This window comes from Chaetodon trifascialis, chromosome 12, assembly GCF_039877785.1.
Source record: "Chaetodon trifascialis isolate fChaTrf1 chromosome 12, fChaTrf1.hap1, whole genome shotgun sequence".
NCBI lineage: Eukaryota > Metazoa > Chordata > Actinopteri > Chaetodontiformes > Chaetodontidae > Chaetodon > Chaetodon trifascialis.
Genome location: NC_092067.1, coordinates 416,705 through 522,435, shown reverse-complemented (window position 1 = coordinate 522,435; position 105,731 = coordinate 416,705). Strand labels below are relative to the sequence as shown.

The following is a 105,731-nucleotide window of genomic DNA, read 5'->3' as shown; positions in this document are numbered from 1 at the left end:
CCTTATGCATGAATCATACATAAATAATAGCTTAATTAAATGCATGATCAGTGAAGATGACAATATAGAAAGATGCATGGCAAAAATAGCATATTATTTTGGAGACCCCCCATATAGTGAAAGGAGGCATCATTTACATGTGTAAGGGTTTGAGCTTCAGAACTTATGATCAAGAACCATTGTCAGAACAACATTAAAGCAGTTAAAGCTACCTGATCCAGTCATGTCAGTCAAGCTACCTCAAGTGCATGGGGTAGTAAAAATAATGACATAATGACTACATATAGTAAGTTATTTGGGTAGCACGGTGGCACAAGTGGTGTGTGTGTTGCCTCACAGCTAGAAGGTCCCCGGTTCGAATCCTGTTGTGGGCACTGGTGGCGTGTCCTCCACCATGCCTTTGGTGCCTGCTGCTCGAGGAAAAAGGGGCCTTTCTGTGTGGAGTTTGCATGTTCTCCCCGTGTTCACCCGGGGTTTCCTCCGTAATAACCCCCACTAAAAACATGCAAGAAGATCACCACCTGACCAATGGTGACAAAGGAGGACTGGTCCCCGGGCACTGGCGTTAGCCCACCGCTCCTGGTCTGCCGCGGAGGATCGACAGACTGAGGATGGAGTCAAATGCAGAGAAAACAATTTCACGGAAGCATGGCGTGTGTGCATGTAGTGTGCACAACTAACGTGTGACAAATAAAAGTACATTAATTCTACTTCTTACTACTTACTTACTAGTACCTACTCTACTACTTATTTTGGGACTTGGCTTCAGAACAATGACATTAAGACAATGACATCAAGACATCATAACAGAAAACAGCATTGATTTACTTTGAATTGTAAGAAGCAGAGGGGAAAAAAATGATTGGATGCAATATGTCACATAAGGAGGCGCTTCATTCATTATTTTAATTAAACTTGGAGTGAGTTCTGATAGTCCCACCCTCAGGGTAAAGCAGCCATTGTTGTGGTGAGGACAGTTAATGGAGGTAGGAATGAGTGACATTGTATATCGTTATTTTCCGCAGACTGCAAACTCCAGTACTGCATACATTTCAAGCTATACTACATTGCATCTTGTGAATTATATTCAGTGAGAAAACATTTGCATATTTTTTTGGAATAAGTAAACAAATACAATGCAACAGCAATCATGTGTAGTAAATTACAGTTATTCATTTTTAAAGGGACAGTTCACCTCAAAATCGAAAATACATACCATCTAGATCATATATGTCAAACTCAAGGATGGAATTATCTGGCCCGCATGACAATATCTAATTATTATTAGAGCTGGCCCGCCAGTATATTGCACACACCACTAGTGCTACAAGTCCTGCAATGCACTGCCAGTGCATTGGCACATCAATCAAAGGCCCGCAAATGTGAGTCACTGCCCCACTCTTTCATCAGCAGCCTGATGGAGCTAGTTACCTGTGGTCAACTTTCAGCTACTCTCTCCCTGAAAAATGGCTAAATGTAAGGCGGACTTTAAAAACAGGTTTTCAAGGCAGGTGGGAGGCAGAGTATATGTTCGTGGATATGAAGGACAAAGCTGTCTGTCTTCTGTGCAGAGAAAGTGTGGCTGTAATAAAAAAATTTTATGTAAGACAGTATGAAACGAAACACCATAGACAGATAAATTACTCTGGAAAACCTGCATAAAGAGACATAAGAAGTGAATGCAAATGATTTTTCTTGTGTTCTTAATGTTGTTTATAAATTAAAATGGTTTTATAAGCCGTTAGTTTCAGGTTCAAGTATCTGGCTTAGGCTAGTGTGCATCAGAGAGCGGCAAACTCATTTTTAATATATGTTTACTTTTTGCACTCTTTTCTTGCTACCACTGAGCATGTTTGGTTTTTCTTTGAAGGAAATTATTTTTTTGGCTGTTGTTTTTCAATAAACATTGAACCAGTCTGGCCCTTGACATGGAACATATTTTTTAATTTTGGCCCACTGTGTATTTGAGTTTGACACCCCTGATGTAGATTGTTTTGGCTTACAGAGTTCTACAGATACCGGCTGTAGAGATGTCTGCCTTCACTCAAATATAATGGAACTTGATGGCACTCAGCTTGTTGCTAAACACACCAAAAAAATTAAAAAAAAAACTCAACAGCAATGTCGCTAATTTCTTTTCTCACATTATTCTCCATGAGCAATATAGATTGTCACCTGATGGAATACATTCAACTTGATGAGCTGTATGTTAGTAATAATACCGAACAGTGTAATTACAGCAGGGCAAACTGTATACATTGTGTTTTGTTTTGTTTTTTTTTTGGTCACAGACATCTACCTACATTTAGTTGGTGATTAAGGATATCATTTTTTTCCCCATTTGCTTCAGGTAATAGTAAAATTTTGCACAGCATGTCATCCACACACTAATGATGAAGGCACAGAAACTATAGACCACCTTGGATTATGTTTTTATGCTTGGTCCTGATTTGATGTCAAGTCTGCTTTACAGTACTGGTATTGCAGCTAATAGAACACCAGTTAGAAAATTGGTTAGTCTATTGAAACATGTCACAGACAGTATTCAATCAATAAACGGAATTTCACTTTGATTTGGCGAGAAACTTCAGTGATCTCCACATATCATTCAGTAGGGGACCATGTCAGGCCTAAATTCAATTCAGTTCAGTTCAGTTCAGTTCAATTCAATTCAATTTTATTTGTATAGTGCCAAATCACAAAAAAAAAAGTTGTCTCACGACACTTTCCATATAGAGCTGGTACAGACCAAGCTCTTGTATCTACAGAGAAAAATGCAAATCTTGCAAAGCTTTATTTAAACACAGTCCAGTCTTTAGTCCATTTATTGCTCAGGTAAGAGGAAGAAAAAAAAAAGATTTTGGAGGGAACTGTCCCTTTATCACAGAAAGCAAGTCAACATTAAAGCCAGTAAATACATCCATGAATGTGGACATTTGCAAACACATGAGCAGTACAAATGTTTCTCTCCTAACATGCAGGCATTAACTCGGATATGTGAACTGAACACACTGTGCTGCAGTGGTAGCCCTTACTCTCCAGTGAAGGTTGGGTTCGTCACAGTGGTGGTGGCATTTTGGAACAGGGGGTTGTCAGCCTGAAAACAGAGAAAACTTGATGATTAGTTTGTTTTTACCAATTGTGTTTTTTCAACAACCAGTGGCTGGCACAAACAAAGGCTGGAAAGTGAGTTACCTGTACAATAATAGTCACATGGTAATTGAGAATAATGTGTATTTCTTGTGCCATTAGCACAACAGATTAAAAACTGACTATATTAAGAGGTATTCTGTCCATTAAGGTGACTTAGACTTTACTTTATTGATCCCAATATAAAATATAGAAAATATAACCAAATATAAAAACAAATGTTAACAGCAGTTAACAGTTAACAAGAGAGAGAGAGAGAGAGAGAGAGAGAGAGAGAGAGAGAGAGAGAGAGAGAGAGAGAGGTAAGAGCTATAAACAATACACAGCACTGTGCAATATTGCAGAAGTGCAAATAATATGTGCATTGAAACATTGGGGTGTGTGAGGTTGGTAGAGATTAACTGTTTAAACTACTATTGTACAGTGTGATGGCTTGTGGCAGGAATGATTTCCTGAAGCGGTCGTTGTGACAGCAGAGCTGGAGCAGTCTATTGGAGAGGGAGCTCCGCTGTCTGTCCACCAGGACGGAAGAGGATGTTGAGGGTTATCCATGATGGATAACAGTCTGTCCAGTGTCCTCTCCACCACCTCCTCAAAAGTGTCTGATTTGCAGCCAACACTGGAGTCGCCCTTCCAGATCAGTTTGTTCAGTCTGTTGGTGTCGCCGGCTCCGATGCTGCTCCCCAGCATACTGCAGCAAAGAAGAGTGCACTGGTCTCACCACCGCTGAGTTGTCCAAAAACTTCTGTAGGTAGCACAATGAGGAGTCATACTGGAAGCCCGAGGTGTACAAGGTAATGAGAAAAGGAGACAAAACAGTCCTCTGTGGTGCTCCTGCACTACTTTCCATGGTCTTAGACAGAACGCTGTCCAGTCGAACAAACTGTGGTCTGTCTATCAGGTAGTCAGTAATCCAGGAGATTGTGGGTGCATCAACTCCCTTCACCTACAGCTTCTCACCCATGAGCAACGGATGGATGGTATTAAATACACTGGAGAAATCAAAGAAAGTGATCCTCACAGTGCTGCCACTACAATCCAGGTGGGCGTGAGCATGCTGCAGCAGGTGTATGATGGCATCGTCCACACCCACACATCCCTAACATCCCCAGTCCAAGAGAGGGATCACCAGGGGAGGATGAGGGTTGGAGAGAGAAAGCTTGGACAGAGTGGGGTTATGGAGGCTGTGGTGGACAATGGTGAGGTGTGAGGGGGTGGAGGAATCTGAGGCCACTCCTGACTGTGAGCTAAACCTGTTGAAAAATGGTTTAGCTTATTGGCCCTCTCAAGGCTGCTGGCTGCTGGTCTGTCTCTTGCCTTGAGCCCTGTGATCGCCTTCATTCCTGTCCACACATCCTTCACTCTGTTCTGCTGGAGTTTGGCCTCCAGCTTCCTCCATCTCTATTCTGCCTCAGCTTCTCCCTCAGCTCGTGTTGATCACTCCTCAGTTCTGAAGGCTTATTTCTTCCTATTAAGCAGACTTTTCAGTTCACGGGTTCAGCTGTTCATGTGTGTAGACAGCGGGCCCACTCCTCTCTGTATGGCCCTCCATTACGAAGAGTGCAAAAAGTCACAGAAGGGCCACTACTGCACGCAAACATCACAACACAGTCACCAGAAACAAAGTTGCAAAGATAGACTTAAAAAAGAACGAACAAAGACAACGGAGCTACTGCAACAGGCAGCGACCTAACATGGCGCTGCGACGATTTTATAATAAATATTGCAACACTTTAATAATAAATAATGGTAGTAATAAACTCTATTTATAGCACAATTTTCAAAACAAAGTTACAAAGTGTTTTGTATTGTTGCAATGTTGAAACTGGATTAAAACATGTAAATAAAGCCAGACAATCCATCCATCCATTTTCTATGCCGCTTATCCCTTTCGGGGTCACGGGGGGGCTGGAGCTTATCTCGGCTGTCAATTGGCGGGAAGCGGGGTACACCCTGGACCGGTTGCCAGCCGATCGCAGGGCAACATATATATGACAAAAAACCATTGGGGCAATTTAGAGTCAGCAATTAACCTAATGAGCAGCAGTGGTGGACAGTAACGGAGTAAATTTACTTAAGTACTTTACTTAAGTACAGATTTTAAGGATTTGTACTTTACTTGAGTAGTATATTGATTTGATACTTATTACTCTTACTCGAGTAACATTTCCAAGACGAATCTGTTACTTTTACTCGAGTAGATTTCTGGGAAGGCTAAAAAGTAAGCGTTACATTTAGTTTTTGGCTGCTGTAAATGCAATTGGCCACGCGATGTGTTCGTCAAAAAAAGAAATCAATCACAGTGCACGTTCTCCACTGTGAGCTACGTAAAAGCGGAAATGCATCATTCACGGAAGCGGGACCAATATCCATATAAGGAAGACGCCGGGGACGCACGCTGCGATGCTCCACTCACAAATACAAGGCGGCAATGGCAACAGTAGGGAATGAAGAAAGAGACTCCGGCACTGAGTCTGATGATAATGGTGATGTCCATGAGCTTTCTGCAGACGCAGAAGAACACCCGTGGCCTTATTTGAAGTCCATGTTCGAGAAGTGAAAAACGCGGACACAGACAAGAAGGGCTATGTTTTCAAATGCCTCCTGTGTTTACCGAAGCCAAACTACATCCCTGCTTTCAACAACTCGACATCCAACCTGAAGAAACACGTTGACGTAAGTAAACATTTCAGCACGTTTAAGAGCATGTGGGTCTTCTATTTTTTCGATATGAAACTTGGCTCGACACTTTACACTTCATAACAAACCAGCTGTTGGTTCTCAGCATGGTAGCTAGAACACTATGGTTCTCAAAGTGGGTCCGGCCCCTGGTGTTTATGAGTCAATTTGGGGGTTCTTGACATGAAAAGGTTTAAGAACCACGGGGCTAGAGGACTACAAATGAGACCCATGATTAGAAGGAGTAAAATTATTTAGTTCTGTACAGTTCCCCAGTCATTGTAGCAGCAATAATGATCATACCTATAAATACACAGTATATTGATTCCCAAACTGGGGTCTGGGACCCTTATGGGTCTGTAACTCAAAGTGTGCAAATGGAACGAAATGGACCTGTTGGTTCATTCCAATGTTAAATTAACATTGAATTTACAATATTAATGTGGATCCCAGAGAGTGAAATGCCATTAAATGCATGTAAAATTGGAGGTCCTTGAAATTAAAGTGATTGAGAAACACTGCTAGATAAAAAATACATCATCTTTTATGGGGTCCCTGGCATATTTTTTGAAATGGGGTCTGTGGGCTATAAGTGTCATGTTGGGATCCTTGACAAGAACTTTTTGAACCAATTGTAAATACAACATTAATTGAATAATCAAATAATAGATTTGAGGATTAAATGATGGAATGATTTGAATTGCGCAATTTCCTGAAAGTGAGACATGAACATCAAAATTATTAACAATATGGTCACCATTTTCTGATTTTGATTCTAATCTGTTAACTATTTTTAACTGAAGTTATACTTTGTCTTTTACAGAGAAAACATAAACAACATGCAGCAAAGTACTCAGAACTGACTACAGCATCTCAGAAGAGAAAATACCGGTCTGAGAGCTCTTCTACCCATGTGAAACAATTGAAAATTGATGAACCCAATCAAGGCTTTCAGAGAGTCACTCAGAAAACTGTTGACAATTCTGTACTCAACTTCATAGCTCAAGGTCTCCAGCCCTTCTCTGTAGTTGAGCTGCCAGCTTTCAAGGAACTTGTCACAGATCTACAGCCACAGAGAACTGTTATGTCTCGAACCACCGTCCAGAGTAAGCTTCGCTGTGGCACAACTCCGATGAAGGACAGGGTAAAGGAAGAAATGAGGAAGGCTTCATATATAGCCACGACAACAGACTGCTGGTCTGCAAGGAGAAGGAGCTTTCTTGGCGTTACAGCACACTGGTTAGATCCTCGCACCTTCAAGAGGCATTCTGTGGCTCTCGCATGTCGACATTTGAAGGGCTCTCATACATTCGACATCTTAGCAGGTGCGTTGAATGACATACATTTGGAGTATGACATCCGTGACAAGATTGTCAGAACCACAACTGACAATGGATCCAACTTCATAAAAGTGTTCTGTATCTTTGGAGATGAGAACAACAATGCTGCTGCTGCTGCTCCAGAGCAGACAACTTATGAAGATAACAAAAGTGATGACTGATGACCTTGAGAATGAGGAGGAGGAGATGGAGTTCATTGATTTAGAAGCCATTTTGGCTGAAGACGATGGTCTCCAGTACCAACTGCCAAAACATCAGAGGTGTGCTTGCCATTTGTTAAATTTAGTGTCTTCTGTTGATGCTGCTGAAGCGGACAAGGCCGGCAACTACAAGAAGCTCTCAAGGTCAGCTGTCGCCAAATGTCAAGCTCTCTGGAATAAGATGTCACGTTATTGCTGCAGAGATTGTGGAAAAGCATTGCAAACTCCAGCTTGTACAACCTTGTGCCACAAGATGGAACTCCTTTTACCAGGCTGTGGAGCGGATCGTGAAGATCATCAAGGAGCAAGGAGAGGGGGCTTTGAGAAATGTCTGTGCTGACCTCAATCTTGGAATGTAAGTAGTCAGTGAATGTGTTTAATTTCCTGCTGTAGATATACTTACCGTACTACAATTGCCACACAACCTGTTGGGGTTTTCTTCTGAAAGTAACTAGTTATTTTTCCTCTAATTTAAATTTATTAATGTGTCTGTCTGTCTTTAGGTTCAGTCAGGCTGAAATGTGCTTTTTGGCTGAGTATGCCAAAACCATGGCTCCAGTTGCGAAGGCCCTGAACGTACTGCAGGGAGACGTCAAAGTCAGCATGGGACATCTCCTCCCTACAATCGCTGTGCTCATCTCAAAGCTTGAGAACGTCAGACCGTCGCTGAAATACTGTCAGCCGCTGGTTGATGCCCTCCTAGGTAGGGGTGGTTCAGAATAGTCAGATATTCACATAATTTCTAAAAGGGTAAAATGATTGTTTTGCAGCAAAGGCTACATTGTAATTAACCACTTAAACCCCAGCATTGGTATTGTGAGGAAAGCTTCCGTTGACTGACAAGCTCACAATGTGCTGCGTCGCATTTTGAGCTTGTCGATCAGCTATTTTTATCAGAAGCTTACTCCACAATAACAGAAAAGACACTCATATGGGGTTTATGTGGTTAAACCCTACTCATAGTAACTATATTTTAAAGAATACTTAGTATGTGTGTAATATAATGCCATTTTGCTTGGAGGTAATTAATGTAACCCCACTCTCTCCTTCCGGGTCTTTAACACATCCCTACTGCTAGGTGGGGTGGAGAAGCGTTTTGGAGAAATGATGTCTGACCCAGAGCTGATTGCTGCTGCTATCCTTCAACCAATGTTCAAAACGACCTGGACGACTGATGATGTCCTCCAATGAGGTGAGAATTGTATCAGTCAAGATATGAGCAAGTCCGCAGCCAAATGACTCTTCAAGCATGTCTGATGAAGATGATTTCTTCTCTGGTTTAAAGCACACACACACACCCAGGAAACCACCAAGCAGCTGGATACATACCTGGCATGTACATCTGAAGGTATGGACATTTTCACACCCTGCCCAGTGGTAGCCAGACTGTCGCTGAAGTTAAACACAGGCCTACCGGCCTCTGCTGCTTATGAAAGGCTTTTCAGTACAGCTGGATTGCTCTTCACCCCAAGATGTGGAAAGATTCACTCACAGAACTTGGAAAACCAGCTGCTACTGAAATTGAATAAGGCCTTCTTCAATTTCAGGAAGACCGCGACACACAGATAGGCAGACAGGCAGCACGCAGACCGACCCACACAGACACACAGACTGATCCACACGGACAGACAGACCCACCCACACGGACACACACGGACGGACGGAGAGACTGAGACGGACAGGGACGGACGGACAGACAGACAGACAGACAGACAGACAGACAGACAGACGGACAGACAGGCACGCACGCACGCACGGACAGACAGACAGAAAGAGATACTCGCACACAGACACAGACCGACAGAAAGAGATACACTCACACGCAGATGGAGACAGTTTGTTGTGGTTAAATATTGTTGTACTACTACTGTTAATATGCTGTTTATGTTCTTCCAGTCAAGTCAAGTTATTTCAACAGTTGAGTTCTTGAAAGCAGAGTTGTAGATTGCTAAAGAATGTCTTCAATGCTCCTCTCAGTGAGGGAGGAGACAGAAAATGCCCTGCTGTACCTAAACATGGGTTGGAGGCGTTGTGATCGGCTATTTTCACAATTCTTAAGTTTTTCTTTCCAAATGTGTGCGTAGTTTAATTCCTATCTTGTGCTAGTGTAGCCTAATTGTACAATAGGTTTGTACTCCCTTTTTTATTTATTTATTTTTGTATGGCTCTTTTTGTCTTTGTTAAAAAAAGGTTAATGTGCTAATGGTAATTTTGAGGCTCTAGACTTCCTGGAAGTGTTGGCATGGTCAGTCACTGTTTCATGTGGTTTAATAAAACATGGATGACAATCGCTTTCCTTTCTGATGACCCGATTCGTTTAATTACTTTGTAGGATTTTCTGCAGGCTTTCTATAGCATAGTATTAGTCCTGTGGTTTGCAACCTTTTTCATATCAAGGTCCAATTTATAAGCCATTTGAACGACGGACCACCATTGGATGATATTTAAAATGTTGCTGGATAAGATCTTGTTCGCAGTTCCATGCTGTATTGATGTGGGTATCATAGGAGAAGCGATGACTGGCAATACTTGCTGCTTATACAATACTCGCTGCTTATACATTCTGTAGGTGTGTCGACTTCTTGTAAATTAAGTAATGTACATTTTTAAGGTATATAATTTTAATGTAGATGTTTAACAATTTAAACCTTGAGAGCATAAAGTGAAAGCAAATGGACCTATAAAGGTCCATTTGGGTCCAGGGAGTTGAAGGTCCTATACATTTGAAAGGGAGGGGAAGCAGCAAATCATTGATGTGGAAAAAAGAAATTTACTTTTAAAAGCAAGTACTTTGTTACTCTTACTCAAGTAACATTTTGACTGAGCTACTTTTACTTGTAGTGGAGTAAGTTTGACAAGGTGAATTTGTACTCTTACTCAAGTACTGAGGTCATGTACTCACTCCACCATTGATGAGCACTAATGAGCATGTTTTTGGTCTGTGGGAGGAAGTACCTGGAGAGAACCCATGCATGCACAGGAAGAACATGCAAACTTCACACAGAAAGGCCCGACCCAGGAATCGAACCAGCGATCACCACCGTGCAGCCCCTGAATACAGCTGGAATGATCATTCACTCCCCTCCCTCTTAGACATCTACAACAACCACCTTACCTGCAAAGCAACCAGCATTGTGTATTTTGGTAAGTGAGATAAATGTATTATTGAGAGTGGTTGCGAACCCCTTCTCCCTTTTCAGGTTGCTTATTTGATTGCACCTGCTTAAGCAGGTAATGTGTGGATTGATACTACAGGATTGATACTTAAGCACTTACAAACTAGTCATTGGGTTTTGATTCCTTTGCCACATTTAAACATTAAAAAAAAAAAAAACACACCCTGAAAGTTATGAGGTAGCTGAACAAAAACAAGATGTCCATACATCCAAGTCTCCCTTACCACCCTCTCTCAGACAAAAAAAAAAAAAAAAAAAGTATATCCAGACACAGATGCTCATCAGTTATTATGTCTGCCAAGGAAGTGGTGGAGGTTATGCTTTTTGCACCCTTTGTACCCTAGATTCCTAAACGTCATCATCACAATCTCGATTTTAATTTTGTTGTGACATGGTGGTAATCAGAATAAAAATATAACTATTTATGATGACAATTAAAGTTCAGGTTCCCTATTGTCAGTGGAAGCCCTTAATCTTTTTTAGATGATTCACAAGCCAAGATAATTGTTTCTGACTTGCAGGTTTCCACCTTTTTATCAAGGTGGATGATATGCAACAGTAAATCCTGATATATAGTGAAATTCCAAAGCTATATGGCACATCAAAACAACACAGAAAGACAGCAAGAACAACTGAAGCTTATTGGATTGTGTCAGGACATATTGACCAGATTTGGAGATGCTGGCTTGCACTCTTTAGACGGTCCATGTGACTGGTCAAAGAGGTTGAGATCCCTCTTTTCCTATCACACATCAGAACTGTGAGTAAAAGGACTTTCATCACCCAGTCCCAGGATGGTAAAGTAGTACATATGAGCTTTTGTCATATAAGCTGCAACAATGATTGAATTTAAGCTGCTGTTATTGGTCTATTAGGGTAAGATTCTGCAGGACTGAGAATGGGACACATTGGGGTCCAGTACTTCCTGTACAGGGATTCAGACATATTGTTTGCACACAGCAAACAATATGTCTGAACTCCTCACAGAAATATTTGATCGCTAGTAAGGCCCATGCTGTTATGAAGGACATATGGTCTGAGCTTTGTGGAAAACCTGCTGGCTGCCAGACACTCTTCTGTTTCTAAGTTTTGATTCACAATGTCCCTGTAATAATGACAAGAGCTGGCGGTGGCTTTTGTTTGTTATAGCTATGGTTGTGTTGTATACATTTGTTGTTAATGGGTGTAAAACTTACAACATGCAGAGTTGTGTGTGTGCATTGAATTGACATGGTTGTACTGGCTTAGTGTTGTGATGAAGCTGAGTCAATGCACCATCCTGACCTCTACTGCCAGTTGTACTGGCCTCATGCCTCACACATAGCATAGCATGTTACTAGCCAGTAATAGTATTCAATACTGGCCTTCTATTTACATTGCTGCAGTACATAACAGTCCAATTAGAATGTTTTTTTTTTAGAGTTGATCATGTATCTTGCCATTCAAACCCAAAGGGAGGCATGCTTTGCTGCACAACACTTTACAACAAACAACAGGAAATGTAACGGAAATAAAACCATAAAAGCTCTAGTTCTTAAATGTTGATTGATTGATTTTAGTATTTAATTTTGTACATTCAAATTAAGCATCTCACCTCTGCCCACTTGGATTTTTTCTTTTCATTTTCAAATTTCCTGAACTCTTTCAGGTCCTTCATGTAGATGAGTAACTTGATGAGCATCAGCAGCACAATGCCAATGAGAGCCACAGATGCAATGGAGCCTCCGATGATAGCTGTGACGTTCGGTGGCTCAGGACAGTCTGGAGGAAGAAGAACAAATTCAAATAGGTTTTACACATAATCTAAAATGCAAAACTATAAAGCCATATAAAAATGAAATGGGGCTAATGTCTTTTTTCCAGCAATTTTGGTTGGTGTGCAGGTCGGTGGTTTGAACTCTGGCCTCGGCATTGCACACGTCAAAGTAGGATACTGATCCTCAAATTGCTCCGATGCTGTGCCATCAGTGAATGAATGGTTAAAGTTTGGAATGAGCAGGCGGCCTAGCCACCATTGTATGAATGGGTGAATGCAGACTAGAAAAGTGCTATTTAAATACAGTTCATTTACTGTTTACATTTCCTTCTGGATGAATTGTAATAAATCTGGTGATCCTCTGACTTTTCATTTAGCACCAACATCGGCACAACATTTTTATTTGGACAGTACTTTTGTTTATGACCAAAGTACTGTTAAAAGTTATGATGAGAATCTGAAGACATTTCCACTAGCCTCAGCTTTACTTTGTGTTATGTAGTTAATTGCAAATGTTAAAATGTGTGAACATGGTAAACATTATACCTGCAGAACATTGACATGGGAGCATTGTCATTGTGACCATGTTATCATGCTGGTGCTAGCATTTAGCTCAAAGCACTGCTATTCCTAAGTACAGCCTTTCGACTTTAAACTGTGTCTTTACTAATACCAGTTTGGGAAATTATTTTGTTGCAGCAGCAAATTAACATACAGCCAAACACATGTACACAACAGATGTATAAAAAAGTAACAAAAAAATTCACAAAAATTAGAAACAGGAATAACAGGAGTTTGTTAAAAATAAAAATATAACTAAGTAAATTAACTAACTAACTAACTAAATATATAGTTATATAATATGTATTATAACGTATAATACATACTATATATTATAATAATATAATAAAAATACAATATAACCAAGTATATAAACAAGTTTTTTACAGCAAAATATTTTGTGCAGTTTCAGATGATGAATAAATGTAAACAGACTATATGTGCAATAATGCAGTAATGCAGATAATATGTAAAATGTTGGGGTTTGTGAGGTTGGTGGATTAACTGTTTAAGTTGCTATTGTACAGTGTGATGGCTCGTGGCAGGAATGATTTCCTGAAGCGGTCCTTATGACAGCAGAGCTGGAGCAGTATATTGGAGAAGGAGCTCCACTGTCTGTCCACCGGGTGGTGAAGAGGATGTTGAGGGTTATCCATGATGGATAACAGTCTGTCCAGTGTCCTCTCCACCACCTCCTCAAAAGTGTCTAGTTTGTAGCCAATAATGGAGCCTTCCTGATCAGTTTGTTCAGTCTGTTGGTGTCACCGGCTCTGATGCTGCTCCTCCAGCACACAGCAACAAAGAAGAGTGCACTGGCAACAACAGACTGGTAGAAGATCTCCAACATCTTGCCGCACGCATTCAATGATCTGAGTTTTCTCAGGAAATAGTCAGCTCATCCCTTTTTTGTAGACAGTGTTGATGTCGGTTTTCCAGTTCAGTCTGTTGTCGAGGTGCACTCTGAGGTATTTGTAATCCTGCACCACTGTGACATTGTCCCCCAGAATACACAGTGGTGGTGTGGTCGTCCTGCTCCGTCTGAAAGCAATCACCATCTCCTTCGTCTTGGCCATGCTTAGCAGGTGACTTTTACCAGACCATTCCACAAACCCTCCACCACTGCTCTGTATTCCTCCTCTTGTTCATCCTTTATACACCTCACCACTGTTTAATCATCTGAAAACTTCTGTAGGCGGCACGATGAACTACTTTCCACAGTCTCAGACAGAAAGTTGCCCAGTTGGACAAACTGCAGTCTGTTTGTCAGGTAATCAACCTAGGAGATTGTGAGCATGTAGGCTCCCATCACTTGCAGGTTCTCACCCAGGAGCAGCAGCTGAATGGTATTAAATGCACTGGAGAAATCAAAGAAAGTGATCCTCACAGTACTGCCACTACAATCCAGGTGGGATTGTGGGATACACACTGCAGCAGGTGTATGATGGCATCGACCACACCCAGATGGGCTAAGCAAACTGTAGAGGGTCCAGTGATGATTTCACCTGCGGTCAGAGGAGGGCCAGGACCAGCCTCTCCAGCACCTTCATCATGAGCATTGTAAGGGCAATGGGTCAGTAGTCGTTGGGGCCAAATGGAGATTTCTTTTTTGGAATAGGAACCATGCAGGACATCTTCCACAGCACCAGGACTCTCTGCAGGCTCAGGCTCAGGTTGAAGAGATGACCCAGGATCACGGACAGCTGGCTGGCACAAGTCGTCAGGACTCTGGAACAAATGCAGTCAGGGCCAGCAGTCTTGCCCAGGTCCAGCATCTCAAGCTGTCTTCTTACCTGGCCCACAGTCAGGCCCCTGACCTGAAAGCTTGTTTCTTCTTGTTCAACAGAATTTTCAGTTCACTGGTGATTCAGGGCTTGTTGTCGGGAAAGCAGTGTACAGTCCAGGTTGGCAGCTCAGCTCTGCCTAGAGGGGGAAGGGCAGTCACACTGTATGCATCCTTTGCATTAGCATACAGTAAGTCTAATGTGCCGCTGTGTCTGGTGGGACAGTTGATAAACTGGTTGAAAGTTGGCAGAGTTTTGTCCAAAGTATTGTGGTTAAAGTCTCCAGTAATGACTACAAACGCATTTGATTGCTTTGTTTGTAGCTCCGCTAAGTTGAAGTGGATGACGTGACATGCTACTTCCTCGTCTTGTTTAATGTTTCCAAATAGCAGAACTGCATTTAAACAATTAAACAGATCACAGAGAGTTTTCTGTATTTAATGAGGAACTTACCTCTCTCTTTCAGAATTTCAGCCTTGTAGTTATCTTCTCCAACCAACTGGTCCAGCTTAAATTTCATCCAGCAGCCCTTTGTGTCCTTCTGTTGGCACTGCCTTGTTGGTATGGTGAACTGGTCTACCATCTCATGATGAATGCTATTGCTGCAAGCCACACTGCAGTTTTTTTTTAAAGGACCTGAGTCAAAACCAAGGCATTCAATGCAGTTCCTGAGAACAAAATCAAGAGCAACAACTTAGTTCATCAGTGGGGCAACTTTGTTCATTTATGATTAAAGAAATTGTAGAAGATGAGTAGAAGTTTGGACTCCTTACAATTTGGTCTGGCAAGGGTCAGGGCAGCCGAGACATATTTGGCATCGTGGACGCTGGTATTCCCCCTGACACTCACAGCGGTTACACTTGCAAGTCCCTCTGCCGTAGCACACAGTGTTGTTAAGGGTGCGACAGCCCTCCTCAGACACCTTGCACTGACAGGCTGAGCCCTCGTAACCTGAGTAGCATTCACATCTGCCACAGTTACACTTACCGTTTCCTATAAATAGTGAGGAATGGAGAGCAGAGTTAGAGTGCTGCTATACCTTATTTGAACTACACATTTGTGTATGCAGATTACCTCACATACCCTGCATTCCCTCTGAGGGCTGATTGTGTGCAATCTCAGGAATTTTATCTCAAATATAAAATATTTCCCTGGTCCAACTAAGTTTATGAATAGTGCAGATCAGCAGGGTCTGAAAAAGGGTCTAGCTGATGTGTTCATTCTCAAAAATATTACTGTACATCAGGGCAATTGCCAGCCAACCACTGCATCTATTCTGCATCCTGCCTCCATGGTCAACCAGATATCCATTTCAGATTAAGGTGCAAAACATTCTCTGGCCTCTGCCATCCCAGCTCCTCCTTATCTCAGCCCAGCTCATCCTAAGCTCGTCTCAGGTCAAAAATCCCTCAAGATAAAGACATAAATCTTGTGAGCCTCATACCATCCTTTAACTGTGAGTTTCTAGAACCTTTCAGTATCTACTGTGATGTGATCTGGTCCATCTTCTAAAAATCATTCTCCAGCAAAGCTCCTCTCTATATTTATCACTCAAACAATCACCTGCTCAAAATGCTCCACCTTTCCCCACATTGCCATTTCACCCTCCATCTCTGCCAAATTTACAGCCAGTACAACATGCCAATCTACATCTTCATCTTTAAGTGTCTCCTGATTAAAATGAAGCTTAGCAAAAGGTCAATAAGATAGACTATCTTCATCCTTTTTTTAGTTCAGTTTTTCTCTTTCCTGCTCTGTCTCTCCATTTTTCCACTTCTAACTCAATCACCTGACTGAGGGCTTTAAACCAATCAGATTATGCCACAACCTCTGTGAGCCAATCATAATGTTGCTGTCAAACTTCCTTTCTTTTTCTAAAACTGTTCCTTTCCCTTGTAGCAGAACCCTCTCTTACCCCCTGTTCCTTGAGGAGAAATGGAGTTGGAAAAAATCCCTTTTAAGATTTATTGACCATTTGGACTGTTTACAGGAAGGTGTGATTTCGGAGAGAGACAGGATATCTGGCTTAAAAACACCTTCCCCCATTCTTTTAGGGAAGTGGGAAGCACAGACAGTTTGATTGCAGAGGTTACCTTTCACCTAGTGTTGTTCATGGAGATGCAATTTTTTTTCCTTTACAGCTACACCCGATAAGGATAATAACACCATCTGAATGATATAAGTGCCAGGGCTCAGAGGAATCTCCAAAATCAGATAATGCTGATTGTAAATTAGACATTCCTGTAGCAAACTGTTTTTGTATGTCTGTGTCCTTCTTTTCTATCACACCAGGATAATGTTATCTATATGTTTGAGTTAACTTTGGATGTTCTCACAGTACTAAACTCATAATCTGTATGATACCAATGCTTTTCCTGTGTTTCTATCTTACAAAATGACAAATCTATGATTTTAATCCTCCTAGAAAGTTTTTCTGAGTTTCTACCACGGAACCATACTGCCATCTAGAGGTTCATAGCGTTTAGGTTTTGGATACTTGACATGAGACAATTTTAATAAGTAGTAATAATAATAAAGCTCATTTAGGCAAATGCAGTCTGCCTTTCCTTATCTCATTGTTCTATTTAGTTAGTTATACTATTATTCATCATATATGTTGGAATGAGTATTGAAGAATGTTAGCACATATGTTAGTATGATCATAGAACAATGCGGTTGTTATTCATAAAGGTATGAATCGCATGTTGTGAACGATGTTGAAATGTTATTGAAAACTGATCATTGAGAATATATGTGATTGAGCATAGTGAGAAGCAGATTAATCTATCACACGAATCGTTAATATTCTCTCTCTTTAGCATTAAATGACAGTGTTCGCCTGCAAATCATCCCACAGTCTAGTCGTCATAGACAAGCCCTGGAGTGAAAGATACTGTCCGCCCTGTCTCTCTCGCTCGCTTAGTTGTTGTTCATTCTTTTTCTAGTTTTTCAATCTTCATGAAACTTTAATTTTTGCTTACCACGTTAAGCCACATAACTTTTCCAAAGTTAAATCCTAGTCACGTAATAATATTTTTGGAGACATTTTCGACCAGCCATTGAAGAGACTCTCAATTTTATTATTAACCTAAAGTGTTTGCCATGTAGCTGCCAACTCTTCTCACCAAAGCCCTACAGCCAGCCTCAACCCATCTGTGTGGATTATAACCATCAGAAGCCACTCTGTGATGATTTTTCATCATATCCAGCACCCATGGGTCTCTCCCCTGAGGACATCAGTCACTCTTCAACACCAGTGTCTGGACTCCATCAGGGCATGTTATAATTGGCTCTGTCTAGTGATTTTATGTGTTCTTATTCCGTACTTTTCTTTCTGCACGTGTGTAACCTGATGAATGTCCTTGTACTGTTCAGAGCAATGAGATAGCATGACTGGTGAAAGCCAGTTTTGATAACAAGAGGCAGATGATGCTTCTTTTTTCTGTCAGTGAGTTGCATTAGATACACACCTAAACAACACTGAGACACAGGTTGCTTATGACATTCCAAGGACAAGATCTGGACAGTAGTTGGGCTGTCCATGTCTTGGTAACTGGCCAATTACATTCAGTTGCGTACATCCAACCTCTGTACAGGGCTGGCTCAGCCCAAGAAGATGAATGTGAACTTTTATCAGAGATCTGTGCTCATTCTGATGGAGATCCTGCTTGAGGTCTGTCACTCCATGCCCAGTGCTGCTATACTTTATCTGCGACCTCAATAAATACTTCGGCTGTGAACTAAAGATTTCTCCAACCTGTTCTTGGGCTGCCAATAAAAGAATTGGGGCTAACAATTTGGTGCCGTGACCTGGATTTGCTGACTCTGAGACTGTGTCCGATTGATGACCGCCGGAGTTGATTGGAGGAGAACTTTTTTCAGACAATTCCAGGCGCCTAAATCAAAGGTATGCAGAAACCTGTTTTCTATCAGAAACGTCTGCACATTGGACTCTCTAAATTAAAATTGTCTGATTAATACCATCCCCTGATTGCTATAATTGTAGTACTTTGATACTAAAAAGTAAACTGACTGTTTATTAACTGAATGGTCACATGTAAAGTATAAACACATAGTCTCACGTGAGGGAAAGTAAATAAGTGTCCTAGCTAGGCGAAAAGAATCCCTGGTTGAGCCGTTGAGCAATAAATGAATCTCTGGTTGAGCCGTTGAGCGTATGACAAAAAAAAAAAGAAGAAAAGAAAGAAATCTGGTTGAGCCATTAAGTGTATTAAAAGAATAAATAAATAAACCTACGGTTGAGCTGTTTGAAGGAGGACACAGGGATAGGGAGTGGTTTTCTACTTGATTGATATTTTTACTGTGTGAGTGACAGTGTATCGCACAGTTCAGACTGATCCTGCACTGACACAGATCTCAAGCAGTTCTGTAAAAGGGAGGCATTGGGCTAGTTTAGAGGGGATTTTCAGTTCAAGTGTTACAGAGGTTGGTGAATTAAAACAAATGAACAGACTGGGAGAACCCCCAGAGATCAAGCACACACATTACTAGACTTTGTGTAGAAGCTTCTTGATCGGGTCCTCACTCGGGCTCTGCGCCATTCACCCTCTCTAACATGTGTAAAAATATTTAAAGATGTCACAGAAAGGTATTGATAAGTGGAAGGACTGTAAACTCGGCTCCTTGGGGTCGGCATTGTTTGAAACAGTGGCTAGTGTGATGTCTGGAAACTCTCAGTTTTGTGTTCACACTGTCCTGTTGGACTCAGTTATATTATGCACTGCTAGTGGCAGGTTACTGTGCCTTTAAGGCTTACAGCAGTTTGTACGGCAAGGGTCGTAAAATGAGAGGTTTTGCGGTGGTTCAGTAAACGCTGCATGAACGGAGCTACACAGTGTGGTTTTTGAGTCTTACACAAACATAACAGCTAGATGGCAGAAGAACGTTCCGAAAGAGGGAGAAGAGAAAGGAATGGATAGATTCATAGATTGGATTAGGGAAATGCAAATGAGGGGAATGTTTGGAGAATGTGAAAGCACTTCACCAAAACTGAGCGATTTCAATATGTTTTTGAAGCAGGCAACAGGAAGCCTGGACCAGCTGAGGCAGGAAGGCTGCAGAGAGGCAAGGCAGAAAAAGATGTAAAAAAAAAAAAAAAAAGGCAGAAACATTTCTGATAAATTGTCAGTGTTTTTTAGAAGTCATACACTCTATTCACATACAGTCCTCTGCACAACCAAAACATCAAATGCCAGTTAAGACCTTGACTCTCCAGAGACACAATGGACTTTCACTGACATTAAAACTGCTCCGCCTTTTCATTTGGATGTTGATGAAAAGAATGGTTTTGTAAATGCAACTTGCAGAAGTACTATTCAGTCTACAATGGTGAGGAGTCATCATTTGGTGCCCACACAAAATTTAATTTCTGTAACAGGGCCCAGATGCTGTACCGGGAGAAAGCCAGCCTGGCAACATAGTGAGTATTAATGGAAGAACATTCCCATTATGCAAAATTTCCGTTGTGCTAATTGTCATGAGTTTGCAGATCTCAGAAGCTATGCCACCCATCTACGGCGGCAAATAATACTATACTAGCTAGGGATGTCCCAATCACGTTTTTTGCCCCCGAGTCTGAGTCGGAGTCATTTGATTTTGTCCCGATCCGATACTTCTATAAAACATTATGAAATGAACTAAGAGCAAAGAATAAGATCCAGGATGTCCCTTATTTTTTTTATTTTTTTTTTACCAATGGCTCTTATTTTACATTTAACACTTATGCACAATTGTGCATGCATGCACTGCAGTGTATTGTAAACTTCTATGAGATAGCTTGAATAACAGTGTCAAGTCAGAACAGAACACAGAAATAAAATACAATTTTTTTCACATTAGGAATAGTGGAACATTAAGTAAGCCGTTGTGATAAATAAACTGTGAAATAACGTATGTTAACGTATGTTCTGAGTTTCTGTTGCCACAGTTACCAACTAGCGTTTGAGCCAGCGCAATAATTTAGAACAATCAGGCTATTTGACCGGAACCTTTTTATAGGCGTCCACAACACTTTTTAACGGACACACTGCAGCCAATCAGAATCAAGTATTCACCCAGACCATGGTATAAAGACTCAATAGTCTAGTATTAAAACAAATAGCTGCTTAACTTAAAATAGGCATCAAAATATCAAATGCAAACAAATGAGCAAATAAAAGTGACTGATATCACGTAGCCTAAGGCCAGTATTGTGCGTTTTGGAACTGCACTCCTAACTCATATTCTCAGTGCAGTGTATTGTAAACTGCAGTGCAGTGTATTGAGGTGTCGTATCAAGTTTATGGTGTTAAAGGCAGCTTTGTCCTTCCCACCTCTCAAGATCCCGAGCTTCAAAACAAACTGTTGTGTGCTGCCATGTTGCGCGCATTCACTGTTCAGTGGCATCTGTCACAGACACAGACCCAGCCTGTAAACGTTGGTAGTTAATAAATACTATTTTATTCTCATTTATTTTTAATCACTAGCCCATATATTGTAAATGTGATTAAAAATAGCAAGAAATATACATATGTATATATATTATTTATCCAATATCTGATTGGGACATAACGTCAGATCCGATCGAGTCTGCAGTCACGCGATCGGCCCCGATTTCCGATCACATGATGGGATCGGGACAGCCTAATACTAGCTATTGGCAGATGTTGAGATGGCCTACAAAAAAACAAAAAACTAGAAGACATCACACTGGAGTCCAAAAAACTTTGATTATCTATTCTTTGAGGTAGTAGATGACTAAAAGAAAAAAAAGTATCATGATAACTAAATAACTATTTGCAGTTTTGAGGTGTGAGGGTGCGAAGGTGTTCCTCCTTAAGTCAAGTGGGCCACTAGCCTATTTGAAGACCCAAAATGGTGTGTTCCTTTCTGCTCTAACAAAGGTGTGCCCATTCTTGCAAGATGTGGTGGATGAGGAAGCACTCGTGCTCAAGAGAGTCTTCAGGCGAGAGAGGGTCTTCAGGGACCAGTTGGACCCACTGGCCTTCCCTGATGACCACCTTCATGAGAGATACAGGTTTTCTGCAGATGGCATCAGGTATCTGTCCAGATGGCTGGGTCCCAGGATCAAACACCGCACAGCATGGAGCCATGCACTGAGTGTCGAGCAGATGATTTGTGTGGTCTTGCGCTTCTTTGCAAATGGAGGCTTCCTGTACTCAGTGGGGGATGCAGAACATCTGAACAAGGCCACAATTTGCCACACAATACGGAGTGTGTGTCTGGCTATTAAAACACTGTCAGATGTCCTTATCTCCTTCCCTGGCCACAGAAGCCTCTGAGACATCAAGGAGGAGTTTTATAGGTAAGAGAAACTACAAATTACAGGACAACTGTTAACAGTCATAGTAGGATACTCATTGCTTTGTGTTACTAAATGTCATTGGTGCACTGGACTGCACACATATCAAGATAAAATCCCCCTCAGGTGCCCATGAGGCAGATTTTGTGAATAGGGAATCCTTTCACAGCATTAATGTTCATGTGAACATGACTTTTTGACATTGTCAATTAATGAACACTGTACATCACTTGTGATGTGCGTTAACAGGTTTAATAGTCTTCATCTTATAATTTCAGATGGTCTGCAATGCTGACTGTCTGATCAGCAATGTTGTGGCAAAGTGGTCTGGCTCAGTCCATGACTCCCAAGTCTTTTGGACCTCTGGAATCTATCAGTGCCTATCACAGGGTGAGCCACACAACCTCTTTTAATAACCACTTTTTACATCATAGCTGTCAAGAATGTCACTCTACTTATGAGGTTGTGATGATGAGATTTTGTATTGACAGGTGAATTCTCTGGTGTCTTGGTGGGGGACAGGGGGTATGCTTGCCAGCCTTTTCTCCTGACACTGTACACAGACCCCCAGGAAGCAGAGCAGGCCTACAATCATGCCCATACCAGGACAAGGGCCAGGATTGAAATGACCTTTGGCTAGGGATGGGAATTGATAAGAATTTAACGATTACGATTCCATTATCGATTTTGCTTATCGATCCGATTCCTTATAGATTATCTTATCGATTCTCATTGGGTGAGGAAATAAGAATACAAATGGGTTTGTTTGCGTTAACTGTCTTTTAGATTTTCATCTCTGCACAGAAAATATAACATATACAGTATGCACAAATGATGTGTGACGTAACCTCAGAACAAACCTAAAAAGTAGGTGAGCTACTTCTCAGAGTAGGGAATGAATGAAGCAGAACTACACTGGTTAAAATAACAACATGCACCACTGACAGAGCTCAAATTTCTGATTTTCATCTGAACAGATATGCCAGATAAATTGCAACGAATTAACCTACTGAAATTCAGGGGCATCTACAGTCGCAAATGGGTGCAAACCTTTCACCACAAATCTAGTGACTGCTCTGTGACATTCCTTTATCCTCGTCTTGGTCATTTTACTCTTCCCTGCCTCAGTGAAAGGAGTGGATAGAGGTGCACGAGACCTGCCAGTGCCTGCTACAGTCTCTGAGCCAGTGTGAGTGCTGGCCTCTGAGCCAGCCTGACTCTAGCAGTCATCGTCATCTAAATTTGATGGAACGACATTGATGCTTGATGCTTGACATTGATGCTTGATCAGATGCTGAAAGCAGTTTACACAGTGAAATGGCGCTAACCTTAACACAACAGACACGGCTTGTAAGAGTTCAAAATTACCTTTGGCACTAATAACAGATGACACCCTGGTGTTTGTTCTGCCACTAGATTCACAAGCATCACTAAGTAGTGTACCAAACATTCCCGCAAATGAATTGCATGCTGTGTGGACAAAGAATGAGGTATTTCTCCCCTTTGAAGAAGTGGAAACTTTGCATGTGTTGCAAGTGGCCCTGGTGTCATCTTTTCGCATGAAAAATAGCCATACTTTGAAGCGTTTCTGCCTCGACGCCATATCGGCTACGTTCTAAACCAAAACAATGCAGCGTGTGTGACGTTATCGCACATGTGCAAGACAGGCAGAATCATTAACCAGGCAGGCAAACGATTCCAAGGAATTGAGCTACTGGGAGCCGGTTCTCAAAAAAAAAAAAAAAAGGTTCTCGATTCCCATCCCTACCTTTGGCCTCCTTAAGGCACACTTTCATCGTCTTCATGACTTACGGGTCAGCCCTTTGAGGGTATGTGACATCACTGTGGCCTGTGCTGTCCTCCACAATGTGGCCTGCCTGAGGAAGGAGAGGGCCCCCAGAGTGCCATCACATGGACTGGGACAATCCTGCCATCTTCCCTGATGACGACAGCGGTCGGCTGGTCAGGGACCAATATGTGTTAAATTATTTTAGTTAACATGCATGCTTTAAATTTCAGTTAAATATGTCCTGCATTGGCAGAGACGTATGCTGTGAATTTCAGTTAAATATGGCTGCATTGGCAGAGGAATTTGTGTTTTGTTTTTTTTTTCAATTTAGATTGATTTGGCCTCTTATGTTTGTGCTGTATACTGTGTGTATACAAGCTTGCAGGGAGGCTACTGCATCCATTCATTTGTCTGTTCATTTGTTGTGTACGGATTTGTCCTGCATTTATTTCAGTGTGGAGACGTGGGGTGTACTATATACAGACCTTTTTGAATGTGTATTTATTCTTGTGTTGTATAATATGCTTTGATTCTGTGCTTTCTATCTTGTAGAGTCACTGTGTGACTTCGGTTTTGAAAGGAACTGATGCTTTGATTTATCCTTATTCAATAAAGGAACATCATGTTACTCTTTGATGTGTATTTATATTTATATTGGATGTGTATTTTATATATAGTCTATGGGAAACTGTCTATCTAATGATTGCAACATCATCTAAAATCATAATTTATCTACAATGATTGAAATTAAATTAAATAAATTAAAATTGAAATTAATGATGCTTATGTTTTGTGTTAATGTTTAAATAATGACAGTGGATCTAGTTGAATGTGATAACAATGTGTAGTGGCAGTGGGAATAACGATTGGTTTCCGTTTGTGATGACTGCTGACTGAGATAAGGGATGAGATTAAATAGATCCTGGAACTTAGCCTGGTCTGGAGCAGGCAAGCTCCACAGAATACCACCTAAAAGATATCACTAAATATTTTGTACAGTCATGTGAGATATGGGGCTCTATTTTCGACTCTGCCGCCAGCGCGGCGCAGGCTGCTCCACAGACTGCGCCACAGGCAGTTCGACCGGCGCAGGCAGGCGCACGCCGCACTTGGTATTTTGGTAAGTACAGAGGTGCGCCAGGATAGGCGTTGTGGCTCAGTAGGGGGGAGGTGCCGGAATTTTCGACCATTTCGGTCTGCGCCGGCGGCGTAAAAGTGCGCTGAAAGCACGCCACCTCAGACCTGGTCAACTCTGTGCGCCAGCGGCGCAAGTGGATTTTCGTAAACCGGCGGAGTCGTGCGCTCACGTCACCAACACTTCACAGTCAGGTTTCCACAGTGTCTGGCATTTCACTGTGATCAATAATTAGCAACAGCCGCAATTCAATGCAACTATCTGAGTCAGCACATACAGTCAGACCTAAATTTATATATTTTGATCCGTATCTCATCTGACCACATCGAAAGCGCGTTCAAATTGCCTGGTGACAAACATATATGCCACTCTCCCCGGGTCGGCACATGACTCGTTCATCCTGGCGAATTCTAGCATCCCTACAGTCTTTCAAGGGGACACCTCTCTGGATGGGTGGCTGCTAGGTGATAACGGCTATCCACTGAAAACGTGGTTGATGACGCCATATATCACACCGTCAACAAGACGGCAGCATGGTTTTAACAGTGTTTTCAGCAGTGCTCGGTCAGTCATCGAACACACACTGCGATCAATAATTAGCAACAGCGACGATTCAATGCAGCTATCTGAGTCAGCACATACAGTCAGACCTATATTTTGATCAGCATCTCATCTGACGACATTGCAAGCGCGTTCGGCACGTGTAATGGTCACTCACCCTGACCGAATGTACACAGGTGAAACAGGGAGGCGAACTAATCAGTTAACGTCGCTGTGCCAACCAGAAACAACACCAGAGACATCCTACAGAGCATATACTGCATCTATCTCAGAGCACTCGAGAGACAGAGAGAGAGACAGAAACATGGAAAAAACGTAAGTGATGATCGTTGTCCGCTATTACCCACGTAATTTCATTCCAAATACAAATGTAATCATAGTAATGCTTAACGTTATCTACAAAGATGGAGTACATCATTGCTTTGAGGAGGATGAAGAAGAGGCCGAGGATTTACCATCTAAGGACCTCATACATTAGATTAAATGTCTGCAGCCGCAGCATGAGTTCAGTGCGTGTTACTCAGTCTTGTCTTAAGTTATGTTTTAGTTTTGTTTGTTACTTCTTAATTGTCTTAGTCTTGTACAGTCGCTTTGCTCTTTAAGTTTTTCCCATCTTCGAGCTACGCAAAAGCCAAACCGAGTAGCGTGATTTAATTTTCTGAAGACGTGTTTCTATAGTTTGCCGTAAACCTTCCTTTTTCTAAGCCACATGTTTTTGTTTTAGTCTGTAAATTTTAGTCAAATAATAATAATTTTGTAGACCCTCTTCGATCGGCCATCGAAGAGACTATCAATTTTGTTACTATCCGTCTAAAATAATCCTTCACGGACTCAACCGAACCAAAACTCTGCAGCCAGCTGTTGATCCTTGGTCTGGGTTAACAACCATCCGGAGCCGTCCCTTATCTGTAACCGACACCGTAGAACCCAGTTCGAGAGACATCACCGTCCAACATCAGCTCTTCACCTTGGTGTGCCTGGGCCTTCCACCGGACCACCGAGCAGATCGAGCCACGGACGAGCACCTGGGCATCTTCGAGTTAGTTCGGAGCAGAACTCACCGGGACGCCAGCAATCCAGTAGGCATGCTCAGCAGGTTTGAATAAGAGTTGGTCTGTGAGGTTAAGATACTGCTAAAATATCCAAATTCTCTCAACTGCTCGTTTAATCCCTTAACTTTACGTTCGCGTCCCTATTATCCCCTTTACAACTACTTCTCACTATCGCCAAACTTGTTTGTCATTGTGCTGCCATAAGTTTCTTTTTGTGTTCTGTCATATCACCTCATATCTTCTGTCGTACTATTCATGATATATCATTCATTATCCATAATTCTGCTTAATAAATGAGATTTTATTAAGTCCTGGTTAAACGGTGTCCTTTTGAGCTGAATATATACGATCCCTGTATCCAGAGTTTACGCTTCAGATTATCAGACTGATTTACTGTTAGTTCATTCATTAGTATTTTATCAGCGTTATAGCAGTTAATTTCTGCAGTCCTTCTTAGCTGATGAAGGTGGTGCCCCGTCATTTTATCAATGAATGCAACATCAAATTAAGGTAGTTCCCCTACAATGACCAGAGATGCCATAGCGGGCCTATATGAACAATTGGCTGCTACTTCATGGATGACTTACCAAAACAGAATGGCCCGCGATTTCCCTCAAGCTGAAAGAGGTGGTGTGTGTGCTATATTTTCCCAGGACTGTTGTGTTTTCATCCTAAACAATGCCGCTATCAGAGATCTGTGCTCTCTCTGACAGAACTCCAGTGTGAGTTCTGTCACTCCGGGCCCAGCCCTGCTATACTTCACCTGTGATTTCTCTGGTCTGTTCTTGGTCTTCCAATAAAAGAATCAGGGCTAGCAGGCATATTCCCTGTACAGCTCACTGCATCATTATGCCCTTAAAATATGATGTGACCACACTGGGCTCTAATCACCACTTTATTTATTCAACTATCCTATGGTGCATTCTGTTAAATAAATTTATCTAATTACTCGTAAAGTCTCTTTTCCATTAAGTCCCTCCTGATTGAAATTTTGGGGACATCATGGTAGCCTTGGGGTACAAGACACTGATGATGCAATTGAAATGTCTCTTGTCCATGCAGGGAAATTTTTGCATTTGATCCCTTCTCCCTTCTCTCTTCCCTCATTGTCAGATATTTACAATCCACAACCCAAAGTAAAGGTACAAACTCCTCCCTCCCTACCACCTTGTTAGATAGCAATCTAGAAGAAAAAACTGCCAGCCAGTAAACATAAATGTAAACAATGCAGGTTTATAAATAGTAAATGCTCTCCAAATGATTTATGAGGTACAAAATACAGTTGTTAGGTCAATGACAATGTGTTTTTCGAGAAATACCTGTATCTGTTAAACCTCAATGTAAAAAGTAATTTCTTTTGCTGTAACTTTAAAATTACTTTAAAATGAAGATAATTTGAAAATGACTGAAACCTTACCTCCACATAATTTATTCTGGAACTTCTCACAATGTTCATCATCACACTCGCAGAAGTCACCATGGTAACTGCTTCCACTCTCTGTGGTGTGGCATTGGCACCTGCCACACACACAGTCTCCTCGACCCTCACACTCGGTGCCATTGTGCTTCTGACAGGATGCTCGCAGGGAGCGCTCATCTCTATCACCGATGGAGCATTCGCAGAACTGACCGACGTAGCCTTCACTGCAGCTGAATGAAGGACAAATAGAGAAGAGCAATCAAACCTAAAAGCAAAAGCAAAAAATCTGCGAACTGTAACAAAAACACAAATAAAGAGCTAGCCTCTATTGTTATACATTGACTGTAGGTTGGGCATGGATTGTGGATTGTAGTCTCTGGTCAACCATCCACTCAGACCCTCTCTCTAACATTGTGATCACATATACTGCCTCAAAGTAAGCTGGTTCTCTCTCTCTGTTTGCAGCTGTGTTAAATAATGAGGAAATAATTGACCTACTTAGCTCTGATTGAATAGTTTTTTTCTCCCAATGGCAAAATTATGGATAACTAAGTAGTTAATGTCACAATCATTGTATTTTCATGCATTATTTTTCTTCCTGGTAGTGCATTACAGTGTCACTATGATGGTCAGTCATTCCCATGCAGAAGGTGGTGCCAGAAAGTTATTGGGAGTTAACATGCACAATTAAAGGCAGCCTATTGTGCCTAAAGTGTTTAACCTGTTTGTGTTAATTCATCAATAATTATTCTCACAAGAAATTGCTTGTCAGGAAAACATAAATGTCTCATAGGACATCCTTAAACACAACAGAATGTGGACTGGAATAGTTTTACACACCATCTCCAAAAGGTGAGAGCCATACAAAATACTTCCCAAGGACATCATCAAAAACAGTGACAAAAACAAAAACAAAACAAAAAACAAAATCAAAAACAAATCTTGAGTTTACAGAAGGATCAGCCTGCACTAACTTGATCAACTGTCAATACCCCACATCTCCAGACATGGCTAATGAACAAACAATCAAAGAACAAAGAGCCGGGCTAAGCCACAGCCCTCTAATATAAAGGGGCACAGAATTTTATTGATTTTATTCTATTGTCTTATTTTTCCTTTGCATCTAAAGTATGGCTATGAATATAAACCAACCATGTGAATTAATAAAATCAAAAGCAAACAGAAAAGGAGTTAGTACAATGATATAAGATTCATCCATCCATCCATCCATTGTCTATACCCGATTATCCCTTTCTGGGGTTGCGGGGGGGGCTGGAGCCTATCCCAGCTGTCAACGGCCGAGAGGCAGGGTATACCCTAAACCAGTCACCAGCCAATCCCAGGGCAACATATACAAACAAACAACCATTCACGCTCACACTCACACCTAAGGACAATTTTTTAGTCACCAATTAACCTAATGAGCATGTTTTTGGTCTGTGGGAGGAAACTGGAATGCCTGGAGAGAACCCACGCATGCACAGAAAAGGCCCTGCCCAACTCGGGGATCGAACAGGCAATCTTCTTGTTATGAGGCACGCGCACTACCTGCTGCACCACCGTGCCACCATGATATAAGATCATCAGATCATATCAGATCATAATATTGATTTATTTTGTTTTAGTGAAACCTAGTTTGTACTGAGTATTTACGTATTTTTGACCCAAGCCTATTAATCAACCATCAACCTAAACTCAACTGGAATTCATCTGAAAACCTTGTTGTCAGTATTTCACACCAAACCTGGAAAACATTACAGCCAATTCTTTCGAGAGTACACTGTGCTCCTGTTACTTATTCTGAATTTCTATTGGGAATCTGGAGTTTGTATCAAGTTTATTCCTTAAAATAATAGTTACAGTTATTTTAGGTGATTTTGATATTCATATGTGTCACCATGCCTTCCATCTCTCATCTGTTGCCATTTCCATCAGTTCACTGCTCTGCCAGTACTTTTCCACTCTCAGGCACTGTTTATACTGTAAACATTACTGAGACATTTCCCTTCATTTGTGCCCTTCGTTTACATGCAAACAGAGAATTCGCCTCTGAAAACAATGCATTCTAAAAACTCTGGCCACAGTGGAGATTTTGGAAAACTTCATTTGCACGTTTGCATGTAAACTGAAAAAAATGGAGAAAAACAGAGTTTCAGGTCACATTATACGCCAGAACTTGCACCTGTGCCAAAAGTGCAACCTATGTTTACTGTAGAGTTTCATTTGGCTTTGGTGATCATAGATGCATTCAGAGAACATTTATGTTGGTGCAAATACAGCTGTTCTATTATATCGAGCAGCAGAGACGAATGAGTGCTCGGAGGTCAACAATTTTGCAACAACTTCTCCCCCCTCCAGAAGAGCCAGTCCGTGTTACCATCAGCGTCGATGGCATACATACACAGGTTAGTGTAAATGAAATGTTTTCTGAAAACGGATATGTGTGCACAATGTTATTTTTGAAAACAGAGAGGGTGAAATGTACGTTTAGGAAAATAGCCGGCTACGTGTAAACATAGTGTCACTGTCATTGTCAGCCACGCCCACCCATCTACTCACCTGATCCTCATTGCCAAACAACCCAGTATTTAACATGCTCTCCCACACTCACTCACTGCCAGATTGTTCTTTGTATCTATGCAGAACTCTCTAGCATTCACTATTGGAGTGACCTTATTACCTGCCTTGCCTGCCTCTTACTATGTCAGAGCTCCTGTTCCCTGGTGAATACCTCAGCCTTCTGTCTCTGATTGAGAGTTTTGCCCTGCACTTCCTGGATCTTTGTCTGTCTGTGATTATTTGGTGTTTGGTTCACCAACACTTCAAGAGACTTCCTCTGCTTCTTTGGTGCTTGGCTGCATCAAATATATAGAGACTACAGTTCTGAATTGAACTTTGAACTGCATTGCTGGTTATCTGTCCCTGCCAAGTCTGAGATTAAAGGCACTATAAGTAATTCCTGTGTACTGGTGCTGCTGCATTTGGGTCCTAACACACCCATTACAATGTGGACATCAATGTCAATGACAGTATATTGACTCGAGGTGTCTGATTCAATACATTAAGATGTTAGAATTGAAACATAAAGTGTGATCACTATAAGAACATGTTTTGAACTCAGTCTACTCTGAGCATTGAAGGATAAAGGTCATATAAGAGCGGGACAAGCTTGAGTAAAACCATATGTGGTGATGTGTTTGTAGAGGCCCCTTAGATGGGGACCCCAGATAGAGCTGTCAATCCATCAACTTGTATAAGTAAACAGCTGGATAGCTGAGTGTTCTAAAGACAACAACGTACAGGTGCAATAACATCTGTGATTGGTCGAAGTGTGTAGCAGATGTCATCTATATATTTGGGGATCAAGGAGAGAAGGACGGAGATCCTACCGATTGGACCCAGGCTCTCCATCAGACTACCGGCGTCTAATTTAATACTAAGCTTGCTAATAAAATTTCTCTTTAACACAAGCTTGTATCAGCAGAGTTCTTTCTACACCATCATCACACTATCGCTTGTTTCAATGAGGACCCGAAGTAAACTTCACTCTCTAACCTGCTGCCATTTTCCTTTATCTGTTCACTTGTTCAGTCAGTACTCCCCGGCCAGCCATGCCCACCTGCCCACTCACCTGATCACACACCTGAGATCCATTCAAAATCAGTCTAGTATTTAAGGTGCTCTCCCACACCCACTCAGGGCCAAATTGTTCTTCGCTCTCATGCATATACCTTTGGACTGATCTCTTGTTGCCAAAACAGCCTGTTTATGACTTTCTGAGGGGGTATTCCAGAAAGCGGGCTATGTGAAAACTCTGAGTTTTCTGTTCCAGAAAGAGAGGTAACTGAAACTCTGAGTCAGTCACTATGGTAACAGATTCTGTGAACATAACCTGCTCACTGGCAGGTTTACTATAAGAAACCCTGAGTTTCTACCTGTCTCCTCCCACATGAAGAAAGATGACATGGATTGCCCATTCATTCCCAATCCGATTTTTATCGAAGCCCAACTGATTCGAAATGCTTTATGTCGTGAGAGAATTGTCTGACCCAGATTAGATGTCCTGTCATTTCCAGAAGAATACCTGTTGGAATGCTACCGCTTTTCATCAAACGGTATAATTTATCTCGATAACATTCTCCAGCCATACATCACCAACCTCACACACCATGGCTGTGCACTCACATCACAGCAAATTTTATGCATAGCGCTACTTTTTTTTGCAAACGGTAGTTTTTTGTACAACATTCGGGATGCAGAGCACTTGGGAAAGGCAACAGTGTGTAGAGCTATGACGAAAGTAACCCTCGCACTGAAACGCCTGTTACCAATGATGATAGTGACTGGTGACTGATGTAGAAATCATATATTCTATTCTATATTCATATTTATTTTAAATTATGATATACATACTGCTGCAACCTCAGAGTGGGTTCAGTAGCTTAATTAGCTGTCATTTTGCAGGGCTTCCAAATGTGATAGGGGGAGATGGGACACAAATTCCTATTATTGCACCTGCAGAAAACTAAGGGGACTATGTGTATGTTTTTGTGTTCATTATGCCTTTTTTTATGTGAAGCACTTGATGTATGTGATTTTTTTTTGTAAAGCTACAATTCCTGTGTGAAAATTGTTATATAAATAATAAGCCTACTTAGCCTACTTTAGGATGCAAAATGAATCAGAGATGGAAGAAGATGTTGACTTAAAATGATTTTTTTCTGGAACCTCCATCCAACCATAAGCAGTTACCTGGTATTTGATCCTCTCGCAATGGAGATCCAGTGGATCAGTAGATATAGGAAATAGCCTTTAAGACATACAAACAGAAAAAGTCTAAAAAGCCAGTAACACTATGACCATCCAAAGTCTTGCTGTATCAACAAGGCTATGCCAACCTACTTACCACCTACACAACTCACCAGTATCTGGAAGACCACCACACCTCAGGACTACCTTTTGCCTTCAACTATCAAAACTTATAGAAGAATGTGAAAGGAACAAAAGCCTATTATGATCAGAAGAAAGAATACTCAGTTCTCACATATCTCTATACACTATGCCAGACTTGACTGATGAAACCGGTGATAGCAGTGAACATATTCTTGCTTCATTTTGTTATTTTAGTAGATCCTTTTAGTTATTTTTAGTGAGGACATGGGTGGCTAATGCAAGCCCAGAAGATCAGTGAAGACAGATAAGTAGGAGGCATTTCACCAGTTCAAACATGTATTAGGCAAGTTCTGGTCTCAAAGAATGATGCCATATGCTCAGGTCAAAATCAAAATACTAGACAGATACATACATGGATCCAACAACATACACACAAGAGCACAAACACACAAACTCAGGCACATTACAACTTAGATGTTCTATTCAGTTCTGTTATGGCAAGAAGGGCACAAAACCCCTGCTGAAATTCATTTTCTTCCATGTCAGTGACCTGTGGTGGTACTGGTGAATATATACAAAGTGTGGGTTGAGAGGGTGACTCTGGTCAAATATTATGGTATGTGCTCTGCATGGCTGTGCTGTTGAAGTCTGGGAGGTTGATTTTGGCGTCCTTGTCTGTAATTTCTGTAAGTTCTCAGAGGAGGTTGACAGCATATTAAAGAAGGGGGAGCAGCATAGGAGGATGGATTGAACTATGCTTTCATAGAATAGTAACAGAAGTTGGGGAGCCACAAAGTGCTTTGACTTTGCAGATGATGGAGAGTCTTTGTTGACAACGTTTATGGCTGTCAACGGTGTGTTGTTCAAAGCTCAGTTTATTGTCCAGGGTGAGTCTGAGATATCTGTAATTGTCTGCCATTTCAACAACTATACTATTGGTTGCTGATGGGGGTGTAGGTGGGGTTGGAGGCGGAGGAGGTTGAAGACCAGTTTTTTTTTGTTTTGAGACATTTATCTGCAAATGACTGTCTGGGCACCACTGTGTGAGATGGTAGATGGAGTCATAGTAGCTGCCAACTGAGTTGTTATTATTGTTGAGTAGTGCATGTACAGCACTACTGTACTACTACTTAGAGGTACAAGAGCAGTCAAAAGTTTGGACACACCTTCTCATTCAATGGGTTTTTTTTTTTTTTTTTCATTTTTAAATTGTAGATTAATACTAAAGACATCCAAACTATGAAGGAACACATATGGAATGATGTAGTAAACAAAAAGGTCTTTAACAAACCAGACTATGTTATATAATTTAGATTCTTCAAAGTAGTCACTATTTGCTTTGATGACAGCTTTGCACACTCTTGGCATGCTCTCAGTCAGCTTCATGAGGTAGTCACCTGGAATGGTTTTCCAGCAGTCTTAGACTTAGACTGGTTCTTTATTGATCCCAATTTGGGAAGTTATTCTGTTGCACTAGCAATTTAAACATACAGACAAACACAAAATATAAACAACAGTTGTTTAAAAAATATAACAAATGTTATATTTAATATATAAACAAGAAAAACACCAGTTTGTTACCGTGTACCCTGCCTCTCGCCCGTTGACGGCTTGGATAGGCTCCAGCACCCCCGCAACCCCAAAAGGGATACGTGGTATAGAAAATGGATGGATGGATGGATAAAATTATAATGATATGATAAAAATACAATATAATTGAGAAGAAATATATAAACAAGTATTTACAGTAGTTCCAAAAGAAAAAACTGTGCAGCTGTAGATGATAAACAATGTAAACAATAGATAGTGTGTGTGCAATATTGCAGAAAAATATGTAACACTTGAATTTTGGGGTTTTTGAGGTTGGTGGTGGTGAGGCTAAGTTGCTATTGTACAGTGTGATGGCTTGTGGCAGGAATGATTTCCTGAAGTGGTTCCTGGAGCAGTCTATTGGAGAAAGAGCGCTGCTGTCTGTTTGTGAGGTGGCGAAAAGGATGTTCAGGATTATCCATGATGGAAATGAGTTTTTGCAGTGTCCTCCTCTCCACCACCTACTCAAAAGTGTCCAATTTGCAGCTAATAATGGAGCTGACCTTCATGATCAGTTTGTTCAGTCTGTTGGTGTCACTGGCTCCAATGCTGCTCCCCCAGCACACAGCAGCAAAGAAGAGTGCACTGGACTGGTAGACTGGTAGAAGATCTCCAACATCTTGCTGCACATGTTGAATGGTCTGATGAGTCTGCTCATCCTCTTCTTGTAAATAGCGTTGATGTTAGTTTTTCAGTTCAGTCTGTTGTTGAGGTGGACTCCGAGGTACTTGTAATCATCCACCACTGTGACATTCTCCCCCAGAATACACAGTGGTTGTGTGGTCGTCCTGTTCCTTCTGAAATCAATAACCATCTCCTTGGTCTTGGCCATGTTAAGCAGCAGGTGATTTCTACCAGACCATCCCACAAAACGGTCCACCACTGCTCTGTATTCCTCCCCTTGTCCATCCTTTATACACCCCACCACCATTGAGTTGTCCAAAAACTTCTGTAGGTGGCACGATGAAAAGTTGTACTGAAAGTCTAAGGTGTACAAGGTAAAAAGAAAAGGAGACAGAACAGTCCCCTGTGGCACTCCTGTACTACTTTCCACAGTCTCAGACAGAACGTTGCCCAGTCGGACAAACTGCGGTCTGTCTGTCAGGTAGCAGAGGTTGAAAGTAACGAATTACGTTTACTTGCATTACTGTAATTGAGTAGTTTTGAGTAGTGTACTTATACTTTTAAAAGTACTCATTAAGAACTGTAATTTTACTTTTATTTAAGTATGTTTTGTTTGAAGTATTGTTTCGGTACATTTTAAATCACATCCGTTACTGAGTGAAAAAAAAAAAAGTTATATCAAAAAAGAAAAAAAAAAATCACATCCTAGAAACTACTGCAATGAATGATGGGAAGGAGAGCTGGCACTAAAGTCACACCAACGATGGAGACCATGGAGACAGACAAATCAGACAGCAGTGCTGCAGACCCAGCTGAAAGTGAAACCCTGTCCAATTCTGCTGAAGTTGAACTCAAAAGAAGTGAAGAAGTGCACCAGTGGCCATATTTAAGTGACCACTTTGGCTTCAAGTGCGAGAAAGGCAACAATTTTCAATTTCAATTTTATTTTATTTTATTTGTATAGCGCCAAATCACAACAGACGTTGTCTCAGGACACTTTCCATATAGAGCTCTTTAGACCAAGCTCTTTATTACGCAGTGTAAACTGTGTTTGCCCAGAGAGACGGAGCTAGCTGCTTATAAAAACTCAACATCAAACCTGCACAAGCATGTTGAGGTAAGTTAGCGGTTCCTTTTCACAGTTTAGCTGGTAAGAGGCTTGTTATAATAACCCCCAAAGACATCAGTGGATAACATTGCTAATGTTGGTTGGCACTAGCAACCTGTTGGTAACTACCTAATGAGGTTATTATTAATTATGCTAACACTCTGTTAGCCTACCTGACGTGATCAAAAACAGATGTCAGTACCTAGTAAGTTTTACAACATCCAATAGGCTAAATAATGCTAAACAGTGTCTAGAGTAAACCAATAATGTTTATTTGATTTGATGACTGCAGATCTGTAGACTAAATTCACACATTAACTCATTATTGCCTCCATGACAGGTGCTCTGTTTAGCTAGTCTATGAAAATTATGAAGAAAAAAAAATTATGTCCTATGTTTGACTGTAAGTAAGGGTAAGACTTCATATACAGTCATCAGGATTAACAGCTGTACGAATGTTAGTGATAACTAATTGTGGAGTTGTATGAGATACTTATGTCAAGTCAGTCAGTGTATTATCAGACAGAACCAGAGATAAACTGCTGAGCACAGGGCCAACAACACGTAAACAAATAATTCTTCTTTTAGGAGGTTAAAATTATTTTTTATTGCTGTGTTGCTGTCCCCCTGTGCTCAGCTACGTAGTACCTCATACAACCCCACTTCAGAAAACCGGAACTTTCCATGTAATATCATATCATAATCATTTAATATGATACATACCTTCCACTATCTTTAATAGCCTTGTTTATATCTTCAGGCATCTTTGTGAGCAACAATTGTGCATTATGATGTGTAAAGGACAAAATGTGATGTGTGTAGAAAATCTTTTATCTATGAATGTAAATATTTGAAATTCAGCGTGTTTAATGAAGACAGTAGTGATTTACATACTGATGAAAATATTTTGTTCACACAGGAAACATCCATCAAAGCTGAAGACTTTGTGGCAACACAGAAGCAAACCCTGGGACCACCAGAAACCCCAAGCAAGCAAGCAAAAATAACTGAAATGATGGCAGTGGGTCCAAACAGACGTGTGCCACAGGCAAAAGTTGACAAGCTCATGGTTAACTTCCATTTTCTGTGGTTGAACAACCAGCTTTCAGAGAACTTTTAATCACACTGAATCCTCAATGCAAGGTAATTTCCATACCCAATCTCCAGACCAGCAAAGAGAGCTCCCTCTATGTTGGTCTGGAGACTGGGTCTGGCCAATCAGATGAAGAAGACTTTGATGCCATACCTCAGTAAGGTCAGCTATGTAGGCACCACCACAGATTGTTGGACAGCACACCAGCAAAGTTACATAGGGGTCACAGCTCATTGGATAGATGAGATGAGCTGATGAAACCTTGGAGAGGAGATCTGCTGTACTTGCTTGCATGAGGCTGAAAGGTTCCCACACCTTTGATGCCCTTGATGACATTCATTGTCAATACAGAATCAGGGGGAAAGTGGTAAGAACTATAACAAACAGCGCCTCAAACTTCTCTTAAAGTATTCAGTGTGTTTGGTTAGCAAAGCCAGTCTGAGGAAAGAGAGTTAGAATCAGATCAAGATTCATCTGAAGAACCCACAGCTGACTACCTGGACACATTCACTATCCTGAAACAAGATAACGGTCTTGAGTACCGGCTTCCTCCACATCAAAGGTGTGCATGTCACCTCTTAAACTTAGTGGCCACAACAAATGCTACCATGACAGAAGAGAAGAATGACACATACAAACGACTAACACATGCAGCTTTTGGGAAATGCCAAGCAGTCTTGAACAAGTCAGGTCGGTCATACATGGCAGCAGAAATTGTGCAAGATGAGTGCAAGCTCCAGCTCATCCGGCCGAATCAAACTCGGTGGAACTCGACATACTGTGGAGCGAATCATACAGATAATATAAATGAAGGGGGAGGATGCTATCAGGAATGTCTGCGAAGAATTCAAAGTGAAAAAGTGAGTTTAATTCTCATTTCTAAAGAGAGTGCCTGAAGCTACCTTGCTTATTGATTTGTTTTTCAACTTATTGATTTGTTTTTTGATAGGAAAAGTACATTTCCAGACTTGGGTACACATTCTCCACCTATTCCTGCAGGAAACTTGCTTAAAGTTGTATAATTTCATACAGGCTGAATCCAGCTGAAATTGCTTTCCTGACCGAGTACTGCACTGTGATGACGCCTTTGAAGGCTTTAAACATCCTTCAGTCTGAGACCAACACGCACATGGGGTGGCTCCTGCCAGTGATCTGTGTTTATCTCTCAACAGGTCTGGCCTATGTGAGACAACACCTTGACCAGATGACAGAGGTGGTGGACCAGGTTGGGCAACATTCATCAGATGAAGAAGATTTCTTCTCCTCCATGAAGTCCAGAGGTCACAAGGTACAGGGAAGCTGGATGGGTACCTTGCCTGTGTCTCAAACCAGATGGATCTGCTTAACTCACACACACATCAAAAAACTTTCTCTCAAACTCAACACTGGCTTGAGATTTATATCCTCTTGTCCTTTTTGCACTACACAAGAGAGCCCCTCAACACCCGCTGGTAAAAAAAAAAAAAAAAAGTAACTAAGTAACTTTCAGAGGTGTGGACTCTCATGACTTGGACTCGAGCCAGACTCGAGTCATGAATTTGATGACTTTAGACTCGACTTGACAAAATGTTACAAGACTTGCAACTCGACTTGGACTTTAACAGCAATGACTCATGACTTCACTTGGACTTGAGCCCTTTGACTTGAAAAGACTTGCTACTTGCACCAAAACACAAAGATTAAAATGTATCTTAAAAGCGAACGTTTTGCATCTCTCTCTCTCAGTGTGCGCATTTGTGTGTGTGTGTGTGTGTGTGTGTGTAGATGCAGGCAAAGTATTCAATCAGATTAGATCTATGTTGTTTTGATCCGAGAGCATCCAATCATCGATATAGTGGTGGACCATCTCTCTCTCTCTCTCTCTCTCTCTCTCTCTCTCTCTCTCTCTCGATAGATAGATAGATAGATAGATAGATAGATAGATAGATAGATAGATAGATAGATAGATAGATAGAATATGTGACCAGTTTGAGGAACTATGTGATGAATACAACATCAAAGATAAACTGGACTACATTATTAGTGACAATGCTGCTAACATGCACAAAGCATTCACTATGTGCTTCCCCACTGAACAAGAAGATTATGATGACAGGGATCATCTTGATGACCCAGAGCTCTGGCATGACTTAACCCTGGAAGACCAGCAAACAGTAGATATTGCTATGGCAAAGAAACAGCGCTTGCAGTGTTTTGCGCATACTCTTCAGCGGGTGGTGGGAGACGGCTTGAAAGAAAAAAAAGTGGCATCTCCTTTTTCAAAGTTATCAAAACTCAGCTTACTACTGCACACAAGCACAACATTCAGAGATGTGTTCAGAGATGCTGAATTTGGGGAACAGAAAAGCATTCCTGCTGCTGTCAACACAAAATGGAACTCAACACTGAGGCAGTTCTCCAGTGTGATCATCTAAAGCTCTGTTCTGTTCTGGAAAAGTCTGGGCACAAGGAGTTGTCATTCATAGTACGGGAGTGGACTCTGTTGAAGGAGTTGGTGGACATCTTGAAGCCGTTTGGTGAAGCAACTGATATGACACAGGGGGAGAAGGTAGTCACAATCAGTGCTGTTGTTTCATCTGTCTTGTCCCTCAATCACCACCTTGAGAAACTGAAGCCACAAGTCCGTTTCCTGGGCGGCATGGTCAGAAGTCTCCAGGCATCCCTGAACAAAAGATTTCTTGGAATCTTCATCAATGTGAAAATGGCCAGGGCACAAGATGGGGTCACTGCTCCCTTTGCAGACCCAGTCTACCTCAAAGCAGCTGCCTTGGATCCAGCCTTTTCTCTGTTGTTGGTCCCATGTGCTGGTCAATTGTGACGTCAAGGCAGAGGTGGCACAATGAGTTAAAGGTAAATATTACTGAGTTTAATGTAACTTTTTTTTTTCTCATAATCTGATCAATAATACTTAAGTTTAACACACTTTATTTCACACACTAATTGTAATAAGGGCTCTTTTGTTTCTGCTAATTGCCACAACTGATCCTGCGAGATGCAGCACGGACAGAGCAACCTGTGCCTCCTGTTGATGAAGAAGAGCAAGCTTGGACAAGGAGAAGGGCTGTTTGCGGAATACCATAAAAGGCAGAAGAAGGATGTGGGGACCATCCAGCACTACAGCTAAGTCACTACCTTGACATTGCCGAAGGATAGAATGCTCTTTTGTTCTGGGCAATGAACATGAATATTCTTCCTTCACTGTGTGACCATCAGAGTGTTGGCAGTGCCTGCCTCCAGTGCTCCAGTGGAGCGAGTTTTCAGCCATGGTGGCATCATTCTTTGGCCCCAATGACTGACAGACTTTTGGCAAATTTGGTCTTTTGCAAATACAATGCAGCATAGGGCCCTGAAATAATGGAAAATGCACAACCCTGTTCAATGTTATGTTCATGTATTTGTTGTGTTTCTCCCTGTATCGCAAACACACACATGCACACGCACACATACACAAAAACCTGTTTGTGTTAGTCGTTTAAGGATAACCTAAATGTTCCTGAATATAGAAACCTAGCAGTGTCTTGGATAATTTATTGATAAAAAATGTGCATTCAATGGTCAACTGCTGTAGTGCTAGTTAAAGTGCAATATTCTATGGAAATGCACTCAGCACTCTGCAATCAGCACTTTATGTACTTTTTTTTTTTTTTTTCAAATAATTTAAGTTGCACTTTATCGAATGTGTTTATTCTGTGCCGAAATAGTTTAAAAGGAAGAATATTTTTGAGGAATATGTCAAAGATGGAGACATCTTCTTTGGAACAGGAAACACGCAGGACATCTTCCACAGCACCGGGACTCTCTGCAGACTCAGGCTGAGGTTGAAGAGATGACCCAAGATCACGGACAGCTGGCTGGCACAAGTCCTCAGGACTCTGGAATAAATGCTGTCAGGGCCAGCAGCCTTGCCCAGGTGCAACATCTCCAGCTGTCTTCTTTCCTGGCCTGCAGTCAGGCAGGGGATGGTGCTAGTGGAGGGGGTGCTGTGGAAGAAGGTGGGGGATGTGGGATTTTGGGTCCAAGGGAGGGGTCATCGGGGGGGCTGAGGGTTGGAGGGAGAAAGCTTGGGCAGAGGGGAGTTGTGGAGGCCATTGTTGATAGTGGTGGGGCGTGAAGGGGCAGGGGAATGTAGGACCACTCCTGGCTGTGAGCTAAACCTGTTGAAAAAGTGGTTTAGCTCATTGGCCCTCTCAAGGCTGCCGGCTGCTGGTCTGTCCTTTGCCTTGAGCCCCGTGATCTCCTTCATTCCTGTCCACACATCGTTCATTCTGTTCTGCTGGAGTTTGGCCTCCAGCTTCCTCCTGGAGACATCTCTGCTCTGCCTCAGCTTGTCCCTCAGCTCGTGTTGAACAATCCTCAGTTCTTTTTTGTCCCCCGCTCTGAAAGCTTGTTTCTTCCTGTTTAGCAGAATTTTCAGTTCACTGGCGATCCAGGGCATGTTGTTGGGAAAGCAGCATACAGTCTGGGTTGGCAGTATGGTCTGTCCACAGAATTTGATGCACTCTCTGATACACTCTCACTGTTCACTAATACTTACTGTCAGCACTGTCAGGCTGTTGATATCCTCCCCATGTGGCTCACACAACACATCCCAGTCTATTGTCTCAAAGCAGTCCACCTCCTCAGGCTGCCTCTGGACAAGAAGGACATACTGAGGTGTTAACAACAGGGGGGACTGTATGTATCCTTTGCATTAGCATACAGTAGGTCATTACCATTGTCTCTGGTGGGACAGTTAATAAACTTTGTTTTTATGTTTTACATTTGTAGCTCCGCTACGGTGGAGTGGATGACGTTACATGCCGCTTCCCCGTCAGTCTTCGGAGGGATGTAAACAGTGATCCCGATGGTGGACTTGAACTCCCGAGGCAAATAATAAGGCCCTATCCCACAGCTAGCAGCTCAGTGTCCGGGCTGCAGAAACACCCTTTAACGGTAACATGACCGGGATTACACCACTTCTCATTCACAAACAGTGCAATCCCTCCTCCCTTCTTTTTACCGCTCTGAGCTACGTCTCCGTCCACTGGCACACAGCTTAAGCCGGGTACTTCCACGCCAGGACGTCTGAATGCAGCCACAAGTCAGTGAAGGCCATAAGGCTGCACTGTCGGTATTACCACTGAGTCCTGACCAGCGCAACAAACTTGTCCATCTTACTTGCTAAGGACCTCACGTTCCCAGTGATGATCACCGGGACAGTGTGTATCTCCGTGCCTTCGCCCTCCGTTTGGCTCCGGTTATACAGACCCGATGTCGTCTCTTTAGCTCGTCCGGGACTACAATCCTCTCTCCGGGCAGCAGCATAGGTCTACACAACACGATCAGCTACTTGCATGTGTAGACAATGCCCCACTCCCCTCTGTATGGTCCACCGTGACAACGAGTGCAAAAAGTAACAGAAACGCCACCAAAAAAGTTGTAAAACTGCGCACAAATATTGCAACGCAGTTACCAAAAGTGAGTTAAGAAATTGAATTTAAAAGAAACAGAAAACAAAACACACAAAAACGAACGAAAATGACAGAGCTCCTGCAACAAGCTGTAACCTTCCCTGAGGTGCTGAACACTTGTTGGTTGCTTGCCTTCACTCTGCGGTCCATCTCATCCCAAACCATCTCAACTGGGTTTCGGTCAGGTGATTGTCGAGGCCAGGTCATCTGAAGCAGCACTCCATCACTCTCTTTCTTGTTCAAATAGCCCTTACGTAGCCTGGAGGTGTGGGCTCATTGTCCTGTTGAAAAACAAATGATGGTCCCACTACGCACATACCAGATGGGACGACTTATCACTGCAGAATGTTGTGGTAGCCATGCTGGTTAAGTGTGCCTTGAATTTGGAACCAACAGTGTCACCAGCAAAGCACCCCCACACCATCACAGCTCTTCTTCCGTGCTGCACAGTGGGAACCTCACATGCAGAAACCATCCACTCATCTTTGTTCATGTCCATTCCTTGTGTGTCTTTTCCCAAGCAATTCTCTTCTTGTTGTTCTTCCTAAGAAGTGGCTTCTTTGCAGCAATTCGACCATGGAGGCCTGATTCACACAGTTTCCTCTTAACAGTTGATGTTGAGATGTGTCTGCTACTTGAACTCTGTGAAGCATTTATATGGGCTCTAATCTGAGGCGCTGTTAATTTGTGGTTTCTGAGGTTGGTAACTCTGATTTAACTTATCCTCTGCAGCAGAGTTAACTTGTGGTCTTCCTTTCCTGTGGCGTTCCTCATGAGAGCAGTTTCATCATAGCATTTGAGGTACTTGAGGACATTCAAAGTTCTTGAAATTTTCTGAATTGACTGACCTTCATGTCATAAAGTAATGATGGACTGTCATTTCTCTTTACTTAGTTGAGTGGTTCTTGCCATAATATGGATTAGAACAGTTGTCAAATAGGGCTATTCACTGTATAGACCTTTGTACCAACCCTACCTCTGCACAACACAACTGATGGTCTCAAACACATTAAGAAGGCAAGAAGTTCCAGAAATTAACTCTTGACAAGGCACACCTTTTAATTGAAAATCATTTCTGGTAACTACCTCATAAAGCTGACTGAGAGAATGCCAAGAATGTGCAGCGCTATCATCAAAGCAAATGGTGACTACTTCGAATAATCTAAAATATATGTGTCCAAACTTTTGACTGGTACTGTATGTAAGGATGGGTGAGGGGCTGATACTGGTGTCATTGGTATAGAGGGCAAACAGGAAGGGGCTCAGGACACATCCTCGAGGGGTTCTAGTGTTGGTGATGGAAAATGTTATGCTGCCTATCCTATAATCCTATAACAGATTCTGGTCTATAACTGAGGAAATTGTGTACCTAGTGTATGAGAAGTGGTGGTATGTTCAAGCGATAGAGTTTCCTGGTCATCTGGTGGCACTGGATGGTATTGAATGCTGAGCAGAAGTCAATGAGGAGGAGTCTGGTGAAGTTACCAGGTGATTTGAGGTGTAGTAGTAGGGGGTGGAGGAGACAAGCTACTGCATCCTCAGGCCCCCTTTTAACTTTGTGAACTGGTTTGGATTCAAGAGTGGTTTGACAGTTGGGAGGATGATGTTGATAGGTGAGGGCAACTGAGCGGTAGTGGTTTGGTTTGGAGAGGTGGGGTTTCTTGGCTACCAGTATGATCGTGGATGTTCTCCACATGGTGGTCACTGAGACAGTCCTGTAAGACTCCCAGAAAAGGGGGTGCATGATGGGAGAGAGCTCTGCGGCACACTCCTTCAGCATTCATGCTTGGACACCATCAACTGCTGGCATACATCCTCCACAGTAAAGGGAGCAAGGTGTGTTGACTCAGGGATGGGGAGGGTATCCAGTATTGTCTTACATTCCTCTGAGTAGTTCATGGTGTCAAACCTAGTCTAAAAGGTGTTCAGGTTTCCAGCAAAAGAGATGGGGTCAGTTATTACAGCTAACTTGGGTTTTGGATCATGACCAGTGAGTGTACTAACTTTCTGAAAAGCTTGTCTTGTGTTCATGGTGGAGAATTCCAGTTCCGGTTTTTCTTTATATCTAAGTTTGGCTTTAAAGTTTTAGTTTTTGATTTGGTGTATTGTGATTTTGACTGAAACCCAGTCCTCACATTGAAAGGCTCTCTGTTTTTCTCAAGGGCTGTGCATTATATGTGGGGTAATCCAAGATTTTGAGTTTGGATATTTCTTGAAAAATTTTAACTGGGATTGTCGTGGAAATGCAGACATGAAGCATAGAGCAAGTTCAGGCAGACCGCAGAGGTCAAGCTCATTGGCTGAGGGCTCAACTCAAGTGATTCTCTGCCTCACTCCTTATTGTCACATCTCAAATGGCATGCTCTATTTAAGCTGTCATCACCTGCTCACCTGTTTGCTGTTTCCTCTGCAAGCCATTTAAAACCCACCTCCACCTCAGCTCCACCTTTATGCAATGTCTGAGTTTATCAATGCAATTTCTGTTTCTGTTCTGTTCCCTTGGGGGTCTTTGCTGCTGCTCTCCCTGCATATAGTCGTTTCATGTAGGCACATAGAAAACCATAGAGGTGCTCTCTTTGCTTCAGGCTGTTCATGCGTGAAAGGGCAGGGAGGTCCCAGAACAGAGCCATATGGCTGTGTAATGCTGTATTAACAGGGGGGCTATGGCTCAGGAGTTAGAGCAGTCATCCACCAATCAGAGGGTCGACAGTCCAGATGCTGAAGTATCCTTGGGAAAGACACTGAACCCCAAAACTGTGCCATCGGTGTGTGAGTGGATAACGCTCATGAGCAGATGGTTTAGCTGCTGTATGACTATGTGCGCCAATGGGTGAATGTAGACTTGAGTTGTAAAAGCACTTTGAGTGGTCTTCAGACTAGAAAAGCGCTATATGTCGCAAATACAGTCCATTGACCATTTAATGTATTAACATTAACAAATATACTTTGACTAAAGTGGTCCTGACTGAATTTAATATTACTAAAACCCTCTCATTCAGACTTCCACCTGAGAAAATGTCCCAGACTTGTTCTGGAGGGACTGTACATTGGATGTGATGATGGAGGGAAGACGGATTTAAAGGGCTCCTTTCTCTCTTATTTATGTAACGGCATTACATATAACTAGCTACTCCCAACACTAGTTATGAAATCAACTTCATCCTCACCCTCTTTGGCTGCAACATTATCTTCCCTGCTACCACATGGGCTCAGCAGTTATCAGTTCACATATGTGCAAGTAGTACATTTCTTTTCCGGCAACTGGGTGAGTCAGAATGCTTTCCCCGCCAAATTTCATTCCTTCATTTACTGTATCGTCACTGTATGAGTAGTTAGCATTTTATAGTGTCATTGTTGGGTCAGTCTGTGTAAACAGTGATATTAATGCATGTTTTATGTATATAAAAATGTTGCCCTTGTCTTCTCTAACTTTCAGCCACTTTACCTATTTATTTCCCTTTTCTTCTTTCTACCTGGATTCAAATTATTTCCCAAAGTTAATTTGTACATTACATTAGAAACTCATGACTGATCCCCAAGAGAAACATTTTAATTATGCTAAGTAAATACTTTTCTGGACAAAAATTAAAGTGGTTTTGTGAGATTATTAAAATTATATTTCCACAGAACTGAGTGTTTGAACAAATGACTAATGCTGGCATTTTACATGAAGACAGCCTCCAACAGGCATATTGATTAAAATTGTTTACTTTAGATTTACACCCAAGGCCAACATATAATAACTGATGCATGCATTGAATGAACCCAATACACACTGGTTTTAAGAGATCAATATAACTTTCAATGCCAACTAAGTGACAAAATTATTCTGTAGGAGGTGTAATGCTTACCTGCAAATACCACAGCTGACTCTTCCTTTGCCCTTGCAGTGTGGGTGGCTATTGTCTTCGGTGTCTTCACATTCACACTCACAGTTTGTAGATAAGGTCACTGTCAATGTATCTTTAATGCCCAGTGGTCTTATTGTAAAAGACTTGTCCGTCATACATGAGTCCACCGTCACGGTAACATCGAAAGAAATCTGGAGGGGGCAGTTAGATTTGGAGAGTCAGACAGAGGTGTAATACATTTACCACATTTTCAACATATGAAATAAATACTTTTATTCAAAGGTTAAAATGACATATTCAAATTCTTGATCCCTTCTTGTATTCATATTCAATATATTGGACCTCTCCTTTCCAGCTCATCCTGAATCTGATCTTCACAAATCCTCTTTTCTAGCATCTTGGCATCTTATTTGCAACACACCTTCTGGCCCAGTCTGGACAGACATTCTTGACCTCCAAGCAACAGGGAAGAGGTATATCTACGACAGCCCAACAATGTTGTGTTAGAGTCTACAGTCTGAAGTCTAAGGTCTTGATTTACTGGTCGATCTATGTTCCAACGCTCACTTGTGATCATTTGCTTTGAGTAGTGACCAAAAGAATAAGGTCACAAATTCAAGTAGCAGAGATGAGTTTATTTAATAGTGTGGCAGGGTTCAACGTAAGAGGTAGAGGGAAGAGCGCCGACGAACACTTTGTGGAGAACCGCTGCTCCTTCACATTGAAAGGAACCAGTTAAGGGGGTTTGGGCTTTTGATTAAGATTTTTCCAGGCCACCTCCCTTTGTAGGTGCTGTGGGCATGTTTGAAATTTATTAGACCTAAGACCATTTTCTGTGGTCAACACCAATGGATTTGGATTTGGTTTGTAAACATGTTGGCTCCAAAGTATACAGTAACATCAAGGCCACACAGCAGCTCTGTACCTAGAGAAAAAAGCTAAAGTGACACGGAGCCTCAAAGAAGCAGAGTGCATCTCAACAACCACAAATGGGTGGACTTCACATGCTACTCATAGTTATATTACAGTCACAGCTCATGCTATGACCAGCGGATGGGAAATTAATAGTTATAGCAGTAAGCAGTAAGCAGCAATAGTATTAGCAGCATTTTTTCATTGCAGTTCAGCTGCAACAGCTGTGTTGACCACCACACAGAGACTGTTAAACCTGGCACTCATCATGGATGTGGTCACAGAATGGAACAGCTCTTACAGTGATTTTATAAAAGGCCTGCAACTAACTGCTGCATTATTTTTGTTTTGAAATTGTACATGGTTCAATCATTTATGGCCAAAGAAAATTCATGCCACCATGTCCTCCACTATGCCTTCAGTGACTTCTGCTCAAGGAGGGGGCCTTTCTGTGTGGAGTTTGCATGTTCTCCCCGTGTTCATGTGGGGTATCCTCCATAAAAAAAACCCACTAAAAACATGCAAGAAGGTCACCACCTGACCAATGGTGACGAAAGGAACTGGGTCCCTGGGCACTGCTGTCAGCTGGCAGCCCACCGCTCCTGGTCTGCCGTGGAGGAAGGACGGACCAAGGACGGGTCAAGGGCGGAGAAATAACTTCACATAAGCATGGCGTGTGTGCATGTAGTGCATTGCATTGTTGAGTGTGATAATAAAAAGTATGTTTCTTCTTCTTCTTCTTCAATTTAGGTTAAAAACATTTTTTTTGTGAATTAAGATTCTGTATACACTCCTTTATCAATATAGGGCTTTTCCTTTTCTTTTCTATTTTTTTCTTTAATAGATATAGTATTGTGACCTTAATATCTAGGCATTATTGAACCAAGAGTTTTTGATATTGGTACATCCTTACAAACAACAAATAAACAAACTAAATAAATAAATAACAAAACATAAGAGAGCAAAGAAAACAGTTACGACCATGTTCAACTGGGAGGACAAGGGAAAGGACTTGGACCAGGTTAAGTGGATGGACAATGGATGGATGGATTTAATGAAAACCACCCAATACAGTGTCAAAACAAGAACTGTATGCAATTGTTATATGAACATCATGATGAAATGTTATTTTAAAAATCTAATAACTGACCTCCTGTCCCGCAGGCACATTTTCACAAATCCCTTCGCTGTCCCCTGGTGGTCTTGCATCAGCACATTTAGGGGTGTAGACAACTCTTACATTGTCAGGGAGACTGTCATGGGTCACAGTTACTTTTGAGGACAACTTCTGTCATGGATTACACATGTGAATGTTGTGAGATGTAGAGAAAAATAGCACAATATAATGAGTAAAAATGTATTGGTCAAATGGTCAAGTCCAATGGTGAGTTGGTAACTTACATTGTAGGCGCTTTTAATCAATTGAACAACATTTTTAGAATCTGATGACAGAACTCCCACTTCTGACTTTTTGATCATTTTAGAGAGTTCCTGGAACAAAACACAAGATGACATGAAAAATCAATAAGAAGTAAGAATTTAATGTGTGCTCTATGAACAAATAAAAGGGGGTACACATATGAAAGGTAAATTTTATTTACCTGGTACACAATCTCCACATTTTTTGTCACTGCAAATATTGGCTGAATATTGTGTTTTTCCAGCTGCATAGCTAGTTGTCCAACAGATGGGTAGTCCTGCACACAACAATTTGTGATATCAGTGAGCTTTATAAACCTCATGTCCATGTTACACCTCATAAACAACCATTTGAGGTGCCAACCACAGAACAAAACTCACTATCAGTGTTTTTCATGAAAATTTATTTTTGGAATCAGTGTAGCCATAGTAAGTTATAGTCATAAAGGGCAGCTGTAATTTATGACTATAACTTAAGTATTATTTTTACACTTTTGCCTATCATTTAAAATAACTTAAATGACTGTAGATTTGCTTATTTGATTCCTTACATACCATATCAGTGCTCTTGGTATAAAGGTTGTTTTCCATGTGGCAATGTTCATCATTATGTTCCAGTATGCCAGCTAATTTTCCATCCCCGGCCATGTGGAATCCAGCATCAGTAGTCAGCACAATCAGCCGAGTGCTACTGTTCCTCCAACCTATTTTGTCCTGAACAACAATAAGGACCATTTAAGCAAGAAAACTGCAAAGGTCAAGTTAAAAGGAACTTACTGTAATGATCCTACAGACCTGTTCTATCCCTAGTATGTCCTTTTCCTGTCCCCTAGTATTATTGTTGCCTGTCTGTTCTCCTCTGTCTGTCTAGCTGGGTATTCACCTACATCCAGCCAGCTCTGCCTCTTCAGGTGCACACCTGATGCGCATGATCCTGATTAAGGCACAGGATAAAAGGGGAGAGCTCTCACTTAACTGTGTCAGATTGTCCTGAATCCCTGGTGGTGTGTTTGTTTGTGTTCTCCTCGCCTGTTGAGTTGCTAATGTTAACTGTTTTTGGACTGCCACATTGTGTGCTTTTTTTTGTTTCAGTGTCTTCTGCCGCGTAAGTTCATGCCTGAAACCCGCTTCGTCTGAGCTTCCTTAGTTTCTCCCCACTCCTTCCAAGTGTGCTTTTTCTTTATTTCTGTATCCACTCCTGATGAGTGCATTTTCTGTTTCACCCGTTGTGTTTAAAATAAATTGCTTTGTCTGTCTCTGTCTCTCGTCTGCATCTTTGGGTCCAAACAAATTCCTAGACGTAAGTCAACACTTATTGGTTAAAAAAACTGTGCTGACACTTGGCCTCCCACAAAATACGTTCATACCCTATGTTTCCCTCCTTTTTTAGGCAGCTAAAACACTTGCTTAAGGCCAGATTGTCTTGTTATTGAATAGAAAAAGGCAATGTTTTTTTTTTCTGTTTTTTTTCAATATTTAACCAAGACCCCCACCTGCCCCTAAACTGAACCTGAACTGGTATATTATAATTATCCATCCATCCATTTTCTATACCGCGTATCCCTTTGGGGGTTGTGGGGGGTGCTGGAGCCTATCCCAGCCGTCAACGGGCGAGAGGCGGGGTACACCCTGAACCGGTCGGCAGTCAATCGCAGGGCATATATTATAATTATAATAAGTATTGTTTTACAGTATGGTCTACATTTTAGAAAAGCTTCAGAACCCAGCCTCAGTTCTGACATTTCTCAAAATGACATTATTCCTTCAACCAAAGTATATATTGTCAAGTGCTGACAATATCATTTGGCCCAGTTTGTCCAGACATTTGACATAGCTGATGCAGCAAACATGCTATGCCCTTTAAGCTTATACATCCTGTTCAAAAGCATAGAATTATACATTCTGTTGTTGAAAGGACCCATACAGAGGGGTTTTTAGTTTTATGCTTGATTACCTTGTATTACTCACAGTACATTGTTATCTCTTTGGTTGAGTCCTTACCCCACATACAGCAGCCTGCATCATGGCATCAAGACTTCCCTCAGGAGAGTCCAAGTTCCCAGAAATGAACTGCTCTGTCACTTTTTTTTTGAACTCATCCTCCCTTGGTGTCATACTAAGCACATGCCTGTAGCCAAAGGCAGCCTGACACTGCTGGTCATTCTCATCACATGGCTTCTGCAGTTTCTTCTCATTGGTGTTAGTGTAAGGAAGGACCGTCTTATCAACAAAGGCACCAAACCCTATAGTTAGAGAAATATCTATTAGTTCCTAATAGGTACAAGGGAAGAATTCAGTGCACACGGGATCAGACTCTCTGTGATCACCTGTCCTGTTTTTAATCTGGTGAAAATCAACATATATTTTTTCTCATTTACATTTTTTCCTTTTCTTTTTTGGGGGGACTCTCAAATACTGTGTTTACCAGCAGCCATTACAGTGCTGCTGAGCTGCAGATTATTTTATGATCACAACATTTTCAGCCAAAATGAGCTGCAAACATATGCTCTCTAAATGATATTATAAATGTGGCTGCTGAAGAACACATGCTACATGTCTGTAGACTCCTAAGCAAATTGCCAGGTAGCTATCAGGGTGTATTTTGGTGGATTATAGCCTTGCTGCCTATACTGCATCACCAGAGACCATTATTTTAGTATATGCCCTGAATTCAAAACACTGCTAATTGTGGGGTAGATCAAAGGAAATTCACTCTGATCATTAGATCAGGATAATATTTCTTGCAATAAAAACGATTTTGGAAACCATCTGTGGACTTTGATTCTTTGAAACAAAATTTCGCATCATCCTCTGGACACGCACAAGCGGTAAGAGGTGCACCCTCTGAAATGATACTTTGTATCACGTAACATAACGTTAAGCAATCATCTCACTTCTCTCCACTGATTAGGCCTAATATAACAGCTGCGGCCGACCGAGCTGCAGGTTCTGTGGGCAGAGCCGGTTACTTGGCAACGCGTCACAATGAGAGATATTAAATAGTCCACTCAGCCGCTTCTGGTGGAAAAACTTACGATTTTAACGGTAAAAAACAAAAACAAACAAACAACAACAACAACAAAACATTAACGTATTAATAATTGATTTAATATTTATTTTTTTCTTAAGTGACCATGGTATAAGCGGAATAATGCCAGACAAGGTGTCCTTTATCAGAAATGAATGGACGACGCGGAGGCGTGAACCGTCCGACGCAACGGCCATAGCTCCATAGCTACATAGCTACATAGCTACATCTCATTTCTTACAAGAGGTGCACCCTTATTCTGAGGGTTAGGCAAATGTTTGTGGCTACAACAAGTACATATTTAAAAATGCCTTACAATGTAAATATATTTAATATTGATAATTGTTAAATTGATTACATTGATTTACAATGTAATCTATTTTAAGTCCCTCTTATAAACAAACCTCTTCTTGTACCCACTTAGATTATGTGTCCGATATTGGTTACCAGTACCAGGTACTGATGCATGAAATGTACAAGATAATTAGACCGTAAGATGTAGCTGTATTCTAAAATGTTTCCATATAATAAATATTGGTATTTTGGAAGATTATCAGGTGCAGATTTCAATCGTATTACCTATTTGAGCATTTCCAGTGATGTTATTCAGAGTTGCAAAAAGATCTCGTCCCAGTTCTTTGATATTTTCTAAGTCATCTTTCATTGAATAAGACAGGTCCATCAGGTAGTAGAGATCAACTGGATAACCCTGAACTCTTTTGAAAGAAACACTGAATGTGGTAGAGAGCCCTGTAAACACAGAAGAGAAACAAGCTAATGAGAAACAAAAGAAAACAAGAAATATAACCATGGTCATTTATGCACAAAACAATACACTGTATAATATTAAAATTATTATTTAGTATTTATTTAGTTTAGTATTTATTATTATTATTATTATTGAAGTTCAAGTCAATCCAATCCTCAAATCAAATGTGATGATAGATGATACTGAAAAACATGAAAAGCATGTTTTGCCCACCCTAGTTCTCACAAATTCAGATAATGACATTTTACTTTGACCTGGAAACACTGATTTCTTCAAAAATCAAAGGTCAGCATTAACCGATTCCACTAACCGGGTCGCAGTCTCAGACTAATCTTCTGTGGACTTAGTTGAACAGGCTCTTGCTGGTTGAATGACACAGACAGTGGATGTTCTTGGACAATGCTAAGGTTGTTCATGGGGGAAATGATTTCTTCCTTCTTGCATCCTCTCTCTATTAACTGAGCTTGGGTGTCACAGCGTGCTGCTTCCTGCTCACCTGCTTTGGTGAAATTCTGTACAAAGGGGAGGCAAAAACACCCAAAACAGATAAGAATGGTATTTTATGTATTAGATAAACTAAGTTCATAAACCAAGTTCACACATCTGTTACTTTATATAATGTTTTTCTATTACACTCTTGTATAAGCTTTATAAGCTCCGTAGGCCAAGTTTAGGGTTCAATATATTCAGTATATTGTACACCACCCCACTCTGCTCAAAAGACATATTTCACACAAATACAGTTTATCTTTAATTATTTATTCACCAGTCATTTCCAGTCTGTGCCACTTTTGCTATTTTTTCAATCACTGTTATCACAGGTTATAATTTTTGCTAAATTCAAAGAGCAATTTTCAATTGAGACTGCGATGGACAATGAATGAAGTATTTTGGTTTAGTTTCTGTCTGTGTCTATTCAGTAACCTAAATTAACTGAAGCCAACAGTGCACTGCACTATTACGATGCCATCTCCAACAACCCAGGCAAGTGAGCACCACTGAAGAATGGAGAAGCTCAACCTGCAAGTAGAAGGTTGGATCTGCCAGGATTCATGGGGATTGGCAAACAAGGCCTTCACTGTATGTTGTGGCCTGTCAGCAGCTGACACACCCAAAAGACTTTGCAAAAGACAAATAATTTTGCCTTTAGGCTACTACCTGTTCCGTCCACCAATGAAACAAACCCTGTGCAGTTTTTCACAATAAAAGCACTCCAGTTCACATTTCATTGTAAGTGTTGAGTTTCAATGTCAATAGCTTAACAGTGATAACAGAACAGTGAAACTCAACCCACAGATCAGCTTCAAAGACCTACAACATGATCTTGCTGCAGATGGTGTCACTGTGCATCATTCGACTATTCAGCGCACTTTGCACAAGGAGATGCTGTATGGGAGAGTAATGCGGCAGAAGCCTTTTCTGCACACACGCCACAAACAGAGTCGTTTGAGGTATGCTAAAGCACATTTGGACAAGCCAGCCTCATTTTGGAATAAGGTGCTGTGGACTGATGAAACAAAAATTGAGTTATTTGGACATAACAAGGGGCGGTATGCATGGCGGAAGAAGAACACAGCATTCCAAGACAAACACTTGCTACCCACAGTAAAATTTGGTGGTGGTTCCATCATGCTGTGGGGCTGTGTGGCCAGTGCAGGAACCTTGTTAAAGCTGAAGGTCGCATGGATTCCAGTCAGTATCAGCGGATTCTTGCGAACAATGTTCAAGAATCAGTGACAAAGTTGAAGTTGCGCCAGGGCTGGATACTTCAACAAGACAACTACCCTAAACATTGCTCAAAGTCCACTCAGGCATTCATGCAGAGGAACAAGTACAACGTTTTGGAATGGCCATCTCAGTCCCTGGACCTGAATATTATTGAAAATCTGTGGTGTGATTTAAAGCGGGCTGTCCATGCTCGGAAACCATCAAACCTGACTGAACTGGAGATGTTTTGTAAAGAAGAATGGTCAAAAATACCTTCAACAAGAATCCAGACCCTCATTGGAAGCTATAGGAAGCATTTAGAGGCTGTTATTTCTGCAAAAGGAGGATCTAATAAATATTGATGTAATTTTTCTGTTGGGGTGCCCAAATTTATGCACCCGTCTACTTTTGTTTAAGTAATTATTGCACAATTTCTGTAAATCCTATAAACTTCATTTCACTTCTCAAATATCACTGTGTTTGTCTGCTATATGATATATTTAACTGAAATTGCTGATTCGAACAACCAATGATTTATAAAGGAAAATCTTGAAAATGATCAGGGGTGCCCAAACTTTTTCATACGACTGTAATAATAATAATAATAATAATAATAATAATAATAATAATAATAATAATAAGAAGAAGAAGAAGAAGAATTACAATAATTAGTGAATGGAAATGGAATATCTGTTGGAGAAGTGTTCTCAGTTGTACTGATGAAATTAGAACTGTAGAAATGTATTCCTATCAAGACAGCAGTAAACATGGAGGGAATTGAGATTGCATTAACTGTTATGAATGTTTTAAACAAGTGTTTTTAAAAAAAGGAAATGAAGGTATGGTTCTTTCTGCATTGAAATAAACAAAAGCCCAAGCCACAGTTGGAGAGTTCATGGTACACCGCAGAGTAGTGGGAAGCAAATCTATAGTTGATTAAGCATTAGTGCTCAACTAAATAGTCATTTAGAAAGATTTTCGGGTAATTGTCAAAATATGGTTCTTAAAAGCATAAGACAATATACTTACTAACATTTTCCCAGGAGTCAGGAGGAGCACGCAGGACATGTGTAGCAGGTATTACAGAGATTACTTGTAAATGAAGGATGAGTTGGTCTCCTACGAGCTGCCATCTGTCCACTCCCGGGAGGCTCCTGTTTCCCTCTACTCTTCCACCCTCCCAACATTTTCACAGGAGACACCCAAACTCATGCAGCTTGGCTGCACCAGACTCACCCCTGAGGAGAGACAGCGGTGGCGCCACGGCCAACCTCTGCCTGTATTGTGGCCAGGCCAGCCACTTTGTTTCCTGCTGCCCAGCAAAAGACAGTGTACCTCCGCACTGTCCCCTCAATGACCCCTGTTCCAGTCCAAACTCCTCCTCCTGGAGGGCGCTCACACTCTGGCTATGTTCATTGACTCTAGGACCAATGCCAGCATCATGGATGAAGAGCCAGCTGGGAATTTATCTGGTCCCCCTCTCCAGACCCATTTCAGCCAGTGTACTCGACAGCTATCTACTAGGAACTGTTACCCATCAGACTTCGCCAGTTCATGTCCTGCTGTCCAGTTATTATCATGAGACCATCCTGTTTCACATCCTGAAGTCACCACACATTCCTTTCATCCTGGGGTATTCCCTGGTTACGACCACGTAACCCTCACATAGATTTAACTATGGAGGTCATACTGGGATGGGGTGCCTCATGCTACCAGCTCTGTCTCAAGAACAGCACAGCCCCTTACTGTGCCCTCACCCCGAGCTTCACTCCTGATCTGACCAGGGGGCCACCATCTTCACTAAGCTCAACCTCCGCAAAGCCTACCATCTGGTGTGGATGCGGGAGGGGGATGAGTGGAACACCCCTAATGGGTGGAAGGCCTATTGGGCTTCTGCTGACTGGTTTCACGATAGTCTGTAAAGGCAGGTACTGATTTTCAATGATGTAGTACTGTTGGTCTCTTTCCCTCTTGATTACCTGGTGATACATGTAGGGGCTGCTGCTCCAGATCACATACAGACCAAGCCATACATCCACATAAATTCCTTGGAGGGATTCAACATACTTTGGGCCTCATCTCAGCTGTAACTGTTTCCCTTTCACTTGAAGGTAAACTTTGTTCAGTATCCTGGCAGATGACCCAAGATACGTGGGTTCTGGTTGGTGTTTTTGCATAGGCAGGTACGGTCAGCGCTTCTGTGAAGCATTTCCATCTACTACTTCTGATAAATGGGTCTGTTGTCCAGGGACTAATGAGTCAGGTTCCCTTGTATATTCCCAATTGCTACAAAAATAATTGCTGTGCCAAAATTTTAACCCTTAACACCAAATCTTGTGTCAGATGATGTAATTGCAGTATATATCGTTTGGGAGTCCCAGTAATGGAGTTCCGGTTCGTGTGCAAACTTCATTACAGCATTTAGGATAAATAAAATCATTTAGCATAAATCTCAACTGGCGGCTTTCTTTTTTGTTGCACTGATGATCGAGGTAGTGAGCTCCTGGACAGTCTATGGCGGTACTTGGTGGCGTCGGAACTTCCCATAGGTGCTCAATTGGATTTAGGTGAGGGGAACACGAAAGCCAGTCAATGCCATCAATGCCTTCATCATACAGAAACTCCTTGCACACTCTGGCCATATGAGGCCGGGCATTGTTCAGCACCAGGAGGAATCCAGTGCCCACAGCACCAGCATAAGGTCTGACAGGATTTCATCTTGGTACCTAACAGCGGTAAAGGTACCATTGGCTATGACGTGGAGGTCTGTGCGACCCTCCAAGGATATGCCTCTCCAGACCATCACTGACCCACCACCGAACCGGTCATGCTGTATGATGTTACAGGCAGCATAACATTCACCATAGTGTCTCCAGACTCTTTGACGCCTGTCACATGTGCTCAGTGTGAACCTGCTGCGCTCTGGCAAATGCCAATCAAATTGCGTGATGCTGGGCTGTGAGTACAGGTCCCACTAGAGGACTTCGGGCCCTCATGCCAGCCTCATGGAGTCTGTTTCTGACAGTTTGGTCAGAAACATGCACACCAGTAGCCTGTTGGAGGTCATTTTGTAGGGCTCTGGCAGTGCTCCTCCTGTTCCACCTCACACAAAGGAGCAGATACTGTTCCTGCTGCTGGGTTGATACCCTTCTATGGCCCTGAACAACTCTCCTTGTGTAATGGTCAAGATTTACTCTTGAGACAGCAAATCTTCTTGCGGCTGCATGTATGGATGTGCCTTCCTGGAGGAGATGGACTACCTGTGCAGCCTGACTGAGCCGCAGGTTCCGCCTAATGCTACCAGTAGTGACAAGGACACTAACAGAATTCAAGACTAGAGAAGAAGTCAGGAAGGATAAGGAGAGAACAATTCTCTGTGGCCACCACATGCAAAACCATTCCCTTTTTGGAGGTTGTATTGTATTTGGCTCTCCATTGCATGTGTTCTCACTTTCATTTGCACCAAAGCAGGTTTAATTGAGTCACAATCACTTGTTCTTCTTCCTTCCTTCTGGACAAATTGATATCCCTGAAGCTTAACTTACTTGGTGATATACTGTGATCATTAAGTGTTGCCATTTTTTTTAGCAATGTATATATGTATGTGTTATATATAAATCCCCCTCTCACACCCCAAGGGGTGGTGTGTATCTTTTTCCTCAACCTTGGATCCTGGGGCTTGGGAGTTTAAGGGTTCTGCACTTTATCTTAGCTGTTCCCAGGACTGCACTCTTCTGGACAGAGACCTTAGACGTTGCTCCTGGAATCTGCTGAGGCCATTCTCCCAGTTTGTGGGTCACAATTACCAATGGCACCACTGTTGCCTTTATTCCCCATATCTTCTGTAGCTCCTCTTTATATATATATATATATATATATATATATATATATATATATATATATATATATATAGACACACACACACACACACACACACACACACACATGTATAAATGTGCATAGGATAAATGTGTTACATAAACTTTGTTTCTCACCAGCTGTTTACACCACACACAGTATGGTCCAGATCTGATACAGTCCCCACAGGAGTTGATCACAGACTTCGAGCAAACTTCCCCTTGTTGACACAATCCTGTAAAGAGAAACACAAACTATATACAACACAATCTCTTAAAAAAATTTAAGTCAGTCCATATTCAACTCTTAAATAATGTGCAACACACATAATTCATTTTCATCATGTTTATGTCTACCTTGTACATAAATTATTTAATGTGTTTCATAGGGATGGGCAGGTTAACATTAACATTAACATGTTCTTCAGATATGTCCACAGCTTTGAAGAATCTCCTGGCAGCGTCGAGTGCCAACTTAATCCTTTCTGACTTCCATTTCCTGTTCATGCAGATATTCTGATCAGCTACAGTTCTTTCCTGTGTTGGTTCCTGTTGCACTGCCACCATTTCAGGATTTCTCTCCACTCTCATAGTAGCTTCAGTCTTTGACAAACCCTTGTCTGGTCTGATCATACTCACTTTCATTTTCTCACTTCTTTTTCAACAGTCTGCTGACACTACATGGTGATTTCCCTTGCAGTGCGGGCATTTTGTTTGCTCTGCATTGCATTCCTACACATTGCAGAAATCTTTCCCACCTTTTCCCATCTTCTGATTCCTCTTGTGTCTACATGTCTATTCCTGACAGCAGAAGCATCTGAGATTGCCTCTCTCATATGGCCTCCCTTTGTAACATACATACTCAAGGTACACTCTTCCTGGCAACTCACCTCCAAAAGTCAAGCACTCCAAATTAATGTCCTCCTTCACCTCTTCTCTGAATCTTGTCAGTCTTCTTGCTTCACACACACGTTGAAAATGACTTGGCCTCTACTGACATTGGCACACCACTTACCACTCTTTCTTCCCTGCTCCAGATCCAACTGACATTTCACACAGTTACAGTATACTCTCCAAATGCACTAATCTTTAGGGCTCTATCTCCACTTGCAGATCCTTGAAGATTCCATCAGTGACTGCTCCCCACCAGAAAAACGTCTTCTTTGCTCATGAACTGACTGAAATCACTAGAATACTTCTGTACCTCTGTGAGGCCTATGTCATCCAGCTCCCTGCTGCTCTGCTGGACCTTGCTATGCTCCAGCCATCTGACCAGTCAGCTAGCATGAAACCAGCCATTTCCCTGCCCAAACTTGTCCTTGAGCCATCTCCTGGGAAGACTTCCAGAAGGAGTCTTGGTCTGACTGTTTTATTTTGGTTTATAATTGTATTTCAGCTCCTTAAATAACAAAATGATGTTGTATATATTTGGTACAGTGTGCCTCAAAGATATATATCTGTATCTCTTTATGCCACCTGTATGTTTGTTACTATGAGGCTTTAAGATTTGTAAAAAAAAATATGTAATGTTAACTTTTTAAAACTTACCATTTCTTCTCATCAGCAAGAGCAGAACAAACAGTAAACACAGACCCATGTCCTGATGACAAAAAACACATGTTTTTTAGATAATTTAGTTATTTTTGATAGATAAGAATTAAAATCATGAGATTTACAAGTAAGAATAAAGTACAACAAGGATCCCTTAAAATACAAATTCTTAATTACTAATTTATCCTTGAAAACATGAAATCCCTTAAGGTTGTTTGGTATTTCAAAATGTATACATTATTTACTTTTTAATCAGGGGGGATCAATAAAGGATCTTATCTTTTGTTATAAACAGTACCTTTAAGGGACTGCTGCTCGCACTGTCAAAAAAGTTTTTACATTCAAAGTCAATGCACATATTCATGAAAGTCATAAGAAAATGTGCAACTTCCTTATCAACCAACTGCCATAGATAGGCGGGATAACACATACGCACTGCACTGCACTGCAACTGTGGTTGCAGGTGCCGCAGTAACACTGCACTGTGCCATCTTATAGACATCTCTAAAGTATCCTAAAGCCTGCTGCCAGGGCACTGAATGACTTTACACTGTCTATATCACCAAACTTTATATTGATGGAAAGAGTTGTGGCAAAGGACTGATACATTCAGGTTATCAATACTGGTGCTCCCCAGGGATGCGTCAGCTCTCCTATTCTCTTCACGAGATTGCAGGAATCACCATTCTAACAACTGCATTTTTAAGTTCTCCGATGACACGGCCATACTGAGTCTACTGTCAGTGGACTCAGATATTGCTGTGTACAAGTCAGAGATAGAAAGCTGTGTGCAGTGGTGTGAGGAAAATAATCTGGTTTTAAATGTCAAAAAAATGAAAGAAATGGTGTTCGATCCCAGGTCCATTGGTGATCATAGTGCTGTGTTTATGAATGGGGAGAGAGTTGAGCAGGTTACAGTACACAAGTATTTAGGTATTCATTTTGACTCCCAGTTACATTGGGCTTATCACGTTGATTATGTTTGTTCAAGAGTCAGTCGACGTCTGTATTTTCTGCGCAGGCTCAAGGTCCATGGTGTAGATAAAAATCTATTTTTATTGTTTTATAGAGCAGCCATTGAAACCATCATCCGCTATGGAATGTCAACATGGTTTGGTAACCTGTCCGTCAAATTTAGATCACAACTCCAAAACCTGATCAAAAGGGCAGGTAAAATAATTGGCATGCTGCCCCCATCTTCTCTACAGGAGATATTTGAACAGACAGTTATGAAACAAGGTCAAAAAATCACCACAGATCCGAACCACACCCTCTACAAAGAGTATGAACTGATGCCTTCAGCCAGAAGGTACAGGATACCAAACTGTAAGTTGAACAGGTACAAATTCTCGTTTATCCCACCATCAGTCAAGCTACTTAACAGCAGGAAATGAAGTGGATGTGTGTTAGTGCACTGCTGTGAGAAGAGGGGAATGTGCAATAATGTGGCATAGGCCATTGCTGCTGTGGTTAATTTCTTTATAGGGCATTGTGAAATCATTTCATTTATTTCAGGATATAGTGTAAACATTTTGTTTGAATTTATTTATCAAGAGCAGTGTGCAATATGGATTGGGGGTAATGTGTGAATTGTGTGTTGTATGACAATTGTGGTTTGATTGTATATGTGGGGCATGGATCTGGGTTGGCTGTGTGGCTGTGGCGCCTTGAGTCTCTTTTTTGTCCAAGATGAATTTCTCCCAAGGGAGACAATAAAGATTTATCTTATCTTATCTTATAAAAAACCCTTGAAATGCCCTTGAAATGGAGAAAATGCAGTGAAGTTCCATATAGGTTGTCCAGTATGCTAGAAAATTAGTTGGCCTCTAAATGCCTCTAAATGGTTAAATAGTTAATAGATTTTATTGTGGAGGTGGAATAGTTATACTTTAAATGAGTCATACAATGTAACTATTTTAATCGTCACCAGGGTTTACACTGTTTCGCCATAAATTCATCAGGATTTTCTGTGTGCTCATACCACATCTATTCACATCTACTGCCCCTGCCTCTACGACATCCACCACTAAGTGGCGGTGTCCATGTGGCCTACCATTGCAGAGACCAGAGGCCTGTACCATAAAGCTGGATTACGGCTTAGCGAGATAACTTCAGGCTTAACCCTGGCTTTTCGGTACCATAAAGGTGGCTTACTTTCTATCGGACTACGTTACCGTGGTAACCTATGCTGAACACCTAACCTGCTCTGGAGCAGGATAAGTTCAGGATAAGAGCTCAGCAGGTATAAAAGCCCCACCTACTGACCAATCAGTTCTCTTGGAAAATGGCCTGTCCGTTTTATGAAAACCCGGTGGATCTTGGTGCACAGCTTGTGCGAAGAGCACTCCGGCGCAAGAGAATATTTAGAGATCGCTGTAATCCGTTCGAATTGTCTGAACAATCACTGTGCGAAAGGTACAGGTTTTCGGGAGAGGGGTTACAATACATCTGTCAGCTGCTGGAGCCTTACATCAATAATGTAACGCACCGCAACCACGCGCTGACAGTCCCGCAGACAGTGTGCATTGCACTGAGGTTTTTTGCCACAGGTAATATATTTCTTAGTGATGTTTGTAATTATTATGATGTCTTTAAATCCCTTGTTGGATGGGTTACAAGCAAGCCACAGATAAAATGCCATTAATCAATTATTTGTTTAAGTAAATCATGGATTGATTGATTCATTCATAGGTACTTTTATGTATTCTGTTGGCGATGCCGAAAACCTCGGGAAAAACACAGTATGTAGAGCTGTTTCCTGGCCACCTGCCCACGTAATGCATCAAAGAGGGCTTTTATGACATCGCAGGTAAGCAAGGTTGATGTGTAATTTGCATAATGTAGACTAAGCCCTGGGATGTTTGCCGTTGTATATTGTATTGTATATAGCCTCCAACATGTAGGCCTACATATACATATGCTACATGTATAAGATATAGTAAGCGTACTGACCACTTTGAAGTATATTTTTATACTTATATTTGATTTGCTCCCATGTTCTCTTTGCTCCACTCGGGTTGCATCTGAAATAATAAGGCTACAATCACATGCCATAACGAAAAATGTCATACACACATACATTTATGGAACACACAAATGTTACTGTAGTCAGATATACAAGTGCAGTCATAGTGGGGAAGTAATATTATAATGGCACTAACTTACGCATTGACACAGTCGGCGATTTTTTGCCAGCAATCCTTGCGCCGTTTGGCAGCTGCAACTGTGTTGCTTTTTGCCTGGATTATTGATTTGCATTCCTCGTATTTATTAATTATTATTGTTTGCTCCTCCGTAGTGAAATATGTGGCTCGGGCTGATTTTTCCATGTTTGCGATTGGTTGCATGCAGCAAACTCCGCCCTTTTTATGTGAGCACGCACAGATCTAGATTGGACAAGCCTGAATTGAATTAGTGAGTTTATAACCGGCTTTATGGTACCGAAAATCCGGAGGGCGGATGTCTCATTAAGTGAAGCCCGATAAGTAAGAGGAAGCCCGGCTAGGTTAATCAAGCTTTATGGTACAGGCCTCAGGTTTCACCTACACAGAAGCTTGTTTCCCAGATTGGCCTGTCTGACATACAACAGATTTTCTACCCAAGAAGTAACAACATAAATTTCTCAGTAGCATGACGTTGTTATAGAGCTTTGAAACCAGCACAGGGAGTAAGTTGCGGTACATGTGTGAGTCAAAAAAGCAATGGACATGGGAGAGGGGAGACTGCAATTTGTTTCACATTAACTGTAAACAATAAATGTTGGCTTCTTTTAACCTGACCTTAACCAAGTGGCTATTTCAGTCAAAATTGTCACATTTCTGTTTCTCTTCAATAAAATCTCAGAGAGACATGAGCATGGTTTCTGTACATAAATGTCATTTATACATCTTGCCCTATGCAGACTGCTAGGGAATGAGCAGTATGATGTATCTGGACTGACAGCACGATTGACCTGCCCATAAGCAGTGGATTGTGAATCAGTATTGTACTTTGTCTTCATCCTATAAAACAGTTTTGTTAGATGCCCATTCATATTCTCAATGGAGCCTTTTTTATATTTCTTGAGATTTTCCAGTTGTTAACTTTGTAGTGCAAGAACCAAGACATCATCAGTCAATGGTTTCCCACCTGCCAACTGTGCATGAAACTGAATACAGTTCTCTGGTGGGCGACATGGAACGTACCGCAGTTTTTGGTTTATTTATGCTTCAATCTGGACAACTCACCTTGCTTTGATCAACAATTATATTTATTACTATGACTTATTATGACTAATATTAGTGATGCTACACAAGGTAGAATAATTCTTATATAATATATAATGTTAGGTCAAAAATGTCAAATGAAAGCCTTAACTATGAAAAGTCCAAAAGACTGATCTGTATAGGACAGCATAGACAACAATGTCACTCACTGTGGCTGCATTTAGGTGTGTCCATATTCAGACACACTAAAATGCTAACCAGCAAACAGAATTCAGTAATTTTCTATAAGAGTTGTTTATTAGTTGTAAACTTGTAAAAATGGGTGCACATTGACGATTTGACAACACTCATCTAAAAAAAATGACTTAATCAATAAATGATCAGTGACTCACTGATGTAACAAAAAAAAAAAAAAAAAAACATTTAAGGTTAAAATATCAAAGGTCCTTGGAGCATCATGGGACTGCATGTGAGAATGATGGTCACCCCAATGATATGTATGAAACATCCACCCACTCCCAAGTGTAATACTGAATATGAATACAAGGTTTCCTGTACACAGAGCCCTGTGCTGCACTCAACACTGTTGACACCATATAAGGCAGATGAGAACAGTGATGTGTTGCATCATCAGTACATTTCCTCTTTGTGAGTCAGGCTGAAGAAGCACTCACAAGAAAGCGGAATACATCTATCTTGTATATATAGATAATTGTGTCATAATCATACTGCTGCTACTGCTGCATCACTGACTACAGTACACAACACTAGCCTCAATTACACATTTTCAAATGAGATTTTAGATGGACAGATGTTGGGGTGGCAGTTGGTTGATAATTGTGGATATTGTACTTAAACCCTTACTGTACAAAATGTAGCATAAAACAGAGCTATGGCTTCAGAATGATCAAATATGAATCAGCACATATATGAAACAGTCTGTATACAGTTTAGATTTATTTCAGTTACTGCATCTAGTCATTCATACTATGCACTTGTTGTACAACTCTATCTTAAAGGAATAATAATATATTTTGTTTGTAAGACACCATCTGACCATAAAATATAGCTGCAGTGCTGAAAAGAATTAAGACACATTAAAATGAAACAATGTAACTTTTAAATTACATACCTTACATTCATTCTCATAAAAAGCAAAAGTTAGATTTCTGAGCAATATAATGTACCACACCCTTCCAAACTTCCATTTCGGCCCATTGGTCTAAGTGTTAGGGTATGATCATGACCATGTGTGTGTGCATGCACATTCAACTTATTGATAGGTGCACACTGTAGCTATAGCATTACTATAGCATTGCACACAATGAGAACAGTAGCAGGCCCCCCTTAAACAGCATTAAGCACATCCAACAGCATTTTGCAGAATTATACACTCCCATCGGCAGTATTTCCAGTTGTCACATTTCATCATTTTCACTTATAAAATAACTCTTATCCTTAGCTCTTTAAACTGAATAAGTAAGTAATCTAATTCTGTGTTTATCTCCTGAGATTCTGACATGCTCGGTGTGTCAGTCATTGTGTTGCAGTCTGAAATTATTAATCAATATCAAAGAGGAATCCAAACACATTCTTTAATTCCTGCATTTAACTACTTAACTATAAAGCAAAGCTATGTATGTATGTATGTATGTATGTATGTATGTATGTATGTATGTATGTATGTATGTATGTATGTATGTATGTATGTATGTATGTTCTTCCCATATCTTGAGAAATTCTCAACGGATCTATTTCACATTTGGTGGGTGTACTGCTAAGGACCAAACTTAATATTGAGGAACAAGTGAACACCACTCTGTTCAATGTCAGTGGCAGAACGTCAGGGATTTGAAGTTATTGCTAATGCAAACTGAATACTTCCTACAGCTTCACATTATCATTTAACTGGGAAATACACAAATTGACTTTTATTATGAAGTAGTCACAGGAAATGTAATGTATTTGTCAGTGAGATATGTCATAAGTAGTAGTAGCAGTCTTTGTAGATTATCTACAAAGCAAGAGTATGGTCCTTTTGCCCATTTTTTGACAGCAGATCAGATGGAATATTGCAGGGCATAATGTAACAAGAATGAGCATCCACAGTGAGCTGTTAGATGACAAGCTGCAGACGACAGGCTGCACACTTCCAACTTTTTAGCAATCTAATACCTTTGCCCTGCTATCCCTGTGGACAGCTTAGGGTTTAAAAGTTACATCATCATTTTTGCTACTGTTTTCTGTGTGTGGTTTTCAGAAACTTAGAGTGTGTTCAAGTATTCAACATGTCATTTTTTTCCTTAGATATTCAGTGAAACTACACAGATAAAGAAATTATAACGTAACAAAACAACACATAAAAAAGTATTGAATACAGTAAGAAAAAGCACTACATCAGCTGATTTTAATATTAGTTCTGTGATCTGCTGGAGGGTTAGTACTTTTGTAGGGGTTTGCACAGAACCAATAAAAGGCAGATGGTGTCATTATTCTATAGCCATTGCATTGTACAATCAACATTTATAATGATGAGTTAAAGCAAAAACTGTTCTATTTCCTGTTTAGATAAAGATCTTAATACACTGTCCTATGTTGTATATTCTACTCAGTGGAGACAACACTTAATCTTACTAAATAGAGAAGCAGCAGCAAGGTTAGCAAAGATGCAAATGTATTTTGATGCTTTTTTGCTTCATCGTTAATGTGAAAGGTGATTATTGCTGTTAACTACAAAGGAGCACAGAGTAATTAGGTGCTAATTCTCTAATTGAATTTGTGTGTTGTGATGTGTTAGATCTGGTCAAAAATCAGTCAAAACATTTTTTGTTGAGGAACTTAGATCCAAATCATTAATAAATAGCATCATATTTTAGTTACTCTGGAAAAAATAGGTTACTATATGACTAAACATGTCAGACAATTTTGACATTTCTACATATGAGAACGTTCTCAAAGACCATCTATTGGTAGAAAGTGGCTCATTTGTACAGTTAATATGATATGATGCCGGAGGAATTAGTTGTACTTGGCAGTAAAACATCTTTAACTGAAAATGTTTTGAAATGTGTTTATAAATTAAATTCATATAATGTAATCAAACATTTAAACATTAAATTGAAATGTGATTCTTGGTCCCCTTTTGTGAAAATGTATTAGTCAGTAGTTAATTCTGTCAACTTCCTCTCAGAAAACAAGAAGCCTGTCTTCCTCATTTGGCTTCATATGAATGTCCAGACTGTCACAAACCAGTAGAGTAGCTATGTAGACATTTTTTCCATGCAATGGTAGTCTGACTTTTGTGATTTTAGATGACACTTTGAAATAAAATATGATTGTTTGTGATGTGAAATCTTTTATTGTGTCCTTCATGAGACTTCATTTGAACATTATTCGCTGTTTGTGTAAAAATATCAAAAATAAAAGTGAAGAGGGTTGATCAGTTCAAAAAATGTCTTAACTAAAGTAAAATATTAATATAATAATAAAAGCAAAACTTACCGGTAACAGAAATATGCAGCACTCGTCTGTGGTTTACAGCTTGTGTTGAACTCTTTCCGGGTGCAGAGACTCCACCCACATGACAGGAAGCTTGAATCAACTGTGTTCAAGAGAACAACGAGGGTTGTGTCACAGAGTAGGCCACACATCATGATGTTAAAATAAATTGCCATTACACTGCCAGTGGGTTGAAATATCTAACTCTTATATCTGACTTAAGTCACTAAAATAAGGATAGTAGACTTGGTCTGTCCCTGACAACTTGAAATTTGAAAGTAAAAACATTCAAAATCTAAAATCACATAGGAGTAATATATTTGTATTATTATACAGTACATACATATACTATACACATACCATAATACTTGGACACTGTCCTTCTTTCTTAATCTCTACATCATAAACCTGTTTCTGATTTGCACTACTGTTCAAGGCTAATATATATATCGCTCTCTCTGTCCCCCCACCTCTCTACCCCTCTACTCCTCTAACCAACCAGTCAAGGCAGATGACTGCCACTTGCCAAAAAATGCAATATTTAATGAAATTGAAAATGGAATCCGTTAATTTACTTATATGACTAATATTGATCATGCCTCTCCATTACATATGAAATAAGATGAAATACAGTTCCTGAGCCTCAGATTTCCTTCCATTTGCATAGTTAGGCAATATGTAGCTAAACAGGAAAAGGTTGACAATGCCATGTTTGGAGTTTTTAAGTCCTGACAGCTTGAAATTGTGAGAGAAAAAGAATGTCATCTTGCATCCAGTGTGTAAGAAAAGAACAGTACCACAGCCTGTAGTCCACAGGTCCTTTATTCCTACAGCTGTCAGACTGTTTAACACCATCATCATGTAATGTAACTGTTTTGTGTTTGGGCCAAAACCCCGAATAATTGGTTTGGACCCAAGGATGCAGACCAGAGAGGAAAGATAATAAACAAGATTTATTTCTATAAATAATGTGGCAAACAGAAGCGCACTCAAAAGGAGTGGAGGGAAATAAAGAAAAGTGCACTCCAAAAGGGAGTGGTGAAAAATAAAGGAAGCTCTGTTGAAAAGGGTCAGAGGCAAGGCACATGCTTACACAGCAGGCAGGCAACCGAAACACATAAGCACACTATAAGTGGCAGCTTAGGAAAATACATTAGCAAACTCACAAGGAGAGGAGATGTAGCAAGTAGGAATCAAGACAGCCCCAAGAATTCAGGACAATCCTGCAACAGGTAAGAGAGAGCTCTCCCCTTTTATCATGTCATGCGCATCAGGTGTGCACCTGTGGAGACACAAGACACACCCAGCTAGACAGACAGGGGAAACAGAGAGACAATATATAACACTGGGGGAGAAGGAAAAAGGAAAACACTAGGAATAGACAGGTCTGTAGGATTGTAACAGTACAGTTTGGAAAGCCAAACTGACTGACCTGATTTGTAGAGAGGGCCCTGTGATGATTGGTGGGGCGTTGTTTGACTCGCTGGGGGCATTCAAGAGCCCTGGTGTCCATAGCCCAAATGTCTTTAATCCTCTTCACATACTTGGCCACCGATGGAACGGCAATCTCAGCCTCTTGAGAGGGAAACAGTGGAGAGAGACCACTGGCAGAGGAAGTCAGAGAGTCATGGGTGTACTCAACCCATGGAAGGCAAGAGCTCCACTCCAATGGGTTGTCAATACATAGGCACTGTAACGCCGTTTCCAAATCTTAGTTTGTCCTCTGTCTGCCCGTTAGACTGAGGATGGAAACCAGAAGTAAGGCTGACGGTGCCCCCAAAGCTTTGGCGAATGCTTTCCTTACCTGAGAGATGAACTGGGGCCCTCAGTCAGAGACAATATCATGGGGAATACCATGTAGTCTGATGACATGGAGTGTGGTAAGTTCAGCCATTTCCAGAGCCAAGGGCAGCTTATGTAGAGGGACATATTAAGCACCTTTAGAGAACAGTCAACTACAGTGAGGATGGTGGTTTTCCTTGGGAAGGTGTCAATCCAGTGACAAAGTTGAGTGTCATATGAGACCAGGGTCTCCCAGGTATGGGCAGTGCGAGGAGGACACCGGCTTTAGGAGAGGCTTTGCTGCGAGTGCAGGTGGTACAGGAAGCAACATACTTGCAAGCATCAGCCTCTGGTGATGGCCACCAGAAGTGCCGCCTAAGCAGCGAGATGGTATGGTTGGTTCCAGCATGGCAGGTGAGGCGGTTAGCATGGGTCCAGTTCAGCACATGTGAACGAGCAGTGTTTGGTGCGAACAGTCTGTCTTTGGGTCCATTACCTGGATCCAAATGATGCTGCTGGGCCTCCCTAATCACCCCTCGATCTCCCGAGAGAGCTGCATTGACTCAATCTTGGGAATGATGGTTCTAGGTTGGGCCTCAGAGTCTGGAGAACAAATTGCGGGACAGTGCGACAGGCTTGGTATTCCTGGACTGTAGGTGAGTGAAAAGTTAAAACTGCCCACAATGCCCACCAGGCCTGGCGAGAGTTCAGTCTTTTGGCCAATTTGATATAGTTTTTGTGGTCAGTCCACAGTACAAATGGCTGCTCACCTCCCTCAAGCCAGTGTCTCCATTTCTCCAGTGCTCGCTTAGCGGCCAGCAATTCCTGATTACCGACGTCATAGTTCTGCTCAGCTTTGGAGAGACGGCATGAGAAAAATGCACAAGGGTGCAAACAGTTATCTGGATCCCCACACTAGGAAAGTAGAGCTAACCCAGTATCAGATGCATCCACCTCCACTATGCATGCTTTGGCTGGGTTAGACTGAACCAGAATGGGTGCTGATGTAAACAGCTCCTTGAGTTTCTTAAAGACCCTGTCAGCCTCCATTGACCAGCTAAACTTCACTTTGGAAGAAGTCAGCTTGGTTAATGAGATGTCTGTGGGAAATTCTCCTTGTTGCTCCTTGAGAGTTGCTAATTCTCTGAAGAATTATAGACTTGGTGTGATGAATCAGGTCTCTTTAATACATGCAGCATGGAGGGAAGACTCATGCAGAGTGTTCTCCAAAGATCTCCACAATGTCTTGGCTTTTATACTGTCCAGCAACAAAAGGACAACTGGTTGTGACATGTACCTGATAATGGTAAATCTTTCCTTCAAAAACAATGACCATTTGGGGGAGTGCATTCATCCTGTTTCCCAGGGTTCATACTACACCATAAATTCCTCAGGTACACCTGAATTTTCCCCCTTCATCCTGTTTCCCTCACCTTTCTCACCTTAGTGAGAAAGGGCCACAAAAACTTTTGCAATTGATAGACTGATTCCTAGGATAAGTAAGTCATCTAATTCCTGCATTCCTTGTTTTTTGACAAAGGGCTTTATTTTCATCCCTGCCCCTGGCGGGGCACAGGGTGCACACCCCGCGCAGTGGTATTTTCATGCAGCATAGGCAAGCGCGCGGTGCACTTAGTATTTTGGTTAACCGAGGCGCACAGAGGTACGCCAGGATGGGCGTTGTGGCGCAGTAGGGGGAGGTGTCGGCATAATCCGCTGGCGGATTTGGATTTTCGGTCCATTTCGGTCCACGCCAGTGGCGCAAAAGTGTGCTGAAAGCTCGCCACCCCAGACGTGGTCAACTCTGTGCGCCAGCGGCGCACCACTGGGCATGTAGATTTTCATAATCCAGCGGAGTCGTGCGCCCCCGTTACCAATACAGATGGAGCGGCCTCGAAATTCCCCCAATTTCATGCTGGGGCCCTGGTGGGTCCATGACCGGTCCCTGCTCTGCAGTAGGCGGGTTCGTGACTGTAATGAGATCCCCTGCGATGACGTCATCGGCGCGGGGCCTACTCGTAACGCCCCTAAGCTCCATTTGTGGAAACTACCTGCACTCGCTAGATCAGTCCACCAGGAGGAGCAGTCATTATTACCGTGTCAGCTTTGCTGAGTCGTTCATTAGATCTGCACATAGCCTCCACTGCTGTAAGAAAAACTGCTTGTCTAGTAGAGCACCCTGTGCAGTTTTTTAAATATAATTATGCTCAATCATCCACATTATTGTAGTGCTCGTTCACAAACTTCTTGGATCTGCTCATCTGCCCATCCTGCCTTTTCCTCCACATCTCTCTCCACCTTTGGAGAGGCTCCCAGCGCATCTCCGCGTGCCGAGTGATTTGTGCCCAGAAAATTAATCGTGAATAACAGAAGTTGTGTGTCGCGTTTTTCTAGCATTCTGAACTGCTAAACAGTTAAATGTTTAATACTCTGCCTGATTCGCGGAGCCACTCTGCTTTTCAGTTGGTGGGTTTCCTGTTTGTAGCGCATTTTAGATTTGCGGGTCGCTATTTGATGTGGTTACCAGCAATACGCAGAGTCCTGTATGTGTGTGTACTGTATATTACTGGACAGAAATCATTTACAGTGCGCTGAAGAGGGAGGGACGGGAGGATGAAATGCCAATTTCAGCCTGTGATCTGTTAATGTCTGACTGAACAGCCTCATGGAAGTGATATTTTACAGTTCTACATATTTTAATCTAACGAAATTCATTAAAACAAGTCACTTGGTGCTTTCAAAGTCATGTCATTGAGCTGAAAGGTTCCAGATTTCGTTCGCCTTCACAGGCGGCTGCGGAGCACCGCAGACGGCTCGCACTGCGCACTGCGATGTTCAACATCATAGGCTTAATATACTGTAGTTAATTATCACTGATCTTTTTCATCACTCTGTCTGTGTGACTGTCTGTGTCCTCCTCTCTGTGTCTCTTTTTTCAGACTGTTCACGCGATGAATATAAACAGTAACTATTAAAAAAAGTTATAGTCGCGGGTAAACATAGTGCTCAGAAGCGCACCAAAAATGCATTTTTTACGTCAGGCGTTGTGCACGCGTGTTTGATATTAATATTGTGCCGCTGCACCTCAAATAAATGTTTTTTTGGGAAACGGAAATGTTCAACATGACTTCATCATGTTAGACCAGGCAGACAGGTTCTTACTACAACATCAACTCTCTCTCCGCAGCCAGCGAGCCTCATCCCCCGCACGGACACCTACATTCAATCATGAATAATCCTAATGGGCCAGTCAGACCCATGAAAAAAAACAATGTTGTGGGGCATAAAGGGCCAATGGGCCAATGTAGATGGGCCAATCTACTTGTTTTTATTGGCCAATCAGTTAACACACACACATGAAAACGGCCAAGAAACAGTGAAATCAGTATCATGAGTATTTCTCAGATGATGATTTCTGTATCTATCTAATCCGTGGCATGCAATATTTCACCCCGATTTTGGATAAAGTATAAATCCAATTGTTTCATTGTTTCAGCTGTCGTGGCCAAATCTCGTTAACTTATTAAGCTCTTCCGCACAGTGTGGCATCTATTTTAATTATTAGAGAGCTGCTCTAATGGCCACTGATAGACAGTCCATCCTATTCTAAAAACTGTTGGTGGTTTGTGAACTTCACTGCATTTGTGCATTTGAAGCGATTAACTCCCGGCACATTTCAGAGCTGAGTAAACCTGTAGTTTCACTGACACATCGCGCATCATCACCACGGGCGTCATGATGTTCTCCTGTCTGTCACTCTGTCAGGCATGTGTAGTGTCGAGCCGGCCGCGTTGTTGGCTGAAAAGTCATTATTTGCATTACAGTGTATCCTTTGTTCTAACTCAATGGATGGTCGCCAGCCAAACAGGCTCCCAGCCCCCACTGTCCCACAGACTAGCTATGGCCAGTAAAATAGGTGGAGGGCTGAGGGGAGCGCGTACCCCCAGTAATTAAAAATCAATTTGTGCCACAGATATTAATATTGTGTCGCTGGCTACTTTATAGACTTCACTAAATGTTTCCATTACACTTAATTACATTTATGGATAAGCCAACTTTCCCACCTCCCTCATGCATCAAAATGTATATTATCAGTCCGACCAGGAAATCTTGCGATCGCAAAAATTAGCGCATATTCAACCAATACTAATATGATTGTCTACTGGCCGCTTGCTGGTCTATTTTTGCCGAGAGCCGCGCGCCTGTTGCAGTAAACACAGGCAAGCCCTGGAATCTCCAGATGATGCGCTCTGCTCCTGCAGCTCTGTCTCTGTTCCAGCGCATGTAAAGTAAAATTAGGTCATCATTTTTGTTGATAATTATCAAAAGCAAACTCTATGTAAACAGATGGAGCCTGTTTATTCTTGGAGTCACAGGCTGTTTTGTAAAGCTACATCACTTTTATGACTCAGGAATGATTTTGTAACTTTTTTTTTTTCAAAGAAGATAACATGCAGCAAAGGGCTGAATGACAGAATCGAACCCATAGCCGCTGCAGAGAGCTTCATACATAGGGCGGAGGCACTACCAACTGCGCCAAATCTCCGCCACATGATTTCGTAATTTTGAGCTGATGCTTCTCATTCTCAAGTTAAAACTGTGGTTTTTTTTTAAGATGGGAACTGAATCTTTTTGACTGTTTCTGTAATGTGAAGTATGGTTATTATCATATAGGAAGTGATTATATACAACTTTTTTACATGAGTTTGTTTTTTTTTGATTGCAACAATCACAAAAACATTCATACAATATATTGTGAGAGAAAAACTTAGGAATTTTCTGTTTGCAAATCGAAAATATGCATTAAAACAGGCTGATGGAAACACACATTTAAGACTTTTTTAAGACTTTGTGCAAGAAATATTTTTCTAAGTTGATCTAAATAATCAACGTAAAATAGTTGAGTAACTGTGACTACCTAAGTACAAATAAGCCTACTAAAGCAGATGAATGTAGTGGAGTAAAAATCTTTGCCCTTGAGATGTGTTCCTGTGAGGGACACGCCATCTCCTGGTGACACCCTGCAATTGAATGAAGAGGCGTGTTTATAGTGGATTCTGGGCACACCCCCAAGAGGAGGGGGGGACTGGTAGCTGGCTGGCAGCCGGCTGGGAGCCGGCTGGGAGCTGGATGGCCTCTGGCCTGAAGGGGAATTTCAAGGCCGCTCCATCTGTACCTCACAGGCAGGTTTCCACAGTGTCTGGCACTGCGATCAATAATAAGCAACAGCCACGATTCAATGCAACTATCTGAGTCAGCGCATACAGTCAGACCTAAATTTATATATTTTGATCAGTATTTCATCTGACCACATCGCAAGTGTTTTCAGCATGCATAATGGTCACTCAACTTGACCGAAGCCGTGGCATCCTACAGAGCATATATACTGCATCTATCTCAGAGCACTCGAGAGACAGAGAGAGACAGACACATGGAAAAAATGTAAGTGATGATCGTTGTCCGCTATTACCCACGTCATTTCATTCCAAATACAAATGTTATCATTGTAATGCTTAACGTTATCTACAAAGATGGAGTACATCATTGCTTTGAGGAGGATGAGGAGGAGTGCAGGTGGGCCACAAGAATAACACCTTCAACACTGTAGGCTACGCAATTTTCTTTTATCATCTACTCTTTTGCATGTCACAGGAACAAATGACATCTGCCAAGGGAGGTCTTCGATGTGGTAGCGCGCATCCCTGGCTGCGCTCTCCCGGTCGCGGTAAGGGTAACAGCGGCTCTGACCTTCTTCGCCACCGGGTCTTTTCAACATACCGTGGCCTCGGTGGTAGGGTTCACTGTCCGCTGTCTGCTCAGCTGTACATGCAGTTTCCTCCAGTCTAGTCTGACATGCAAATGAGCACATAATTTTCCCTGCAACACCTGAGAGCCGGCTGGAAACTACGTGAGGGTTCTTGTTGAAATTTGGATTCCCTGGGGTCCTGGGAGCAATCAACTGCACTCATGTGCAGTTGCGCGCCCCCGAGACCCGAAGCCCACATTTATGTGGGTTGGCACGGGTTGGCACATGACTCGTTCATCCTGGTGAATTCCAGCATCCCTACAGTCTTTCAGGGGGACACCCCTCTGGATGGGTGGCTGCTAGGTGATAACGGCTATCCACTGAAAACGTGGTTGATTCAATTCAATTCAATTTATTTGTATAGCACCAAATCACAACAGAAGTTGTCTCAGGACACTTTCCATATAGAGCTGGTACAGACCAAGCTCTTTTATCTACAGAGAACCAACGATTCCCCCATGATCAAGCACTTGGCGACAGTGGCGAGGAAAAACTTCCTTTTAACAGGCAGAAACCTCGGGCAGAACCAGACTCTGGGTGGGCGGTTGGGTGAGAGAGGGAGAGCAAGAGAGGGAGAGTGAGACAGACACAGAAAGACAGACAGAAAGACAGACAGAGATGCAGTTAGAGAGAGAGAGAGACAGAGAGAGAGAGAGACAGACATGCAATCACAGTACCAGTGACAGTGGATGTAATAATAGCAGTAGCAGTTGCAGTGGATGTCAGGCAGGGCCAAGGCAGGAGACGCAGCTGCAATCCACAATCCAGATTCAGCCACTGTGTAACCTGCAAGACGACAAAGCACAGAGACTCCGGGGAAGGAGCTAAGTTAGTAACACGCCGTGGTAGGACATGAAAGCGTGCAGATGGAGAGGGACAGAAGGACAGAGGAGCTCGGTGTATCTTTGGAGGTCCCCCGACAGTCTAATCCTATAGCAGCATAACTAGGGGCTGGTCCAGGACAAGCCTGAGCCAGCCCTAACTATAAGCTTTATCAAAAAGGAAAGTTTTAAGCCTACTCTTAAATGTAGAGACCGTGTCTGCCTCCCGGACAAAGACTGGAAGATGGTTCCACAGGAGAGGAGCTTGATAGCTAAATGCTCTGACTCCTGTTCTGCTTTTTGAGACTTTAGGAACCATAAGTAGACCTGCATTCTGGGAACGCAGTGTTCGAGTGGGGCAATAAAGTACTATGAGCTCTTTAAGATAAGAAGGTGCCTGGCCATTTATGGCTTTGTAAGTAAGGAGGAGAATTTAAAAAAATATGCCTGATTTTTGCGATATCACGTAGGTGAAAAAAGGCAGTCCTTGAAATTTGTTTTACATGGGAGTGAAAGGACATGTCTTGGTCAAAGATGACTCCCAGATTCTTTACAGTGGTGCTGGAGGCCAGCGCAATGCCATCCATAGCTGCTATTTCATCAGAAAGTGACTTTCTAAGATGTTTAGGGCCTACTACTATAACTTCAGTTTTGTCTGAGTTTAGCATCAGAAAATTGCAGGTCATCCAGGTCTTTATGTCATGAAGACATGCTTGTAGTCTAGTTAACTGACTGGTTTCTTCCGGCTTCATTGATAAATATAGCTGGGTATCATCTGCATATCAATGAAAATTTATTGAGTGCTTCCTGATAATCTTACCTAAAGGAAGCATATATAAGGTGAATAGAATTGGTCCAAGCACAGAACTCTGCGGAACTCCATAGCTGACTTTAGTGAGCACAGAGGAGTCGTCATTAACGCGTACAAACTGAGAGCGATCTGACAAGTAGGATTTAAACCTGCTTAGCGCAGTTCCCTTAATGCCAATGAAGTGTTCCAGTGTCTGCAATAGGATGCCATGGTCAATGGTGTCAAATGCAGCACTAAGATCCAATAAGACTAGTACAGAGACAAATCCTTTATCAGATGCAATTAGAAGGTCATTTGTAACTTTAACCAGTGCTGTCTCTGTGCTATGATGTACTCTAAATCCTGACTGGAAATCCTCAAATAAACTACAGAGTTGATGACGATATATCACACCTTCAACAAGACGGCAGCGTGATTTTAACGGTGTTTTCAGCAGTGCTCGGTCAGTCATCGAACGCACAAAATGTGTCTTCAAAATGTGTTTTAGATGTCTGGGCCGGACGGGTGGTTCATTAACATACAGCCCTCAGAGTGTCGGTGCATTCTTCGCGGCATGTTGCGTTTTACACAACATGGCTGTACGATGTGGATGCACTCCATGGAGAACAGAGAAAAGGCCGAACTGCATGTGCCATGTCAACTGGGAGAGCAGCAGAGCGCACGGGAGAGGAGGGAGCGCCTCGCCGCTCAGCTTTGTCATTAAGTGAGTGTTTGCGGTTACATCAGTTCAAAAAACATCTGACGATCAATAACTTTTCACACTAAACAGATAGACAATATTGAAATAAATTTTCCGAGGCAGTAGATACGGCCACTGTGAGCCTGGACCTCGTCAGTCAGTCTCCTCCTGGGAGAAGTTTGGGCTTCAGACAGTTTCCTGCGCAGGCTCAGTCATCCTCGAAACCTGCCATGCGCCTCACCAGCAGCGTTTTTAAAGGTGAGGTGAGGAGCTGGTGTGATTGGTGAAGATTGGACTCCCTCCTTCCAAGTTGCACCACTGGGTGGGACTGAGATGAGAAGGGGGAGTAGTTGCGCCGGCAGCACAGTGCAGTCTGCACCACCACGCCCCATCTGCGAAGCGGACCTGACTTTGCTTCGGTGGAATTGAAACTAGAGCCCAAAGTGTCAACAGAACATATTTAAGAATTACATTAACATCTCAATTTTGGAAAATCTGTTGTGGCCGTGGTTTAGCAATCTGCTCTGACTGTTCTGTGTATTCTTTCAGGGCTGGAGCAAGGCAGGGGCGGGGCTGATCGTTGCTGGGGTTTGAGCGTCTACCTAACATACCTGTCACTAATTGCCGCTAATCAGGACTCCCCTTCTTAAGCATGCTTCTCCCACACTCTGGTGCCAGATGATACCCGTGCTTACGCTTGTGTCTACGTCTCAGTGCTGATCGCCTGGCCACTGCCTCGTGTTCTCCAGCCGTTTTGCCTTTGTGCACGCTGTGTGACTTTTGTGAGTTTTTGTTCCTGCCTGAGTGCTATCCCTTTGCGGAGATTTCTGTTTTAAGTGTCTGTCGAGTTGTTCTCCAGCGCTTGTGGGTTCTTTTGTGTGCTGTGTGCTTTTTTTTCCCAGCGGAGTTTTTGCCGTCATCCCTGAGTTCTTACCTGAGGCTGTCGAGTTTTCTCCAGCACCTGAGTTTCTTCTCACCAGTGAGTTTTTTCCCCGAGTGGTGATTTTGAGTTTTTTGTGGTGGCTGTTGAGTTTCCCTCCAGCGTTTGTTTTTGGACCTTTTGCCCGTGTGCATTTCTTTAACGGAGTTTTGTGTTTTTTCATTAGAAGCTGTTGAGTGTCCTCCAGCAGAGACTGCCATCTCCGTTCCCGTTTATCGGCGCCCTCAGTTGTTTTCTTCTTTTGTTGTGACTTTGAGAATAAACTGTGATTTCTGCCACTCTGCATCTGAGTCCTGTTTCAGAGTCCGTCACAAAATCATCAATACAGATAACAATGAAAACAAACCATGATTACACAAAGTCATCATTTGATTCACTGTAAGGGTTTCCTGGTGCCCATTCCGACATAGGGTGAAGCCCTGGTTCATCATTATTAATTAGTTCAATGGGTATTTTAACATACAGTGACTTTTTCCTCCTCCAATGACCCCATTTATCCATTTATATATCAGGGCTCACAGACAAGTAAGCACACACGTACAGAAGCATAGCATAATACCAAAGACAATGAAGACAGGAGTAAATACATGAATGACCATGGTACTCTAGGGGCCAAAGTGATCAGTTAACCATTTGTTGAAACTAAAACCTACAGTTCTTTTCTCCTGATCAACTGTTCTATTTTGGCTATTTTGATGTCATCTTCTTCTGGGGTCTCCTGACCCTGCATTGCCACTTCTCCCCTCTGTTTCTTCTTGCGCCCTCGATGATAATAGTCCATTGCCATCCTTTCTGGAGTCTGACTGGTTGTAGGAACAGCTGTCATCTTGCTGCTCAGTTGGAAACCACAGTTGGACTATGACAGTTGTGATGATCAACCACATGATGGAAACTGCAATCAAGATCTTCCACCAGGAACCCTTTCAGCTCCCTGCCAGCTGGGTTGTTTCTTTTTCATCCAAGGCATCGCTGGGGAAAGGTTTGCAAGGATGGATGAATCCACATGTCTCTCCTGGCTATCTGAACAGCAGTTAGAGTGGTCAGCAGCACCTGGTATGGTCCTGTCCACCACAGTTGACGCCAGTGTTTCCTTCTGAGATCCTTCACCAGCACCCACTTTTCAGGTTGGATGTTATGCAGCTTTACCGCTGTAGGCTCAGGAGGGGCAGCTTTCACCTTATGAAAGATAAGCTTCAAGACATGACTAAGTGTACAACAGTATCTTAACATGTCATCATCTGTTCCTGTCAGTCTTAACCTATTTTGCAGGAAAGGGGTCTTGGTCATCTGCATAAGACGCCCAGTAAGTATCTCATAAGGAGAGAGTCCAGTTGTCTTATGTGGGCGGCCTCTCATTAACATTAATGCAAGTGGTAAAACTTCAACCCATGAGAGATTAGTTTTCTGCCATTAACTTTGTCAATTTTGTTTTCAAAGTCTGGTTAGCCCTTTCCACTGCCCCTCCACTAGCTGGGTGGGAGGCACAATGTGTTTTCAAATTTATTTGGAGGCTCTCTGAAGGGCTCTGAATTATGTTAACAAAATGAGACCCTTTGTCACTGGTTAACTTGGATGAAAATCCCCATCATGGGATTACTTCTCTCAACAATGCTTTTGCAACTGAGACAGCTGTAGCATGTTTATATGGGAAACACTAAATCCATTTTGAAAACATGTCAACAATGACAAAGCAAAATTTATAACCCCTGACATGACGGCTGGGCTGACAAGGGCATTGTTTCACCTCTGCCAACATTGCTTGTTTCACAAATTAAACATTTTTTGCAAAAACTTTCAGCAAATGTAGAAAATCCTGGTGCATACCATAATCTATTTACAATATCCATTATCCCCACTTTTGATACATGGTCAGGACCATGTGTCAATTTTGCTAGGAAAGGGAATATGGATTTTGTGAGAACTGGGAGGCCATTAAAGTTTACCCAGACTCTAGTTGGTTCATTACACCCTTTCCTTTTCCATAATGGCTTTTCTCCATTATTAGCTCCTTTTTGAAGCAAAGAGACATTATTCAGAGAAAAAAAAATGTCATGTTGGATAGACATTAAATGCATATTGAGAATCTGTGTAGACTGTGGCGGTCCTTTTCCTAGAATAAAAGTACAGGTGCAAACAATTCAGCTGCCTGAGCCAATCGATCTGAAACTTTCAACTGCATTATATTCCATACATATGGCATAAAAAACACAAGGGGAAACATTAGAGGGGTTCTCATGGCAGAACCTGCTACAAAGAACACACATTCAGGGTTAGACAGGGGTGTGTGTGCAGTGCATCACGTGGTTGTGACACAACGTCAACCACCTGCAGAATGAATGAGAATGAGAATGATGTTCTCCATCTTCAGTTGTAGGAAGCAGAGTTGATGGGTTAAGGACAGTTCAGTGTTTCAAGGTCACATGCAACATTGTCAATAGAAAATTTTGCCAGTACAGTAGTCTTGCTGGTGTTAGGTGAACGGAACATGCACAAGAAGTGGACACATAGCAACAATGTCAGCCTCAGGAGTCCAAGTCAAAAAGTCAGTCATGGTCAAATGTTTTCCCCCATGTGTGATGTCATACAGGGGTTAAGAGATCTCCACAAAATCACAAATCCATGGACGGCAATAGCCTGCTAAGCCCAAAAAGGACATTATTTGCTTTTGTTTGTAGCTTTGGAACATCCAAGCTGGTCTGGATGCAGCCCGGACCTAATTTGAGACCCTCTGGAGTGAAAATATGGCCAAGATAATGCACTGATTGCGCAACAAGCTGCAACTTGTCTTTTGAAACTTTGTGACCATTTTCTCTCAGAAAACAAAGCAGTGCCACTGTGTCAGCCTGACAATTCTTTTGTATAGAAGAAGCCACCAAAAGATCATCAACAGACTGAGTAAGTGTACTGCCACACAATGGTTGCCAATGCAATTGGTACAGCTGCAGTAAACAGACTGGGGCTGGAGGCAAAACCTGTGGCATCCATGTTCAAGCGTAACATTTACCATTGAAAGTGAAAGCAAACCAAAATTGTGAGTCAGGGTGAACAGGAATGCTGAAATATGCATTCGCTAAATCAGTAACTGTAAATCAACAGGAGTTTGCCGGAACCTGTGACATTAGGTACAGTTGGGCTGGATGTTGAACAGCTTCATTTACTGCCCTGAGGTGTTGGACTGGTCTCCACCCCTCATTTGGTTTCTTCACAGGTAAGATGGGGTGTTACATGGTGAATTAGAGCATTCTAGAATGGCACTTTTGATTTATGAGATGACAGGAGCAATGGCTGTCACATTAACACCCTGTACATCGAGAATCAACTTAGGTGGTGTCTTAGCTCTTAATGTTAATTGTACACATTGGTGGTATATGACAACTAGTTCATCAATGTCGTCATGATTGTCGGGGTGTGTGTGAATGTGTGTATGCTGCTCAATGCTCTGACCTGCCTCTGCTGTGTCCTATGGCTGTGTCACTGGGAGTCCTTGAGAATCAACAGACAGTCCAGTGGTCAGGAGTTGGTTTGGAAAGCCTCGGGGGTTGCACAATTTTGTGAGATGTGCCTGTAGCCTTCACACCTGTAGCATCTCAATTTGCCATCCAGCTGCCTTTGAAATGCTGGCTGTGGACCCAGTCCTCTTCTTCCTCTGCCTTTCTGGTGAGACCATTTTCTTTGCCCAGGATGTTTTGGGCCCCCCTATAGTCTTTTGCTGATCAGGTAGCTCCTCAGCTATCTCCTTCAGTTCATCTGGATGCCATGGCCTGTACACAAGCACCTCTGGATTCCAATATGCATTTGGCTCATCACCTGTTGGTCATGGCTGGGGGCTGGGAAACACCATCGTAGGCATCTGGGGTATGCCCCCTTTGTCCCCTTGACTTTGTAACCAGTAGTCAAAAGATGCTGCTGTAGACAAGGGGCTCTATTTTCAACTCCGCCGCCGTCGTGGCGCAGGCTTGGCGCAAAGTCAGGTCCGCTTCTCAGTCCCACCCAGCGGCGCAACTCGGAAAGAGGGAGGGAAGAAGGCGTGGAGTGGGTTTGACACAGCCGAGTCAAATTTTCACCAATCACAGCAGCTCCTCGCCTCACCTTTAAGAACGCCGCTGGCGAGGCGCATGGCAAGTTTCAAGGACGACTGAGACCGCACAGGAAAGTGTCCGACGCCCAAACTTCTCCCAGGAGGAGACTGACGTCACTCATGTCTCATGATATCCGTTTGTATTATGCTCTGTAGGATGCCACGGCTGTTTCTGGTTGGCACAGCAACATTAATTGATTAGTTTACATCCCAGTTTCACCTGTGTACATTTGGTCAGGGTGAGTGACCATTACGCGTGCCGAACGCACTGCTGAGAACACCGTTAAAACCACGCTGCCGTCTTGTTGAAGGTGTGATATATGGCGTCATCAACCACGTTCTCAGTGGATAGCCGTTATCACCTAGCAGCCCATCCAGAGGGGTGTGCCCCTGAGAGACTGAAGGGATGCTAGAATTCACCAGGATGAACGAGTTATGTGCCGACCCGGGGAAAGTGGCATATACGTTTGTCACCAGACAATTTGAGTCACAGATCACCAGACATCCCTGTTTCACCTGTGTACATTCGGTAAGGTTGAGTGACCATTGCGCGTGCCAAACGCACTTGCGATGTGGTCAGATGAGATATGGATTAAAATATATAAATTTAGGTCTGACTGTATGTGCTGACTCAGGTAGTTGCATTGAATTGTGGCTGCTGCTAATTATTGATTGCAGTGAAGTGCCAGACACAGTGGAAACCTGACTGTGAGGTATTGGTCTGGGGTGGTGAGCTTTCAGCGCACTTCTGCGCCACTGGCGTGAACCGAAATGGACCGAAAATCCAAATCCGCCGGCGGATTATGCCGACACCTCCCCCTACTGCGCCACAACGTCCATCCTGGCGTACCTCTGTGCGCCTCGGTTTACCAAAATACCAAGTGCACCACGCGCCTGCCTGTGCTGCATGAAAATACCACTGCGCAGGGTGTGTACCCTGCGCCCTGCCGGGGGCAGGGATGAAAATAAAGCCCTTTGTGTCAAAAAACAAGGAATGCAGGAATTAGATGACTTACTTATCCCAGGAATCAGTCTATCCAAAATATACCAAAATACCAAGTGCGCCTGCCTGCGCTGCTCGAAAATACCACTGTGCCAGCAGCGGAGTCGAAAATAGAGCCCTAAGACTTCTTGGAAGAAGCAAGGTTAGTCTGCAGGGCTCCTAACTTAGCCTTAAAATTCCTAGCAAGGAATCTTAGCTTAAGAGTGATTCAGGAAGTGTCTGAGAGCAACTCTGAGCAAGGAGGGTACAGAAACTTTTATCTTAGTGAGGAGGTGTGGTTGATCCCGTTGCTAGGTATGACGCAGTCTTCTAAAAGCTGTGATTGGTTGTTACAAAAGGGAAAAAGACAAAAAAGAAAAAAGCTCCTAGTAATGAATGGACAGTAAAATCAACCGATCATATAACTTGGACTGTATTAAGAAATGTGTAATCGTGACATTAATTTTATGTCATGATGATGAAACTCAGCAAAATTAAATTAATTGTGACACAGCTGCAAAATGTTTGAATGTACCTCATTCACATGCCAATTATATTGATTTGCTTATTGTTATGTCTACTGTCCATACTGGTAATTTTACTATTAAATGTATTTGATATTAGCAAATATTAGCAATTCCTGTGATTGCTGGCATCCTTATAAAAAGCGGTTTGATTTGGCACAATGACCAAAACAATGAACGAAATGGATAAAAAGAGAACAAGAAAGCCAGACTGGACACAAGAGCAGTGTCTGCTATTAGCACAGCTCGTGGATGAAAATAAAACAGTATTAAGAGGGAAATTGGGTCCCAGAATCACAGCCCAAGGGAAGAGGCAGACTTGGGAGCGCATTGCCCAGCAGATAAATGCGTCGGTCCCTCTCCTTTTACACACGAGCGACGAGTGTGAGAAGCGCTGGTATGTGCTGCAATCCCAAGCGAGAGCAGAGATTGCAGCACACAAGCGAAGTTGTTCTCAGACAGGTGAGTGTTGTATGCTACCATTTAGGTTATGGCTGCTGATATGGCTTACTTTGATATTAATTATTGTATGAATGTAATAGAATTTCATATGCTCATTTATTGGACTGTTAAGGGGGTGGATCACCAGCTAAACAGCTCTCGCAGGTGGCAGACACTGTGTTTAGCGTGTTGGGAAAGTCCGACACCAGTATCACCGGCCTGAAGGAGGGCGTTGATAGTTCCTTGATTCAGCTGGCAGAACTACGTCAAAGGTAGGGCAAATAGATTTTCATAACGTAGCATAGACACGTCAAGAAAAAAATCATTTATCTACAGTAGGAGCCTATATAATTTATTGTGTAGCTATTTTGGATGTGAAATGCATGAAAAGAAATAAAACAGAGCAATAATAATAAACAAGGATGACAAATATTTCGTCTTTCTGCAGCTCTGAGCTAACAGAGGAACCGGGGCCTTCCACATCACATGCCCATGCTCAGCCTGAGATAGCTCCTGCTCCTGCTCCTGCTCCTGCTCCTGCTCCTGCTCCTGCTCCTGCTCCTGCTCCCTCGCCAACACCATCCCTGCTGGAGAAGAAATTGGAGGCTGAGATGGATGTGCTCAAACAGCACAAAAAAACTCCTCCTTCTAGGAGGAGTACTACAGACTCAAAATTGAGCATCTGAAAAATAAATTGACTGATAAATAGATATTATGCATCTTGTGTCTTTACTATAACGCATTGAATGTTTACGTATGTTGTTTCAATACAGCCACCATTACCCTATTTGGAAATTACCTAAAGTGCAACTGTGTAAATTGAGCTCTGTCAGAATTCCCAGTCAGAGCGAAACTCCCCTCCTGCTGAGGATGAATGTCTTCATCATCTGCATCATCACTGTTGTCCTGGCCATCCTCGGGAGGTTCTGGGATTTGCCTGGCCTTACAGATGTTGTGGAGTACTGAGCCTGGTCATTTTGCCACAACGTCCAAAATCATATAGTCCGCATTGAAAACAATCTGTGTTGATATTATGATACCACTTTCTGTTGACAAAAATGACCTCGTCTTGAGATGATACAGTTATGCGGACATGAGTCCCATCAATGACACCAGCAACACCAGGGAAACCCACTATGCCCATGAAGGCCAACATTTGTCTCAACTAGTAAGCATCCAGCGGAAAGCGAACAAATCATGCAACAATATGAGGCTGTGAAAGCGCCATAATGGTCTGACTGCTCACTTGCTGACAGAGGGTTGTGACAGACCCAAGTCATCACTGCTACACTGTTGCATTCTACCTGTCGCCAGGTATATGACTTTCATCTCAGGAGTTGTTGCGTTACTGCGCTGGGTGAGACAAGTAAGCTCATTCCTGATGAGGTCAACCACAAACATTATCCCTGCACAATCGAGCCGGTAGCGTGGTATTAAATCGTTGTCATTTAACATACAGAAAATATCTCTCCTTCCTCTTGGTCTTTCCGTCATCTTGCCTGTTTAAGACACTCTTAGGCTTCTTAAGTCCTCCTCCCTCTGTAGTATAATTTTTTTCCAACAGATATGTGAAGAATCAAGTATAACACTGTAACTAATGGTAGACAATAGTAGCAGCTCTGTGGAGCTTGATATGATAGTAGAAATTGATTGCTTGAGTAAAGAAGGAGCGCATAAAAGGTCAAGATGACACGGTGCAAAGATAAGCAGAGAGGTTGCTGTGCAGCAATGGTGATGTGCAACAGTGACACTGTGCAGCTAAAAATATGAGGGCAGGGCACCTGTATCATGAATCTTTGGGGCTTTCCATGGCCTTGCAGGTGTCCCCGCAGCTGTCTTCGCCAGTTCTGACTAGCTTCAGACCAGGATGGTTGTGACCTAATATAACCCTACGTGTCCTTACATAACCTTACTGTATTTAATCCATGTTTGAATATTTGTTATAATCATAAAAGAACTGAACGGTCTTATAATCATAACTATGATTTACTGTGCTTTAACGAATGATGATTTGGGATGATTCAATATACTTTACTATATTTTTAATACACTCTCTATGTGATATGTTCTTATGTTTGTATGCAATTATGATGATAAACTGTATTCTGATGTTGTTTTTAAAAAACAGAGCCCATAAAAAGTCAAAACTAATGGTGTAAAATTAGAGGAATAGAGAGGAGAAGAGAGGAGACAGCAGCCAAAAAGTACCTAATGGTGTAAAAAAATAGAAGAGCCTAGAAAAAAAGAAAAGATGCCCCAAGGGCGGGGAATACCTTGAGCAGAACTGTATAAAAGGCGGAGCACTGACCATTGTAAGTGAGAGACTTCTTCAGATTTACACCCTGTGTGTTTCTGGATATCTCTGCCTTTGTTGTCGCGGCAATAAAGTGTTTGCTTCTCGGACTCTGACTCCTGCAGATCCTTTTTGAGCACTTATCTCAGACAGCTGAATTCGACTATTTCTGGCCTGTTGTGGATCGTTCATTTGGCCTTCACATTCCACGACACCTCCTCTTAATAGTTTTTCACCTTAGGAGCTCTCTTGAGGCCTAAGATGCTTGGTGAATAACTTTTAATCTTAGCAAGGGAATATTCTAAGCAAAAATCTTAGAATTCCAGGAATTCTAAGATTTTTCTAAGAATGACGTCACTAAGAGCTACTTTTAGCCTTAGAATGCTTTGTGAATACGGGCCCTGGTTTTTTAGAGTCAGAGAGAGCGGACAGGTCAGGGTGGAATACTCTTTCTTCCTCCCCCCTTTCAGAATCTCCCTGGTGGCTTTTAGCTGCAGGGGTGGACCCCTGTGGAGAAGTTGTTCCTTGAGGAAGAGGGACTGCAGGCATGGAGACAATGTATAGAGGGGGCGGAGCCATTTCCCTATTCCTTGCCCTCCATATTTTTTCCTTTCTTTCACACACACTTTCTTGATTCATTTCTTGTTTCAGCATCAATTCTGTCACTGACTTTGCTTGGCTCATTTCTGCTACTCTCTCCCACTTCTGATAAGCTTGCTAGTCCAGCTTTTTCTTCCCTACTTTCTTTTTCCTCCATGTTTTCTACTACCAGTACTCTACACCTTCTTAAACAATCAGTGCTCAATGTGCCTATCAATGGAAACACCCCCTGGATATCATGGTGCCAAGGTAGAACATCCTTAACCACATTTTTCCCCATTTTTCTGCCATTATTTTAGCAGGGCCTGTAAGAGGTCAGGTAATGGTTTTAATTTCCCCATTTTGTTCCCCATAATTCTAACTGACTCACTACTGGGACAGCTGTGCTTTAGACTCTCAATGGCCTTATCAGTCACACAAAATTCACAGACACACTGATATTTCCATACAAGTATGATTGGATCTCATCAAACACACACTACCTTGGAGTAAGTCATTCAGCCAGGCGGTTTGTATGACACAGTCCGAGCAACACACCCCTTTAGTATGCGCACATACTAGACGCCAAATGAGTCACAACAAAGTTCATTTTCTTTCTCATTTCTTGTTCTTTTCTTTCAGTTTTACTTCTATCAGTAATATGTTTTTGTTTGTTTGTTTTGTTTTTTTTCACACTGAGGGATCCCCCTATTGGGAATACAATCTTAATTGTCCAGACATTTAAATATTTCAAACTTTTATACCCATATTTCCTTGTCATGATATCCACAATCGGACCCTCCGGAGATCCAATCTCAACAGAGCCTTTACTCCCCATACCAGCTGTGGAGGTCATGCACGACAATTACAATACAGACATCTGTAAGGACTGCTTCGTTCTATGCTACTAGCATTAAAAACGTTTTTACACTTTGAACTCTGAGTCAGCCCTTGACTCAGACACAACTGTGCATAAAATGAAAATTTTTAGTCAAATTAAAATCCTAAAAAATCAAAAAGAATTTCTGAATTTCTATAAGGATTATCTAGAACTTCTTCCTATTTCTTAATAACATAAAACATATACGTAGACATGCACACAACATTGTAGACATATATATATATAATGAGCTCTTTCACGTGAGTCACAAATTCCAACAGCCTCTTGCTGCACCGATATCCCTCTTCTTTTTTTTTTTCTATTTTCTGTTCATACAGTTTCAACACCACAAAAGAATTACTTGAAACCAGTTTACACTGCCCCGTGGGTCTTAAGTGTAAACTGTCCCAGCACCACACAGGAATTACATGGGACCTCAATACTCAATACCTAACTAACTCAATAACTCAATACCTTAAAAAAAACTTTCAAACCTACACAAGTTACATAGAGGCTGTTCCCAAACCTACACAAGAATTACATGGGAACAGAGTGTCCATCCCATCTTTGTCACCAAATTATGTAAGGGAGATTCTCCTTGTTGCTCATTGAGAGTTGCTAATTCTCTGAAGAATTATAGACTCGGTGTGATGAATCAGGTATCTTTAATATATGCAGCATGGAGGGAAGACTCATGCAGAGTGCTCTCTGCAGATCTCCACAATGTCTTGGCTTTTATACTGTTCAGCAACAAAAGGACAACTGGTTGTGACATGTACCTGGTAATGGTAAATCTTTCCTTCAAAAACAATGACCATTTGGGGGAGTGCATTCATCCTGTTTTCCAGGGTTCATACTACACCATAAATTCCTCAGGTAAAATGAATTACACCCGAAATTTCCCCCTTCATTCTGTTTCCCTCATTGAATGTCCTTTTGTCCTCTTTCTCACCTTAGTGAGAAAGGGCCACAAAAACTTTTACAATTCATAGACTGATTCCTGGGATTAGTAAATCATCTAATTCCTACCGACACTCTCAAAAGCACACTCAAAAGGAGTGGAGGGAAATTTTAAAAAAAGCGCACTCCAAAAGAGAGTGGTGCAAAACTATGGAAGCTCCATTGAAACGGGTCAGAGGCAAGGCACACACTGATGCGGCAGGCAGTTCATGAAAAGACATTAGCTAACTCACAAGGAGAGGAGATGGTGTAGCAAGTACTCACACTTGTAGGAATCACGACACTGCCAAGAATTCAGGACAATCTGGATACAAGTAAGAGAGAGCTCTCCCCTTTTATTCTGTGCCTTAATCAGTGTCATGCACATCAGGTGTGCACCTGTGGAGGCAAAGCTGGCCAGGTGTAGAGACGGATCCAGCTAGACAGAAAGGGGAAATTATAACATTCAGCAGATAGATAACAGATAAGATTCAACATTGGCGGAGAAGGAAAAAGGACAATGCTAGGAACAGACAGGTCTGTAGGATCGTAACATGTTGATGCTGTCTTTCCCAATTTTACATCATAAACCTACTGTTTTTTTGCACTACTATTATCAGTGCTAATATACTTATACTCACATTATCCATTACATCTTGCGCAATTTTTAAGTTGTTGTATATTTATCATCTATATCGGCAACAGTTTTTTCATAAACTATAGATATTGTACATAATACATAGACTTGTATATATATATGTAGTTGATTTTCTGTTTCATATCCTAGAACTGTTAAGGCTGAGCCTTGAATTGTTTAGCTGAACTTAAACAAGCAGAACAGCTATGAAAGTAAAAGAACAAAGGGAATTTATTTAAACAAAAGGCAAAAACTCTCAAACAGAAAACGCTCTCTAACAATGCGGAAATGTAACCAAACAAAACTCACAGGGAGACATTCTAAATAGCAATATTTTTACAATCACACAGAGATAAGATGTAACACACGGGCGAGATCAGGATGATGTGGCAACCAGTGGAGCAGAAAGCCAACCTTAAATACTGCTGGTCTGATGAGCCCAATGTGCAGCAGGTGCACAGGTGATTAGATGGAGCCAGCAGAAGGTGTAGGAGTCATGCCCAGTCTCAGACAGACAGAGGAACGACAGACATACAACACGAAGGGATAAGGGAAAAAGAAAAACACTCAGCAGATTCTAACAAGAACAGTTGCACCATCAACATAACTGTAATACAAAGTACAAAGTTTAAAAAAAAAAAAGTATTGGACAAATCAATATTCTGACGTGATGGTAGTGCTAGAAGAAAGTTGGATGACCACCAAAATCATTAGGATTCAGACTGTGGGCACCATGGAATTCTATGGCAAGCCATCAGGTGTAATAGAACCATCAGGTGTAATAGAACAGTCTGTATCAATGTGGTCAATTAATATTGCAATATTTCATTTTGCCTTGCTATCCACCAGCTGATTAGCAAGAAAACTAGCCTGGAAGGCAATTATTGTCACAATTCATCTCTGCACTTACCTGCCCCCAGAGTTTCCTTAGACACACCCCGCTCACCTGTTCACCTGGCTGTCATCAGCCTCATCAGCCGGCGTATTTAAGGAGCAGCTTCTCCTCAACTCAGTGCCGCATTGTCAGTGCTTCATGCCAGACTCTCCAGCGTTATTGTCAAATCTTTGCGTGATCATCTTTGTGTATTCCTGTCCTGATCTCCCAGACTCTCCTGTCTGGGTTCTCAGTCCTCACCTTCGAGCTTCACCACTCTGTGGCGATGCAGATCTCCTTCCTTCACGGAAGTGAAAGAGCCATCTTCTGAACAGAGATCGGCTTCCCACTGTTCAAAGTCTGTCAGTGATTTTGTACACCGAAGCAATCTCATTAAAGCAAGTCCATCTGACCTCGCTCTCTGCTTAGTATGGTACACTGTCAGCTTGGTTTCCTCATTGTTCGTCCTGTATGGTAAGTGGCCGGTACGACACCTGGGTCATAAACACACCTACTACAATTATGGTCAGTGTTGCTTCCCTGATCCCAGAAGAAAGTAGTATCTACATCACTAAGCCTCCAATCAGTTTCTTGAGGTGAAAGATTTCTGAAACTTTGCTACTTGACAAATGTTGAAGCAATTCTTAAAATATAACTAAGTATATAAACATAGAATAACAGCAATTTTGAAAATATAACTAAGTATATAAAATATGTAATATATAACTAAGTGTATTAACAGGAGTTCTTAAAGAGAGAGAGTTTTTTTTTTTTAATTTAACCTTTATTTAACCAGGTAAAACGTCACTATAAATAACAGACAGACAATAAACGATATGATAGAGCAGCCAGTAACTAAGGTCAAAGGTTGACATTTAAAGTGCAGCAGTGGAAGTCACAATAACAATTTTAAAAACACAATTTTAAAAACACAAGCACTGTTCCAAGGTCTCGCAATGTCTGTCAGTCAAGAGAGAGCAAAAGTTCTCCAATGGAATAAGCTCTGACATTTTTAAATCAGGGTATTCCATGCTGATGGGGCAGCAAAACTGAAAGCTCTTTTCCCCTGTTCAGTCCTGACATGGGGGACAATCAGGTGAATGATAAGGCGTAGCAGCTTTTAGTTATTTGCAGAAGTGTACACAAGTACGTTGGAACAAGGTCAAGAAGAGCTTTATAAATGAGAGTCAACCAGTGTATGTACCGGCGGACACTCAGAGATGGCCATCCAGACTTGGCATAGAGTTCACGGTGATGGGTGAGTCTGCTACAGCCAGTGACAAACCTCAGTGCACAGTGATAGACGGTGTTCAAGGACTGTTAACATTTAGCTGAAGCTGTCATGTACAGAACATCACCATAATCAAGCAGAGGTAAAAAAAAAAGTTGCAGAAACAAGATATTTGTGAGCTCGGAGAGAGAAGCACGATTTGTTTCTATAATAGAAACCAATTTTAATCCTGAGCTTGGTGACCAAGCTGGCAATATGCACTTTGAATGATAGCTCATGATCAATAAGAAAACCCAAGTACTTGTTATTTGAGACAAGTTCAATGGGAACACCTCATGAGGTTAAGATTGAGGGGATGTTCCCTGGTAAATCACCAGATCTAGAAAATACCATCAGTTTGGTTTTTTGTGCATTTAAAACTAATTTAAGATTTTTGCGATCGAGATTGAACAACATTAAAAGCAGATTGTAAAAACTCAAGAGCCTGCACAATTGAGGGTGACCAACAATAGATGACAGTGTCATCTGCATAAAAATGGTAAGAGGCATTTGACAGGTTATCACAGATTTTGTTTATATAAATAGAAAATAAAATAGGCCCCAAGACTGAACCTTGGGGCACACCTTTGGAAACCTCAGAAAATGACGAGGTGGAACCAGCCATCTGAACACACTGGGTTCTATCAGACAAATAATTGGCAAACCACAAGGCTGTATTTTTAGACAGGCCAATCTGATATAGCATGTTTATCAGTAAACCGTGATCTACTGTGTCAAATGCCTTTGACAAGTCAATAAAAAGTGCAACACAGTATTTCTTGCAGTCCAAAGCATAGTTAAAATTATTCAGAACCTTAAGAGTGGCTGTGACTGTGCTGTGTTGCTTTCTGAAACCAGATTGGAAAGTTGATAAAATATTATTTGTTTCAAGAAAATCTTGGGGCTGATCACTGACCAGTCGTTCGAACACTTTGGAGAGCACACAAAGTTTGGATATCGGACGGTAATTATTTACATCCGAAGGTTCCCCCCCTTTTAACAGGGTAAGAACAAAAGCTGACTTCCAGATTTTTGGAATTTTACTAGTGATAAAGCTTAAATTAAAAATGTGCGAAAGAGGCTCAGCAATGAAATCTGCAGACAATTTGAGAAAGAACGGGTCCAGTTTGTCAGGACCCGCTGCTTTTTTAGCGTCCAGTTTGGACAAAACTCTCTGCACATCAGAGGCAGACACAGGAGTAAAATAAAAACAATTTGCACTACTATTTGCAACCTGAGCATCCATAATTGAGACAGGCTTGACGAGTTCGGGGTTTACAGTGTAAAATAAATAACCAGCAGAAATAAAGTGTTCGTTTAACCAGTTCAACATGTCAGATTTTTTAGTCAGAGTACATGAACCTTTCATCAAAAAATTTGGGAGTTCAGTTGTTGATCCAAGACCAGAACTCTTCACAACTTTCTAAAATTTCTTGGGGTTGTTTACGTTTTTGGTTGTTTCAGAGAGGTAAAACTCTGACTTGGCCTTCTTAATAAAGGATGTACATTTATTGCGAAGCTGCCTGAAGGAGAGCCAGTTGGCCTCATTTTTAGTTTTTCTTGTCTTGGCCCAGGCAGTATCTCTTGTCATAAGCAATTGACCAATTTCTGGACAGAACCAGGGGTTATTTCGTCCCTTAACACAAAATTTGCGTAGGGGTGCATGTTTATCAATTAATCTCAGAAATTATCATAGAAGTATTTCCAAGCAAGTTCAACATCATCAAAGAGCGAAACTCTGCTCCAATCAAAAACTGACAAATCATGGTAAAAAGCTTGCTCATAAAAGTGTTTAAAATCTCTTTTCAGCAGCAGATGTGGCTTGGTTTTTGGGAGCTTGGCATTTCTCACAGTAGCAACAGCACAGTGGTCACTTAAATCATTCACAAAAATACCTACTCCAGTGTACTTGTGGGGAACATTAGTTATGATTAAATCAATTAATGATGATCTGGTAGGCTGTTTTACATTAGGGCGGGTTGACTATGAATTAGCTGGGCAAGATTGAATGAATCACAGACAGATTTCAAGCTATTTGATGCGGATGTTAGCCAAGCAAGATTTAGATCTCCAACCAAAACAAGTTCACTCAAATTAAACCTGGAGATAATATCTGACAGTGACGACAGGGCTTCATTACATGCTGAGGGTGGTCTATAGCAACCCATAACTGTTATAGACTGACCCTGTGCAAAATCAAGTTTTAGGGCAAGGAGCTTAAATTGCTTGCTCAAGGACACAGAGGATAGGATAGACATGTGGTACCTATTTTTTAACATAGATGGCTATACCCCTGCATTTCCTGGGACGATCACAGTGACACGATAGCCTTTTATTAAAATGTCATTGTCTGAAATTGATTTTGTCAGCCAGGTTTCAGACAGGACAAGAATGTCAGTGTCAGTTGACTGAATCCAAATTTTTACAAAGTCTATTTTTGGGAGCAAACTTCGTATGTTTAGATGGAGAATGCCAAGGCCACATCTGGCACTGAAGTCATCAGGGGTAGCAATACAATTCAGAGTGGGGCCTGGGTTAGGCTGAACATTGCCAGACAGAAGTAGCAAAAGCAGAATGAAACATTTTCTCTTAAGATCACAAAATGATGCAGAGTCACCCTTATTTGACATGGCAAGGTCAATAAATGATGCTTCTGTAAGAGAAAAATAGTTTTTGAAGACAAGATTACACATTGAACGAAGCAATTTAAGATAATTTAAAACTGGCCCACAAGAGGACACTGGCAAGTATTCATCCAGCTCAGCAGGAGCAGAGGACCAGGTGATAGTCATTGCCTTAAGAAGGCACAGAGGTGGGCGGGACCCCTTAGCGGGTACATTACGATGGACAACAGTTCCATGGGACCAGAGAACGAAAAATAGGGGCAGTGCAAGTAATAATTTCATTGTTAATGTCTCTAGACGAGATAGTCATGCAGTTAAAGATGCTAATAGTGTTAGGAGTGGACGGCAGAGAGGTGAGAGTTACTTGTGGAATCACCTGCAGGGGTACGCTGAGTAGAGTGGTCTGCAGCAGGACCGCTGTGCTCTCCCACGACGCGGGCTATCAGTGGCTGACAGTAAGCAGCTAGCTTACCAGCCAGCCACCAGATGCCAACTCTCCGGGCAACCGCTAGCGGCTAACTCACCAGCTAACAGCCAGCAATCCGGGGTGTTGGAAGACGGATCCCGGTGTAGCCACAGGACCCGGCAGCTAACAGGCAAATCGGCTTTAGCTTCGGCATCCAGCGGAGAGTAGACAAACAGCTGAAGGATCCAAGAGACAGGAGCGAACAGCAACAGATGGACACCCTGGAGCCGGTATCTGCGTCCAGTACCATGACAATGTCAGAAGTACCGGCAACAGCACCGCACCACAGCCGCGACTCACTCGCGTAGGGGACCGAGATGCAGCAGCCTGAGCAGTCGAGACACTTTGTCAACCAAGCAGACGTGCTGGTAGGGATTTCCAGCACGACAACAGCGTAAACTCAGCAGGGCTTCACAGGTGGACCAAAAGGTAAAAAGCCGGTAGGCAGGCAGTACTTTGTTGATGATTAATTTCCTCACAGATTAGCTCGATTTAGTGTTCACATGGAGATGAGTCCAGTTAGAAACCATTAAAATAAGAATAAGAAATATCACACTCGGTGAAAGTTAGTAAAAGTTCGTTAAAACGCCGTCAAAAGAAACTGAGCCATAGAGTAAACAACGCTAGGATGTGTGCGCGGCCATCTTGGAATCTTGTTGCTTATCTTGTTGCTTATAAACTATGTACCAGAAGAAAATATGTTGAAAGTGATAAATAAATGTAAGCAATTAACAGTATTGTGCAATATTGCAGTAGTGCAAGTAATATGTAAACATTGAACTACTGGGGTTTGTGAGGTTTGCAGAGATTAACTGTTTAAATTACTGTTGTATAGTGTGATGGCTCATGGCAGAAATGATTTCCTGAAGCAAACTGTGGTTTGTCTGTCAGGTAGTCAGTAATCCAGGAGATTGTGGGTGCGTCGACTCAGGAACAGTGGCTGGATGGTATTAAATGCACTGGAGAAATGAAAGTGATCCTCACAGTGCTGCCGCTACAATCCAGGTGGGAGTGAGCATGCTGCAGCAGGTGAATGATGGTATTGTCCACACCCAGATGAGGTGGGTAGGCGAACTGTAGAGCAGGCATGTCAAACTCATTCCACAAAGGGCCGTGCGGTTTTTCCTCCAACCAATCAAGAGCACACAGTCTGACCAATCAGCTGTCTGAAGACTGAGATCAACTAATGAAATGAGTCAAGTCTGGTGTGCTGCTGCTTGGTTGGAAAGAAAACTTTCAGCCACACGGCCCTTTGTGGAATGAGTTTGACACGCCTGCTGTAGAGGGTCCACTGATAATTGCACCTGTGGTCAGAGGTGGGCCTGAGTAACACAACTCATGGTTGGTTGGGATAAACCCATATAAAGACATGATCAATCTGTCTTTATCAACAGGCTACGTACCACAGTCCTTTAAAGTAGCTGTAAAAGCAGCAGCAAGTGTTCTGACAAAAACAAGGAAGAGACGGTCTTAGAGACAAATTTCCACATGAGAAACATTCAAATGTGGATGTTAATGAAGGATGATATCATTTTATTTTGCTTAAATTGCAAATATTGCATGCAATATTTGCAATTTATTGCAAGCAAAATAATGTTCAACTTTTGAATTCATATTACCAGACTACCTGCCCGTTGGCAAAAATTTGTATACCAGACTACTGTCTGATTGTGCTGTAACTAAATTTAAGGATATGATCCCATCAGCATTTAATTCAATGCCACGTCTCAGAGGACTCCTATGCTAACTTTAGTCCCTCCCAAACTGACTACCTGGTTGATAGTGCTACAGCTAAATGCGTATGACACTTGACTCTGTTGCCCCTCTAAAAAAACTGTGTCATTGTTTCCGTCTGTCTGTCTGTCTGTCTGTGACTGCATTTCTGTCTGTCTCTTTGTCTGTCTCACTCTCTCTCTCTTGCTCTCTCTCTCACCCAACTGGTCGAGGCAGATGGCTACCCACCTGGTTCTGCCTGAGGTTTCTGCCTGTTAAAAGGAAGTTTTTCCTTGCCGCTGTCGCCAAGTGCTTGCTCATGAGGGAATTGTTGGGTCTCTGTAGATAAAAGAGTTCGGCCTGTACCAGCTCTATATGGAAAGTGTCCTGAGACAACTTTTGTTGTGATTTGGCACTATACAAATAAAATTGAATTGAAAAAAGAACATAATAAAACAGAGGTTAGCTGTCATATTTTTCTATTTGCTTTATATATATGTGTGTGTGTGTGTGTGTGTGTGTGTGTGTGTGTGTGTGTGTGTGTGTGTGTGTATCAAATATAAAACACAAAAAATGTATACTGAGAATATATATATAGAAAACAAAACATAAAACAAATATACTGATAAAAAATAAACAGAGTATATACATGTAGCAGAACTGGCCTCTAACTGACCTTCTCTTCTCCTCTGCATTCCTCAGGACAAATGCAGTTGTAAAACAGACTAACTTTTAAGAATTATTTACCATCTGGAATGTCCACAAGTAGAGGTTATCCCATAAAACGGAAACAAGAGATATCTTACCAACGCTATTACCAAGAAGGGAAATTACCAACACCTTCACATCAAAGACTACCTTGCTCACAATGTTTGTCACGAGGATCCTAAGGCTCCCTCATGATGGCCAATAGGAAATACGGACAATAAAACTGGCCAGCAGAACAAAGGCCAGGCCTCAGAGTAATCCACAAACCAGATCATGCAGATGGGTTGTAAATTGGACAGCCCTGAAACAAACCGTTTGTAGATTTGGGTGCCTTGTCTTCTAGCATACCAGAATAACTGAATCTCTATATTTGACTTGACTTTGGATGTTTTCACATTACTAAGCTCATAATCTGTATAATATCAATGCTTTTCCCATGTTTGCATCTTATGAAATGACAAAGCTGTGATTTTTACTTTCTTACAAAATTTGTCTGAGGTTCAACCATGGAGCCATCCTGCCATTTTAGAGTTCATAGGGTTTAAGTTGATTGTGATTTATGAGACATATCATAAGGAGTAGCCATAATGGTGATAATCATTTCGGGCAAATGTAGTCTGCCTTTCTATAATTTCATTAATATGTTATGATAATTATCCCTTGAACAATCAGATACATATTACGATGAGTGTTAGAAATTGTTGTCTTGATTATTGAAGATTGTTATCCACCCATAAGAGTTGCCTAATGCCTGTTATGAACAATGTTAAAATGCCATTGAAGAATTGTCCATTTAAGATATACGTGATTGACCATAGTGAGAAGCAGATGAGCCCCTCGTTTAAATCATTAGTTACTCCTCGCCTCATAAAACGAAATTGCGCTTCTATGACCCATCCCTCGTGAAGGACGGTCTAATGAATAAGCCGCCCCGGAGCGAGATTTAAACGACTGCAGACGCAGCGAGAAGGCAGTGCGCGTTACTCCGTTAGTTTAATTGTCTTTTTGTTTCTTCTTGTCTAGTTGTCTTTTTGTCTTCGTGTTTTTGTTCCGTCGTTTTCTAAGTCTCTTGTACTGAGTTCATTCTTCAGAAGACGTATTTTTCTAGTTTACTCTCCTTGAAACTTTAATTTTACTTGCCACGCTAAGCCGATGATTTGTTTTGTCTTTAGTAAATTCTCGTCAAGTAATAATAATTTTGGAGACACTTTTCGACTGGCCATCGAAGAGGTTATCAATCTTATTATTGTTAAATCTAAAGTCTTGCTTCGCAGTTACCAACCAAGCTAAAGCCCTGCAGCCTGCTGCTAACCCGCTCGTCCGGTTCATATAACCATCCAAAGCTGTTCCTCGCCTGTCACCGACACCGTCGAAATCCAGTTCCTGAATCATCACTGTCCAATATCAGCTCTCAACCTTGGTGTGCCAGGGTTTTCCACCAGACTGCCGAGCAGACGAGCCACGGACAGACACTGGAAGCACCTTCAGCTAGTTTGAAGCAGGCCTCTACAGGAACGTTGCTGACAAGTAGGCATGCATCAAGCGGGTTTGAATAAGAGTTGATCCGTGAGGTTACGATGCTGTCAATTCATACAGATTTTCTCAACTATTCGTTTAATCCCTTAACTTTATGTTCGCGTCCCTATTATCCCCTCACAACTACTTCTCACTATCGCCAAACTTGTTTTGCCATTGTGTTGCCATAAGTTTCTTTTGTGTTCTGTCATATCACCTCATATCTTCTGTCATACCATTCAAGATACATTATTCATTACCCATAATTGTGCTTAATAAGTGAGATTCTGATTGAAGTCCTGGTTAGACGGTGTCCTTTTGAGCTGAATATATACGATCCCTGTATCCAGAGTTTACACTTCAGATTATCAGACTGGTTTACCGTTAGTTCATTCGTTATTATTTTATCAGCATTATAGCAGTTAATTTCTGCAGTCCTTCTTAGCTGAAGAAGGTGGTGCCCCATCGTTTTATCAACGAATGCAACATCAAATTAAGTTAGTTCCCCTAGATACAGAAGGATGTGGAAAATTGAATTTGGTCAAATATGTATCAGAACAGTCAGTGAAAAGTCCAAGGGCCATTCAGAGGGAGGAGTTGTACAGGCTGATGGCCACAGGCAGGAATGATTTCCTGTGGCGTTCAGTCTTGAGGTACTCCTGTGCCTGGCCAGCATATCATGAAGTGGGTGTGAGACGTTGTCCAAGATAGTCCATAGTTTAGTCAGCATCCTCCTCTCTGACACCACCGTCAGAGAGTCACACTCCATCCCCACAACGTCACTGGCCTTGCGGATCAGTTTGTTGAGTCTGTTAGCGTTAGCCATCCATGTAACCATATATTCCTGCTCTGAACTCTTAACAGTAATGACTTCATGAGCTCCTCAATAAAATTCTTACTATTAGTGACAGAATTCATCACCTCCTGACATCAACAGGTACCGATTTATCTTTAAACACAGAAACCGTCAAAACTGTTATTAAACCTGTTGCAGTTTTAAACTGTTTTTCACCTGTCGACCAACAAATTTCAATTCATGCGCCATCAGAATCATCAACCTGTATTCTAGACCCCATCCCAACTAAGCTGCTTAAAAAAGTCTTACCCTTAATTGGCTCTTCCTTGTTAGAATCAGAATCAGAATTACTTTATTTATCCCTGGGGGGAAATTGTTTTTAGCAGTGCTCCATGCAAAACAGAATTATAAATTAGAATAAAAATTAGAAAGAAGGACGAGAGGGAATATATATATAAGGGCAATATAAAAGAAACAGACATGATTAATCTGTCTTTATCAACAGGCTACGTACCACAGTCCTTTAAAGTGGCTGTAAAAGCAGCAGCAAGTGTTCTGACAAAAACGAGGAAGAGAGATCATATTTCTCCAGGCTTGGCCTGGACCAGGCCCCATTTATGCTGCATAGGATTAGACTGTTGGGGGACCTCCAAAGATACACCGAGCTCCTCTGTTCTTTTCTCCCTCTCTATCTACACGCTTTCATGTCCTACCGAGGCGTTTTACTTACTTAGCTTCTTCCAGCTTCTTGTCTTTGTGCTTTGTCATCTCGCAGGTTCCCATGGATAGTGGCTGAATCTGGATTGTTGATTACAGCTACATTTCCTGCCACGGCCCTGCATGACACCCACTGCACCTGCTACTACTACTATTACATCCACCGTCACTGTTACTGTGATTGCATTTCTGTCTGTCTCTCTCTGTCTGTCTGTCTGTCTCTCTCTCTCTTGCTCTCTCTCTCACCCAACCGGTTGAGGCAAATGGCTGCCCAACTAGAGTCTGGTTCTGCCTGAGGATTCTAAATGTTAAAAGGAAGTTTTTCCTCGCCACTGTTGCCAAGTGCTTGCTCATGAGGGAATTGTTGGGTCTCTGTAGATAAAAGAGCTTGGTCTGTACCAGCTCTATATGGAAAGTGTCCTGAGACAACTTCTGTTGTGATTTGGTGTTATACAAATAAAACTGAAATTGAATATATACTCAAGCACAGTACAAGTATATTGTTGAAGTGCACTTGTTGAGTGTACTAGGTTGATTTCCACTACGGATGTTTGCATTATGCTTAGTTATTAGGGGTTCACTGAAATGACATAATTCCCCCTCATCTTCTCCACGTTTACACTTGAAGAGTGCACTGTACTCCTATTGCTCTGTATATAGTAGTGGTTAAAATTGACAACAGAAGGCAAAACACACTGATCTTTGGCTGAGGAAGTTGTGAATCATCCCAGATGCTGCATCTCTCTTCAGATAAGTTTCTTTGACAGGTAATTGACATCAATGGTGTAGTCTAGTTTTTTGTAGTGAGTATACTGTCTATACTTGTACTCACCCGTTCCAGAACAAAGCGTCTTAGAACAACAACCATCTTGGAGCAACACCTCATAAGCACCATCATGACCTTGTGTCTGATGCTGCTTACTAACATGTTGGTAACCAAACAGTCTTTCAGAATGCTCTCAAGATGTATATGGTAGGCTGTGCATATTATTACGGGGGGGGGGGTTATTCGCGCCTTTGTGAAGATGCAAATAGCTCTAATTATGTTGCATCGTCAATATAAGAATCCAATGTCCACACTTTGAACTTACGTTTCTGGTCTTTACTGAACCATTATTATGCAAGTTACATGTTGCGTCAGACACTTCTTCAGCGTGCACGACAGAATTGACCTTCACAGCTCTAACACTCTCAGTCCGCCCTCTGCTGGACTCTTAGGACTGCAACATCATGTACATGGCTGTCAATTCAACTTATTAACATCCAAGGACTAATAATTACCAGAGCAGGGAGTATTGACTATAACCAGAATAAATGTATGGACAACAAATGATGATCTGCGACACCACAAATTAGCACATTAGCAATACTACCGACGTTGATCTACTCAGACTGGCCTGCTGGCTTCACAAGCAACCATTGGATGATTCCACAGGCATTTTAAAAGGAAACCATCATGTGATTGGATAGCAACTCCAATCACATGAGTGAGTGATCATGCGATTGGATGGCAACTCTGCTGTTATTGGTCGTCTTTGCACCACAAAAAATAAATAAATGAATAATAAAAAATTGTAGTAGTGGTAGTAGTAGTAGTTTTCAGAGGGTGGATAGTCAAATAAATGAATAAGTTTTATATATATGTATTTTAATGATTCATTTATTTGATGATCCACCTTCTGAAAACTACACTACTACACAGTAGAACTCAAAGAACACAGTTGACAGAAACATTTTGAAAAAGTCTTTAATGAAATCGTGGCAAACACAGATCAACATCAACAAGGATCAACCAAATAAAATCAGTGACTACTGGGGGAAAAAAAGCAAGGAAATGTGCAGAGGGGTTCACTGATAAGAGTCTCTGGGTTGGGCCATGCCGCTGGTCCATGGTGCATGAAAAAAAAAGAGTCTAAGGCCTCTGGAAATGCTTCTTTGCTGCCTCTGGGTCATACTGAACTGCCGCCTGTCGCTTTGAAGGGGACTCAATGCGAAGCCTCTTGCGGTGTCGCCACATACTTTGGGTCGCTCTCCAGCTGCTCTTGAAGTGTCTGGCAGAGTTGGGAGAGCTAGGACACTCCTTCTTCCAGCAGCTGTAAATACAGGTATTAATATAACATTAGTACTGCTAAGAAACAATAATACATGATAACATATGTGACCATGTTTGTCAAAAACAATGCAGCGAATAAATAAAATTCAGCCCATTTTTACATTGTTGTGAAAATAAAGCGGCTTTCATGTAACAGCTTCCTTCTCTGTCTGCTGTGAGCTGAAATCTTCACAGCTGCTGCCTGAACTGAAAGAGCTGCCTGGGCATATCTGAAGCTCCTCCGCACCGCACTCCTCTGCCCTGTAATATGTCTTACAGGCTGCTGGAAGAAAATATATATTCGTTTGAAATAATTAAGACAGGCTTCATTAAAAACAACAACAACAAACAACAGAAAGGGGTTAAAAAAAAAAACTTACACAAAAGGACTGTCTGTTGCGTAGAAAGAAAAACATGCTGTGATTTTGCTAGGTATTTTGATTTTCTATTTTTGTACCTGCATATTTTATAAAACATGTAAACTTCTTTAAACTGACATCATCGAAAATTAAAAAAAGAAAAGTTACGTAGGTGTGTTCCCTTTTTATTCCTACTTAAAGAATCATCAGTGGACTTATCCTGCTGGAATTTTGCAAGCTAATCACACAACCATTTTTCATCTGGTGTTGTGGTGGCAAAATGCGAAAAATTGTGACGTGTCCAAGAACTGGAACTAGATGCTATCATTTTCACAATTTGATTTAGCAATTTAAGTGGAAAATGAAAGGCTTTTAAGTGTCAGGACACTATATAACCTATAAAATTATTTAAACACACTTTTAAATCCTCATGAAAAAAAAAATCTTTGTCTGTATTCTGTAGGCACAGAACACACACACATACACACACACAATCCCAATTTGCATTTGTATAGCTTGCAGCATTTACATTTGCATTTTAACACCTCACGGTCAAAGGGGCTGAGAGAGAACTTCCACGGCAATATACAGTGACAATGATTGAAGGAAATGCTACTTTTCATACTTTACTTTTCCTATTGCCCCCTATTGTTATTCTGCGGGTTTTTAGTGATTTTAGTGATTTAGCTTCGCCCCTGCTGTGTTCAGTGCAAAGCACTGAACCACTATTGTTCTTCTGTTTCTTTTTGTCGGTATTTTTTTCGGTTCGCTACTAGTCAAAAACAATAGCGAGCACCCAGGCAAATTATATATCAAAATAAGCGGCTTGATCGGGAATGGTGTGCTATTATTTTTCTCTACAGAATAAAAAACTCGTCACCACGGCAACCGCTGGATTTATAATGGGTGTGTATTGCGTCCGTGCTAGAGTGGAGGGGATTAACTGCCAGAGTGGAGAGACGCTCTGAAAATTGCCTGAAACTTTCGTCTTTCCACGCTCCTCCAAAGCACAAATTTCACTCTATGCGTTTGAAATTTTCCAGAGTTGTAGTGCCGCTTGTGCTGATTCTGGAGTAAAACAGTCTGACTGCAGATCTGACCATAATATCACGTTTTACAGCTTTTACAGCTGTGCAAACGTCATCAGTAATTGACGTCGCTTCGGACTGACACTGTGGAGCGAGGATTTTTCATTTCGGAGTTTCGTTTCCTCCATCCTCACGTCCCTTCCTCGCATCCCTCTTTCATGTCCTCGCTGGGCGGAGCTAAGACGCGAGGAGAGGAAGCGAGTGGAGGAGACGAGGAGACCAATTTATGTAATGAAAAGCACCCTCTGTAGTGACATGCTAACCAGCCACAGCCAAGCTACCTACTGGTGAGTTGTATATGTTAGTGATGTAATGAGTGATGTTGGCCTGTTAGCATTAGCCACAATGCTAACATGAGGTCCTATGAACTTGTTGGTACGTGGAGGTGTGACTGTTGATGTGGGGTTGTTGTGCTAACATGCTAATGATTAGCATGCTAATGCTAATATGCTAACCTATGTTAAAATGGGTGCTTTTCATTACGTTTAATTGTGCCTCCTCGTCTCCTCTCTCCTTCGTCGACCCGGAAGTCGTTTCCCCTCCGCCATGATGAAGGATCTTCCAATTGCTTAAATGCACCTGAAGGAGACGAGGAGCGAGGAGAGAGGAGGCTTCTGAAGGAGATCAGAGTGAGGATACACCGGTGTAGCCTACGCGGAAGTCTTTTATTATTTAAGGGGCGTGTCGTATGTGGCACACGTTTGAATCATGGCGGGAGCAGGTCTTCACAAATGTAATCTTGATTCTTGTTTCAACTGTGTCCTTTTAACAATTGTATCTGTCACCAAGAAATTAATGAAAATTCTTGGTATATATTTACGGTTTTTTAAAGCAAGGCTACAAGGCTGTTGGTTTAATCTACCACACACCTGTCCTCTGTTATGCCTCTAACGGCATATAATTGAAACTTCATCAATAGCAATCAGGAGTAGAACAGTCTGACTGCAGATCTGACCATAATATCACGTTTTACAGCTTTTACAGCTGTGCAAACGTCATCAATAATTGACGTCGCTTCGGACTGACGTTGTGGAGCGAGGATTTTTCATTTCGGAGTTTCGTTTCTTCCGTCCTCACGTCCCTTCCTCGCATCCCTCTTTCATGTCCTCGCTGGGCGGAGCTAAGACGCGAGGAGAGGAGTGTGAAGGTGTTCTAATGATGGCTCAGATGTTTTTAATGTGTTACTTGACATGCTAATGTTAGCATGCTAATGTTAACATGCTAACATACGTTAAAATGATTGTTAATGGCATTCTAATGGCATTTGAGACCTTCTCAATGTGTTTTCTGACATGCTAATGTCAGCTTCGTGTTGTGTTTTTAGTGCTGGACACGGCCAGCGATTGCGCACTGTATCACTCTCCAAATTTCCTGCCGAGGGGAATTTGTCTAGTTAGTGATACAGTGCTGAGCACTGAACACTGTTGTTCTTCTGTTCCTTACAAATTTCGGTTTGCTACTAGTCAAAAACAATAGCGAGCACCCAGGCAAATTATATATCAAAACGTGCGGCTCGATCGGGAATGGTGTGCTATTATTTTTCTCTACAGAATACGCGTTTTTCGCGTCATAAGTTTTATGAGTCAGTTGTGAAAACTACGGTGGCTGGGAGGTGCAAACCAGAATTACAAAGTGCAAAACACTTTTACAAAGCTTGAAACAAATTTACATTTTGAAAACATTTTTACAAATCATAAAACAAAATTACATTGTCAAAACACATTTACAAGCACTGTATCCCTGGAAGGGATAACCGGAGCGGCCAATCCGAACTGTTGTATTTGTGTTTGGCGGTCATAGTGTTGGTTGCCGAAGAAGAAGGAGAGGAGGAGGACTTCATC

The 105,731-nt window shown here is 41.8% G+C and overlaps 2 protein-coding genes across 4 annotated transcripts; one reads left to right on the top strand and one right to left on the bottom strand.

The window, feature by feature from the left end:
* Window positions 1-2,657: 2,657 nt before the first annotated feature.
* Window positions 2,658-67,552, bottom strand: itgb2 (integrin, beta 2). 3 transcript variants are annotated; one of them, XM_070975850.1, is made up of 16 exons: window positions 67,480-67,552; window positions 59,771-59,822; window positions 58,361-58,458; window positions 52,969-53,170; window positions 52,469-52,639; window positions 50,863-51,104; window positions 49,417-49,575; window positions 49,044-49,139; window positions 48,844-48,933; window positions 48,593-48,730; window positions 46,531-46,721; window positions 27,919-28,151; window positions 15,417-15,636; window positions 15,097-15,311; window positions 12,140-12,306; window positions 2,658-3,097 (listed from the first exon to the last, which is right to left on the bottom strand). In XM_070975850.1, exons 2-16 carry the CDS (start codon window positions 59,817-59,819, stop codon window positions 3,032-3,034), a joined length of 2,337 nt encoding a protein of 778 aa, XP_070831951.1. In that variant the 5' UTR covers window positions 59,820-59,822; window positions 67,480-67,552; the 3' UTR covers window positions 2,658-3,031. The 3 variants fall into 3 exon arrangements, with proteins under 3 accessions (XP_070831951.1, XP_070831952.1, XP_070831953.1); XM_070975851.1 differs by having other exon boundaries at window positions 48,593-48,727; window positions 67,480-67,549; XM_070975852.1 differs by lacking the exon at window positions 59,771-59,822 and having other exon boundaries at window positions 67,480-67,536.
* LOC139340058 (putative nuclease HARBI1) lies at window positions 18,260-22,604 on the top strand. Its single transcript, XM_070975644.1, is given in 5 exon segments — window positions 18,260-18,316; window positions 21,546-21,991; window positions 22,032-22,146; window positions 22,243-22,354; window positions 22,456-22,604. Coding segments are annotated over 5 exon segments (879 nt in total).
* Window positions 67,553-105,731: the final 38,179 nt, after the last annotated feature.

Coding starts and splice junctions, on each gene's coding strand:
- itgb2 (XM_070975850.1), bottom strand. CDS start 59,819: ATGGGTCTGTGTTTACTGTTTGTTCTGCTCTTGCTGATGAGAAGAAAT. Junction 51,105..52,468: donor CACTGGAAATGCTCAAATAG/GTAATACGATTG, acceptor CTCTAACTATAG/GGTTTGGTGCCTTTGTTGAT. Junction 12,307..15,096: donor TGAAATTCTGAAAGAGAGAG/GTAAGTTCCTCA, acceptor TTCTTCCTCCAG/ACTGTCCTGAGCCACCGAAC.